This window comes from Phyllobates terribilis, unplaced genomic scaffold (genome assembly GCF_046119375.1).
Source record: "Phyllobates terribilis strain yellow unplaced genomic scaffold, ASM4611937v1 Scaffold_1__5_contigs__length_1240528914, whole genome shotgun sequence".
Taxonomy (NCBI): domain Eukaryota; kingdom Metazoa; phylum Chordata; class Amphibia; order Anura; family Dendrobatidae; genus Phyllobates; species Phyllobates terribilis.
In genome coordinates this window covers 219,148,797-219,292,975 of record NW_027362761.1, presented here as the reverse complement: position 1 = coordinate 219,292,975, position 144,179 = coordinate 219,148,797, and positions in this window count along the sequence as shown.

Below are 144,179 nucleotides of genomic sequence, written 5' to 3'. Positions count from 1 at the left end.
ACCAAAGATTTTTTTTGTCATATCAGGTAATACACGGCACTCATGCGGTTAATGCTCCTGGTGCACAAGCAGGGCTTCCGGCCCATCCATAATGCAGAAGAAAAATTACTTGGCACTCAAGTAATGCTAAATAAGTTCCGTTTTTATTGTGCATTCAATTAGTAGTTTGAATGTTTTCGGTCCTTATCAGACATTCATCAGAACTGAATACAGAAAAAAAGGAATATACAGAAAGGAAAAAATGAAACATATAATCAATGTGTGTCGTTTCAGAGACAATCACTGGTTATATAAATGCTTATGAGGAAAAAAAAATAGAACAGTCATAGTAAAATGCCTCTGTTAATGTGATAATCTATTTAACAGCATAACAAAACAAAACACATGAAGAGACGACCATTATAAGACAGACAATATAAAAAAGGGCATCAGCATATAATATTTCGAGCACAGAGTATTAAAAGGATACATGGATTAACCCCGGTTGGACTGACGGGGGGGGGGAATCCAGAAAGTGTATTTCAATGGTCATGAATAGGAGAGAACATGGTGCTGTCCCAGAGCTAAGAAGTGCCTCCAGGTGTATAGAGTGACCTAGGGTGTGTGGGGGGGAAAGATAAGGGATGAAGATTATGTAAAGTGTCATTATTATAAAAGACATCTGGGAAAATTGCAAAGAACAATGTAAGACAAGAGAGGGAAGGGGAGAGGGTTATGTTAAAGCGGCATTGTTCTTACCAGAATACAGTTGTTGCGGAACCCCCTTAAAAAAGGCGTGTCAGCTCAGGCGAACAATATCGCTCTGGTATGCGCTGAATTCGGAGCGCGCCGGCGGGGTCTAAAAGGACCTGCGGCCTGAAGTCACATGGTAGTGCCATGTCACCGCGGCGTCCACGTGACCATCCGGAATTCACTGTGCAAAGATGTATGCCCGCCTCCATTGAAATTCCGGCCATGTCATGCCGCTGGCAGAAAACCCCTGGCCACAATCATAGGGGGCAAAAAAGGGGGGGAGCACATATCTCTAATAGAAGCAGTAAGGCATAGGAGGTGTATGCCGCAGCTAAATTCTATGTATTTATATGGAGGAAATCAAGACATAACAGTGAGTGGTATCTGGAAGAAAGGAAAAAATAACCAGAAAAATAGGAATAAAAATAAAAATAAAATAAAATGTAAAATAAAAAATAGAAAAATAAAATAAAAAATAAAAGATAAAAAATAAAAATAAAAATGAAATAAAAAATAAAAATAATAAAAAATATAAAATAAAAAATACATAAAAAATAGAAAATAAAAAATAGAAAATAAAAGAAAAATGAAAATAAAAGATAAAAAATAAAAAAAAAGGGGGCGGGAGGTAAAAATATAGGGATGTTAGGTATCCATGTTTATACTATACCATAAGGTATCTGGTAGAGAGTGGAGGAGGGAGGGATGATGATGATTATTATCGATTCTGGAAAAGAGGGGAAAAGTGAAGTCAATAGCCATAAAGCACATTTAAGTTTGTACAACATCAATCAAGAACATGACTATCATGTACAGAATTCATGAAGAGGTATGAAGGAGTCCAATAGGGAGGCCTAGAGGAAGCTCGCTATATCGTAGTCCCGATTCAAGCCTTTCGGCTCCAGTGTTAGTAATGTAAAGATCCAGTATGCTTCGCGTTTTTTGAGGATCTTAATTCGATTCTGTCCTCTTCTTGATGGTTCCATTTGCTCCAGTACCTGGAATCTAAGCTGTGCCAAGTTGTGTCCCATCTTTTGAAAGTGGGAGGGGCGGGGTAATTGTGTCCTATTGCACCTAGTGTAAAAACACTAGGTGCAATAGTGGCAGTGAAATCCAACTGTTTTCAGAGTAAAAAAATAGATTTTTTCTGTTGCTAGCCACAGTCCACCAAAGATTTTTTTGTGTCACAGACGTGTTACACTCTGCTATAAGCCACCTAGTGCTTTTAGTGGCGGTGAAATTCAGCTGTTTTCAGAGTAAGTTCAGGTGTGTGCAGAGCTGTTGCAGAGGAAAAAATCTATTTTTGCTTTGCTAATAGCGTGCTCCTACTACAGTATCTGAGCAACATGAGTGGGAAAAAGAGAGGTCTTGGTAGAAGGGGGAATAGGCTTGGTGTTCAAGGTATACATGGAGTAGGTGGTAATGTTAGTGAAAGCATTAGTGAACCAACACCGTCATGTCCTATCCAAAGACAACTGACAACTTCTGTTACTGGACGGACTACTCCACTCCCTTTCTTTGACAGCTGCACAGCGATGCACCTTGTTGATAGAGGCCAGAAAGAGCAGATGTTAAAGTGGATGGCAAACACTGCTTCAAGTGGCCTCTCCTCTTCTTCCTCCACCTCAACATCACACACAGTACAGTCCACAGAGGTGGCGCCCCAATTACTCTTGCTTCCCCCCGTGTCACAACTGCCCAAGTGCCCAACTGACTGTAGCGAACCACAGATGGGCAAGTCTGTAGAACTGTTCACCTACTCTATACCATGGGCATCAAAAGTGTACTCCAAAGATTCACAGAGTCAAGAAGAAGAGGAAAGCCTCTGCACCGAAGCCCAAAATTTTTTTACGTTTGTTTCGGGGCAGGGCGGAGTAGGATCCGAGCAGGTTCCTGACCCTCGTCACCAGATGTTAACCACCGGGTAGGGAGGTGATCCTGATGAGACTCAGATACCTGAGGCTCATGCGGACTGTACTGTGCTGTCAGGGCAACAAGAGAAGAGTCACTCTGAAGGCAAGGAATGGGATAACACATTGGATGATGTCGAGGTTGAAGATCCTACTTGGTGTGAACCCAGAGTCATGCAGCCGAGTAGGTCATCTGAGGAGGTGGAAGAGGAAGATGAGGAGTTTACCTTCCACCCTATGGTGCAGACATGGAGTGATGCAAGCACGAGGAGCACTGCATCCTCAGCCACAACTGTGGCTGTGGCCAGCAGCAGTTGCAGGTCTGCAGCTCGCAGGGGTGGCAAAGGTTGCCTAGCATGGGCCTTTTTTGAGACCGTAAATGTTGAGCCAACTCACATTATCAGCACACTTTGCAAGAAAAAACTCACTAGAGGGAAAAAGTGGAATAATTTAACTACTACATGCATGAACCTTCACATGTGCACACAACATGTGTTGCGCTGGAAATTTCACTGCGCTAAAATGCAGACCAGCGGACCTCAACAGCCGTCAGCTGCCCCATCAACCGCATCCACTGCTTTTTCCTCCTCCTCTGTTACCGTGCCAAGTTTTGGCACGCAGGTCTCCCACTGCTGAACCCCTGCTTCTCTACCTGCTCAGCAGGCTGAGTAAGAGCCCGTCAGCTGTAACGGAAGCAGACATGCATGCTGTGTTTGTTTCACTGAGCCAGCCCTGGGTCCCGCATTTGTGGTCGCTTAAAAGATTGTTTCCTCCCACACATGACAAAGCTAAGAGGTGGAAATCCACCATCTCCAATCTGTTGGCCATGGAAATGGTGGTGTCAGGCTCTAATTTTCTGATTTGTGAACACTCCTGTATGGCTGCTTTTTTACTGAGGAGGTAACTGGAGAACCTGAAGGAAACCCCAGCAAACACGGGGAGAACATGCAAAGTACTTGCATATGTTGTCCTCTATCATCATAAAGGAGTTAGCTCGCTGTCTAGTAAACCGACAACCGCTGCTGTCTACCTTGTGAACATTGTGTTGAAGCTTACAAGGTGTCACGGGTTTACAGTGACAGAGAGGAGCCAGAAGACCGCAGCGTCTGATTCCTCACACTCCTGCCGTCATTAAAAAGAAGCCTTACGCCTTCATATTAATTGGTGCAGGGGTTAATCTGCTCAGTTGTGAGCTCCTGGAAGCTTAACGTGATTTAGGCTCTCGACTGATTTGTCCCGTGCATCTCCCCTACTATGATAATGCTGTACCCCAATACATCAAACTGTCGCCTACTGTGGAAACCTTGAAATGGAAGCTGAAGACCCACTTCTTGTAACAAGCGTACAACCTGCAGAAACTCTCGCTCCAGCATACCGTTGCACGACTTGCTGTTCACTGACCTACTGTATCCTCACCCATCCCTTGTAGGTTGTTTGTGCGCCCTGGCGGGCAGGGTTCTCTATCCGCATGTACCAGTCAGTGACCCCTTTTGAGATGTAACATGCCACGGAATAAATGTTGCTGTAATAGTAATAATAATTATAGTACTTGTACTCTGGGTCAATTGATAGCACTTTCCAGATGTGTACCCCTAATTTGATGTGTTTTGGCTGCTTTTGGGCCAGTTTTAAGGTGTTGTGTAAGGGTTTTTGTCCCCCCATTGAATCTTATGGCGTTCGGTAACGTTCGACGAACATTCGACGAATAAATTGGCAAATATCACAAATTCGGCGATCGTAATCCAAATCGAATATTGAAACATTTACTCATCTCTAGTTTCCAACAATTACGCACCAGATACTCCTACAATTTCTGATGGCACCAGACAAGGCTGTCCATTATCCCCTATTATTTTTGCTCTAATTATTATTATTATTTATATAGCGCCATTGATTCCATGGTGCTGTTCATAAGAAGGGGTTACATACCAAATACAGATATCACTTACAGTAAGCAAACTAACAATGATAGACTGGTACAGAGGGAAGAGGACCCTGCCCTTGCGGGCTTACATTCTATAGGAATGGGGAAGGAGACAATAGGTTGGGAGGGTTGCAGTAGCTCCGGTGTTGTTGAAGTGGCAGCAAGCAAGGTCATGGCAGGCTGTAAGCTTGTTTGAAGAGATGGGTTTTCAGGTTCTGTCTGAAGGATCAAAATGTGGAGACTAATCGGACATGTGAGGCACAGAATGCCAGAGGATGGGGGATATTCGGGAGAAATCTTGGAGGCGATCGGGTGAGGAATGAATAAGTGTGGAGGAGAGAAGGAGGTCTTGGGAGGACCGGAGATTACGTAAGGGAATATATCGGGAGATTAGTTCAGAGAAGTATGGAGGAGAAAGGTTATGGGTGGCTCTGTTGGTCAGTGTTAGTAGTTTGAACTGGATACGCTGGGAAATTGGGAGCCAGTGAAGGGATTTGCAAAGGGGGGTAGCAGAGGAATAGTGAGGCAAGAGATTAACTAGTCGCGCAGCAGAGTTAAGGATGAACTGGAGGGGTGCAAGAGTGTTAGCAGGTAGGCGACAGAGGAGGATGTTGCAGTAGTCATGGCGGGAGAATATGAGGGCATACACAAGCAGTTTAGTAGATTGAGGGTAGAGGAATGGACGGATTCTGGAAATATTATTGAGCTGGAGGCGACAGGAGGTGGCAAGAGCTTGAATGTGTGGTTTGAAGGACAGGGCAGAGTCAAGGGTTACTCCGAGGCAGCAGATTGCCGGTACAGGGGAAAGCGTGATGTCATTTATTGTGATAGAAAGATCAGGTGGGGAAGATATGAGAGATGGAGGAAAAATTATGAGTTCAGATTTGTCCACATTGAGCTTGAGGAAGCGAGAGGAGAAGAAGGAGGACATGGCTGATAGACATGCTGGGATTCTGGACAGCAGAGAGGTGACATCTGGGCCAGAGAGGTAGATCTGGGTGTCATCAGCGTACAGATGGTACTGGAAGTCATGGGATTTTATGAGCTGTACCAGGCCAAGGGTATATATTGAGAAGAGTAGGGGTCCTAGGACAGAGCCTTGAGGGACTCCAACAGAGATAGGGTGGGACGAGGAGGTAGTGTGGGAGTGGGAGATGCCAAATGTGTGGTTAGAAAGGTATGAGGAGATCCAGGATAGGGCAAGGTTTTTGACGCCAAAGGAAGAGAGGATCTGTAGTAGGAGGCAGTGGTCAACTGTGTCGAAGGCAGGAATTATGGAGCCATTTGCTGAAATAATAAGAAATAATAGCATTATTAATAGGGTGCCAAGTGAAATTATAAATTAGAAAATCAGTTTATTTGTGAACGAAGAAACTTTTGAGCTGATGGCTTCATAAAGTCTTTGCAATGATTAAGTCCTTTAACCTATGTGTATGGCATGGATGGGAGATCTGAAACATGAAACAGCATACTTGTTAGTTACAGCTATGGTGCTAGATATACAACTAACACCTTTTTGCATTGATCGGGATTGGAGATAACTGTATTGTTAAGCCTGTAAAAAAGAAACTAAATTCCACAAAAAAATGATAAAACGTGATCAAAAAGTTGTATGCACACCAAAAATATTGTCAATAAAAACTAGCCTGTCCTGTATATAATAGGTCATACAGTTACTACATCTAAAAAAAATAAAAATGTTAAGGAGCAATTTAAACATTTTAAAGTGTTTTTATTGTGCAAAAAAAGTTGTAAAATATAAAAAGTACAGTATATGTTGTATCAGTTTAACTATTTTAGCCAAAGAATATAGATAGGATGTAATTTATAACATGTGGTAAATAGCATACAAATAAAATATATTTTTCTTTATCAAAAATAGTACACAGTAACTACATTTTAATTTTTTTTAATGATTGTATACAGCATAGAAAGTCATGAAACTTTATAATCACTTTATAATTGGTGATTAGTGTTGAGCAAATTTGTTCGGCGAATGTTCGAAAGTTTCAAATTTGGCACGAATATGGCACATTTGGATTCGTGATCGCAAAGGCGAGCAAATTTTCTTAAAATCAGAAAAGTTTGACGAATTTGTGCGGGACAGTGAGTACAGGGCAACCACGGCGTTTTGAACAGTTTTGTTAGCATACTGCAAGTGTATGATGAGCGGTGACATGTGCCAGGTGAGTGTGGGGGCTGTGGAGAGCTTAAATCAGCGGTGCACTGTTTTGCCTTTTTTTTTTCCTGTGGGCGGTAACTTTAACTGAGGAAAGTGCTGCCAGCCAAGCATAGCATGTTCCCTCAGCGCCATTATATCCATGTCGCTACTGGAGACAGACGCCGCTCAGTGTTCTTCTGTTTAATGAGAGATATTAGCTAGATAGATGGGCGCTTGTGTAGAAGTCAGATAGTGTAGATAATTCCTGGCCTGTGTACCTCTGCAACCACTGGTGGAGCACATTTTTGGTGTTCTTGTGCAAGTACTGAGTTTCTGACAGAAACAGAGGGCCCATGCCATACAATAGTGCTGTGCACCGCTAGTATAGAGCTCCATGTCTCAGTATACCTTGAATCTTTTTTTGCATTTGCTAATGCGATCAAGCAAGCGCAGTGCACCTTTCCATTTAGCAGGGTTGAAATTGTGCTCTGCACAGTCTGCAGAGCTTCTTATTGCAGAGCACAAAATCAGTTTTTTTTTCTGTTGCTATTGTGATAGTGTAAGCTGCGTGCACTAAACTTTTTTTTTGTGTCAGATACTATTTTAGTGGAGTTGAACTTCAGGTGGTTTCAGAGTAAAAAAATACATTTTTTCTCTTGCTACACCCAGTCCAAAAAATATTTTTTCCTGTGCCTAAAGTCATACAGTGCTATAAGCCATCTACTACGTCAGTGGCGGTCAAATTCAGCTTGTACGCACAGTCAAACCTGTATATATTTTTGGTTGGCAGGCAGAGTCCACCAAAGGTTTTTTACTGTGGCAAAGTTGATCCAGTCTGCTCAAAGGCAGATCCTATTTTAGCTTGAACTTGTCCTGGTTTCACAGTAAAAAAAAACTTCTCTTACTAGGCTCAGTCCAAAAAATATTTTTTCCTGTGCCAAAAGTCATACAGTGCTATAAGCCAGCTACTACGTCAGTGGCGGACAAAGTCAGCTGGACGCAGAGCTTACTCCAAACAGTCACAGAGTCAAGGGGAGGAAAGCCTCTGGACTTATGCCTAAAAATTTTTTAGCTTGGATTCGGGGCAGGACGAAGTAGGGTCCAAACAGGTTCCTGACCCTCGTCACCAGACGTTAACCACAGGGGAGGAAGGTGATCCCAATGAGACTCAGATACCTGAGGCTCATGCGAACTGTACTGTGCAATAAGAGGAGAGGGATCACTCTGAGGGCGAGGAATGGGATAACACATTGGATGATGACGAGGTTGAAGATCCTACTTGGTGTGAACCCAGAGTCACGCAAGCGAGTAGCTCATCTGAGTAGGTGGAGGAGGAAGACGAGGAGGTTACATTTCTCCCTAAGGCGCAGACACGGAGTGATGCAAGCACGAGGAGCACTGCATCCTTAACCGTGGCTGTGCCCAGCAGCGGTGACAGGTCTGCAGCTCACAGGGGCAGCAAGGGTTGCCTAGCATGGGCCTTTTTTGTCACTGCAAAGGATGAGCCAACTCACGTTATCTGCAAACTTTGCGATAAAAAACTCAGTAGAGGGAAAAACTGCAATAGTTTGACTACTACATGCATGAACGTTCACATGCTTAAACAACATTCTTTACGCTGAAATGCTGACCAGCGCACCTCAACAACCATCAGCTGCCCCATCAAACGCATCCGCTGCTTCTTCCTCCTCCTCTGTTACCGTGCCAAGTATTGTCACGCAGGTCTCCCATCGCAGAAACTCCGTTTCTTTACCCGCTCCAGTCAGGCTGAGTAACAGCCCGTCAGCTGTAACAGAAGCGGACACGCCTGCTGTGTTTCTTTCACAGAGCACACCGCATGTTTCTCAATCCACTGTAACATCTCTGCCTGCACCTCACTCACGGTCTATCGGTTTGTCTGTTTCACCATACTCTGCCCTCTCTCAGCACTGCAGCCAGCCCTCAATCTGCTAAGAGGTTGAACTCCAACATCTACAATCTGTTGGCCATGGAAATGATGATCTTAGGCCCTATTTTTTTAAATGTAAACACTTTCGATTGAGTCTGTATCTCCTGGGTTGGCTGTAGTGAGACACGTATGGATCTGCGTTAAACTACTTGTAGTCTGATGACATTGATGCCACTTCGGTGGTGTTAGGCCCTCATTTAGGGCAATGTGAACACTCCTGGTTAGGTCTCCATCTCCTGGGTTGGCTGTACTGGAAGAGGTGTGGGTCTTAGTTACACTATTTGCACAGTAGTGAAATTGATGCCACTTTGCTGGCGTCTGCCACTAATTTTTTTAAATGTGGGGAAACCTGATTGGGTTTCCATCTATTCGGTTGGCTGTAGTGGAACCTTCCGGTTCTGCAGTCTAAGTTGTGTAAGGTTGCGTACCAGTCCTTGTTGCACTCCTGATACAGACTCTACCTGCTGCACTCTGATACAGACTCTGCCTGCTGCACTCCTGATACAGACTCTGCCTGCTGCACTTTTGATGCAGACTCTGCCTGCTGCACTCCTCATACAGACTCTGCCTGCTGCACTCTAATACAGTCTGTGCCTGCTGCACTCCTGATACATACTCTGCCTGCTGCACTCTGATACAGACTCTGCCTGCTGCACCATCTAGTCTGTCTTACTGGGTCCAGCTGCTGCGCATCCATTGGTCTGTCCTGGAGTGGCACCTGGCGTTCATCGGGAGCCAAGTCTAACCTCACCATCAGAGGCTCTAGTGAACAGTCTGGTACTTGCTTAGTCACGTACCTCCAAGCTCTCCAGGGTTCGTGGCCCAGTGGTTCCACAAACCACGTCCATGACAGTGCGCCCTCGCAGGCAGGGCCCTCTCTCCTGTTGTACCAGTCGGTGATCCCTTTTGACATGTAAAGCGCAACTGAATAAAAGTCGCTATCACAGTGATAATAATTATAGTACTTGTACTCTGGGTCAATTGATGACACTTTTCTTGTGTCTACACCTAATTTGATGTGTTTTGGCAGCTTTTGGTCCCGTTTCTAGGTGTTGTATATGCATTTTTTTGGTCCCCCCATTGACTCCTATGGGATTCGGAAATGTTCGACGAACATTCGTCGAATAAATTCGGGAATATCAATTTGTTCGGCGAACTTTTCCGAACTGAACATTGAAATGTTTTCTCATGCCTATTTGTGATTTGTCTTCATTGCTGTAAAATAATGCATGTAAGTGGCTTCCAAAAACTTGTACTTCCCCAGTATTTTTGTCTGCCTTTACCTGCATTGATATAAGAACATACTCATTTGAAATACAGATGCTGGCTTTGAAAGGGTGACACAGGTGTCTTTATCTAAGGCCATGTTCACACGTTCAGTATTTGATGAGTATTTTACATCAGTATTTGTAAGACAAAACCTGGAGTGGGTGGAAAATGCAAAAGAGGTGACGTGTTTCTATTATACTTTTCCTCTGATTATACCACTCCTGATTTTAGCTTACAAACACTGATAAGAAAAACTGACCAAATACTGAATGTGTGAACGTGGTCTCAGTGTTCTGTTTATTAGAACAATATCCTGCACTAGTTTTATCTGCAGAGAAAGTGCTCATTCAGACATCTGTTTTTACTCACACATGAGAAAAACGGACCTATTATTTTGATCAGACTTTGATCAGAGTTTGATCATGGTCTGGTCCGAGTGTCATCAGTTTTTATCTTACATGAAGAAAAAAAAAGTTATCCTTTCTGTACTCCGATTTTTTTAATGGACCCATAGACATGCATTGCCAATATTAAACCGACCCTTGGAACTAAATCAGATGTAATTCTGTATTTCTAAACAATCTGAGAAAAAATTAGACATGCAAACAGCCCCATAGACTATCATATGTACGAGTACTAACAGTGAAAAACACAAATAGTACTCGTATGAGAAAAACTGAAATCTGAATGAGCCCTTAGTAAGCTCAGGCAGTGCTCTTGTCACATTATTTTGTGGCTAGTCTAACCCACGGCAATGTCTCCTTACAATCCAGTAAGATAAATAATGTCTGTAATGCATTTCAATAAACAGATCAACACTGCCCCTTCCAAAAGCAGATCCAATGCTTTCATTAGAATATATTATACAGTAGATATTGAGAGTCTGTCAAGCCTGCTCAGGAGATTGTTCTCATAAGCATTTGACAAGTGGCATGTGCCTCTGGACACCTTGCCACAAATCTTACTCCAGTCAGTAAAATTTCTGGTGAAAGGAATGCCATAGTTTGTCATGCCTCCATTCTGCCCTCATCCTGCCACAGCTCAACCCATTTTGCTGGAGCTGGGTGGAACTGGTGTGAAAATGGCAGAAGTCACAAAATTTTTGCGCCACTGAATGTCGAACAAAAATGTTGCGAATTTTCAAACCATTTACATGAATGCTTTCATGAATCAGGGCTTTAGTTTTACCATTATACTTAAGATGTTTACATCTCAAGAACATTTTGTTTGTGAAATACAATGGCATGTAAATATTTGGGCACTCCTGGTCAAAATTGCTGTTATTGTGAACAGTTTAGCAAGTTGAAGATTAAATCATCTCTAAAAGCCCTAAAGTTAAAGATGACACAATTCCTTTGTATTTTTGGCAAAAAAAAGATATCGTCATCTTTTACATTTTAAAAATTACAAAAAGGAAAATGGGCCAATGCAAAGTTTGGGCATCCTGCAAGGTTAGTACCTAGTAGCACTCTCTTTTGAAAGTGTCACAGTTTGTAAAAGCTTTTTGCAAACAGCCAATAGTCTTTCAATTCATTTTTGAGGGATTTTCATCCATTCTTCCTTGGAAAACTCTTCCAGTACTGTGAGATACCTGGGTCTTCTTGCATGCACTGCTATTTTGAGGCCTAGCCACAGATTTTCAATGATGTTCAGATCAGGGGACCGTGAGGGCCATTGTAAAACCGTCAGCTTGCACCTTTTGAGGTAGTCTATTGTGGATTTTGATGTGTGTTTAGTAACATTATACATTTGTAGAAGCCATCCTCTTTTAAACTTCAGATTTTTTACAGATGGTGCTATGTTTGCATCAAGAATTTGTTGAATTTTCATTGAATCCATTCTTTCCTCTACCTGTGAAATGTTATCCTGCCATTGGATGCAACACAACCCCAAAGCATGATTGATCCACCCCCATGCTTAATGGTTGGCGAGATGTTCTTTTCCTGAAATTCTGTGAACTTTTTTCTCCACACATACCTTTGATCATTGTGGCCAAAGAGTTGTATTTTAACCTCACCGGTCCACAGGACTTATTTCCAAAATGCATCAGGCTTGTTTAGATGTTCTTTTGCATACTTCTGATGCTGAATTTTATGGTAAGGATGCAGGAGATATTTTGTTCTGATGGCTCTTCCATGAAGGCCATATTTGTTCAGGTGTCTCTGAAAAGTAGAACAATGTATCACAACTCCAGAGTCTGCTAAATCTTTCTGAAGGTCTTTTGCAGTCAAACTGAAGTCCTGATTTGCCTCTTTACCAATCCTACCATCAGCTCTCACTGAATTTTGCTTGGTATTCCAGACCTTATCTTGACCTCCACTGTTCCTGCTAACTGCCATTTCTTAATTACATTTTGAACTGATGAAAAAGCTACTTGAAAACGTTTTGCTATCTCCTTATAACCTTCTCCTGCATTGTGAGCCTCCACCATTTTCATTTTCAGGGTGCTAGGCTGCTGCTTAGAGGAACCCATGCCTGATGTTTTTTGGCACAAGGTTAGAGGAGTCTGGGTTTTTATGAAGCTGAGAAATTTCATCACCTGGCATTTCCTAACGACGATAGTGAACAAGCCATAAACCTAACAGGCTAATTAAGGTCTGAAACCTTAGTCAAAGTTATTTCAGCACACAAATCTTCAAGGGTGCCCAACCTTTTGTATCGGGCCAATTTTCCTTTCTGTAATTTTTAAAATGTAAAAGATGACAAAATATATATATTTTGCCTAAAATACAAAGGAAAGGTGTCATCTTTTACTTAAGGTCTTTTAGAGATCATTTTATCTTCAACTTGCTTAACTTTTTTCACAATAACAGTAATTTTGATCAGGGGCGCCCAATCGTACAGCTGCACTACCCACCATTCAGCCTCTTTTTTATGCCTTCTCTTATTACGCAATTTTCTCTTTGGCCTCGACTCTGTGTCTGGATTCTGTTAGAACTCTCCTGTTAGGTTTTTTCTATCTTGCTGGTCACATGACCTTGTTTGCCTATTTAATCCTGCTCCGCCCTCCTGGCCTTGCTGGACTTCATTGTAATTTCTACTCTTAAGTTAGCCTGGTGCTTAGTTACCTTTCTCAGTCAGTTTAGCTTTGTCTTCGGACCTTTATGTTCTATGTTGTGTGTTTGTCTTTTACTGCTACAATTTCTGCTAGGAGGTGCCCAACTTTATCCCAGTCCCTAGTTCTTGTAGGGATCCCTCTCTTGCATCTATAGGTCTTCGTACAGACTAGCCGAGGACTTTAGCGGGTCTGATCGCAGGATCAGGTTCCCCGTTACATCATAGGGATCTAGCTTATTTCTTTTGTAGGGACAGATCTCCTTTCTTTCCTTAGTGCTTGTAGCAGATCATAACAGTAAGTCCAGCCAAAAAATATCTCTAAGGAAAGACTTCCAGTTTCCATCATGGTGTCGGTTCAGGATTTGGCTCAACGCCTGCAGGGACTCTCTCTGGAGGTGGCCGAGCTCCAACAACACGTTAGTAGCTGTTCTGGAGCACATTTTGTGGAGCCAAAGGTACGTTTGCCTGATTTATTCTTTGGTGATCAACAGTAATTTTTTTCCTTTAAAAATGCTTGTTTATTGTATTTTCGTTTGAGACCCAGATCCTCTGGTGATGAATCACAGCGCATAGGGTTCATAATGTCACTTTTGGGCCTTTTCTCTCCAACCTAGTGATCCATGCTTTAGATCAGTGGATAGTTTTTTTTCTGCTTTGGGTTTGTTGTATGATGATCCTGATCGTGTCTCATCAGCTGAGACTGAATTAAGACATTTGAGGCAGGGATCAGGTAATGTGGAAAAATATTGTTCTCACTTCCGTCGGTGGTCTGCCCTGGTGGGGTGGAACGATTCAGCTTTGAAAAGTTTGTTTCTTGCGGGGCTAGGTGAAAGGGTTAAGGATTTGCTGATTGCTTATCCCACACCTGGAAACTTGCAGGAGGCTATGCAATTAGCTATACGGGTGGACAGGAGACTGCGTGCAAGGGTTAATGAAAGTAAATCCTCTGCCATGTCAGCTCCGAGTCTTGAGAGGGTCTGTACTGACATTGGAGAGCCGATGGAGATTAGGGCGATGGCGCCCCACTCTCAGGAAAAAGACCGCAGATCTTCTGAAGGTTTGTGCTTTTATTGCGGGAAATCTGACCATTTTATTAAGAACTGTGTGCTTCGTATGAACAAAGAAAAAAAAAAGGTCAGTTACGCCCGTATTGCCTGTTTAAATTCTAAAGGGGTATTTCTTTCTGCTACTACTGCTGCTCAGGAAGAATTAATTGAATTTCGGATATTTGTGGATTGTGGTTCTACTCTGAATGTGATTGATGGGGGATTCTGGGAAAAATTTAAATTAAAACCCAAACCTTTGTCATCCCCTATTGCTGTGGTTTTTGTCGATGGCTCCCTCTTGAAGAGTGTTACTCAAAAGGTCTGTGAATTTCCCCTCACTATTAATGGTATTCACCAAGAAAATTTAGATTTGGTGGTATTAAATAATTTGCCTTCTCCAGTAATTTTGGGGTTACCCTGGTTAAAATTGCACAATCCTGTACTGGATTGGTCTACCAATGAAATTAAGTCCTGGAGTCCTAAGTGTTATGACAAGTGTTGTAACGGACGTATTGCTGCGGTGGAAAAAGGGGAATTACCTGTACCTATTCAGGATTTTTGGAGAGTTTTTTCTGAGGAGGAGTCACAAATATTGCCTCCCCATAGAGACTATGATTGTACCATTGAATTTGTCCCTGGAGCGACTCTTCCTAAAAGTCGTTTATTTAATCTTACTATTCCTGAGAGAAAGGCTTTGGAGGAATACATACAGACAAGCTTGTCCGCCGGTCACATTAGGCCTTCCAAGTCTCCTGTGGCTGTTGGATTTTTTTTTGTTAAAAAAAAGGACGGCGGTTTACGTCCTTGTCTGGATTTTCGTGAGATTAACAAAATTACTGTACGCAATCCTTACCCACTGCCATTGATTCCTGATTTGTTTAACCAGTTAGTGGGGGCCAAGTGGTTCTCTAAAATTGATCTCCGGCGGGCATACAATTTGTTGCGCATGAAGGAGAGTGATGAATGGAAGACAGCTTTTAACACTCCTGTGGGTCATTTTGAGAACCTGGTTATGCCTTTTGGTCTTACCAATGCTCCAGCATTTTTTCAGAATCTTATTAATGACATCCTTAGACCTTTGATCGGCAAAAATGTGGTTGTGTATTTGGATGACATTTTGATTTATTCGCCCTGATCTGGAGTCTCATTGGCGGAGCGTACGTGAGGTATTACAGTTATTAATTGACAATTCGCTTTTTGCTAAGCTGGAGAAATGTGAGTTTGCTGTACAGAGAATTAGTTTTTTGGGCTACATTATCTCCAGCGAGGGCTTTGAGATGGACCCTGTGAAGGTTCAGGCGGTTCAGGAATGGCCTAGGCCTATTGGTTAGAAATCGATACAGAGGTTTTTGGGTTTCGCCAATTATTACAGAAAATTCCTTAAAATTTTTCTATTAATGTCAAACCACTGACTGATCTCACCAGGAAAGGTGCTAATGCGGTTCAGTGGACTACTGAGGCCATTGAAACTTTTGTGTTTCTAAAGGAGAGGTTCAGCTCTGCTCCCATCCTTATGCAGCCTGATGTGACTAAGCCGTTTTTGGTTGAGGTTGATGCTTCTTCGGTGGGGGTCGGTGCAGTGTTGTCTCAGAAAAACAAGGATGGAGTACATCCCTGTGCTTTTTTTTCAAAAAAATTTTCTGAGACTGAACTTAATTACGAGATTGGTAATCGGGAATTGCTGGCTATTAAACTCGCATTTGAACACTGGCGTCATTTCTTGGAAGGTGCTGAATTTCCCATTCAGGTTTTCACTGATCATAAAAATCTGATCTATATTGATGCTTCCAAGCGCTTGAATGCCCGTCAGGCTAGGTGGGCACTTTTTTTCTCGCGGTTTAATTTTTCCGTTACTTACATCCCGGGTACCAAGAATGTTAAAGCTGATGCTTTGTCTCGCAGCTTTTCTCCCATGGTCGGTGCTGAGGAAGAGGGGAGCATTTTACAAGAAGGTGTTGTGATTGCTGCATTGGACTCCGTTTTGGAAGATGAGATTCTTAAAGCACAGGAGAATGCCCCATCTAACACTCCCCATTGGAGGTTGTTTGTGCCTAAGACCTTTAGGAGAGATTTGTTTGTTGAGTGTCATGAGTCTCGGTTGGCAGGTCATCCAGGAATTTCTGAGACCAAGAGACTTGTGGGTTGCAGTTTTTGGTGGACTGGATGGCAGAAGGAAGTCATTAAGTGGGTGCGTCAATGTGCGGTGTTTGCTAGATCTAAGTCTTCACATACTCTTGCAGCGGGGTTGCTTTGCCCTCTGGAGGTTCCTAGTGCACCTTGGACACATCTGGCTATGGACTTTATTACTGACCTTCCCCCCTCTGAGGGTTTCACAGTCATCTGGGTGGTCGTGGACCGTTTTAGCAAGATGTGTCACTTGGTTCCTTTCATCAAACTGCCCTCCGCTAAGACACTCGCTAAGGCCTTTGTCAAGGAAATTGTCAGACTACATGGCATTCCTACTGACACTGTTTCGGATAGGGGACCTCAGTTCGTGGCTCGTTTTTGGCGTGCTTTTTGTGACAGGTTGGGAGTTCATTTGTCATTTTCATCCAGATATCATCCTGAGTCTAATGGCCAGACAGAAAGGAAGAATCAGGATGTTGAGGAGTTCTTGCGTTGTTTTGTGGCAGACAATCAGGAGGGGTGGTCTGAGTTTCTGCCACTTGCTTAGTTTGCTCTTAACAACCATACATCCTCTTCTGCTGGTTGTTCGCCTTTTTTTTGTTGTTCTGGGAGACATCCGTCTTTTGGGTCATTCTCCAAATTGGTATCGGCTGTGCCTGAGGAGGAGAGTTTTTCCGGTGACTTGGAGAGAGTTTGGACGGATGTGCGTGGTAATCTTCAGGAGGCTAACAAAAAATCTAAGAGGTACTTTGATAGGAAACGTCAAGAGGTTTTGTTTGCTATTGGTGACATGGTTTGGTTGTCCTCTAAGAATCTGCGGTTGAGGATTCCTTCTAAAAAATTGGGTCCCAAGTTTGTAGGGCCCTTTAAGGTGCTTCAGATAGTAAACCAATCTGCTGTTAGGTTGGAGGTTCCTACCTCCTGGAAGATTACTCCGGTGTTTCATGTTTCTCTGTTGAAAAGAGCTTATGTGTCGGATGGAGACGTCTCTGCCACTGTTCCTCCGGTGGTGGAGGACGGGGAATACGAAATTTCCCGCATCCTAAATTCTAGACGGTATAGAGGGAGTTTGCAGTATCTCGTCGCTTGGAAAGGTTTCGGACCCGAGGATAACTCATGGATGAGGGCGGATGATGTTTCTGCTTCCAGACTTGTCAGAGCGTTTCACAAGAGGTTTCCTGATAAGCCTGGGCCTAGGGGATCCGGAGGATCCTCATAGAAGAGGGGGTACTGTTAGAACTCTCCTGTTAGGTTTTTTCTATCTTGCTGGTCACATGACCTTGTTTGCCTATTTAATCCTGCTCTGCCCTCCTGGCCTTGCTGGACTTCATTGTAATTTCTACTCTTAAGTTAGCCTGGTGCTTAGTTACCTTTCTCAGTCAGTTTAGCTTGGTCTTCGGACCTTTATGTTCTATGCTGTGTGTTTGTCTTTTACTGCTACAATTTCTGCTAGGAGGTGCCCAACTTTATCCCAGTCCCTAGTTCTTGTAGGGATCCCTCCCTTGCATCTATAGGTCTTCGTACAGACTAGCCGAGGACTTTAGCAGGTCTGATCGCAGGATCAGGTTCCCCGTTACATCGTAGGGATCTAGCTTAGTTCTATTGTAGGGACAGATCTCCTTTCTTTCCTTAGTGCTTGTAGCAGATCATAACAGTTTCCAGATCCGAGAAGGCCTTTATCATCACAGTGCATGTCATTAAACCAAGGCATGAGTCATGACTTCACAAGGTTAAAACAGCATCACTCGAGGGGTTCATTAGGACTTGACTGATGCATTTTGTAACATTATGACATCAAGACATGAGCTGTAACATCAGAGATCTAGTCAGTGCCTGCAAACATGGCACAAAGTGAAGAAGACCAAAGAAAATATTAGATGGTGTAGAGGACCAGATGACAGACTACACCATCAGTGGGAGAGGTGAGCTGCTAGATAGCTATAATTTTATATTTTTAACTCTTTTCAAAATGCTCTATAATTTGGTAAAATGTTGGCCATTTTGCTAAATGTGCATAAAGTAAACTGCAAAAAGTTTAGATTCATGAGAATCTGATTTTTTGTAAAATTCAATATTTCAAAATTCAATTGAATATTCACCTCCAGAATTAGTGGTATTCACTTTATAAAACAAATATAAACCATGTTCCTACATGAACCATGTTGCTATTCATTGCTTATGTGTAATCATTAGTGTTGAGCCACCCCCGTAGTGTTCGAGTTCGGTTCGGTTCGTCGAACACCCGTGTGTTCGCCGAACTGTTCGTCGAACACCTTCGAACACAGTTAAAACCAATGGCAGGCAAACAAAAACACATAGAAACACATAGAAAACACCTTCAAAGGTGTACAAAAGCTGACAAACTGCTCAGAAGACACAACTAACACATGGAAAAGTGACAAGTACATATAGTCATGCGAAAAGAAAAGAGGTGGAGGAGTAAAAGGAGGGGGAGACACAGATATAGGCATGTCATGCCCTTCTAAAATCCAAAAAGTGAGAAGCCGACACGTTCAGTCCACTCCTGCCCGTGCCACCTCCGTGTCGCCGGGTTTGTGCCAGAGCCGCGGTGAACCCTGACGGCCAGCCCCCCTCTCCCAATACTGGTGCCTGTCCGCTGGTGGGTCGAGCGAGCCCCCCTGTGGTGGAGGCAGCTCTAAGCTTTTTAATTTAAATTGTCTCTCTAATTTGAATGAATACACTTTAAATCCATTTACAAGGATCTATTGGAGGGCAAGTCTAATGCCAGCAGCCACGTAATTCCAGCTCCAGTAGCGTCCACTAAAGCTGCTGCAGTTAAAAAGCTTTTATAAGGATCGAGCTCGGCTGTCCACTGCAAGGCATCCTACTGCCAGTCCCAGCCCCTATGCCTTGGGGTGCCTCCTGATGCTCTTCACTGAGTATCCCGTGGTCCCGAAGCATTTCCTTTGAAAAAATTAAGTGTCCAAACTACAGGTGGTGTAGCTTGCTTAACAGCCGGGATAATCCGCTGACTAGCAGACACTGCTACTAGGCACAAAGTATTTCCTGGGCTAGATGCAGTTAAAAATTTGTAATTAGATACTCTCGTTGGATGCTGAGAAAGCATTCCATAGAGTCTCCTGGCACGCCATATATGATTCTCTTAAAAAGCTTGGGGTAGGGGTCTAGGGGACCCTTTTATAGCCAAAATCACGGCCCTGTATCACAATACGTCACCTAGGCTGAAGATAAATGGAACTGTAGCACCCTGAGGGCTCGGTTGCTACAGAGGTATTGCACCTCACCCAGAGGTGTGATATCTCACTCTCAGGTAAGGATGGAGTGTGGATCAGGACCCGACACCTGCATGCATTACACCACATTGCCGTGGGGCAGGGCGACCAATATGCTTCTGAGATGGGCACGACAGTCCCTGCCCCTGGCTGGAGTGGGGGGAGGGAACACTGAGGAAGGGGAACCCTGTAGTGCAGGAGCAGGGAGGAAGCAGTTCCTGGGTGCATTGAGAAGGGAGTATAAAAGGTGGGCACCATCTTAGTTCAGTGAAGAGAAGTCTGAGCAGAAGTGGCAGGGAGCAGGGGCTCTGCATGAGCTCTGCTCCGGAGGCGGGCCTAGTAACAGAGGCCCAGGCCTGGAAGAGGGAGAAGGAAGGAAGAGGAGCGGAGAAGGCTCCAGGAACGAGGAATGAAGGGATCCCAGGGGTGCGGACGGGCGAGTCGCCACCGCACGCCCGAATCCACCTGCGTGGAGGGGTCAGGCCAAAGGGGGAGACCGGTCCCCGAAACTAGTGGAGGCAGGAAACGACCCTCAGCTAGAAACCGGAGGCTGTGACATTTTATGTGGCGCAGCCCCTCGCTACACCCGCTAGGAAGGCACCACATAGGGTCAGGGAAACTGGCGCCAAGTTTACCAAGAGGAGGCCCGAGGCAGCCGGACAGAAGGGTTGGTAAGAAAGGCCAGACAAAGGACACACAAAGGGGGTCCTGTGAATCGCTCCAAAGTTATCTGGGAGTTGTCTGAGCCCCTCACCTGGTGAGCACAGTACGACGTGGGCAGCCGTTACCTGCAGACGTGGTCTGGATAATAAGAACTGTGAGTAAAGGCCCTGGACTGCATCACTGACTCCGTGTCGTTACTGCTGCTGCCCTGCACCATCACCCCCATCCTCCGCATACACTGCCCTGAGGCTATACTCCTCCCGTGGGGAGTTATGCTACGCTCTGCTGCACCCACAACACCAGCCTCAGCGGTCTGCCCTGCAGCGGCGGTTCACTCTGACCGCAATCCACGGGTGGCGTAGTCGGACATTTAAACATCAAAACCACATAAATAGTTCCGCCACTGGTTTGACCACCCTGAGCCACGGAACCGGGTCGCCGCCACGAAGACTACAACCACCAGCATCCACCAAAAGGGTCCGGCTCCGGGTGTCCCAAGGCCCAGGGGGTGCATCAGAACATTTTCATCACCTTTCACAATCACCAATGGGACAAGGCAGGGATGTCCTCTGTCCCCTCTCTTATACATCCTAGTGACGGAGCACCTGCTCTCATCAAATCGCCATAACCCCAATATTAGGTGGATTGAGGTGGGAGGCACCGAGTACAAGTGCTCTCTATTTGCTGATGATGTCCTAGTATATATCACTCAATCACATATATCCATCCATGCTGTTATGGCTGAAATAGATCACTTTGTTACATGGTCAAATTTTAAAATCAATGCAGCGAAGTCTGAGGCCCTCGATGTCTCCCTCCCCAAATCCATATAGGATTCCATCCAGTCCAACTTTCCCTTTGCCTGGCCCTCACAGGGTATCAAATACTTAGGAATTCCTATTCATAGAGACCTCTCCCATCTATGTTATCTTAATTTTGGGCCCTTTATTGAACAACTCCATACAGACCACGGTTGGCAAGTTAGAATTGTAAGATTCACTACGTGAACCACTGGTGTTTTGTGGAAAAGCACATGTACACTGTGTTCCAAATTATTATGCAAAAAGTGTTTAGGAGTGATAAGGGAAGAATTTGTTTGTTTGTCAGTTAAACTCATTGATGGTGATGTGTGTCAGGGCTCTTTATATCACTGTAAGCAATTGCAGACACCTGTGCTAATTAGTTTGGCAGGTGTGTCCAATGAAAGGCAAGACTACTTAAGAAGGCTGTCTCACATTATTAAGCAGCCTACATTTTCTGCCAAAATGGGAAAGAAAAAGGATGTGTCGGCTGCTGAGAAGCAACAAATTGTGGAGTGTTTAGGTCAAGGCATGACTACAATCAACATTGTGCGATGATCAGGATGAAGTGTCTTGGCAATCAAGAAGTATGTAGCTGATTCACAGTACACACGTGTGCGTGCTGATAAGGGCAAATTGAGGACTCTTTCCTACAGGCAATTACGTCAGATTAAAAGAGCAGCGGCAAAAAAGCCTTGTCATAGCAGCAGACAAGTTTTTGAAGCTGCTGGTGCCTCCAACGTCCCCCGAACAACAAGATGCAGGGTCCTTCAGAGGTTTGCAGCTGTGCATACGCCATCCTGTCGACCTCCTCTATCCACTTCACACAAGCAGAAACGGCTCCAGTGGGCCAAACATTACATGAAGACTGATTTCAAAACTGGTTTGTTCACGGATGAGTGCCGTGCAGCGCTCGATGGTCCAGATGGATGGAGTGGAGGATGGCTGGTTGATGGACACCCCACGCAAACACGGGTACAGCACCAACAAGGAGGAGGTGGAGTAATGTTTTGGGCTGGAATCATGGGGAGAGAGATTGTCAGCCCCTTTAGGATCCCTGAAGGCGCTAAAGATGAACTCCATAATGTATGTGGATTTTCTCAAACAGCACTTCCTGCCATGGTTCAAGAAGAAGAACCGTGTATTTCACAGCAAGATCATTTTTTTGCATGATAATGCACCATCTCATGCTGCACATAAAACATCTGCATCTCTGGCTGATATGGGCATAAAAGGGGACAAACTTATAGTGTGACCCCCATGCTCCCCTGACCTCTACCCCATTCAGAACCTCTGGAGCATCATCAAAAGGAGTGTCTATGATGGCGGGAGGCAGTTCACATCTAAGCAACAGCTCTGGGAGGGTATTCTGTCCTCATGCAAAACAATTGAAGCAGAAACCATCCAAAACCTGACAAATTCAATGGACGAGAGAGTTCAGAAGCTCCTTTCGAACAAGGGGTCCTATGTGAAAATGTAACATCACCTAGAATAAAGTTTTGAGTTGAAAACTGATTGATTTCAGTTTCTAACAACCTGCTAATGCTTATAATTTCAAAAATGACCATTTTTTTGGTCTTTATTAAAATGAAAAGGTTGATCGAAAAGTTTGGGGAATCTAAGAGTGTGGCAACCCAGTAGTCATGATTACTTCGAATTCTGACAATATGAGGGTCATGTTGCAGGTAGTGCAGCAAGAAGGCACTTATGTGTCTTGCACATCTCGGAGCCAAAAAAATTATTTTCCGGGCTAGATGCAGCTAAAAATTATTATTAATTTTAAATCTGGTGGAGCTTAGTATAGATGGCCTAATAGGATCAGTGCTGCACACTGCTACAAAGCCCAAATTATTTTCCAGTCAAGATACAGATAAACATGATTAGTAATTTTAAATCTGTTGGAGCTAATTATAGATGGCCTAATAGAATCAGTGCTGCACACTGCTACAAAGCCCAAATTATTTTCCAGCCAAGATACAGATAAACATGATTAGTAATTTTATTAGTAAAGCTTAAAACGGTTGGTAGGGTGATTTTAACCAATCATCAAGCTTTTACTCTCCCCAGGATGACACAGGGGTAGAAAAGTCGTTTTGGATCCATGATTTGTTCATCTTTATGAACGTGAGTCTGTCTACATTATCAGTGGAGAGCCGCGTGTGCTTATCTGTCAGCACACCACCAGCAGCGCTGAACACACGTTCAGACAGAACGCTGGCTGCGGGGCATGACAAGATCTCCAAGGCGTAAGTGGCTAGCTCCGGCCATTTATCCAGATTGGAAGCCCTAAAAGAGCAAGGGTCCAGTGACACAGTCATGGCTTCAATGTTTACTTGGAGATACTCCTGTACCATCGTCTCTAGGCGTTGACTATGTGTCAGACTTCTTGTCTCCTGTGGCCTTGCAAAGGATGGGCTAAAAAAGTGGTGAAATGATTCCGCAAAATTGATGTTACCAGCAGATACTGTGGTTCTGTTACGGTTTGAGTGCTGAACACTTGACGGTCCCACGGTTGGCAAGTTGGAACTGTGAGATTTACTACGTGCACCACTGGTGTTTTGTGGAAAAGCACATGTAAGATTCTGCAACAGTCTCTGCTGATACTCCTGCATGCGTGCATCCCTTTCTATGGCAGGAATAATTTCTGCAAATTTACTTTTGTACCGGGGATCTAACAGTGTGGCAACCCAGTAGTCAGGATTATTTCTAATTCTCACAATTCGAGGGTCATGTTGCAGGTAGTGCAGCAAGAAGGCACTCATGTGTGTTGCGCATCCAGGAGCACCAAGTCCCTGTTGTGTTGGTGGCGAGGTAACAATCATGCTTCCTTCCTCTGTCCTCTCCCCCCAACCTCGCACAACAGAAATGTGATCAAGGTCTCCCTCATCTGATGAGTCTTCCATCAGTTCGTCCTCCACTTCTTCCTGGGCTCCTGCACCTTCCTCACTAGTTTGGCTGCTACCATGCGCCCTGGTAAAACCATCTCCCCCACCCTCACATGCCTGCCGCCTTGGTGCTGCCGACCGTCTGGACCTTGCAGATGTTAGCCCTTCCGCATACAACTCCTCCTCCTCTACTTCCTCCACCTCCTCTTGTGCCACCACCTGACTCCGAATTCTGTTTAACATGTGCTCCAGCATGTAAATCACCGGAATAGTCATGCTGATAATGGCATCGTCAGCACTAAACATCTTCGTCGCCATTTCAAAACTGTGCAGAAGGGTGCATAGGTCCCTGATCTGAGACCACTCCTCCAGCGTGATTTGCCCCACCTCTGGATCTGGTTGGCCCAGGGTATACGTCAGAACGTATTGCACCAGGGCTTGTCCGTGCTGCCACAGTCGCTGCAACATGTGCAGAGTTGAATTCCACCGGGTAGGCACATCGCATTTTAGCCGGTGAAGTGGCAGGCCCAACGACTTCTGTAGATATGTAAGTCGCTGAGCTGCGGGATGCGAACGGCGGAAGTGAGCACACAGCGACCGTGCCCTCTGCAGAAGGCCATCTAGTCTGGGATAGTGGGCTAAAAATTGCTGGACAACCAGGTTCAACACGTGAGCCATACAAGGCACGTGTGTGACATTGCCCCCGCGAAGGGCCGCACCCAGGTTTGCAGCATTGTCGCCCACGGCCTTCCCTGGTTTCAGGTCCAGTGGAGACAATCATTCATGAAATTGGTTCTCCAGAGCTGACCACAACTCCTCAGCTGTGTGACTCACATTTCCCAGACATTTCAAAGTAAAAACCGCCTGATGACGTTGAGCCCTACTGCCAGCATAGTAAGGAGGTGTGCAGGATCCCTTCTGTGCAGTTAGAAAGCTTGTGGCATGACCAGACAGGCTTTGGGTGCAGGTGGAAGACCGAGAGGAGGTTGAGGAGGCAGAAGCAGTGGAGGAACTTTGACATAAAGAGGATTGACGCACAACTCGTGGGGACGGCAAGACTTGGACAGCAGCCCCTTGTCCTGCTGTCACCATAGTTACCCAGTGCCCAGTCAGCGACATGTAACGCCCCTGTCCATGCCTACTCGTCCAAGTGTCTGTGGTGAAATGCACCCTGTCACACACAGAGTTTCTCAAAGAAGCGGTGATGTTGTGTGCGACATGCTGGTGGAGCGCAGGCACACCTTTCTTTGAGAAGTAGTGCCGACTGGGCATCTGGTACTGGGGCACTGCGACGGACATAAGGTCTCGAAAATCCTCTGTGTCCACCAGGCGGAAAGGCAGCATTTCTGTAGCCAAGAGCTTGCAGATGGTGAAATTCAACCTCTTAGCTTTCTCATGGCTAGGAGGAAATGGTCTTTTACTTGTCCACATCTGAGGGACCGAGGGCTGGCTATTGTGCTTAGACGGGGTTGATAAGGGTGTCCCCGGCAAACTGCCGGTCTGTGAGGAAGATGCAGGCGGACATGTTAGGTTGCCTTGATCCAAAGGTGGTGCTATCGATGTCGGACAGCGCTCAACACCAGCTGGTGTTACCACCTCCAAAGAAAATGATGACCTGCCAATCACGCTGGCTGTTGTGGGTAAAGAGGTGGCAGGTCTGCGCCCCAAAACAGGTGTGACTGCTGTCCCCCCAGTCACAGAGGATGAAGAGGCCGCGGATGCACAAGATATGGCAGACGGTGGTTGGCCCGGCCGGCTAGGCCGCATTGTAGCACACTGAGCTTCCCACTGCAACTTATGCTTCATGTCCATGTGCCGGTTCATGCATGAAGTACTCAAACTATGTATTTTTTGGCCTCTACTTAGCTTTTGCTGACAAATGTTACAGATAACACGAGTTGGGTCATCTTTATCGATCTGAAAAAATGCCCAGGCTATGCAAGGCTTAGCACCCATGCGACCTGAAGAGCCACCACGACTTGTAGTGAGAGGCAGAGTTGTGTTTGAGGATGCAGTTGTTGACGTGCTTCCAGTACTACGTCTCTGTCCAGGAAGGCGCAACCTGACCTCGTCGTCACTAGCATCTTCCTCCACCTCCTCTGCTGACCTCATCTCTTGGCTGACTGTGGGTTGACAGTAAGTGGGATCTCCAACCTCATCATCATCACCCTGTGCGTTATCACACCCGTCGTCCTCAGAGCCAACCTGTTCCTGCCCTGACAAAAAACTAAAGTTGTCGCTCCAATCAGGTATTTGAGTCTCATCATCGTCTTCCTCATTGTCTCCACCAACAGGAGTTACAGTTTGGGAATTAGGGTCTACATTATGGTCAGAACCTTCTGCGTCTGGTCCTGGATCCGACTCATAAAGATTCTGGGCATCAGTGCAGATCATTTCCTCGTCTGGATTCACAGAAGCGCTGGAGTCGACCTCTGATTCCCAGGCTATAGTATGAGTAAACAGCTCTGCAGACTCAACCATCTGTTCTACCTCATACTCAGACGGGCAGCTGGAGATTTGGGAGCTGTGAGGAAGCAAGTGCGATTGGGGTGACACCTTTGAGGACTGGAGTATTTGTGATGTTGAAGTTGATGTGGAGGAGAGCCCACTTAAAGGAGCACTTAATATCCGTTGAAGCACCTGCTGTTTTTGTGCCTCATCTGGAATTTGTAGCGATTGGCGTGGCCGTAAGAAAGGGATCTTATCACATTGTCCGCTAAAAGAAGTAGACATTTTAGTTTGGCTGGAAGATGGTCTTTCTTCTGCAGATGTTACTGTTGCTTTAACACCTACCCCACGGACACAACCTTTTTTCCCCTTCCCAACACGCTTATTCCCCTTTCCACCAGCAGCAGGCCTTTTTCCACTCATTTTGGTGGTTAACTAATTCACAACTCTGGAGTTGTTTGCACAAAAAAACAATGGATGGGAACCGAGCAGAGCTGAGTGGCCAAACTGTGGTATTAGGCCAAAACTATTGGCTGGGTTAGATGCAGAAAAAAATTATATTCGATTTGCAACCTGATGGAGGTCAGTATAGATGGACTAATAGAACAAGTCCCACACACAGCTAGAAGCCCAAATATTTTTTCAGAGGTAGATGCAGAAAAAAATTGTATTCAGTTTGCAACCTGATGGAGGTCAGTATAGATGGACTAATAGAACAAGTCCTACACACAGCTAGAAGCCCAAATATTTTTTCAGAGGTAGATGCAGAAAAAAAACATATTCAGTTTGCAACCTGATGGAGGTCAGTATAGATGGTCTAATAGAGAAAGTCCCACACACTGCTAGAAGGCCAAATATTTTTTCAGAGCTAGATGCAGACAAAAAATTATTTTTAATTTGCAACCTGATGGAGGTCAGTATAGATGGACCAATAGAGAAAGTCCCACACACTGCTAGAAGGCCAAATATTTTTTCAGAGCTAGATGCAGAAAAAAATTATATTCAGTTTGCAACCTGATGGAGGTCAGTATAGATGGACTAATAGAACAAGTCCCACACACAGCTAGAAGCCCAAATATTTTTTCAGAGGTAGATGCAGAAAAAAATTATATTCAGTTTGCAACCTGATGGAGGTCAGTATAGATGGATTAATAGAACAAGTCCCACACACAGCTAGAAGCCCAAATATTTTTTCAGAGGTAGATGCAGAAAAAAATTATATTCAGTTTGCAACCTGATGGAGGTCTGTATAGATGGATTAATAGAACAAGTCCCACACGCAGCTAGAAGCCCAATATTTTTTCAGAGGTAGATGCAGAAAAAATATATATTCAGTTTGCAACCTGATGGAGGTCAGTATAGATGGACTAATAGAGAAAGTCCCACACACTGCTAGAAGGCCAAATATTTTTTCAGAGCTAGATGCAGACAAAAAATTATTTTGAATTTGCAACCTGATGGAGGTCAGTATAGATGGACTAATAGAGAAAGTCCCACACACTGCTAGAAGGCCAAATATTTTTTCAGAGCTAGATGCAGACAAAAAATTATTTTTAATTTGCAACCTGATGGAGGTCAGTATAGATGGACTATTAGAGAAAGTCCCACACACTGCTAGAAGGCCAAATATTTTTTCAGAGCTAGATGCAGATAAAAATTATTTTTAATTTGCAACCTGATGGAGGTCAGTATAGATGGACTAATAGAGAAAGTCCCACACACTGCTAGAAGGCCAAATATTTTTTCAGAGCTAGATGCAGAAAAAAATTATATTCAGTTTGCAACTTGATGGAGGTCAGTATAGATGGACTAATAGAACAACTCCCACACACAGCTAGAAGCCCAAATATTTTTTCAGAGGTAGATGCAGATAAAAAATACATGGTTTGAGTACTTCTTGCATGAACCGGCTCATGGACATGAAGCATAAGTTGCAGTTGGAAGCTCAGTGTGCTACAATGCGGCCTAGCCGGCCGGGCCAACCACCGTCTGCCATATCTTGTGCATCCGCGGCCTCTTCATCCTCTGTGACTGGGGGGACAGCAGTCACACCTGTTTTGGGGCGCAGACCTGCCACCTCTTTACCAGCAACAGCCAGCGTGATTGGCAGGTCATCATTTTCTTTGGAGGTGGTAACACCAGCTGGTGTTGAGCGCTGTCCGACATCGATAGCACCACCTTTGGATCAAAGCAACCTAACATGTCCGCCTGCATCTTCCTCACAGACCGGCTTTCAAATTACTAATCATGTTTATCTGTATCTTGGCTGGAAAATAATTTGGGCTTTGTAGCAGTGTGCAGCACTGATCCTATTAGGCCATCTATACTAAGCTCCACCAGATTTAAAATTAATAATAATTTTTAGCTGCATCTAGCCCGGAAAATAATTTTGGGGCTCCGAGATGCGCAAGACACATAAGTGCCTTCTTGCTGCACTACCTGCAACATGACCCTCATATTGTCAGAATTCGAAGTAATCATGACTACTGGGTTGCCACACTCTTAGATCCCCCAAACTTTTCGATCAACCTTTTCATTTTAATAAAGACCAAAAAAATGGTCATTTTTGAAATTATAAGCATTAGCAGGTTATTAGAAACTGAAATCAAACAGTTTTCAACTCAAAACTTTATTCTAGGTGATGTTACATTTTCACATAGGACCCCTTGTTCGAAAGGAGCTTCTGAACTCTCTCGTCCATTGAATTTGTCAGGTTTTGGATGGTTTCTGCTTCAATTGTTTTGCATGAGGACAGAATACCCTCCCAGAGGTGTTGCTTAGATGTGAACTGCCTCCCGCCAACATAGACACTCCTTTTGATGATGCTCCAGAGGTTCTGAATGGGGTAGAGGTCAGGGGAGCATGGGGGTCACACCATAAGTTTGTCCCCTTTTATGCCCATATCAGCCAGAGATGCAGATGTTTTATGTGCAGCATGAGATGGTGCATTATCATGCAAAAAAATGATCTTGCTGTGAAATACACGGTTCTTCTTCTTGAACCATGGCAGGAAGTGCTGTTTAAGAAAATCCACATACATTATGGAGTTCATCTTTAGCGCCTTCAGGGATCCTAAAGGGGCCGACAATCTCTCTCCCCATGATTCCAGCCCAAAACATTACTCCACCTCCTCCTTGTTTGCGCTGTAGCCGTGTTTGCGTGGGGTGTCCATCAACCAGCCATCCTCCACTCCATCCATCTGGACCATCGAGCGCTGCACGGCACTCATCCGTGAACAAAACAGTTTTGAAATCAGTCTTCATGTAATGTTTAGCCCACTGGAGCCGTTTCTGCTTGTGTGAAGTGGATAGAGGAGGTCGACAGGATGGCGTATGCACAGCTGCAAACCTCTGAAGGACCCTGCATCTTGTTGTTCGGGGGACGTTGGAGGCACCAGCAGCTTCAAAAACTTGTCTGCTGCTATGACAAGGCTTTTTTGCCGCTGCTCTTTTAACCTGACGTAATTGCCTGTAGGAAAGAGTCCTCAATTTGCCCTTATCAGCACGCACACGTGTGTACTGTGAATCAGCTACATACTTCTTGATTGCCAAGACACTTCATCCTGATCATCGCACAATGTTGATTGTAGTCATGCCTTGACCTAAACACTCCACAATTTGTTGCTTCTCAGCAGCCGACACATGCTTTTTCTTTCCCATTTTGGCAGAAAATGTAGGCTGCTTAATAATGTGAGACAGCCTTCTTAAGTAGTCTTGCCTTTCATTGGACACACCTGCCAAACTAATTAGCACAGGTGTCTGCAATTGCTTACAGTGATATAAAGAGCCCTGACACACATCACCATCAATGAGTTTAACTGACAAACAAATTCTTCCCTTATCACTCCTAAACACTTTTTGCATAATAATTTGGAACACAGTGTACATGTGCTTTTCCACAAAACACCAGTGGTTCACGTAGTGAATCTTACAGTTCTAACTTGCCAACCGTGGTCTGTATGGAGTTGTTCAATAAAGGGCCCAAAATTAAGATAACATAGATGGGAGAGGTCTCTATGAATAGGAATTCCTAAGTATTTGATACCCTGTGAGGGCCAGGCAAAGGGAAAGTTGGACTGGATGGAATCCTATATGGATTTGGGGAGGGAGACATCGAGGGCCTCAGACTTCGCTGCATTGATTTTAAAATTTGACCATGTAACAAAGTGATCTATTTCAGCCATAACAGCATGGATGGATATATGTGATTGAGTGATATATACTAGGACATCATCAGCAAATAGAGAGCACTTGTACTCGGTGCCTCCCACCTCAATCCACCTAATATTGGGGTTATGGCGAATTGATGAGAGCAGGTGCTCCGTCACTAGGATGTATAAGAGAGGGGACAGAGGACATCCCTGCCTTGTCCCATTGGTGATTGTGAAAGGTGATGAAAATGTTCTGATGCACCCCCTGGGCCTTGGGACACCCGGAGCCGGACCCTTTTTGGTGGATGCTGGTGGTTGTAGTCTTCGTGGCGGCGACCCAGTTCCGTGGCTCAGGGTGGTCAAACCAGTGGCGGAACTATTTATGTGGTTTTGATGTTTAAATGTCCGACTACGCCACCCGTGGATTGCGGTCAGAGTGAACCGCCGCTGCAGGGCAGACCGCTGAGGCTGGTGTTGTTGGTGCAGCAGAGCGTAGCATAACTCCCCACGGGAGGAGTATAGCCTCAGGGCAGTGTATGCGGAGGATGGGGGTGATGGTGCAGGGCAGCAGCAGTAATGACACGGAGTCAGTGATGCAGTCCAGGGCCTTTACTCACAGTTCTTATTATCCAGACCATGTCTGCAGGTAACGGTTGCCCACGTCGTACTGTGCTCACCAGGTGAGGGGCTCAGACAACTCCCAGATAACTTTGGAGCGCTTCACAGGACCCCCTTTGTGTGTCCTTTGTCTGGCCTTTCTTACCAACCCTTCTGTCCGGCTGCCTCGGGCCTCCTCTTGGTAAACTTGGCGCCAGTTTCCCTGACCCTATGTGGTGCCTTCCTAGCGGGTGTAGCGAGGGGCTGCGCCACATAAAATGTCAGAGCCTCCGGTTTCTAGCTGAGGGTCGTTTCCTGCCTCCACTAGTTTCGGGGACCGGTCTCCCCCTTTGGCCTGACCCCTCCACGCAGGTGGATTCGGGTGTGCGGTGGCGACTCGCCCGTCCGCACCCCTGGGATCCCTTCATTCCTCGTTCCTGGAGCCTTCTCCGCTCCTCTTCCTTCCTTCTCCCTCTTCCAGGCCTGGGCCTCTGTTACTAGGCCCGCCTCCGGAGCAGAGCTCATGCAGAGCCCCTGCTCCCTGCCACTTCTGCTCAGACTTCTCTGCACTGAACTAAGATGGTGCCCACCTTTTATACTCCCTTCTCAATGCACCCAGGAACTGCTTCCTCCCTGCTCCTGCACTACAGGGTTCCCCTTCCTCAGTGTTCCCTCCCCCCACTCCAGCCAGGGACAGGGACTGTCGTGCCCATCTCAGAGGCATATTGGTCGCCCTGCCCCACGGCAATGTGGTGTAATGCATGCAGGTGTTGGGTCCTGATCCACACTCCATCCTTACCTGAGAGTGAGATATCACACCTCTGGATGAGGTGCAATACCTCTGTAGCAACCGAGCCCTCAGGGTGCTACAGTTCCATTTATCTTCAGCCTAGGTGACGTATTGCGATACAGGGCCGTGATTTTGGCTATAAAAGGGTCCCCTAGACCCCTACCCCAAGCTTTTTAAGAGAATCATATATGGCGTGCCAGGAGACTCTTTGGAATGCTTTCTCAGCATCCAACGAGAGTATCTAATTACAAATTTTTAACTGCATCTAGCCCAGGAAATACTTTGTGCCTAGTAGCAGTGTCTGCTAGTCAGCGGATTATCCCGGCTGTTAAGCAAGCTACACCACCTGTAGTTTGGACACTTAATTTTTTCAAAGGAAATGCTTCGGGACCACGGGATACTCAGTGAAGAGCATCAGGAGGCACCCCAAGGCATAGGGGCTGGGACTGGCAGTAGGATGCCTTGCGGTGGACAGCCGAGCTCGATCCTTATAAAAGCTTTTTAACTGCAGCAGCTTTAGTGGACGCTACTGGAGCTGGAATTACGTGGCTGCTGGCATGAGACTTGCCCTCCAATAGATCCTTGTAAATGGATTTAAAGTGTATTCATTCAAATTAGAGAGACAATTTAAATTAAAAAGCTTAGAGCTGCCTCCACCACAGGGGGGCTCGCTCGACCCACCAGCGGACAGGCACCAGTATTGGGAGAGGGGGGCTGGCCGTCAGGGTTCACCGCGGCTCTGGCACAAACCCGGCGACACGGAGGTGGCACGGGCAGGAGCGGACTGAACGTGTCGGCTTCTCACTTTTTGGATTTTAGAAGGGCATGACATGCCTATATTTGTGTCTCCCCCTCCTTTTACTCCTCCACCTCTTTTCTTTTCGCATGACTATATGTACTTGTCACTTTTCCATGTGTTAGTTGTGTCTTCTGAGCAGTTTGTCAGCTTTTGGACACCTTTGAAGGTGTTTTCTATGTGTTTCTATGTGTTTTTGTTTGCCTGCCATTGGTTTTAACGGTGTTCGAAGGTGTTTGACGAACCGAACCGAACTCGAACACTACGGGGGTGGCTCAACACTAGTCAGTATAGATGGACTAATAGAGAAAGTCCCACACACTGCTAGAAGGCCAAATATTTTTTCAGAGCTAGATGCAGAAAAAAATTATATTCAGTTTGCAACCTGATGGAGGTCAGCATAGATGGACTAATAGAACAAGTCCCACACACTGCTAGAAGCCCAAATATTTTTTCAGAGCTAGATGCAGAAAAAAATTATATTCAATTTGCAACCTGATGGAGGTCAGTATAGATGGACTAATAGAATGATGCTATGCCCAAAAGATTTTACTTCACTAGGTGCAGTAAAAAAATTGGTATTCTATACACAGGTGGTATATCTTGCAACACAGATAGGCTACTCCACTGACTAACACACTCTGCAATAGGCCAAAAAGGATTAGCTTTGCTAGATTCAGCCAAATGCTGTGAAAAAAACTTGCACAGCACTGGCACAGACCTGCCTGCCAAAAACTGATAGGAACTGATGTAACCTAGTCCTGAAAAGTACTGCAATTACAATTAGTCTTTACTCCCACAATCTATCAATTTAAGAGCACAGACCTGCCTGATAAAAGTCGTAGGAAATGCTGTAACCTAGTCCTTAAAAGGACTGCAATCACAACTATTCCCTACTCCCAAGCTATCTGTAGATTTGTGCGAAAATTGGCTTGTAATTAACAAGGTATAGCGCACACAGCAACAGCGGTGCCGTCTAACACGCAGCTGCAGCAGTGAGAAAATGGTGGCGACGGGGAAAATGGCTTGGCCTTATAGGGCAAGGACATGTGACATACACTGCCAATGACACATGCCCTTGCTTGTGTGAAAAAAAGCACTTCGCTCCGTGTGTGCACTGCTGATAGGCTGACAGATTGCACCTCCCCACTGTAAATGCGGGAAAGAGAAAAAAAAATGGAGATCTTCATTATTCCTGCAGAGATCCATCCCCTGCCCCTCCCCCCACCCCGCTGTACACTCAAACTGCGTATTAACATTAATTTTCATCATTACTGAGAAAAAATCCAGTTATGATTTTGGTGCACGAACAGTTATCGAACATAACCTCGAACAGCCGAATTTTTCTCAAATCGTTCGTGTTCGCCGAACGGCTCGAACACCGCCCAAAACAGCTCGAATTTGAGATTGGCGAACAGTTCGAGTCGAACAACGCTCATCTCTAGTAATCATCCCCTACTGCTAAGAAAATTCACAATACCAATAGAAAAACAATTGCAGGATTATTAAGTGGAAATGTAGTTTCAGTTTTGTCTCTTTCCAGACATATAAGGTGAATGTCTATAGCTTGAAAGAAAATCCTTTCTTCATACTGTGAACAGAGGATTCAACTGAAACAGAATAGGCAGAATTAACAAAATTACATGAATATTGACATCATGCGAAATGTGAATCACCCAGACTTTTTAACCCCTTAACGACCGCCAATATGTATGAAAACTGTGGTTATTAACACGTCTTATTCCTCAGCGCCATTTTAAAAGGTAGCTGTATATGACAGCTGACACCTTGTAACATTGATTCCGACCAGTTTTGGAACCAATCGCCGCGGATAAACCTCTTAAATTACGGTGTAAATCATGACAGCGGAATCTAAATGGGTCTTACAGGCTGAGTCAGTAAAAAACTGTACTACAGTGTATGAGACCAGTGATCGAAGTAAGAAATATTCATATCCCATAATGGGACTAAGCAAAAAAGTAAACAATAAATGAAATTAAATATGTAAAAAGTAAAAAGAAACATGCAAAAAGAACACAAAAGACATGAAAATTCATTTCACCACTAAAAATGCAGCATTTGCGATAAAACAAAAATAAACAAAAAAATGTACACATAATTGATATCAAAATAATATGTTATTTAATACAGTAAACACTATAAAAACAAATAATGAAAACAAGTCAAAAATGGCACTTTTTAATCATACTGACACACAAAAAAAATCCTAAAAAGAGATCAAAAGTAAAAAAAAATGGTTTAAATGAAAACTCCATATTGTCCCAGAAAAAAATAATCCCTAATATGGCTCATTCGGCAAAAAAGTAAAAAAAAAGTAAATTTTTGTAAATATTGCTTTTAGTGTGCAAAGCATAAAAAATATAAATCTGAGATCATTGAAATTATACTGACCCGAAGAATAAATCAGTCTTATCACTTTTAATGCATGATGAATAGTGTTGAGCTTTACACTTGACACTGCTTGACACTGCTTGACACTGCTCGGTACTCGCCCGAACATCACGCTACTCGGGATGTTCGGAGGGCACCGAGCATTTCCGGGTTACTCGGGCGGGAGCTCGGGTCTCCGCCCTGCATGTTTGTCTCTCTTTACAGAGCCAATGAACATGCAGGGATTGCCAGCCACTCACTGTAATGCCGCAGCCATGTTGTTTGTGGGCATTATAGTGATTGGCTGGCTGCACAGTGTAACCTCGAGTATTTAAAACCGGGCGCCGCCATCTTGGACACAGTCGCTCCGGATCAGACAGTGTAGGGACAGCGCTGCTGATTTAGGGAGAGATATATCCTGCAAAATAGTTAGTGTAGGGTCTGTAAAGGCTGCCAGATCAAACAAACAGTCCTTCTCAGGACTAATCTCCATCCCAGATATCAGGCAGGCAGGCAGGCTGTATAGGAGACGCAGTGGTTATACCAGCAAACACTGCATTACAGTCCTGTGTGCTCCTGTTGCTGAAATTGTTGGACTTAGCTCCAGGTCTCGGAGGCCAGGAAAAATCCTTTTTTTTTCATCTAAGTCCTCTTTTTTTCCTCCTTCACACTGTACAAATACCCATCTTATTAACCTTTTGGTGTCCCCCCCCCCCAAAAAAAAAGTGTGTCTCTGATTTTTCAGACACAAATATATCTGTTGAAAAGAGTCTGGTGTAGGTCAGAGAAATAGAAGTGTGGTTTTGCACTTCCATGGGCCATTTGTATCTAAAAAAACAGTTTGAGTGTGTCGCTCACTGTTCAGCCGCAAATATATATATTTAAAAAAAGTCTGGTATGCACCAGTAAATTCTAACTGTGGTTTTGCTGTTCCACGGTAAAAAATCTCTATTATCCTGCTTTTGGCATTTTTTGCCGTAAAAAAAAAAAATAATAGTGTCTTTCTGATTTTTCTGAAACAAATATATCTGTTGAAAATAGTCTGGTGTAGGCCAGAGAGACAGAAGTGTGCTTTTGCTGTTCCGCGGTAAAAAATCTCTATTATCCTGCTTTTGGCATTTTTTGCCATAAAAAAAAAACTAATAGTGTCTCACTGATTTTTCAGACACAAATATATCTGTTGAAAATAGTCTGGTGTAGGCCAGAGAGACAGAAGTGTGGTTTTGCTGTTCCATGGTAAAAAATTTATATTATCCTGCTTTTGGCATTTTTGGTCATAAAAAAAAAATAATAGTGTTTCCCTGATTTTTCAGACACAAATATATCTGTTGAAAATAGTCTGGTGTAGGCCAGAGAGACAGAAGTGTGGTTTTGCTGTTCAACAGTAAAAAATCTCTATTATCCTGCTTTTGGCATTTTTTGCCGTAAAAAAAAAAATAATAGTGTCTCCCTGATTTTTTAGACACAAATATATCTGTTGAAAATAGTCTGGTGTAGGCCAGAGAGACAGTAGTGTGGTTTTGCAGTTCCACAGTTCAAACCTCTGTATTATCCACTTTTGGGCCATTTGTATCTAAAAAAAACAGTGTGAGTGTGTCGCTCACTGTTCAGCCGCAAATATATATATTTAAAAAAGTCTGGTATACACCAGTAAATTATAACTGTGGTTTTACTGTTCCACGGTAAAAAATTTCTATTATCTTACTTTTGGCATTTTTTGCCGTAAAAAATAAATAATAGTGTCTCCTGATTGTTCAGACACAAATATATCTGTTGAAAATAGTCTGGTGTAGGCCCGAGAAAAACTAGTGTGGTTTTGCAGTTCCACAGTTCAAACCTCTGTATTATCCACTTTTGGGCCATTGGTATCTAAAAAAAAACAGTTTGAGTGTGTCGCAAACTGTTCAGCCGCAAATATATATATTTAAAAAAGTCTGGTATACACCAGTAAATTATAACTGTGGTTTTACTGTTCCACGGTAAAAAATTTCTATTATCTTACTTTTGGCATTTTTTGCCGTAAAAAATAAATAATAGTGTCTCCTGATTGTTCAGACACAAATATATCTGTTGAAAATAGTCTGGTGTAGGCCCGAGAAAAACTAGTGTGGTTTTGCAGTTCCACAGTTCAAACCTCTGTATTATCCACTTTTGGGCCATTGGTATCTAAAAAAAAACAGTTTGAGTGTGTCGCAAACTGTTCAGCCGCAAATATATATATTTAAAAAAGTCTGGTATACACCAGTAAATTATAACTGTGGTTTTGCTGTTCCACGGTAAAAAATCTCTATTATCCTGCTTTTGGCATTTTTTGCTGTAAAAATTAAATAATAGTGTCTCCTGATTGTTTAGAAACAAATATATCTGTTGAAAATAGTCTGGTGTAGGCCCGAGAAATACAAGTGTGGTTTTGCAGTTCCACGGGTCAAATCTCTGTATTATCCTGCTTTTGGCATTTTTTGCCGTAAAATAAAAAATAATAGTGTCTCCTGATTGTTCAGACACAAATATATCTGTTGAAAATAGTCTGGTGTAGGCTCGAGAAATGCAAGTGGGGTTTTGCAGTTCCACGGGTCAAATCTCTGCATTATCCTGCTTTCTGCAATTTTTGCCGTAAAAAATAAATAATAGTCTCTCCTGATTGTTCAGACACAAATATATCTGTTGAAAATAGTCTGGTGTAGGCCCGAGAAATGCAAGTGTGGTTTTGCAGTTCCACGGTTCAAACCTCTGTATTATCCACTTTTGGGCCATATGTATCTAAAAAAAAAAGTTTGAGTGTGTCACTCACTGTTCAGCCACAAATATATATATTTAAAAAAGTCTGGTATACACCAGTAAATTATAACTGTGGTTTTGCTGTTCCACGGTAAGAAATCTCTATTATTCAGCTTTTAGTATTTTTTCCGAAAAGAAAAACAGTAATAGTTTCTCCCTGATTGTTCAGATTGTTTAAAAGAGTCGGGTGTAGGCCAGAAAAATAGAACTGTGGTTTTCCTCTTCCACGGTTCTAATCTACTTTTTATTACCCTTTTTCCATTGATAGTGCGAGTGTAAGCTATTTTAATTTCTTTACAATGAGCAAGGCGCGTGGCAAGGGACGTGGAAGTGGACGTTCTGGTGATGGTGCGTGCAGAGGACGGGGCAGTGGCCAAGGTGAAAATGTGCCACAACCAACAGCCACATCTTCTCGCTCCCACTTCTTGACCGAATTACTAGGGAAGCACAGAACAACACCAGTATTGCGAACTGATCAGTGTGAACAGGTTATTAATTGGATAGCAGATAATACTTCCAGTTACCTGGGCACCACCACCTCCGGCCTGTCTTCCACACGGTCGACTCTTAGTAGCCGTGAGTCTCGACCGCATACTCCTCCTCACCCTGATGCTCCTTCATCCCACCATGCCGAGTGTCATCAGACAGCAACTGATCTCACACTTGGACACTCTGAAGAGCTGTTCACTGGTCCATTTCCAGATGTGTGCCCCTCGCCTGCTCCGCTTGAAGTGGTGGAAGAGGAGATCCCATGTAGCAATGCCCAAATATTTGAACAGCCACGGCCACAGGAAGTCGACGTGGCAATTTGTCACAAGAGGTGGACGATGACGAGACACAATTGCCAGGAAGTGAGGAGGAGGATCGTGGTGCGCAAGTGGAAGAGGAGGAGGTGGTGGATGATCTAGTAACTGACCCAACGTGGCAGGAGGACATGCAGAGTGAGGCCAGCAGCACACAGGGGGAGGGAGGCAGAGTACCCCAACAGGCAGGAAGAAGCAGTGTGGTGGCCGCAGACAGAAGGCAGGCAACCGTTCCCCGTAACACCAACACGAGGGACGTTGCCAGTACAACCTGTAGGTCTTCCAGAGTCTGGAATTTTTTTAAAGACTCTGCTGATAACCCCAAAAAGGCCATTTGTACCACCTGCCATGCCAGCATCAGCAGGGGTGACAAAACTACCAGCCAGACCACCACCAGCATGATCAGGCACATGGCAGCAAAGCACCCAACTTTGTGGGGCGAACCCCAGGGTCCACGACCAGTGTCAGCGGGAGTCACCACTGCTTCTTCCGCTGTTGTGCATGCAATAGAACCCCCTGTTGTGTGTGCAAGGCAATCCCCTCTCCATACTGCATGCAAAGATGCCCCCTCCTCTCAGTCTTCACTTGTTATGGCAGTTTCTCAAGAAATAGCATCAACGTTCATGTCCACGTCCCACCGCAGCGTTCAATTGTCCATATCCCAGACCTTTGAACGAAAGCGGAAATTCGCAGCTAATGCCCCACAGGCCACAGTCCTAAATTCCCACATTTCACGACTGCTTGCGTTGGAAATGCTGCCTTTTAGGCTGGTGGAGACGCAATCCTTCCGCAACCTTATAGCGGTGGCCGTCCCTCGGTACTCGGTCCCCAGCCGACACTATTTTGCCCGGTGTGCCATCCCCGCACTACACAAGCACGTGTCCCAAAACATCTGCCGTGCCCTCAACAACGCAGTTACTGGGAGATTCCACCTGACAACGGACACATGGACAAGTGCTTGTGGCCCGGGACGGTACATCTCCCTGACGGCACACTGGGTAAACAGTGGAAGCCGGGACCCAGTCGGACCTTGGGACGGAACACATCCTCCCCACACCGAGGATTGCGGGCCCTATGTCAGTCAGAGTTGCCCCCACAGTGTACAGCTCCTGCGCATCATCCTCCTCCTCCTCATGTTCAGCCTACATCTCAGATATCAACACATCATTTACAAGATGGAAGCACTGCAGTACTGCCTCAGCCAAGCGGCAACAGGCTGTGCTGAAACTCAGAAGCTTAGGTGAAAAACCTCACACTGCCTGTGAGTTGTGGACAGCTGTGAAAGAGCAGGCAGATCTGTGGCTTCGACCGCTGAACCTACATCCAGGCATTGTCGTGTGTGACAATGGCCGTAACCTGGTGGCGGCTCTGAGGCGAGGCGAGATCACACACGTACCATGCCTGGCTCATGTGCTTAACCTCGTTGTTTAGCGGTTTCTTAAATCGTACCCCGAGTTGCCAGATCTGCTCGTTAAAGTACGCCGCCTGTCAGCTCATTTTCGCAAGTCGGCTACAGCTTCCGTCACCCTTGCTGTGTTGCAGCAGCGTTTGCAGCTTCCGTCACACCGACTGGTGTGTGATGTCCCCACACATTGGAACTCTACCCTCCACAAGTTGCAAAGGATTTGTGAGCAGAAGAGAACAGTTGTGGAGTACCAGCTGCAACAAGGCCATCGATATTCAGGTCAGACTCCACACATAAGACCTCAGGAGTGGACCTGGATATCTGACATCTGTACCATCTTGACAAACTTTGAGGAGTCCACTCAGATGGTGAGTGGTGATGATGCCATCATTAGCGTCAGCATTCCACTTGTCTGTCTTTTGCAACGCTCTCTGCAGAGAATTAAAGAGGAGGCATTGTCGCCAGAGTATGATGAGATGGATCAAGAAGAAGGAGCAGTCGATTACACACAGCCCAGTCTCATCTCATCCCAACGTGCATTGGGGGACAATGAGGGAGATGAGGAGGAGGAGGAGGAAGAACAGGAGCTTGTATCATGAGCTGTAGATGGTAGTACCTGTACAACTGTCATACCGTCGGTTCAGCGTGGGTTGCCTGAGGACAGTGGGGAGGAGGAGGATGAGGAGGAGAGCATGGTAAGTCATCATCTTGGTGAGGACACGGAAGTCTTGCACATTACCAGTCTGGCACGCATGGCTGACTTTATGTTACGCTGCCTTAACCGTGACCCTCGCGTTGTCAAAATGTTGGGTGACAGTCATTACTGGTTGGTGACACTATTAGACCCCCGCTTCAAGGAGAACTTTCACTCTCTTATTCCTGAGGTGGAGAGGTCTACAAAAATGGGGCAGTACCAGAAGGCCCTTGCTGCAGAACTGTTAAACAAGTTCCCATCTGAACACGCTAGCGGCAGAGGTCACAGTTCATTGACCAACCAAGGCGTACAAGCGAGAGAGAGGCAACTCCAATCCAGTAGAGACAGGGGAACACTGTCAACGTTCTGGGACAGTTTTCTGAGACCCGCCCAGCTTACAGGTCCTGAGGCGCGAGGTACTCTCACAAGAAGTGGAAAGTTTCAAAAGATGGTGAGGGAGTACCTTGCCGACTGTACCAGCGTCCTCCGTGATTCCTCTGTGCCTTTTAATTATTGGGTATCCAAGCTGGACACTTGGAATGAACTCGCTCTGTACGCCTTGGACGTCCTGGCCTGCCCTGCCGCTAGCGTGTTATCGGAGCATGTTTTTAGTGCCGCTGGGGGAATTATAACTGATAAGCGCACTCGCCTGTCAACTGACAATGCTGACAAGCTGACCCTTATCAAAATGAACAAGGGCTGGATTGGGCCAAACTTCTCATCACCACCAAATGACAGCAGAGTAACATAGACATAAAGTCAAATCCACTGTGTTTTTTCGGAAGGTGTATCCACATGCACCACTTCACACCCACACATGGGTATACGCTTCCTCATTTCGGCTGTTTTATGTTCTTCTCCTTATCCCCAGCCTCCACCACCACTATACCACCAGGGTGACCGTGGTCCATGTTGCCATTATTTAAAGTTCCTCCGTCCTTATTTTTGTCAGCTTTGATTGGAAGGCATAAGCAAAGACTGTGGGAGACCCACTCCCCAATAATGGGAATAATATTTTTAAGATGCTGTACTGTATGGCTCTTGTAAGGGGCATTAAAACCGTCTTGTTAAGCTACTGCGACCTCCACCACCTTTCCGAGGGGCATTAAAAGCGTCTTGTTAAGCTACTGGGACCTCCACGTCTTTTCCGAGTGGCATTAAAACCGTCTTGTTAAGCTACTGTGACCTCCACATCTCTTCCAAGGGGCATTCAAACCGTCTTGTTAAGCTACTGCTACCGCCACGTCTTTTCCAAGGGGCATTAAAACCATCTTGTTAAGCTACTGTGACCTCCATGTCTCTTCAAAGGGGCATTAAAAGCGTCTTCTTAAGCCACTCTGAACTCCACAGCTCTACCAAGGGGCATTGAAATGTTGTTTTTAATTACCTCTAACCTCCACGACTCTTCCAACAGGCATTGCATTTCCTCCTAATTTTAGTCAACTTTTGCATTTCAATGCAAAGGTGAAAACTAAGGGAGACTCACTCCCCAATAATGGGTAGAAGGTTTTTAGTACGCTGTAATCCACGTCTGTTTCAAGGGGCATTGCAGTTCCTCATAATTTTTGGAAAGCCTTCCATTCACTGCTTAGGCCAACAGTGTACAGGAGATCCAGTTGCTATAAATGGAAAAAACGGTTTAGTTAAGGCCCTCTGACCTCTATGTTAGAGGGACTTTGGAATGCCTCAAAATTTTTGGTAGGCATTGCACTCACTGTATGCCCTATAACTGTGTAGCCGAACCGCTTCTTTAGTTACAGAAACATATCCTACAAGACATATGTGGTTGACTGGCCTGATATTGATGTGAATGGTCCCTGTTCCTCCTGCTCTTTCTCCTTTGCCACTACCTCATCCATCATTTATCACCTGAAGCTTTGTTTTAACGGGAGTCATAGAACTGGGTTAGTAGCAGGAAAACATCCAGCAATCCTCAGAGGATGTAGGATATGCGCCAAAACGCTGACCACCTCAGGCCTAGCCGCTACTACACACATGCGCTTTCATTCCAAGAAAACAAAGCAGATGCTAACTTCTATCATCATCATCATGCTCCTCACCTTGGCACTCTCAACTCCCCTGATGGAGAAGCCAGGGCCCACCGGAGGAGTCTGGTTCTCTGGTTGGCTCATCCAATGCTGCCCTAAAGCAGGCCGGGCTAAGAAAAGTGTGTGGGGGGAAATTGACAGGAGAAATAGGGGCGGCTGGGGACCATTTATGGACACCCGGCCACCCCCTGGCGGCTGGGGACCGAGTGTGGACACCCGGCCGCCGGGCGGCTGGGGACTGAGTATGGATACCAGGCTGTCAATGCAGCCATGACGTGGTGGCCAGATTCCACCTCCACATGCCCAAAAGGCCCAATTTCAAGTGCAAGCAAGCAAGCAGTATGGTATTGCAGCCTGGGGGTGGGTGGTGGCAGGCTGCACACATACGCTTGCATTCCAAGAAAACAAAGTAGATGCTAACTTCTATCATCATCATCATGCTCCTCACCTTGGCACTCTCAACTCCCTTGATGGAGAAGCCAGGGCCCACCTGAGGAGTCTGGTTCTCTGGTGGGCTCGTCCAATGCTGCCCTAAAGCAGGCCGGGCTAAGAAAAGTGTGTGGGGGGATGTTCCAAGGAGAAATAGGGGCGGCTGGGGACCGTTTATGAACACCCGGCTACCCCCAGGCGGCTGGGGACCATGTGTGAACACCCGGCCGCGGGGCGGCTGGTGACCGAGTATGGAGACCCGGCTGCCCCCGGGCGGATGGGGAACGAGTGTGGAAAGCTGGCCGCCGGGCGGCTGGAGACTGAGTATGGATACCAGGCCGCCAACGCAGCCATGATGTGGTGGCCAGATTCTGCCTCCACATGCCTTAAAGGCCCAGTTTCAAGTGCAAGCATGAAAGCAGTATGGTATTGCAGCCTGGGGGTGGGTGGGTGGTTGGCTGCATATTTGCGCTTGCATTGCAAGGAATGGGGGAAGTACAATTGAACACTGCCCTGGGACAAGAACTTGCACGGGGATAGTTGCAAGTCTGCATCTTCTGATGCGGCAAGGATGACTTCTGATGGGCACACCTTTAGGCAGTGACCTGGGTGTCAGAGATGCTTCAAGGGGTCTTCCCCATGCTGTTCCCATGTCTTTTCAGCACTGTATGCATGTGTCACACAGCACATGGCCAGATAAGGTTGTAAAATGTTAAAATGACATTTCCCGGTGAATGCATTTGTCACTGTTAAAAGCAATACAAAAGTGCAAAAACGCATAAAAAATCCTACTTGTGAACATAGCCCAAGGTGTGGAGGAGTATTTTTTTGGGGGGTTATTTATTTTACCTTATACACAAGTCTTTACCCTGGAAAGGAACTTCCTTAACATATTTCACAGATAAGCACTTTCAGTTTCGTTTTTGAACGTTTTATTGTGAGCCCTTAACAGTGGCTTAATACCTCTGACCACGTTATTGACAGCAGTGACCTGGGGGTCAGAAATGCTTCCTGGGGCGATCCCCATGCTGTCCCCATGTCATTTGAGCACTGTCATTATCGTTTTGGGCACTTGTTAGGCTTTTATAAGACTGCCGGGGGTGCCGCGGCAATGCTCGGGTCTCCCATAGACTAACATTGGGCTCGTTGCTCGGGTCGAGCACCCGAGTATTACGGCGAGCTCGGCCCGAGCTTCGAGCACCCGAGCATTTTAGTGCTCGCTCAACACTAATGATGAACCATGGAAAAATAAAAATACAAACAATAACTGAATTAGTTTTGGTTTATTCTGCATCTGAAAAATCTGAATAAAAGTCAATCAAAAAATGATACGTACTTAACACTGGTGCAAAAAAAATCTTATACCCGCCCCCCTCAAAAAATAAGCCCTCATACAGCTCTGTTTGCCAAAAAATAAAAAAGTTATAGCTCTCAGAGCATGGTTATTTTCTTTTTTTTTAAAAAAGGATATTTACTGTTTGAAAGTATCATAACATAAGAAAAAAGTTATAAATCTGGTATCTCTGTAATCGCACTGACCAGAAAAATAAAGCAGTCTTATCACTAATTCCAGATAATGAATGCCGTGAATATAAAAATAAAAACTATTCTCATAACTGAAAAATTTGGAGCTAATAAAAAATTTACTTTTTTTTCTCTAAATGTTACAAATCCATGACTCAATTTTATAAATTTCTGTGAGTCACCTGTGGGTTCAAAATACTCCTTATACCCCTAGATGAGTTCCTTAAAGGGAACCTGCCACATGAAAAAATGCTATAAACCTGCAGATATGGGGTTAATCTGCAGGTTAATAGCGTTCTAAACCTGCCTGGCACTGACATTTAGACCCTCCGCTGACAGGAGGAAATTAACTTTAGTCCTCCTAGTAATGTTTGAGTTTCAGTCACAGGGAGCAGCAAGGGTTTAGTCATCGCTCTGTCTATAAAGAATGGCGGCTGTAACTGCGTCTCCGGCACTGAATTAGAGCCCTAAAGATGAGCTGCTGTCAGTCAGTGCCAAGGCGCAGTTCCAACTGTCGCTCTCTATATGCAGAGAAGTGACTAAACGCTGGCGCCGAGCCGGTACAAATGGAATCTGCATTCAAAAACCCAATAAGTGCTGCTACCCATCCAGTCCCTGCCATGTGCTCAAACAATAGTATAAAAGTAAAGTTTTAGCGGAAAACCCCTTGGTTTTTTCATTTTCACGGCCCATTCTTATAAAATTCTGTGTTGTATTTTGTGGATTAAAAACGCTTACCACGCTCATTGGTGAATTCCTTTTGGGGTTTAGTTTTCCAAACGGGGTCATTTATGGGCGTTTCTGTTTTTTGTCACCTCAGAGGCTCTGAAAATGCAACATGGTGTCCGAATTTGCGTTCCAAAAATTAAACAGCACTCTTTGCTTTCCAAGTCTTCCCATTGCTCAAACATTAGTTTTTGACAAGGTATGGGGTATCACTGTGCTCAGGGGAAATTGAATTTTTTCCTATTACCCCTCATGGAAATTATAAATTTGGTGCTAAAACAGTATTTTATTGGCAAAAAAAATATTTTTTTTGTTTTCACATCTAAATGTTATAAAGTTTTTTGAATCACCTGTACATTAAAAATGCTAAATACACCCCTATATCAATTGCTTGAGTTTCCAAAATTGGGTCACTTTTGGCTGTTTCTCTTTTTTGGCATATCAGAGGCCCTGCAAATGCCACATGGCATTCACAATCTATTCCAGCCAAATTTATGATCCAAATACCAAATAGCTCTCTTTCCATTCATGCCCAAGCTAGAGTTTTTGACCACATATGGGGTTTCATCACATGCAGGAGAAATTGCATAATAAATTAAGGGATCCATTTTCAGTTTACTGAAAAAAACGTAATTCTTTATTATCACATCAAAATTGTATAACGTTTTGTGAAGCACCTGTGTGTTCAAAATGTTCAACACACCCCTAGATGAATTTATCAAGGGGTTTAGTTTCCAAAATGGGGTCACTTTGGGGGGTTTCTGCTGTTTTGGTACCTCTATAAATGAGACATTTTGTCTGCAATTTATTAAAGACAAACTTATGCTCCAAAAAATTCTGAATTCTGCCGAACGCGCAAACAGCAGTTTTTCACCATATATGGGATAATACCACTAGTGTTGAGCCACCCCCGTAGTGTTCGAGTTCGGTTCGGTTCGTCGAACACCCGTGTGTTCGCCGAACTGTTCGCCGAACTGTTCGTCGAACACCTTCGAACACCGTTAAAACCAATGGCAGGCAAACAAAAACACATAGAAACACATAGAAAACACCTTCAAAGGTGTCCAAAAGCTGACAAACTGCTCAGAAGACATAACTAACACATGGAAAAGTGACAAGTACATATAGTCATGCGAAAATAAAAGAGGTGGAGGAGTAAAAGGAGGGGAAGACACAGATATAGGCATGTCATGCCCTTCTAAAATCCAAAAAGTGAGAAGCCGACACGGCCAGTCCGCTCCTGCCCGTGCCACCTCCGTGTCGCCGGGTTTGTGCCAGAGCCGCGGTGAACCCTGACGGCCAGCCCCCCTCTCCCAATACTGGTGCCTGTCCGCTGGTGGGTCGAGCGAGCCCCCCTGTGGTGGAGGCAGCTCTAAGCTTTTTAATTTAAATTGTCTCTCTAATTTGAATGAATACACTTTAAATCCATTTACAAGGATCTATTGGAGGACAAGTCTCATGCCAGCAGCCGCGGTAATTCCAGCTCCAGTAGCGTCCACTAAAGCTGCTGCAGTTAAAAAGCTTTTATAAGGATCGAGCTCGGCTGTCCACCGCAAGGCATCCTACTGCCAGTCCCAGCCCCTATGCCTTGGGGTGCCTCCTGATGCTCTTCACTAAGTATCCCATGGTCCCGAAGCATTTGCTTTGAAAAAATTAAGTGTCTAAACTACAGGTGGTGCAGCTTGCTTAACAGCCGGGATAATCCGCTGACTAGCAGACACTGCTACTAGGCACAAAGTATTTCCTGGGCTAGATGCAGTTAAAAATTTGTAATTAGATACTCTCGTTGGATGCTGAGAAAGCATTCCATAGAGTCTCCTGGCACGCCATATATGATTCTCTTAAAAAGCTTGGGGTAGGGGTCTAGGGGACCCTTTTATAGCCAAAATCACGGCCCTGTATCGCAATACGTCACCTAGGCTGAAGATAAATGGAACTGTAGCACCCTGAGGGCTCGGTTGCTACAGAGGTATTGCACCTCACCCAGAGGTGTGATATCTCACTCTCAGGTAAGAATGGAGTGTGGATCAGGACCCGACACCTGCATGCATTACACCACATTGCCGTGGGGCAGGGCGACCAATATGCCCCTGAGATGGGCACGACAGTCCCTGTCCCTGGCTGGAGTGGGGGGAGGGAACACTGAAGAAGGGGAACCCTGTAGTGCAGGAGCAGGGAGGAAGCAGTTCCTGGGTGCATTGAGAAGGGAGTATAAAAGGTGGGCACCATCTTAGTTCAGTGCAGAGAAGTCTGAGCAGAAGTGGCAGGGAGCAGGGGCTCTGCATGAGCTCTGCTCCGGAGGTGGGCCTAGTAACAGAGGCGCAGGCCTGGAAGAGGGAGAAGGAAGGAAGAGGAGCGGAGAAGGCTCCAGGAACGAGGAATGAAGGGATCCCAGAGGTGCGGACGGGCGAGTCGCCACCGCACGCCCGAATCCACCTGCGTGGAGGGGTCAGGCCAAAGGGGGAGACCGGTCCCCGAACTAGTGGAGGCAGGAAACGACCCTCAGCTAGAAACCGGAGGCTCTGACATTTTATGTGGCGCAGACCCTCGCTACACCCGCTAGGAAGGCACCACATAGGGTCAGGGAAACTGGCGCCAAGTTTACCAAGAGGAGGCCCGAGGCAGCCGGACAGAAGTGTTGGTAAGAAAGGCCAGACAAAGGACACACAAAGGGGGTCCTGTGAAGTGCTCCAAAGTTATCTGGGAGTTGTCTGAGCCCCTCACCTGGTGAGCACAGTACGACGTGGGCAGCCGTTACCTGCAGACGTGGTCTGGATAATAAGAACTGTGAGTAAAGGCCCTGAACTGCATCACTGACTCCGTGTCGTTACTGCTGCTGCCCTGCACCATCACCCCCATCCTCCGCATACACTGCCCTGAGGCTATACTCCTCCCATGGGGAGTTATGCTACGCTCTGCTGCACCCACAACACCAGCCTCAGCGGTCTGCCCTGTAGCGGCGGTTCACTCTGACCGCAATCCACGGGTGGCGTAGTCGGACATTTAAACATCAAAACCACATAAATAGTTCCGCCACTGGTTTGACCGCCCTGAGCCACGGAACCGGGTCGCCACCACGAAGACTACAACCACCAGCATCCACCAAAAAGGGTCCGGCTCCGGGTGTCCCAAGGCCCAGGGGGTGGGTCAGAACATTTTCATCACCTTTCACAATCACCAATGGGACAAGGCAGTGATGTCCTCTGTCCCCTCTCTTATACATCCTAGTGACGGAGCACCTGCTCTCATCAATTCGCCATAACCCCAATATTAGGTGGATTGAGGTGGGAGGCACCGAGTACAAGTGCTCTCTATTTGCTGATGATGTCCTAGTATATATCACTCAATCACATATATCCATCCATGCTGTTATGGCTGAAATAGATCACTTTGTTACATGGTAAAATTTTAAAATCAATGCAGCGAAGTCTGAGGCCCTCGATGTCTCCCTCCCCAAATCCATATAGGATTCCATCCAGTCCAACTTTCCCTTTGCCTGGCCCTCACAGGGTATCAAATACTTAGGAATTCCTATTCATAGAGACCTCTCCCATCTATGTTATCTTAATTTTGGGCCCTTTATTGAACAACTCCATACAGACCACGGTTGGCAAGTTAGAACTGTAAGATTCACTACGTGAACCACTGGTGTTTTGTGGAAAAGCACATGTACACTGCGTTCCAAATTATTATGCAAAAAGTGTTTAGGAGTGATAAGGGAAGAATTTGTTTGTTTGTCAGTTAAACTCATTGATGGTGATGTGTGTCAGGGCTCTTTATATCACTGTAAGCAATTGCAGACACCTGTGCTAATTAGTTTGGCAGGTGTGTCCAATGAAAGGCAAGACTACTTAAGAAGGCTCTCTCACATTATTAAGCAGGCTACATTTTCTGCCAAAATGGGAAAGAAAAAGGATGTGTCGGCTGCTGAGAAGCAACAAATTGTGGAGTGTTTAGGTCAAGGCATGACTACAATCAACATTGTGCGATGATCAGGATGAAGTGTCTTGGCAATCAAGAAGTATGTAGCTGATTCACAGTACACACGTGTGCGTGCTGATAAGGGCAAATTGAGGACTCTTTCCTACAGGCAATTACGTCAGGTTGAAAGAGCAGCGGCAAAAAAGCCTTGTCATAGCAGCAGACAAGTTTTTGAAGCTGCTTGTGCCTCCAACGTCCCCCGAACAACAAGATGCAGGGTCCTTCAGAGGTTTGCAGCTGTGCATGCGCCATCCTGTCGACCTCTCTATCCACTTCACACAAGCAGAAACGGCTCCAGTGGGCCAAACATTACATGAAGACTGATTTCAAAACTGTTTTGTTCACGGATGAGTGCCGTGCAGCGCTCGATGGTCCAGATGGATGGAGTGGAGGATGGCTGGTTGATGGACACCCCACGCAAACACGGCTACAGCGCCAACAAGGAGGAGGTGGAGTAATGTTTTGGGCTGGAATCATGGGGAGAGAGATTGTCGGCCCCTTTAGGATCCCTGAAGGCGCTAAAGATGAACTCCATAATGTATGTGGATTTTCTCAAACAGCACTTCCTGCCATGGTTCAAGAAGAAGAACCGTGTATTTCACAGCAAGATCATTTTTCTGCATGATAATGCACCATCTCATGCTGCACATAAAACATCTGCATCTCTGGCTGATATGGGCATAAAAGGGGACAAACTTATGGTGTGACCCCCATGCTCCCCTGACCTCTACCCCATTCAGAACCTTTGGAGCATCATTAAAAGGAGTGTCTATGATGGCGGGAGGCAGTTCACATCTAAGCAACAGCTCTGGGAGGGTATTCTGTCCTCATGCAAAACAATTGAAGCAGAAACCATCCAAAACCTGACAAATTCAATGGACGAGAGAGTTCAGAAGCTCCTTTCGAACAAGGGGTCCTATGTGAAAATGTAACATCACCTAGAATAAAGTTTTGAGTTGAAAACTGTTTGATTTCAGTTTCTAACAACCTGCTAATGCTTATAATTTCAAAAATGACCATTTTTTTGGTCTTTATTAAAATGAAAAGGTTGATCGAAAAGTTTGGGGGATCTAAGAGTGTGGCAACCCAGTAGTCATGATTACTTCGAATTCTGACAATATGAGGGTCATGCTGCAGGTAGTGCAGCAAGAAGGCACTTATGTGCCTTGCGCATCTCGGAGCCCCAAAATTATTTTCCGGGCTAGATGCAGCTAAAAATAATTTTTCATTTTAAATCTGGTGAAGCTTTAGTATAGATGGCCTAATAGGATCAGTGCTGCACACTGCTACAAAGCCCAAATTATTTTCCAGTCAAGATACAGATAAACATGATTAGTAATTTGAAAGCTTAAAACGGTTGGTAGGGTGATTTTAACCAATCATCAAGCTTTTACTCTCCCCAGGATGACACAGGGGTAGAAAAGTCGTTTCGGATCCATGATTTGTTCATCTTTATGAACGTGAGTCTGTCTACATTATCAGTGGAGAGCCGCGTGCGCTTATCTGTCAGCACACCACCAGCAGCGCTGAACACACGTTCAGACAGAACGCTGGCTGCGGGGCATGACAAGATCTCCAAGGCGTAAGTGGCTAGCTCCGGCCATTTATCCAGATTGGAAGCCCAAAAAGAGCAAGGGTCCAGTGACACAGTCGTGGCTTCAATGTTTACTTGGAGATACTCCTGTACGATCGTCTCTAGGCGTTGACTATGTGTCAGACTTCTTGTCTCCTGTGGCCTTGCAAAGGATGGGCTAAAAAAGTGGTGAAATGATTCCGCAAAATTGATGTTACCAGCAGATACTGTGGTTCTGTTACGGTTTGAGTGCTGAACACTTGACGGTCCCACGGTTGGCAAGTTGGAACTGTGAGATTCACTACGTGCACCACTGGTATTTTGTGGAAAAGCACATGTAAGATTCTGCAACAGTCTCTGCTGATACTCCTGCATGCGTGCATCCCTTTCTATGGCAGGAATAATTTCTGCAAATTTACTTTTGTACCGGGGATCTAACAGTGTGGCAACCCAGTAGTCAGGATTATTTCTAATTCTCACAATTCGAGGGTCATGTTGCAGGTAGTGCAGCAAGAAGGCACTCATGTGTGTTGCGCATCCAGGAGCACCAAGTCCCTGTTGTGTTGGTGGCGAGGTAACAATCATGCTTCCTTCCTCTGTCCTCTCCCCCCAACCTCGCACAACAGAAATGTGATCAAGGTCTCCCTCATCTGATGAGTCTTCCATCAGTTCGTCCTCCATTTCTTCCTGGGCTCCTGCACCTTCCTCACTAGTTTGGCTGCTACCATGCGCCCTGGTAAAACCATCTCCCCCACCCTCACATGCCTGCCGCCTTGGTGCTGCCGACCGTCTGGACCTTGCAGATGTTAGCCCTTCCGCATACAACTCCTCCTCCTCTACTTCCTCCACCTCCTCTTGTGCCACCACCTGACTCCGAATTCTGTTTAACATGTGCTCCAGCATGTAAATCACCGGAATAGTCATGCTGATAATGGCATCGTCAGCACTAAACATCTTCGTCGCCATTTCAAAACTGTGCAGAAGGGTGCATAGGTCCCTGATCTGAGACCACTCCTCCAGCGTGATTTGCCCCACCTCTGAATCTCGTTGGCCCAGGCTATACGTCAGAACGTATTGCACCAGGGCTTGTCGGTGCTGCCACAGTCGCTGCAACATGTGCAGAGTTGAATTCCACCGGGTAGGCACATCGCATTTTAGCCGGTGAAGTGGCAGGCCCAACGACTTCTGTAGAGATGTAAGTCGCTGAGCTGCGGGATGCGAACGGCGGAAGTGAGCACACAGCGACCGTGCCCTCTGCAGAAGGCCATCTAGTCTGGGATAGTGGGCTAAAAATTGCTGGACAACCAGGTTCAACACGTGAGCCATACAAGGCACGTGTGTGACATTGCCCCGGCGAAGGGCCGCACCCAGGTTTGCAGCATTGTCGCACACGGCCTTCCCTGGTTTCAGGTCCAGTGGAGACAACCATTCATGAAATTGGTTCTCCAGAGCTGACCACAACTCCTCAGCTGTGTGACTCACATTTCCCAGACATTTCAATGTAAAAACCGCCTGATGACGTTGAGCCCTACTGCCAGCATAGTAAGGAGGTGTGCAGGATCCCTTCTACGCAGTTAGAAAGCTTGTGGCATGACCAGACAGGCTTTGGGTGCAGGTGGAAGACCGAGAGGAGGTTGAGGAGGCAGAAGCAGTGGAGGAACTTTGACATAAAGAGGATTGACGCACAACTCGTGGGGACGGCAAGACTTGGACAGCAGCCCCTTGTCCTGCTGTCACCATAGTTACCCAGTGCCCAGTCAGCGACATGTAACGCCCCTGTCCATGCCTACTCGTCCAAGTGTCTGTGGTGAAATGCACCCTGTCACACACAGAGTTTCTCAAAGAAGCGGTGATGTTATGTGCGACATGCTGGTGGAGCGCAGGCACACCTTTCTTTGAGAAGTAGTGCCGACTGGGCATCTGGTACTTGGGCACTGCGACGGACATAAGGTCTCGAAAATCCTCTGTGTCCAACAGGCGGAAAGGCAGCATTTCTGTAGCCAAGAGCTTGCAGATGGTGAAATTCAACCTCTTAGCTTTCTCATGGCTAGGAGGAAATGGTCTTTTACTTATCCACATCTGAGGGACCGAGGGCTGGCTATTGTGCTTAGATGGGGTTGATAAGGGTGTCCCCGGCAAACTGCCGGTCTGTGAGGAAGATGCAGGCGGACATGTTAGGTTGCCTTGATCCAAAGGTGGTGCTATCGATGTCGGACAGCGCTCAACACCAGCTGGTGTTACCACCTCCAAAGAAAATGATGACCTGCCAATCACGCTGGCTGTTGCGGGTAAAGAGGTGGCAGGTCTGCGCCCCAAAACAGGTGTGACTGCTGTCCCCCCAGTCACAGAGGATGAAGAGGCCGCGGATGCACAAGATATGACAGACGGTGGTTGGCCCGGCCGGCTAGGCCGCATTGTAGCACACTGAGCTTCCCACTGCAACTTATGCTTCATGTCCATGTGCCGGTTCATGCATGAAGTACTCAAACTATGTATTTTTTGGCCTCTACTTAGCTTTTGCTGACAAATGTTACAGATAACACGAGTTGGGTCATCTTTATCGATCTGAAAAAATGCCCAGGCTATGCAAGGCTTAGCACCCATGCGACCTGAAGAGCCACCACGACTTGTGGTGAGAGGCAGAGTTGTGTTTGAGGATGCAGTTGTTGACGTGCTTCCAGTACTACGTCTCTGTCCAGGAAGGCGCAACCTGACCTCGTCGTCACTAGCATCTTCCTCCACCTCCTCTGCTGACCTCATCTCTTGGCTGACTGTGGGTTGACAGTAAGTGGGATCTCCGACCTCATCATCATCACCCTGTGCGTTATCACACCCGTCGTCCTCAGAGCCAACCTGTTCCTGCCCTGACAAAAAACTAAAGTTGTCGCTCCAATCAGGTATTTGAGTCTTATCATCGTCTTCCTCATTGTCTCCACCAACAGGAGTTACAGTTTGGGAATCAGGGTCTACATTATGGTCAGAACCTTCTGCGTCTGGTCCTGGATCCGACTCATAAAGATTCTGGGCATCAGTGCAGATCATTTCCTCGTCTGGATTCACAGAAGCGCTGGAGTCGACCTCTGATTCCCAGGCTATAGTATGAGTAAACAGCTCTGCAGACTCAACCATCTGTTCTACCTCATACTCAGACGGGCAGCTGGAGATTTGGGAGCTGTGAGGAAGCAAGTGCGATTTGGGTGACACCTTTGAGGACTGGAGTATTTGTGATGTTGAAGTTGATGTGGAGGAGAGCCCACTTAAAGGAGCACTTGATATCCATTGAAGCACCTGCTGTTTTTGTGCCTCATCTGGAATTTGTAGCGATTGGCGTGGCCATAAGAAAGGGATCTTATCACATTGTCCGCTAAAAGAAGTAGACATTTTAGTTTTGCTGGAAGATGGTCTTTCTTCTGCAGATGTTACTGTTGCTTTAACACCTACCCCACGGACACAACCTTTTTTCCCCTTCCCAACACACCTATTCCCCTTTCCACCAGCAGCAGGCCTTTTTCCACTCATTTTGGTGGTTAACTAATTCACAACTCTGGAGTTGTTTGCACAAAAAAACAATGGATGGTAACCGAGCAGAGCTGAGTGGCCAAACTGTGGTATTAGGCCAAAACTATTGGCTGGGTTAGATGCAGAAAAAAATTATTTTGAATTTGCAACCTGATGGAGGTCAGTATAGATGGATTAATAGAACAAAACCCACACACAGCTAGAAGCCCAATATTTTTTCAGAGGTAGATGCAGGAAAAAAATATATTCAGTTTGCAACCTGATGGAGGTCAGTATAGATGGACTAATACAACAAGTCCCACACACAGCTAGAAGCCCAAATATTTTTTCAGAGGTACTGTAGATGCAGATAAAAATTAGTTTTAATTTGCAACCTGATGGAGGTCAGTATAGATGGACTAATAGAGAGAGTCCGACACACTACTAGAAGGCCAAATATTTTTTCAGAGGTAGATGCAGAAAAAAATATATTCAGTTTGCAACCTGATGGAGGTCAGTATAGATGGACTAATAGAGAAAGTCCGACACACTACTAGAAGGCCAAATATTTTTTCAGAGCTAGATGCAGAAAAAAATTATATTCAGTTTGCAACCTGATGGAGGTCAGTATAGATGGATTAATAGAACAAGACCCACACACAGCTAGAAGCCCAATATTTTTTCAGAGGTAGATGCAGAAAAAAATATATTCAGTTTGCAACCTGATGGAGGTCAGTATAGATGGACTAATACAACAAGTCCCACACACAGCTAGAAGCCCAATATTTTTTCAGAGGTAGATGCAGAAAAAAATATATTCAGTTTGCAACCTGATGGAGGTCAGTATAGATGGACTAATACAACAAGTCCCACACACAGCTAGAAGCCCAAATATTTTTTCAGAGGTACTGTAGATGCAGATAAAAATTTGTTTTAATTTGCAACCTGATGGAGGTCAGTATAGATGGACTAATAGAGAAAGTCCGACACACTACTAGAAGGCCAAATATTTTTTCAGAGCTAGATGCAGAAAAAAATTATATTCAGTTTGCAACCTGATGGAGGTCAGTATAGATGGGTTAATAGAACAAGACCCACACACAGCTAGAAGCCCAATATTTTTTCAGAGGTAGATGCAGAAAAAAATATATTCAGTTTGCAACCTGATGGAGGTCAGTATAGATGGACTAATACAACAAGTCCCACACACAGCTAGAAGCCCAATATTTTTTCAGAGGTAGATGCAGAAAAAAACATATTCAGTTTGCAACCTGATGGAGGTCAGTATAGATGGACTAATACAACAAGTCCCACACACAGCTAGAAGCCCAAATATTTTTTCAGAGGTACTGTAGATGCAGATAAAAATTTGTTTTAATTTGCAACCTGATGGAGGTCAGTATAGATGGACTAATAGAGAAAGTCCGACACACTACTAGAAGGCCATATATTTTTTCAGAGCTAGATGCAGAAAAAAATTATATTCAGTTTGCAACCTGATGGAGGTCAGTATAGATGGACTAATAGAGAAAGTCCGACACACTACTAGAAGGCCAAATATTTTTTCAGAGCTAGATGCAGAAAAAAATTATATTCAGTTTGCAACCTGATGGAGGTCAGTATAGATGGATTAATAGAACAAGACCCACACACAGCTAGAAGCCCAATATTTTTTCAGAGGTAGATGCAGGAAAAAAATATATTCAGTTTGCAACCTGATGGAGGTCAGTATAGATGGACTAATACAACAAGTCCCACACACAGGTAGAAGCCCAAATATTTTTTCAGAGGTACTGTAGATGCAGATAAAAATTAGTTTTAATTTGCAACCTGATGGAGGTCAGTATAGATGGACTAATAGAATGATGCTATGCCCAAAAGATTTTACTTCACTAGGTGCAGTAAAAAAATTGGTATTCTATACACAGGTGGTATATCTTGCAACACAGATAGGCTACTCCACTGACTAACACACTCTGCAATAGGCCAAAAAGGATTAGCTTTGCTAGATTCAGCCAAATGCTGTGAAAAAAACTTGCACAGCACTGGCACAGACCTGCCTGGCAAAAACTGATAGGAACTGATGTAACCTAGTCCTGAAAAGGACTCCAATTACAATTAGTCTTTACTCCCACAACCTATCTATTTAAGAGCACAGACCTCCCTGATAAAAGTCGTAGGAAATGCTGTAACCTAGTCCTTAAAAGGACTGCAATCACAACTATTCCCTACTCCCAAGCTATCTGTATATTTGTGCGAAAATTGGCTTGAAATTAACAAGGTATAGTGCGCACAGCAACAGCGGTGCCGTCTAACACGCAGCTGCAGCAGTGAGAAAATGGTGGCGACGGGGAAAATGGCTTTGTCTTATAGGGCAAGGACATGTGACATACACTGCCAATGACACATGCCCTTGCTTGTGTGAAAAAAAGCACTTCGCTCCGTGTGTGCGCTGCTGATAGGCTGACAGATTGCACCTCCCCACTGCAAATGCGGGAAAGAGAAAAAAAAATGGAGATCTTCATTGTTCCTGCAGAGATCCATCCCCTGCCCCTCCCCCCACCCCGCTGTACACTCAAACTGCGTATTAACATTAATTTTCATCATTACTGAGAAAAAATCCAGTTATGATTTTGGTGCACGAACAGTTATCGAACATAACCTCGAACAGCCGAATTTTTCTCAAATTGTTCGTGTTCGCCGAACGGCTCGAACACCGCCCAAAACAGCTCGAATTTGAGATTGGCGAACAGTTCGAGTAGAACAACGCTCATCTCTAAATACCACATTCAGGAGAAATTGCAAAATACATTTTATGGTTCATTTTCTGCTATTACTCCTTGTGAAGATGAAAAATTTGCAGCTAGAGCAACATTTTAGTGGAAAAAATGTAATTTTCATTTTTTCAATCCCCTTTGCCTTAATTCCTGCGTGGTTAAAATTTCCCAACAACAGTTTAAAATAGTTTGAGGAGTCCAGTTTTTAAAATGGTATCACTTCTGGGGTTTTCCGATATATCGGCCTCTCAAAGTCGCTTCAAAACTAAAGAGGTCCATACAAAGTTGGATTTGTAAATTTCCTTGATGTACAATACAAAGTTTTATTGTGGTACTGTGTTAGCCACAAAAATCGATGTAAATACTTTTATGCCAAAAGTTTACGATTTTCAAATTTTGAGTGATATATATATATATTTTTTTTCTGGTTATCCAATAAAGGTATCACTCCGAAAATACTTTTGTCATTTATGGCATAAAAGTATTTACATATATTTCCTTGAAAAAAGGAAACATTGTTGCTAAATTTTAACCCTAGTAACATCGTAACCAAAGAAAAGGATGTTTGAAAAATGATTCTGACATAAAATAAATATGTAGTAAATGTTATTTATTAACTATTTTGTGTTATGACTATCTGGTTTTAGGATATTATCACTCAAAATTTGAAAATCGTAAACTTTTCCAAATTTTCATCAAATTTCAGATATTTTCACAAAAAAAGGAAAAACTTAATGATCTAAATTTACTGCTAACCTAAAGTACAATGTATCATGAAAAAACAATCTCAGAATCACCAAGGTATATAGAAGCGGTTCCAGAGCTATTATCATATAAAGGGACTATGGTCAGATTTGAAAAATTGGGCTGTGTCATTAAGCTTAAAATTGTCTCTGTCACTTCGGGGCTAACATACATCTAACTTGAAAGTTTAAAAAAATAATAATGTCATTGGTTGATATTAAACAGTTTCTTTTTTCAGTAAAAAAAGAGTATACATTTTCTTGTATCAAAATGTAAAAGGAGTCTGTTATTTTCCAATCAGTGTTTAAACCAAACACAGCCCTTTATAGGGGACTGTTACCTGAGAAAAATCATACATTAAATGCAAAACTCTGTTGGCTCATTTTTAATAAATCGTTCTGTATTCTAAATAAGTGTTCAGTGCACTTTGAGAGTAGACAAGCAGTTTGGTTCAATTTCTGATGAATATTTCTAGAGTATCTACATTCCCCTTTTAATCGATTGACAGCAGTGGCTTCACAGGAGCCACTCTTAAAGGGAATCTGTCACCACATTTGACCTATCTGAACTATTATTACAGACATACAGGTTATAGACTGCGGAGGAGAGTGATCCCTGCATGTCTCACATCAGATGCCTTATTGTGGATAAATCATCTTTTATCACTTTATTTAAATGACCTCTTAAAGGCTCTGGGGCAGATTTGGTCTGAAAGATACCTTCGCCTCCAGAGCTTATTATACATGAAGGGGGAGTTATCAGTGTGATGTGTAATGGCCGCTCTCTGCTCTCCTGATCTCACTGCAGAGCTGTGTGTGATTATAACTGACACATCTGCAGGTTCCTCTCAGCTTCACCTTCCCTCTCAGAGGCAGCCAGGGTTGTAATATTGTTGCAATACAGCAGAGCTCAGAGAGAAGCCGAAAATGCGTTTGCAGGAGGATAAAATTAATTTCTCCTATTCTGTTACTTGTCTCATTGGTAACTCTCCTTTCATGTGAAATAAGCTCTGGAGGCGGAGGTATCTAACAGGGAGTGTCCTCCCCAGAGCCTGAAAGAGGTAGTTTACATAAAGTGATAAAAGATTTCTCCACAACAAGACATCTGATGTGAGACATACAGGCATCACTCTCCTCACCAGTTTACAACCTTTATGCCCAGAACAGCCTTTATCTTAGAGGTTTTCTACAGCTTGTTCTGTGCTGGTATACTTACACATGCACAAGATTTTAGTATAGAGAGCAATGGTTCCTGTGAAGCCAGAAAGGGATGGATATAGTCTGATGACATCTGGGGCAACACCCCGAAACACAATGTCTGCAAATTGAGATTCTGGTTTGACTTTTATTCTAAGTCATGTGGTAAGTCATGTGGTTAGAGAATCAATATTTACTTTTAGGATTGCTACCTCCAATAGGTGGCAGTAGAGTTCTAGTCCTCTTCCTCTCTGAAGAGGCTATTTGCATACTATGTTTCTTCACAGATCTACAAATTAGAGGTTATACTAGGAAACAGTGTCTCATGGTAAAACTTTATGTTAGGGTGCAAAGCTATTCTTTGGCTAATCTAGGAATAATTTTGATCATAATCATTATGTTAAAATTAAACTTTTTCACAATGAATATGTAAATTTGAAATAATTAGAAAAAAACCTGTGTTAAAATATTGGAAATCTTATTGTTTAGATTTAACACTATTGCATATGGTCAATACAGAAATATTCGGTTGGACAGTGTATTTCCAAGGACTGTATTTCTATGTGTCTCTTGATACCATATTATTTTTGTTCAGCTGTAGTATAAATACAGTAGCAAAATACCAAGCTCCACTTTCAGAAATGTCATTAGACATTGATGCTTGAAACCTCAGGGAATGACTGAATGTAACAGCAAATTCAATCTGTATCACACAATGGAGTGCATTTTCTGTGCCTCATGTTTCTGAATAACACGGTTAATTGATTGTCAAGGACAGTTATTTCAAAAGATAGACATTCTAATAAGCGTCCTTCCCAAAAAGGAAAAAAATAGCACACATATAATTGTATTTTCACTTAAATTCTATAAACCACTAGAAATGGATTAGATGTTTCTAAAATTTTTACAGTTTCTAGTTAGTGATTTTTTTTTACTTTGCTAAATAGATGTCTTGCTCTACTTTGGTATACATCAAAAGCTTTATGAGTCAATTCAATTGCTTTCATTTGAAGATATATGCCCTAGCACCACCTTAGAAATACTGTAAATCAGGTAGTTACAAAGAAGATGTAAATTAAACAAAACTAATGAGTTTTAACAAGTAAATCTCCAATTAAGTACTTCATTTGTACATTGCTGAGTTGCATCAGAGTAAGTGATTTAAGACTCAGCTGTAAATCATTGTAGTTCGTTTAGACAAGGTATTAATGCCCTCACTGTGTCTATAATACACTGCAGAGGGGTCATTTCTACAAATTTCCAATTGCTAAACATATATACCACCCTAAACTTGACTGCACCACTTTTTACACGTTCAGAAAAAGCTTTCAGACTTTCACTGGAGCTTTGGGATGTGCGGTTTTGCATGTATTAAAGACCTTTCCTCAGAGAAAGGGTTTTTTGCAATATTATTTTTGACTTGTAAAGAACAGCATGGATTTCATGCATTTCACAAACATTTTTCTGTATTTTTTATTCACATTAGTTTTTTTTCATCCATCTTGACATGTTAAAAACCCTGAAAAAATACCATAGACAGAGCATGCTTCATTTTGAAAAAAAAAAACATGCAAAAGGGTAAAAACCAGAAATGTGAAAAAAAACAAAGAAAATGCAATTTCTATAAGGCATTATATCTATTTCCCTTGACTTGTAATCTATTTCACTATTTCCCCTGACTTGCAGTGGCAAGAACACTCATGAAAATGCTGCAACAATTCTGAAAAATTTCTCACAAGTAGCATTTCAATATTATATACAGAAAAATTTATCCTAAATAGTGATGAGCGAGCATGTTCGCTACTGCTCTGTGCTCGCCCGAGCATCTCACTGCTCGACATGCTCGGCACTCGCCGAGTATTTCCAGGGTTGCTCGGTGGGGGCTCGGGTCTCCTCCCTGCATGTTTGGCGCTCTTTAGACAGCCAATGAACATGCAGGGATTCTTAGAATCTATGTTGTTTTACTATCGGCCATCTTGTTGTGGTTTGCTGGCTTCTAGTCTTTTCCTCTGGTGCTTGGTGTCTTGGTCACATGATCTCTTCACTCTTTATTACTCAGCACCTGTCTCCCATTCCCTGCTGGACATCAGTGTTTTCGCTTGTGCGCTGGCTATGTTGCCTTGTTAGTTCTTTGTGCTTAGGACAATTGCTATCCTGGGACTTCTTGTTCCACCTGTTTTGTTTCCTTTTATCTTCGTTTCTGCAACTTACTTTCTTTTAGGGGGTCTCCTGTTTTTGCTCCCAGTCCTTAAATCTTTTAGGGGCACCCTTTCCCCTTCCTTCAGGTCTTCGTTTGAGTTCAGTGCAGGAGTTTTGGTGAGGCTATTCACAAGGAATAGGGCACCCACCCCAGCATAGGGTTAAGCTGAGTCTCAGTGCTGGGACTGCTTTTCCCTCCTATTCCTTAGTTCAAGGTTCCAGAACATAACAGTATGTCCAGCCCTCTTTAAAAAAAAAAAAAGTTTTTTTTTCTTTTTTTTTCTCCTCTCTGGGTTTTCTTCAGTATGAGTACCATCCAGGAGCTTGCTCAATGCTTGAAAGGGTTGACTCTGGAGGTTGCCGGTCTTCAGCAGTACGTGAGTAAATACCCTGCAGAATGTTATTGAGAACCTAAGGTAAGATTACCTGAGTATTTCTCCGGGAAATGACAGGTTTTTTTTTCATTTAAAAATTCTTGTTTGTTGTATTTTCGGCTCAGACCTAGATCTTCTGAGAGTGAACTACAGCGTGTAGGGATTATTATGTCTCTATTGTGTAAAGAACCTCAAATCTGGGTGTTTTCCTTGTCTCCTGATGATCATTGTTTGAGGTCTGTGGAGGCATTTTTTGATGCCATGTGTTTGCTGTATGATGATCCTGATCGGGTTACATCAGCTGAGGCAGAGCTGAGTCATCTCAAACAGGGTTCTCTTGATGCTGAGAGTTATTGCACCCTGTTCAGACGATGGTCTGCAGAGGTCAGGTGGAATGACCCTGCACTCAAGTTTAAGTTTCTGGCAGGCTTGAGTGAAAGGGTTAAAGATTTGCTCATTGCATTCCCTGCACCTGATACTTTGCAAGTTGCCATGCAGTTAGCTATCCATGTGGATAGAAGGTTGAGAGCCAGACAGAATGAGGAGAAGTTTCCTGTATTGCTGGATTCTGTTTCTCACGATATTCCTGCTGACACTGGGGAACCTATGCAGGTGGGGGCAATGTCATCCCGTTCCAAGGAGAGGGACAGGAGGTTCTCTGAGGGACTTTGCTTGTATTGCGGTAAGGCTGATCATTTTTTAAAGCAATGCAAGGTTTGCTTAAGGAAATAAAAAAAAAATGGTCAGTAGAAATAACACTACCATTCGCATTGCGTTTTTACGTTCTGTTGGGGTGTTTTTTCCTGGTAATACCTCCTGTCAGGGTCTTTTTCGATTGAGTTTCAGGTTATGGTGGATTGTGTTTCTGCACTTAATTTGATTGATCAACAATTTCTTGAAAAGTATAAGTTTGGTTCTGAAACTTTGTCGTCTCCTTTTCCTGTGGTGGCGATTGATAATTCTCCCCTGGAGCATGGGAGCATTCTTCGAAAGGTCACTGGGTTTCCGCTTACTATGAATATGGAACATCAGGAGCGGATTGACTTACTTGTACTTGTTAAGTTGCCTTCCCCGGTCGTCCTGGGGTTGCCCTGGTTAAAAGTGCATAATCCTTTGCTGGACTAGTCGTCTGGTTCCATAAGATCCTAGGGTCATGGGTGCTATGGAAAGTGTTGTAATGTTCACATTGCGGCTGTTGTGAAGGGGAAGTTACCTGAACCCATTCAGGATTTTTGGAGGGTTTTTTCGGAGGTGGAGTCGAAAGCTTTACCACCTCATAGAGATTACGATTGTGCTATTGAGTTCGTCCCTGATACTAAGCTCTCTAAGAGTCGGTTGTTTAATCTGACAATTCCCGAGAGGGAGGCTTTGAAAGAATACCTTCAGACCAGTTTAGCTGCAGGTCACATAAGACCCTTTAAGTCTCCTGTGGCGGTTGGGTTCTTTTTGTCAAAAAGAAGGATGGGGGTCTTAGGCCATGTCTGAATTTTCGGGAGATTAATAAGATCACTGTGCGCAATTCTTACCTGTTACCACTTAATCCAGACTTGGTTAACCAACTGACCGGAGCTAAATGGTTTTCTAAGATTGACCTTCGTGGGGCATATAATTTGCTGCGGGTGAAGGACGGAGAGGAATGGAAGACAGCTTTTAACACCCCGGAAGGTCATTTTGAGTGTTTGGTGATGCCTTTTGGGCTTACTAACGCTGCTGCATTTTTTCAAAATTTCATCAACGACATTCTGAGACCCTTGATCTGTAGGAGTGTTATTGTTTATCTGGATGACATTTTGATTTATTCATTGGATCTTGAGTCTCATTGGCAGAGAGTCCGTGAAGTTCTTCAGATACTGAGAGATAACACACTCTTTGCTTAATTGGAGAAGTGTCAGTTTGCTGTCCAGAAAATTAGTTTTTCGGGTTACTTTGTGTCTTGTGATGGTTTTGAGATGGACCTGGTGAAAGTTCAGGCTGTGCTGGAGTGGCCGAGGCCTTAGGGTTTGAAGTCCGTACAGAGGTTTTTGGGGTTTGCCAATTATTACAGGAAACTCAAAGAATTTCTCTGTCATCGCTAAACCCAACACTGATCTCACCAAGAAGGGTGCTAATACAGTCCAATGGTCCACTGAGGCTATTAAAGCTTTTGAGTATCTCAAGGAGAGGTTCAGCTCTGCTCCTGTTCTTATCCAGATGGATGAGACCAAGCCATTTCTGGTTGAGGTGGATGCATCATCTATAGGCATAGGGGCTATTCTGTCCCAGGAGGGAGAGGATAGGGTGCATCCCTGTGCTTTCTTTTAGAAAAAAATTTCTGAGACTGAGCTCAACTATGATGCTGGGAATCATGAGTTGTTGGCTATTAAACTCACGTTCGAGCATTAGCGACATTTTTTAGAGGGGGCTCGACATCCTATACAGGTTTTCACTGATCATAAGAATTAGATTTATCGGGAAGCAGCTAAACGTTTGAATGCCCGTCAGGCTAGGTGGCCACTGTTTTTTTCCCGGTTCAATTCTTCCGTAACCTTTGTCCCGGGGACAAAGAATGTTAAGGCTGACGCTTTGTCTTGTAGTTTCTCTCCAGCGGTGAATGCTGAGAGGGAGGAGTGTATTTTGCAGAGAGGGGTGGTGGTGGCCGCATTGGATTCTGAGTTGGAGAATAGCATCCTAGGAGCTCAGAGTGTGGCACCAACTAACACTCCATGTGGTAAATTGTTTGTGCCTAGAGCCTTGAGGAAAGCGTTGTTTGTAGAATGTCATGAGTCTCGGTTGGCGGGTCACCCAGGGATTTCGGAAACTAGGAAGTCTATCGGTCAGAGTTTCTGGTGGCCAGGGTGGAAAAGGGAAGTCATCAAGGGGGTGCGTCAGTTGTCTGTGTGCACTAGGTCGAAGGCCTCTCACGCTCCGGCTGCGGGGTTGCTGTGCCCCTTGGAAGTTCCTAGTTCACCATGGATGCACCTTGCCATGGATTTTATCACCGATCTGACTCTATCGGAGGGTTTTTTTTGTCATCTGGGTTGTGGTGGACCGGTTTAGTAAAATGTGTCATCTGGTTCCATTCAACAAGTTACCTTGCACCAAGACTCTTTCTAAGGCTTTTGTGAAGGAGATTGTCAGGCTCTGTGGTGTTCCCACGGACATTGTTTCCTAAAGAGGACCACAGTTTGTGGCTCGCTTTTGGCGTGCTTTTTGTGACAGATTGAAAATTAATTTGTCATTCTCGTCGGGGTATCATCCAGAGTCCAGTGGGCAGACTGAAAGGAAGAACCAGGATGTCGAGCAGTTTTTGAGATGTTTTGTGGCAGACAATCAGGAAATGAGGTCAGAATTTCTACCACTTGCGGAGTTTGCCCTTAATAATCATACTTCTTCCTCGGCTGGGTGTTCTCCTTTTTTTCGTTGTACTGGCAGGCATCCATCTTTTGGTCCATTTTCCAAAGTTGGGGCTGCTATACAAGAGGAGGACAATTTTTCTGGTGATTTGGAGAGGGTTTGGACCAGTGTACGCCTGAATCTTAAAGAGGCTAACAGGAGATCAAAAAGGTATTTTGACAAAAGAAGAAAGGAGTCCTTGTTTGCTTTTGGTGACATGGTTTGGTTGTCCTCTAGAAATCTTCGTTTGAAAATTCCTTCTAAAAAATTGGGGAATAAATTTGTGGGTCCTTTCAAAGTGCTTCAGATTGTTAACTCGGCAGCGGTGAGGTTGGGCATTCCCTCTTAAAGGAGGATTAATTCTGTGTTTCATGTGTCATTACTTAAGAAGGCGGACACACCTGATAAGCAGGTGAAACCTAATGATACTCCTGTTGATGAGGAAGGTGAATTTGAGATTTCTCGCATTTTGGATTCCAGGTGGCATAGAGGGAGATTACAGTATCTTGTGTCCTGGAGAGGTTTCGGCCCCGAGGATAATTCCTGGGTGAAGGCCGAGGACTTCTCAGCCTCAAGGCTAATTAAGGCTTTTCACAGGAGATTTCCTGGTAAAGCTCGTTTTAGAGGATCCGGAGGATCCTCGTAAAAGGGGAGGTAGTGTTAGAATCGATGTTGTATTACTATCGGCCATCTTGTTGTGGTTTGCTGGCTTCTAGTCTTTTCCTCTGGTGCTGGGTGTCTTGGTCACATGATCTCTTCACTCTTTATTATTCAGCACCTGTCTCCCATTCCCCGCTGAACATCAGTGGGACACCCTTTAGGGACACCCTTTCCCCTTTTCAGGTCTTCGTTTGAGTTCAGTGCAGGAGTTTCTGTGGGGCTATTCACAAGGAATAGGGCACCCACTCCAGCATAGGGTTAAGCTGAGTCTCAGTGCAGGGACAGCTTTTCCCTCCTATTCCTTATTTCTAAGTTGCAGAACATAACAGGGATTGGCTGCCACTGTAATGCTGTAGCCATGTGGGTTGTGGCATTACAGTGATTGGCTGGCCGCACAGCTTCATCAGGTCTATATCAGACCTGGCGCCGCCATGCTCGTCACAGTCACTCCGGAATCAGACAGTGTAGGGAAAGCAGCTGCTGAGCTAGGGAGAGATTCGCTTGTTTCTAGTTAGTGTATGTGTTCAGACTATATTAGACACATATCCATCTCAACAAATAGTCCTTCTGAGGACTAATCCATCTGCAGAGATATCAGGCAGGCAGTGTATATAGGCAGGCAGGCAGTGAATATAGGCAGGCAGGGTATATAGCAGACTGCAGTGCAAATAGCAAAAGAGGCTCCTTTCCAGTTCTGCCTTCTGCTGCTATTAGATATTTCTAGACGAAGGCCCAGGAACAATTTTTTTTTTATCTTAATCCTCATAATTTGCATAAAAAGCAAACCAGACAACACCTTTTTTTCTGCGCCACTTGCTTGTTGGCACTGCAGAATAAAGCCAGATCCTTTCCGTATTACAGCGCTAAAAATCCAGCAATTTAAAACTGTGTTTTCTCCGTCACACGGATCACATATACGTTTTAAGAAAATACTGTAATTTCTGGCCTCCATTAGATTTTTTTTCAGTGTGTCAGCAAAGTTTTTCACACCGATTTGCTGTTCAAAACAGTTACCTACAGGCCAGGTATGTGAAACTGTGTTTTCTACGTCTCATCGATTACATATAAGTTTTCTGAAAATACTGACTTTTCTGGCCTCCATTAAAAATTTGTTTTAGTGTGTCAGTGAAGCAATTGACACCAGATTGCTGTTCAAAATAGTTACCTACAGGCCAGGTATTTAAAACTGTGTTTTCTCAATCACTCGGATCATATATACATTTTCAGAAAATACTGCCATTTCGGATCTTCATTAAAAATTTGTTGCAGTGTGTCAGTGAAGCAATTCACACCAGATTGCTGTTCAAAATAGTTACCTACAGGCCAGGCATTTAAAACTGTGTTTTCTGCGTCTCATCGATTACATATACGTTTTCTGAAAATACTGCCTTTTCTGGTCTCCATTAAAAATTTGTTTTACTGTGTCAGTTAAGCAATTGACACGAGATTGCTGTTCAAAATAGTTACCTACAGGCAAGGCATTTAAAACTGTGTTTTGTCCATCACTCGAATAACTTATACGTTTTCAGAAAATACTGCCATTTCTGGTCTCCATTAAAAATTTGTTTTACTGTGTCAGTTAAGCAATTGACACGAGATTGCTGTTCAAAATAGTTACCTACAGGCAAGGCATTTAAAACTGTGTTTTCTTCATCACTCGAATAACTTATACGTTTTCAGAAAATACTGCCATTTCGGATCGTCATTAAAAATTTGTTGCAGTGTGTCAGTGAAGCAATTGACACCAGATTTCTGTTCAAAATAGTTACCTACAGGCCAGGTATTTAAAACTGTGTTTTCTGCGTCACACGAATCACATATACATTTTCAGAGAATACTGCCATTTCTGGACTCCATTAGATTTTTTTTCAGTGTGTCAGCAAAGTTTTTGACATTAGTTTCCTGTTCAAAACAGTTGCCTACAGGCCAGGTATGTGAAACTGTGTTTTCTACGTCTCATCGATTATGTAGCATACCTGGCAGCGTTCTTGCATGGTGTTCCATCTCTCATCATGCAAGATCGCAAACTTCATCTCCCGCCCAGCTTCCTGGTCTGGCTTCTTTCCTTGTGCTCTGCTCTGCTCCACTTTGGCTGCATAGGGCGACGCCCGCTGAACTTCCTGTTTCTTGTACCTGCTGCGGACACGCCCCTGTTGCACCTTCAGCCTATTGCTGTCCATCTTTGGGTATTTATACCACCTTCTTCCTCAAGATGGCGCCTGAGCATTGTTTCTTGTCAGTTGGCTTTTTGTCTCTGACATGCCAGGTCCTATCCTGTTTTCCTGCCTGTTTTCCAGTTCTGTGTCTGAATTGTGGTCTGTTCTTGTGAACACGCTTCTTGCCTGTTCTTTCGCCTTCTAGGGGCCGTATTCCTAGATCTGCCTGTCTGTGCCTTGCGGTATCTGTTCCCGTCTGAACAGAGTCCTGTTTGTGTCCCTGCCTTGCGGTATCTGTTCCTGTCTGAACAGAGTCCTGTTTGTGTTCCTGCCTTGCGGTATCTGTTCCCATCTGAACAGAGTCCTGTTTGTGTTCCTGCCTTGCTGTCTCTGTTCCCGTTCCTCTGTTCCCTGTTGTCTATGCCTCGTTTCTACTTTAACCTTGTCTCCCTTTTCCCTCTATGTCTGTTTTCTGCGTCTTTCTGCAGAGTCTGAACCCGCTCCTAAATTCCTTCTCGTCGTCTCTGTACCTCTGTTGTGAATTTAGTGTACGCTCGCTACTTCTATGTAAGTACTGTGCGTGCTTCTGGTTCTGCCTTTCCTTCTCCGTCTGTTCTTTGTGAACAGAGTCCTATCCCCTTGCCTTGTTTACCGCTCTGCGGTGTCCGCTCTGCTCCTGCTTAGCTTGCCGCTCTTGCGGTTTCTGCTCTGCTCCTGCCTTGTTTACCGCTCTGCGGTGTCCGCTCTGCTCCTGCTTAGCTTGCCGCTCTTGCGGTTTCTGCTCTGCTCCTGCCTTGTTTACCGCTCTGCGGTGTCCGCTCTGCTCCTGCTTAGCTTGCCGCTCTTGCGGTTTCTGCTCTGCTCCTGCCTTGTTTACCGCTCTGCGGTGTCCGCTCTGCTCCTGCTTAGTTTGCCGCTCTTGCGGTTTCTGCTCTGCTCCTGCCTTGTTTACCGCTCTGCGGTGTCCGCTCTGCTCCTGCTTAGCTTGCCACTCTTGCGGTTTCTGCTCTGCTCCTGCCTTGTTTACCGCTCTGCGGTGTCCGCTCTGCTCCTGCTTAGCTTGCCGCTCTTGCGGTTCCTGCTCTGTTCTTGCCCACCGCTTCGGGCGTTCCCTCTCTGCTGTGGTTGTCTACCGCATCTGCGGTTCTGTGACCCAGTCTGTACTGGGTCTTAACCTCTCTGTGCTCCAGCCCGTCCTTTCGGCCAGTACCTCCCTGCCTGCATACTCGCCTGTATCCACCCATCTGCATACCTGCCGTGTTTGCTTACATCCACCAGTCTGTGCCAGCCTAACCTGCCTGTTCCAGTAATCCCAGTGTGGGTCAACCCCCGTGTCCGGAGTTTGACCTGGAGTAGCACCTGGTCCCTCTGCCCGGTTTCTCCCTGGTGCACTGGCGTCGTATGCCGTCGTGCCACCTTGGTCGGATCGGCCAGATACTTAGTCACGCCCCTCCAGGCACTCTCCGGTCCATGGTCCAGTGGAACCACAACACCCGCACACGCCAGTCAGTCCGGGCGTGTGCATAACAGCATGCTCAGGCCATGGTTCCCGTTGAGCCCCACGGCCTTCGCTCTCTGAGACGTTTTCCAGCTAATACGTGCATTAAAAATAAATAAATAATTTTTTTTTTTTTTCTCTAGCTGAGTTCCTGGCTAATTTCGCACCCGTCCAGATGGAGCTTTCTGCACCCGTTCCTGCGGATCCGCCCCAGTACTATGGGGATCCAAAACAAAGTCGTGCATTTGTGGAGCAATGCATGCTGCACTTCAAGTTCTACCCTCTTTCTTTTCCTTCTGATTGGTCTAAAGTGGCATTTATAATTGACTACCTAGCGGGGGATGCCTTGAAGTGGGTCACCCCCCTATGGGAAGCTTGGGATCCTATCGTCCTTGACCTGCAGGCCTTCCTAGTGGCCTTCCTATTGGTCTTCGATGACCCCAACCCTGGAGTCCCTGCTGAAGCTGCACCTGCTCCCGCGGATCCACCACGGTACTACGGGGATCCAAAACAATGCCGTGCGTTTGTGTGGCAATGCTTGCTGCAGTTCCGGTTCTATGCTAATGCTTATTCTTCTGATCGGGTTAAGGTGGGATTTATAATGTCCAACCTAGCGGGTGATGCCTTGGAATGGATCAACCCCCTATGGGAAGCACAGGATCCTATCGTTCTTGACCTACAGGCCTTCCTGGTGGCCTTCCTTTTGGCTTTCGATGATCCTAACCCTGAAGCCCCTGCTGAAGCTTCACTTCCCTGTATCCCGGAGCAGCCCCGACGGGTAATGTGCATAGGTAGCGCACAAGTTCTCCTGCCCGAAAAGACTGTTGCTTGCCCTGAATCCACTCAGGATGACTACACTCTCCGGAATACTGCTCCCAACCTCAAGAGGCAGTCCAGACGTGCTAGACGCAGAGGCAAGCCGTCACGCCAGGGTCTGTCCTCCCTGAGACCTCCTGACCCCAACCTTGAAGTCCCTACTGAAGCTTCATCTTCCTGTATCCCGGAGAAGCCCCAGCGGGTGATGTGCATGGGTGGTGCACCAGTTCTCCAGCCAGAAGAGACTGCTACCCATCCAGAGTCCACACAGGAGAGCTTCCTGCACCTGGCATCAGATTCTACATCCACTTTAACCAGTGTGCATGTCCAAGGATGCTCCGAAGCTGTGTTTACCTCCGAGTCTGTACACCTCTACTACCTGGCGGAGGACCCCTTGTTGCCTCCTGAATCCTCCGGGATACCACTCGATGACAATTGGAGAGAGACTTCCCTACACCCGGTACCCGATACTTCGTCCGCTCAGTCCTGTGGGCCTGACAATGGGTGCCTCAAAGTGGTAGTTACTCCCGAGTCTCTACACCCCTCTGACCAGGCGGAGGACCTCCAGTTGTCTCCAGAACCCTTCGGGGTGCTACCTGGTAGCGAAAGGACAGAGACTCTCCTATTCTCTGTACCTGATACCTCGCCCGCTTCTTCCAGTGAGTCCGACCTAGTGTACTCCGAAGCAGAGGTTACCCCCGAGTCTCTACACCCCTCCGACCAGGTGGAGGACCTCCAGTCGTCTCCTGAACCCTTCGGGGTGCTACCTGATAGCGAATGGACAGAGACTCTCCTTTACTCGGTACCTGATACCTCGCCCGCTTCTTCCAGTGAGTCTGATCTTGTGTACTCCGAAGCAGAGGTTACCCTCGAGTCTCGGTATCCCTCCAACCTGGCGGAGGACCCCCAGTTGTTTCCTGAATCCTCCGGGGTACCACCACATAACAAAGAGGCAGTGTCTTCTCTACACCTTGTACCTGATACTTTGCCCATTTCATCCTGTGAGCTTGACAAGATGTACCCCGAAGCAGAGGCTACCCCCGAGTCTCTGCACCCCTCCATCTTGACTATATCTTGACTTCAGCAAAGCATTTGACAAAGTATCTCACACCATCCTTATTGAAAAAATGACCAAGTATGCAATGGACCAGGCAACTGTTAGATGGATTCATAACTGGCTTAGTGATCGGACTCAAAGGGTGGTTGTAAATGGCTTCACATCCAGCTGGATGAATGTCTCAAGTGGGGTACCACAGGGCTCCGTCCTGGGACCTGTATTGTTCAACATCTTTATCAATGATTTAGATGAAGGAATTGAGGGTAAACTGATTAAATTTGCTGATGACACAAAGCTAGGAGGGATAGCTAATACTAGAGAAGAGAGAGAGAGGATTCAAAAAGACCTAAATAAACTGGAGCAGTGGGCAGCAACCAACAGAATGGTTTTTAACAGGGAAAAATGCAAAGTACTACATCTGGGCAATAAAAATGAAAAAAGCATATACAGAATGGGAGGAATAGAGCTAAGCAACAGTACATGTGAAAAAGACTTAGGTATACTAATAGATCATAGACTGAACATGAGTCAACAGTGTGATGCAGCAGCAAAAAAGGCAAATACAATTCTGTGATGTATTAACAGAAGCATACAGTCTAGATCACGTGAAGTAATTATCGGTCTTTACTCCTCTTTGGTCAGACCTCATCTGGAATACTGTTTACAGTTTTGGGCACCACATTTTAAAAAAGACATAGACAAACTGGAGCAAGTTCAGAGAAGAGCGACCAGAATGGTGACTGGTCTGCAAACCCTGTTCTATGAGGAACGGTTGCAGGATTTGGGAATGTTTAGCTTGCAAAAAAGAAGACTGAGAGGAGACTTAATAGCTGTCTACAAATATGTCAAGGGCTGTCACATTGTAGAAGGATCATCTTTATTCTCATTTGCACAAGGAAAGACTAGAAGCAATGGGATGAAACTAAATGGGAGGAGACACAGATTAGATATTAGAAAAAACTTTTTGACAGTTAGGGTGATTAATGAGTGGAACAGGCTGCCACGAGAGGTGGTGAGTTCCCCTTCAATGGACGTCTTCAAACTGAGGCTGGACAGACATCTGTCTGAGATGATTTAGTGAATCCTGCTTTGAGCAGGGGGTTGGACCAGATGACCCAGGAGGTCCCCTCCAACTCTACCATTCTATGATTCTATGATTTCAACCCGGCAGAGGACCTCCAGTTGTCTCCTGAACTTTTTGGGGTGCTGCCTAAAAATAAATGTAGAGAGACTTTTTTGTGTGCTGTTTCTGGTACTCCACCCGTTTCATCTGTTGCTGAAGATGGCTGGATGGGAAGTCGCATCCTAGCCATCCAGATTATGAGACCAGTTTTGTCTCCTACTGTGGACAATAGAAGTAATCTCCTTGAAGAGAGGGATTGGCCCCCAAATTCCCTGCGGAAGATCCTTGCAGGCCTGAAGAAGAGGGGGCGTAAGGGGGGGGTACTGTAGCATACCTGGCGGCGTTCTTGCATGGTGTTCCATCTCTCATCATGCAAGATCGCAAACTTCATCTCCCGCCCAGCTTCCTGGTCTGGCTTCTTTCCTTGTGCTCTGCTCTGCTCCACTTTGGCTGCATAGGGCGACGCCCGCTGAACTTCCTGTTTCTTGTACCTGCTGCGGACACGCCCCTGTTGCACCTTCAGCCTATTGCTGTCCATCTTTGGGTATTTATACCACCTTCTTCCTCAAGATGGCGCCTGAGCATTGTTTCTTGTCAGTTGGCTTTTTGTCTCTGACATGCCAGGTCCTATCCTGTTTTCCTGCCTGTTTTCCAGTTCTGTGTCTGAACTGTGGTCTGTTCTTGTGAACACGCTTCTTGCCTGTTCTTTCGCCTTCTAGGGGCCGTATTCCTAGATCTGCCTGTCTGTGCCTTGCGGTATCTGTTCCCGTCTGAACAGAGTCCTGTTTGTGTCCCTGCCTTGCGGTATCTGTTCCTGTCTGAACAGAGTCCTGTTTGTGTTCCTGCCTTGCGGTATCTGTTCCCGTCTGAACAGAGTCCTGTTTGTGTTCCTGCCTTGCTGTCTCTGTTCCCGTTCCTCTGTTCCCTGTTGTCTATGCCTCGTTTCTACTTTAACCTTGTCTCCCTTTTCCCTCTATGTCTGTTTTCTGCGTCTTTCTGCAGAGTCTGAACCCGCTCCTAAATTCCTTCTCGTCGTCTCTGTACCTCTGTTGTGAATTTAGTGTACGCTCGCTACTTCTATGTAAGTACTGTGCGTGCTTCTGGTTCTGCCTTTCATTCTCCGTCTGTTCTTTGTGAACAGAGTCCTATCCCCTTGCCTTGTTTACCGCTCTGCGGTGTCCGCTCTGCTCCTGCTTAGCTTGCCGCTCTTGCGGTTTCTGCTTTGCTCCTGCCTTGTTTACCGCTCTGCGGTGTCCGCTCTGCTCCTGCTTAGCTTGCCGCTCTTGCGGTTTCTGCTCTGCTCCTGCCTTGTTTACCGCTCTGCGGTGTCCGCTCTGCTCCTGCTTAGCTTGCCGCTCTTGCGGTTTCTGCTCTGCTCCTGCCTTGTTTACCGCTCTGCGGTGTCCGCTCTGCTCCTGCTTAGTTTGCCGCTCTTGCGGTTTCTGCTCTGCTCCTGCCTTGTTTACCGTTCTGCGGTGTCCGCTCTGCTCCTGCTTAGCTTGCCACTCTTGCGGTTTCTGCTCTGCTCCTGCCTTGTTTACCGCTCTGCGGTGTCCGCTCTGCTCCTGCTTAGCTTGCCGCTCTTGCGGTTCCTGCTCTGTTCTTGCCCACCGCTTCGGGCGTTCCCTCTCTGCTGTGGTTGTCTACCGCATCTGCGGTTCTGTGACCCAGTCTGTACTGGGTCTTAACCTCTCTGTGCTCCAGCCCGTCCTTTCGGCCAGTACCTCCCTGCCTGCATACTCGCCTGTATCCACCCATCTGCATACCTGCCGTGTTTGCTTACATCCACCAGTCTGTGCCAGCCTAACCTGCCTGTTCCAGTAATCACAGTGTGGGTCAACCCCCGTGTCCGGAGTTTGACCTGGAGTAGCACCTGGTCCCTCTGCCCGGTTTCTCCCTGGTGCACTGGCGTCGTATGCCGTCGTGCCACCTTGGTCGGATCGGCCAGATACTTAGTCACGCCCCTCCAGGCACTCTCCGGTCCATGGTCCAGTGGAACCACAACACCCGCACACGCCAGTCAGTCCGGGCGTGCGCATAACAGATTACATATACGTTTTCTGAAAATACTGCCTTTTCTGGCCTCCATTAAAAATTTGTTGCAGTGTGTCAGTGAAGCAATTGACACCAGATTGTTGTTCAAAATAGTTACCTACAGGCCAGGTATGTAAAACTGTGTTTTCTGCGTCTCATCGATCACATATACAATTTCTGAAAATACTGCCATTTCTGGCCTCCATTAAATATTTGTTTTACTGTGTCAGTGAAGCAATTGACACCAGATTGCTGTTCAAAATAGTTACCTACAGGCAAGGCATTTAAATCTGTGTTTTCGCCATCACTTGGATCACATATACATTTTCAAAAAATACTGCCATTTCGGATCTTCATTAAAAATTTGTTGCAGTGTGTCAGTGAAGCAATTGACACCAGATAGCTGTTCAAAATAGTTACCTACAGGCCAGATATTTAAAACTGTGTTTTCTGCGTCACACGGATCACATATACGTTCTCAGAAAATACTGCCATTTCTGGACCCCATTAAAAATTATTTTCAGTGTGTCAGTGAAGCAATTGACACGAGATTGCTATTAAAATAGTTACCTACAGGCCAGGCATTTAAAACTGAATTTTCTCCGTCACACGAATCACATATACATTTTCAGAAAATACTGCCATTTCTGGCCTCCATTAGATTTTTTTTCAGTGTGTCAGCAAAGTTTTGACACAAGTTTCCTGTTCAAAACAGTTACCTACAGGCCAGGTATGTGAAACTGTGTTTTCTACGTCTCATCGATTACATATACGTTTTCTGAAAATACTGCCTTTTCTGGCCTCCAATAAAAATTTGTTGCAGTGTGTCAGTGAAGCAATTGACACCAGATTGTTGTTCAAAACAGTTACCTACAGGCCAGGTATTTAAAACTGTTTTTTCTGCGTCTCATCGATCACATATACAATTTCGGAAAATACTGCCACTTCTGGCCTCCATTAAAAATTTGTTTTACTGTGTCAGTGAAGCAATTGACACCAGATTGCTGTTAAAAATAGTTACCTACAGGCCAGATATTTAAACTGTGTTTTCTGCGTCACACGGATCACATATACGTTTTCAGAAAATTCTGTCATTTCTGGACTCCATTAAACATTAGTTTCAGTGTGGCAGTGAAGCAATTGACACTAGATTGCTGTTCAAAATAGTTACCTACAGGCCAGGTATTTAAAATTGTATTTTCTCCGTCACACGGATCACATATACGTTTTCAGAAAATACTGCAATTTTGGATCTTCATTAAAAAATTGTTGTAGTGTGTCAGTGAAGCAATTAAGCAATTGACACCAGATTGCTGTTCAGAATAGTTACCTACAGGCCAGGTATTTAAAAATGTGTTTTCTCCGTCACATGGATCACATATACGTGTTTTAGAAAATAATAACATTTCGGATTTTCAGTAAAAATTTGTTGCAGTGTGCCAGTGAAGCAATTGACCCCAGATTGCTGTTCAAAATAGTTACCTACAGGCCAGGTATTTAAAATTGTATTTTATCCATCACACAGATCACTTATATGTTTTCAGAAAATACGGCCATTTCGGATCTTCATTAAAAAATTGTTTCAGTGTGTCAGTGAAGCAATTGACACCAGATTGCTGTTCAAAATAGTTATCTACAGGCCAGGTATTTAAAACTGTGTTTTCTCAATCACTCGGATCACATATACATTTTCAGAAAATACTGCCATTTCGGATCTTCATTAAAAAATTGTTTCAGTGTGTCAGTGAAGCAATTGACACCAGATTGCTGTTCAAAATAGTTAACTACAGGCCAGGTATTTAAAACTGTGTTTTCTGCATCTCATCGATTACATATATGTTTTCTGAAAATACTGCCTTTTCTGGCCTTAATTAAAAATTTGCTTTACTGTGTCAGTGAAGCAATTGACACGAGATTGCTGTTCAAAATAGTTACCTACAGGCCAGGTATTTAAAACTGTGTTTTCTGCGTCACAAGGATCACATATACATTTTCAGAAAATACTGCCATTTCTGGACTCCATTAGATTTTTTTTCAGTGTGTCAGCAAAGTTTTTCACACTAGTTTCCTGTTCAAAACAGTTGCCTACAGGCCAGGTATGTGAAACTGTGTTTTCTACGTCTCATCGATTACATATACGTTTTCTGAAAATACTGCCTTTTCTGGCCTCCATTAAAAATTTGTTGCAGTGTGTCAGTGAAGCAATTGACACCAGATTGTTGTTCAAAATAGTTACCTACAAGCCAGGTATTTAAAACTGTGTTTTCTGCGTCTCATCGATCACATATACAATTTCTGAAAATACTGCCATTTCTGGCCTCCATTAAAAATTTGTTTTACTGTGTCAGTGAAGCAATTGACACCAGATTGCTGTTCAAAATAGTTACCTACAGGCAAGGCATTTAAATCTGTGTTTTCGCCATCACTTGGATCACATATACATTTTCAGAAAATACTGCCATTTCGGATCTTCATTAAAAATTTGTTGCAGTGTGTCAGTGAAGCAATTGACACCAGATAGCTGTTCAAAATAGTTACCTACAGGCCAGATATTTAAACCTTGTTTTCTGCGTCACACGGATCACATATACGTTCTCAGAAAATACTGCCATTTCTGGACCGCATTAAAAATTATTTTCAGTGTGTCAGAAAAGCAATTGACACGAGATTGCTATTAAAAGAGTTACCTACAGGCCAGGGATTTAAAACTGAATTTTCTCCGTCACACAGATCACATATACATTTTCAGAAAATACTGCCATTTCTGGCCTCCATTAGATTTTTTTTCAGTGTGTCAGCAAAGTTTTGACACAAGTTTCCTGTTCAAAACAGTTACCTACAGGCCAGGTATGTGAAACTGTGTTTTCTACGTCTCATCGATTACATATACGTTTTCTGAAAATACTGCCTTTTCTGGCCTCCAATAAAAATTTGTTGCAGTGTGTCAGTGAAGCAATTGACACCAGATTGTTATTCAAAACAGTTACCTACAGGCCAGGTATTTAAAACTGTGTTTTCTGCGTCTCATCGATCACATATACAATTTCTGAAAATACTGCCACTTCTGGCCTCCATTAAAAATTTGTTTTACTGTCTCAGTGAAGCAATTGACACCAGATTGTTGTTAAAAATAGTTACCTACAGGCCAGATATTTAAAACTGTGTTTTCTGCGTCACACGGATCACATATACGTTTCCAGAAAATTCTGTCATTTCTGGACTCCATTAAAAATTAATTTCAGTGTGGCAGTGAAGCAATTGACACTAGATTGCTGTTCAAAATAGTTACCTACAGGCCAGGCATTTAAAATTGTATTTTCTCCGTCACACGGATCACATATACGTTTTCAGAAAATACTGCAATTTTGGATCTTCATTAAAAAATTGTTGCAGTGTGTCAGTGAAGCAATTGATACCAGATTGCTGTTCAAAATAGTTACCTGGAGGCCGGGTATTTAAAACTGTTTTCTCTCCCTCAGACGGATCACATATACGTTTTCAGAGAATACTGCCATTTCAGGCCTTTATTAAAATTTTGTTGCAGTGTGTCAGTGAAGAAATTGACACCAGATTGCGGTTCAAAAAAGTTACCTACTGGCCAGGTATTTAAAAATGTGTTTTCTCGGTCACATGGATCACATATACGTTTTTTAGAAAATAATAACATTTCGGATTTTCACTAAAAATTTGTTGCAGTGTGCCAGTGAAGCAATTGACCCCAGATTGCTGTTCAAAATAGTTACCTACAGGCCAAGTATTTAAAATTGTATTTTATCCATCACACAGATCACTTATATGTTTTCAGAAAATACCGCCATTTCGGATCTTCATTAAAAATTAGTTTCAGTGTGTCAGTGAAGCTATTGACACCAGATTGCTGTTCAAAATAATTACCTACAGGCCAGGTATTTAAAACTTTGTTTTCTCCATCACACGGATCACATATACGTTTTCAGAAAATACTGCCATTTCAGATCTTAATTAAAAATTTGCTTCAGTGTGTCAGTGAAGCAACTGATATCAGATTGCTGATCAAAATAGATACCTACATGCAAGGCATCTAAAACTGTGTTTTCTCCGTCACACGGTTCACATATACATTTTCAGAAAATACTGCATTTCTTACCTCCATTAAAAATTTGTTGCAGTGTGTCAGTGAAGCAATTGACACCAGATTGCTGTTCAAAATACTTACCTACAGGCAAGGCATTTAAAACTGTGTTTTCTCCGTCACGCAGATCACATATACTTTTTCAGAAAATACTGCCATTTCGGATCTTCATTAAAAATTTGTTGCAGTCTGTCAGTGAAGCAATTGACACCAGATTGCTGCTCAAAATAGTTACCTACGTGGCAGGTATTGAAAACTGTGTTTTCCCCATCACACAGATCACATATAAGTTTTCAGAAAATACTGCTATTTCTGGCCTCCATTAAAAATTTGTTGCAGTGTGGCAGTGAAGCAATTGACACCAGATTGTTATTCAAAATAGTTACCTACAGGCCAGGCATTTAAAACTGTGTTTTCTCCGTCAGACGGATCACATATACGTTTTCATAAAACACTGCCATTTCGGATCTTCACTAAAACTCTGTTGCAGTGTGTCAGTGAAGCAATTGACACCAGATGGCTGTTCAAACTAGTTACCTACAGGCCTGTAATTTAAAACTGTGTTTTCTCTGTCACACGGTTCACACAAACATTTTCAGAAAATACTGCCATTTCTGGACTAGATTCAAAATTAGTTTTAGTGTGTCAGTGAAGCAATTGACACCAGATTGCTGTTCAAAATAGTTACCTACAGGCCAGGTATTTAAAACTGTGTTTTCTGCGTCACACGGATCGCATATACGTTTTCAGAAAATACTGCCATTTCTGGACTCCATTATAAATTTGTTTCAGTTTATAAGTGAAGCAATTGACACCAGATTGTTGTTCAAAATAGTTACCTACAGGCCAGGTTTTTAAAACTGTGGTGTTATACGGATCACATATACGTTTACTGAAAATACTGACTTTTCTGGCCTCCATTAAAAATTTGTTTTACTGTGTCAGTGAAGCAATTGACACGAGATTGCTGTTCAAAATAGTTACCTACAGGCCAGGCATTTAAAACTGTGTTTTCTCCATCACTCGGATAACATATACGTTTTCAGAAAATACTGCCATTTCGGATCGTCATTAAAAATTTGTTGCAGTGTGTCAGTGAAGCAATTGACACCAGATTGCTGTTCAAAATAGTTACCTACAGGCCAGGTATTTAAAACTGTGTTTTCTGCGTCACACGGATCACATATACGTTTTCAGAAAATACTGCCATTTCTGGCCTCCATTAAAAATTAGTTTCAGTGTGTCAGTGAAGCAATTGACACCAGATTGCTGTTCAAAATAGTTAGCTACAGGCCAGGCATTTAAAACTGTATTTTCTCCATCACACGGATCACATATACATTTTCAGAAAATACTGCCATTTCTGGCTTCCATTAGATTATTTTTCAGTGTGTCAGCAAAGTTTTTGACACCGGTTTCCTGTTCAAAACAGTGACATACAGGCCAGGTATGTGAAACTGTGTATTCTACGTCTCATCGATTACATATACGTTTTCTGAAAATTCTGCCTTTTCTGGCCTCCATTAAAAATTAGTTTCAGTGTGTCAGTGAAGCAATTGACACCAGATTGCTGTTCAAAATAGTTACCTACAGGCCAGGTATTTAAAACTGTGTTTTCTCCATCACTCGGATCACATATACAGTACAGACCAAAGGTTTGGACGCACCTTCTCATTTAAAGATTTTTCTGTATTTTCATGACTATGTAAATTGTACATTCACACTGTAGGCATCACAACTATGAATTAACATGTGGAATTATATACTTAGCAAAAAAGTGTGAAACAACTGAAAATATGACTTATATTCTAGGTTCTTCAAAGTAGCCACCTTTTGCTTTGATGACTGCTTTGCACACTCTGGGCATTCTCTTGATGAGCTTCAAGAGGTAGTCACCGGAAATGGTTTTCACTTCACAGGTGTGCCCTGTCAGGTTTAATAAGTGAGATTTCTTGCCTTATAAATGTTGTTGGGACCATCAGTTGTGTTGTGCAGAAGTCAGGTGGATACACAGCTGATAGTCCTACTGAATAGACTGTTAGAATTTGTATTATGGCAAGAAAAAAGCAGCTAAGTAAAGAAAAACGAGTGGCCATCATTACTTTTAGAAAGGAAGGTCAGTCAGTGTGAAAGATTGGGAAAACTTTGAAAGTGTCCCCAAGTGCAATTGCAAAAACCATCAAGCGGTACAAAGCCACTGGCTCACATGAGGACCGCCCTATTAAAGGAAGACCAAGAGTCATCTCTGCTTATGAAGATAAGTTTATCAGAGTCACCAGCTTCAGAAATCGCAGGTTAACAGCAGCTCAGATTAGAGACTAGAGATGAGCGTTGTTCTACTCGAACTGTTCGCCAATTTCAAATTCGAGCTGTTTTGGGCGGTGTTCGAGCCGTTCGGCGAACACGAACAATTTGAGAAAAATTCGGCTGTTCGAGGTTATGTTCGATAACTGTTCGTGCACCAAAATCATAACTGGATTTTTTCTCAGTAATGATGAAAATTAATGTTAGTACGCAGTTTGAGTGTACAGCGGGGTGGGAGGAGGGGCAGGGGATGGATCTCTGCAGGAACAATGAAGATCTCCATTTTTTTTTCTCTTTCCCGCATTTACAGAGGGGAGGTGCAATCTGTCAGCCTATCAGCAGCGCACACACGGAGCTAAGTGCTTTTTTTCACACAAGCAAGGGCATGTGTCATTGGCAGTGTATGTCACATGTCCTTGCCCTATAAGACCAAGCCATTTTCCCCGTCGCCACCATTTTCTCACTGCTGCAGCTGCGTGTTAGACGGCACCGCTGTTGCTGTGTGCGCTATACCTTGTTAATTTCAAGCCAATTTTCGCACAAATCTACAGATAGCTTGGGAGTAGGGAATAGTTGTGATTGCAGTCCTTTTAAGGACTAGGTTACAGCATTTCCTACGACTTTTATCAGGCAGGTCTGTGCTCTTAAATAGATAGATTGTGGGAGTAAAGACTAATTGTAATTGGAGTCCTTTTCAGGACTAGGTTACATCAGTTCCAATCAGTTTTTGCCAGGCAGGTCTGTGCCAGTGCTGTGCAAGTTTTTTTTCACAGCATTTGGCTGAATCTAGCAAAGCTAATCCTTTTTGGCCTATTGCAGAGTGTGTTAGTCAGTGGAGTAGCCTATCTGTGTTGCAAGATATACCACCTGTGTATAGAATACCAATTTTTTTACTGCACCTAGTGAAGTAAAATCTTTTGGGCATAGCATCATTCTATTAGTCCATCTATACTGACCTCCATCAGGTTGCAAATTGAATATAATTTTTTTCTGCATCTAGCTCTGAAAAAATATTGGGCTTCTAGCTGTGTGTGGGACTTGTTGTATTAGTCCATCTATACTGACCTCCATCAGGTTGCAAACTGAATATATTTTTTTCTGCATCTACCTCTGAAAAAATATTGGGCTTCTAGCTGTGTGTGGGACTTGTTGTATTAGTCCATCTATACTGACCTCCATCAGGTTGCAAACTGAATATATATTTTTTTGCATCTACCTCTGAAAAAATATTGGGCTTCTAGCTGTGTGTGGGACTTATTCTATTAATCCATCTATACAGACCTCCATCAGGTTGCAAACTGAATATATTTTTTTCTGCATCTACCTCTGAAAAAAAATTTGGCCTTCTAGCAGTGTGTGGGACTTTCTCTATTAGTCCATCTATACTGACCTCCATCAGGTTGCAAATTAAAAATAATTTTTATCTGCATCTAGCTCTGAAAAAATATTTGGCCTTCTAGCAGTGTGTGGGACTTTCTCTATTAGTCCATCTATACTGACCTCCATCAGGTTGCAAATTGAATATAATTTTTTTCTGCATCTAACCCAGCCAATAGTTTTGGCCTAATACCACAGTTTGGCCACTCAGCTCTGCTCGGTTCCCACCCATTGTTTTTTTGTGCAAACAACTCCAGAGTTGTTAATTAGTTAACCACCAAAATGAGTGGAAAAAGGCCTGCTGCTGGTGGAAAGGGGAATAGGCGTGTTGGGAAGGGGAAAAAAGGTTGTGTCCGTGGGGTAGGTGTTAAAGCAACAGTAACATCTGCAGAAGAAAGACCATCTTCCAGCCAAACTAAAATGTCTACTTCTTTTAGCGGACAATGTGATAAGATCCCTTTCTTACGGCCACGCCAATCGCTACAAATTCAAGATGAGGCACAAAAACAGCAGGTGCTTCAACGGATATCAAGTGCTCCTTTAAGTGGGCTCTCCTCCACATCAACTTCAACATCACAAATACTCCAGTCCTCAAAGGTGTCACCCCAATCGCACTTGCTTCCTCACAGCTCCCAAATCTCCAGCTGTCCATCTGAGTATGAGGTAGAACAGATGGTTGAGTCTGCAGAGCTGTTTACTCATACTATAACCTGGGAATCAGAGGTCGACTCCAGCGCTTCTGTGAATCCAGACGAGGAAATGATCTGCACTGATGCCCAGAATCTTTATGAGTCGGATCCAGGACCAGACGCAGAAGGTTCTGACCATAATGTAGACCCTCATTCCCAAACTGTAACTCCTGTTGGTGGAGACAATGAGGAAGACGATGATAAGACTCAAATACCTGATTGGAGCGACAACTTTAGTTTTTTGTCAGGGCAGGAACAGGTTGGCTCTGAGGACGACGGGTGTGATAACGCACAGGGTGATGATGATGAGGTTGGAGATCCCACTTACTGTCAACCCACAGTCAGCCAAGAGATGAGGTCAGCAGAGGAGGTGGAGGAAGATGCTAGTGACGACGAGGTCAGGTTGCGCCTTCCTGGACAGAGACGTAGTACTGGAAGCACGTCAACAACTGCATCCTCAAACACAACTCTGCCTCTCACCACAAGTCGTGGTGGCTCTTCAGGTCGCATGGGTGCTAAGCCTTGCATAGACTGGGCATTTTTTCAGATCGATAAAGATGACCCAACTCGTGTTATCTGTAACATTTGTCAGCAAAAGCTAAGTAGAGGCCAAAAAATACATAGTTTGAGTACTTCATGCATGAACCGGCACATGGACATGAAGCATAAGTTGCAGTGGGAAGCTCAGTGTGCTACAATGCGGCCTAGCCGGCCGGGCCAACCACCGTCTGCCATATCTTGTGCATCCGCGGCCTTTTCATCCTCTGTGACTGGGGGGACAGCAGTCACACCTGTTTTGGGGCGCAGACCTGCCACCTCTTTACCCGCAACAGCCAGCGTGATTGGCAGGTCATCATTTTCTTTGGAGGTGGTAACACCAGCTGGTGTTGAGTGCTGTCCGACATCGATAGCACCACCTTTGGATCAAGGCAACCTAACATGTCCGCCTGCATCTTCCTCACAGACCGGCAGTTTGCCGGGGACACCCTTATCAATCCCGTCTAAGCACAATAGCCAGCCCTCGGTCCCTCAGATGTGGAAAAGTAAAAGACCATTTCCTCCTAGCCATGAGAAAGCTAAGAGGTTGAATTTCACCATCTGCAAGTTCTTGGCTACAGAAATGCTGCCTTTCCGCCTGGTGGACACAGAGGATTTTCGAGACCTTATGTCCGTCGCAGTGCCCCAGTACCAGATGCCCAGTCGGCACTACTTCTCAAAGAAAGGTGTGCCTGCGCTCCACCAGCATGTCGCACACAACATCACCGCTTCTTTGAGAAACTCTGTGTGTGACAGGGTGCATTTCACCACAGACACTTGGACGAGTAGGCAGGGACAGGGGCGTTACATGTCGCTGACTGGGCACTGGGTAACTATGGTGACAGCAGGACAAGGGGCTGCTGTCCAAGTCTTGCCGTCCCCACGAGTTGTGCGTCAATCCTCTTTATGTCAAAGTTCCTCCACTGCTTCTGCCTCCTCAACCTCCTCTCGGTCTTCCACCTGCACCCAAAGCCTGTCTGGTCATGCCACAAGCTTTCTAACTGCGCAGAAGGGATCTTGCACACCTCCTTACTATGCTGGCAGTAGGGCTCAAAGTCATCAGGCGGTTTTTCCATTGAAATGTCTGGGAAATGTGAGTCACACAGCTGAGGAGTTGTGGTCAGCTCTGGAGAACCAATTTCATGAATGGTTGTCTCCACTGGACCTGAAACCAGGGAAGGCCGTGTGCGACAATGCTGCAAACCTGGGTGCGGCCCTTCGCCGGGGCAATGTCACACACGTGCCTTGTATGGCTCACGTGTTGAACCTGGTTGTCCAGCAATTTTTAGCCCACTATCCCAGACTAGATGGCCTTCTGCAGAGGGCACGGTCGCTGTGTGCTCACTTTCGCCGTTCGCATCCCACAGCTCAGTGACTTACATCTCTACAGAAGTCGTTGGGCCTGCCACTTCACCGGCTAAAATGCGATGTGCCTACCCGGTGGAATTCAACTCTGCACATGTTGCAGCGACTGTGGCAGCACCGACAAGCCCTGGTGCAATACGTTCTGACGTATAGCCTGGGCCAACGAGATCCAGAGGTGGGGCAAATCACGCTGGAGGAGTGGTCTCAGATCAGGGACCTATGCACCCTTCTGCACAGTTTTGAAATGGCGACGAAGATGTTTAGTGCTGACGATGCCATTATCAGCATGACTATTCCGGTGATTTACATGCTGGAGCACATGTTAAACAGAATTCGGAGTCAGGTGGTGGCACAAGAGGAGGTGGAGGAAGTAGAGGAGGAGGAGTTGTATGCGGAAGGGCTAACATCTGCAAGGTCCAGACGGTCGGCAGCACCAAGGTGGCAGGCATGTGAGGGTGGGGGAGATGGTTTTACCAGGGCGCATGGTAGCAGCCAAACTAGTGAGGAAGGTGCAGGAGCCCAGGAAGAAGTGGAGGACGAACTGATGGAAGACTCATCAGATGAGGGAGACCTTGATCCCATTTCTGTTGTGTGAGGTTGGGGGGAGAGGACAGAGGAAGGAAGCATGATTGTTACCTCGCCACCAACACAACAGGAACTTGGTGCTCCTGGATGCGCAACACACATGAGTGCCTTCTTGCTGCACTACCTGCAACATGACCCTCGAATTGTGAGAATTAGAAATAATCCTGACTACTGGGTTGCCACACTGTTAGATCCCCGGTACAAAAGTAAATTTGCAGAAATTATTCCTGCCATAGAAAGGGATGCACGCATGCAGGAGTATCAGCAGAGACTGTTGCAGAATCTTACATGTGCTTTTCCACAAAATACCAGTGGTGCACGTAGTGAATCTCACAGTTCCAACTTGCCAACCGTGGGACCGTCAAGTGTTCAGCACTCAAACCGTAACAGAACCACAGTATCTGCTGGTAACATCAATTTTGCGGAATCATTTCACCACTTTTTTAGCCCATCCTTTGCAAGGCCACAGGAGACAAGAAGTCTGACACATAGTCCATGCCTAGAGACGATGGTACAGGAGTATCTCCAAGTAAACATTGAAGCCATGACTGTGTCACTGGACCCTTGCTCTTTTTGGGCTTCCAATCTGGATAAATGGCCGAAGCTAGCCACTTACGCCTTGGAGATCTTGTCATGCCCCGCAGCCAGCGTTCTGTCTGAACGTGTGTTCAGCGCTGCTGGTGGTGTGCTGACAGATAAGCGCACGCGGCTCTCCACTGATAATGTAGACAGACTCACGTTCATAAAGATAAACAAATCATGGATCCGAAACGACTTTTCTACCCCTGTGTCATCCTGGGGAGAGTAAAAGCTTGATGATTGGTTAAAATCACCCTACCAACCGTTTTAAGCTTTCAAATTACTAATCATGTTTATCTGTATCTTGGCTGGAAAATAATTTGGGCTTTGTAGCAGTGTGCAGCACTGATTCTATTAGGCCATCTATAATAAGCTCCACCAGATTTAAAATTCCTAATCATGTTTATCTGTATCTTGACTAGAGATGAGCGGTGTTCGACTAGAACTGTTCGCCAATCTCAAATTCGAGCTGTTTTGGGTGGTGTTCAAGTTGTTCGACGAACCCGAACGATTTGCAAAAAATTCGGCTGTTCGAGGTTATGTTCGATAACTGTTCGTGCACCAAAAGCGTGTCCTGCATGTCTGGCGCTATTTAGAGCACCAATCATGCAGGGATTGTCTGCCACTCACTGTAATGCCACAGCCATGGTGGTTGTGGCATTACAGTGATTGCCCAAAAGATGAACAAATCATGGATCCGAAACGACTTTTCTACCCCTGTGTCATCCTGGGGAGAGTAAAAGCTTGATGATTGGTTAAAATCACCCTACCAACCGTTTTAAGCTTTCAAATTACTAATCATGTTTATCTGTATCTTGGCTGGAAAATAATTTGGGCTTTGTAGCAGTGTGCAGCACTGATTCTATTAGGCCATCTATAATAAGCTCCACCAGATTTAAAATTCCTAATCATGTTTATCTGTATCTTGACTAGAGATGAGCGGTGTTCGACTAGAACTGTTCGCCAATCTCAAATTCGAGCTGTTTTGGGTGGTGTTCAAGTTGTTCGACGAACCCGAACGATTTGCAAAAAATTCGGCTGTTCGAGGTTATGTTCGATAACTGTTCGTGCACCAAAAGCGTGTCCTGCATGTCTGGCGCTATTTAGAGCACCAATCATGCAGGGATTGTCTGCCACTCACTGTAATGCCACAGCCATGGTGGTTGTGGCATTACAGTGATTGCCCAAATCGATGGGAACAGTGCTCACAGTGAAACATGAAAAGCCGGCAATTCAGCAGCGGCATACACCGGTACCCGACAATTTAGAACCGAAAGAATAGAGCTTCACACATAGATTAGATAGATAGAAACATGTCAGTCACACATATAAGAAGCACAGTGACAGTGTTGCTTACTGTACTTGTCATTTAGTGTAAAGGATTTATCAAAAAAAATAATAGTGTTTTCATGCACTGTCTCTTTAAAAAAGCCGGCTGGCAATTCAGCATCTGTACCCGACAATTTATAATAGAAGGAATAGAGAATCACACATAGATTAGATAGATAGAAACATGTCAGCCACATACATACGAAGTACAGTGACAGTGTTGCTTACTGTACTTGTCATTTAGTGTAAAGGATTTATTAAAAAATATAATAGTGTTTTCATGCACCGTCTCTTTAAAAAAGCCGGCCGGCAATTCAGCAGCGGTACCCGACAATTTATAACAGACAGAATAGAGCTTCACACATAGATTAGATAGATAGAAACATGTCAGTCACATATATATGAAGTACTGTGACAGTGTTGCTTACTGTACTTGTCATTTACTGCAAAGGATTTATTAAAAAAAATAATAGTGTTTTCATGCACCGTCTCTTTAAAAAAGCCAGCCGGCAATTCAGCATCTGTACCCGACAATTTATAACAGAAAGAATAGAGAATCACACATAGATTAGGTAGATAGAAACATGTCAGTCACATATATATGAAGTACTGTGACAGTGTTGCTTACTGTACTTGTCATTTACTGCAAATGATTTATTAAAAAAAATAATAGTGTTTTCATGCACCGTCTCTTTAAAAAAGCCGGCCGGCAATTCAGCATCTGTACCCGACAATTTATAACAGACAGAATAGAGCTTCACACATAGATTAGATAGATAGAAACATGTCAGTCACATATATAATAAGTACAGTGACAGTGTTGGTTACTGTACTTGTCATTTAGTATTAAAATAAAGGATTTATTATTAAAAAAAATTGGCGTGGGGTTCCCCGTAATTTTAGTCTCTAGCGAAGGTTAAGCAGACAGCTGGTGCAGATGTTTGAAGACTGGGAAGGGGGTAATACCCACGGAGCTTCCCAGGCTACTAATATCAGCCCCCAGCTGAATACATAGCCTTTACTAGCTATTAAAATGGAGGACCCCCCCCAAAAAATGACGTGGGGTCCCCCCTAATTTAATAGCTAGCAAAGGCTAGGCAGACAGCTGGGGGCTGATATTAATAGCCCAGGAAGGGAGCCATGAATATTGGCCCCCTCCCAGGCTAGAAACACCAGCCGTCAGCCACCCCAGAAATGGCGCATCCATAGGATGCGCCAATTCTGGCACTTAGCCTCGCTCTTCCACGCTGCCCTGGTGCGGTGGCAGGGGGTAATAGGGTTGGGGTTGATGTCAGCTTATAATGCCAGCTGACATCAAGCCCAGGTTAGTAATGGAGAGGCGTCTATAAGACACCCCCATTACTAACCCCATAGTCAAAGTTAAAAGAAAACACAAACACCCAGAATAAAGTCCTTTAATTGAAATAAAGACACATTCCTTTATTGTTCTAAATTAAACCATACTTACCACCACGCCCATTCCAGCTGAAGCCAACGATCTCCTGCAATAAAAGAAAAATAATAAAGCAACCTCATCCTTACCTTTCCATGGTTCCCACGACAGCTTCAGCTCTGCTACATCGAGATAACAGGCTGGACCGCAGCAGAACGCTGCCATCCAGCCTGTCATCCCGCAGACACTGAGAAGCGCAGGCAAGCTTGCGCTCTGCAGTGTATGGCTGTGACGGCATAAAGATGAGACGAGTTCATGTCCAATGAACTCGGCGCACCTCATGCACGTCACTGACAGCGTGGGAGAATTCTCCTGCACTCAGCACTTCAGCATGAGAATTCTCCCACGCTGTCAGTGACGTGCATGAGGTCAGCTGAGTTCATTGGACATGAATGAGCTCACCTCATGCACGTCACTGACAACGTGGGAGAATTCTCACGCTGTAGCGCTGAGTGCAGGAGAATTTTCCCACGCTGTCAGTGACGTGCATGAGGTGAGCTGAGATCATTGGACATGAATGAGCTCACCTCATGCACGTCACTGACAGCGTGGGAAAATTCTCCTGCACTCAGCGCTTCAGCGTGAGAATTTTCCCACGCTGTCAGTGACGTGCATGAGGTGAGCTCATTCATGTCCAATGAACTCAGCTGACCTCATGTACGTCACTGACAGCGTGGGAGAATTTTCACGCTGAAGTGCTGAGTGCAGGAGAATTCTCCCACGATGTCAGTGACGTGCATGAGGTGCGCCGAGTTCATTGGACATGAGCTTGTCTCATCTTTATGCCGTCACAGCGAGACACTGAGGAGCGCAAGCATGCCTGCGCTTCTGAGTGTCCGCGGGATGACAGGCTGAATGGCAGCTTTCTGCTGCGGTCCAGCCTGTCATCTCGATGTAGCAGAGCTGAAGCTGTCGTGGGAACCATGGAAAGGTAAGGATGAGGTTGCTTAATTATTTTACTTTTATTGCAGAAGACATTGGCTTCAGCTGGAATGGGCGTGACGGTAATTATGGTTTAATTTAGAACAATAAAAAATTGTGTGTTTATTTCAATTAAAGGACTTTATTCTGGGTGTTGTGTTTTTTTAAATACTTTACTAGAAATTCATGGTGGTCATGTCTAATATTGGCGTGACCCCATGAATTTCGGGCTTAGGGCCAGCTGATAATGCCAAGCTGGCCTTAACCCCTGTATTACCCAGTGAGCCACCGCACCAGGGCCCTGGATGAGTTGGGTACAGCGCCAGAAGATGGCGCTTCTATGAACGCGCCATTTTCTGGGGCGGCTGCGGACTGCAATTTGCAGCGGGTGGGGCCCAGAAAGCTTGGGCCTCCCTGCGCTGCGGATTCCAGCTCCCAGCTGCCTAGTTGTACCTGGCTGGGCACAAAAATAGGGCGAAGCCCCACGCATTTTTTTTTTAAATTATTTCATGAAATTCATGGAATAATTAAGAAAAAAAGGGCTTCCCTATATTGTTGTGTCCAACCAGGTACAAATAGGCAGCTGGTGGTTGGGGGCAGCCCGTCCCTGCCTGCTGTACCTGGCTGGACACAAATATAGTGCGAAGCCCCACGTCAATTTTTTTTTAATAATTTCATGAAATAATTTTTTTAAAAAAGGGCTTCCCTATATTGTTGTGTCTGGCCAGGTACAAATAGGCAGCTGGTGGTTGGGGGCAGCCCGTTCCTGCCTGCTGTACCTGGCTGGACACAAATATAGTGCGAAGCCCCACGTCAATTTTTTTTTAATTATTTCATGAAATAATTTTTTTAAAAAAGGGCTTCCCTATATTGTTGTGTCTGGCCAGGTACAAATAGGCAGCTGGTGGTTGGGGGCAGCCCGTTCCTGCCTGCTGTACCTGACTGGACACAAATATAGGGCGAAGCCCCACGTCAATTTTTTTTTAATTATTTCAGGAAATTCATGAAATAATGAAAAAAAAATTGATGTGGGGCTTCGCCCTATATTTGTGTCCAGTCAGGTACAGCAGGCAGGAACGGGCTGCTCCCAACCACCAGCTGCCTATTTGTACCTAGCCAGACACAACAATATAGGGAAGCCCTTTTTTTCTTAATTATTCCATGAATTTCATGAATTTAAAAAAAAAATACGTGGAGCTTCGCCCTATTTTTGTGTCCAGCCAGGTACAACTAGGCAGCTGGGGGCTGGAATCTGCAGCGCAGGGAGGCCCAAGCTTTCTGGGCCCCACCCGCTGCAAATTGCAGTCCGCAGCCGCCCCGGAAAATGGCGCGTTCATAGAAGTGCCATCTTCTGGCGCTGTACCCAACTCATCCAGGGCCCTGGTGCGGTGGCTCACTGGGTAATAAAGGGGTTAAGGCCAGCTTGGCATTATCAGCTGGCCCTAAGCCCGAAATTCATGGGGTCACGCCAATATTAGACATGACCACCATGAATTTCTAGTAAAGTATTTAAAAAAAACACAAACACCCAGAAAAAAGTCCTTTAATTGAAATAAACACACAATTCTTTATTGTTCTAAATTAAACCATACTTACCGCCACGCCCATTCCAGCTGAAGCCAATGATCTCCTGCAATAAAAGTAAAATAATAAAGCAAAATCATCCTTACCTTTCCATGGCTCCCACGACAGCTTCAGCTCTGCTACATCGAGATGACAGGCTGGACCGCAGCAGAACGCTGCCATCCAGCCTGTCATCCCGCAGACACTGAGAAGCGCAGGCTTGCTTGCGCTCCTCAGTGTCTGGCTGTGACGGCATCTAGATGAGCTGAGGTCATGTCCAATGAACTCGGCTCACCTCATGCACGTCACTGACAGCGTGGGAAAATTCTCACGCTGAAGCGCTGAGTGCAGGAGAATTTTCCCACGCTGTCAGTGACGTACATGAGGTGAGCCGAGTTCATTGTCGGCTCATCTGGATGCCGTCACAGTCAGACACTGAGGAGCGCAAGCATGCCTGCGCTTCTCAGTGTCCGCGGGATGACAGGCTGGATGGCAGCGTTCTGCTGCGGTCCAGCCTGTCATCTCGATGTAGCAGAGCTGAAGCTGTCCTGGGAACCATGGAAAGGTAAGGATGAGGTTGCTTTATTATTTTCCTTTTATTGCAGGAGATCGTTGGCTTCAGCTGGAATGGGCGTGACGGTAAGTATGGTTTAATTTAGAACATTAAAGAATTGTGTCTTTATTTCAATTAAAGGACTTTATTCTGGGTGTTTGTGTTTTTTTTTTAACTTTGACTATGGGGTTAGTAATGGGGGTGTCTTATAGACGCCTCTCCATTACTAACCTGGGCTTGATGTCAGCTGGCATTATAAGCTGACATCAACCCCAACCCTATTACCCCCTGCCACCGCACCAGGGCAGCGTGGAAGAGCGAGGCTAAGTGCCAGAATTGGCGCATCCTAAGGATGCGCCATTTCTGGGGCGGCTGACGGCTGGTGTTTCTAGCCTGGGAGGGGGCCAATATTCATGTCTCCCTTCCTGGGCTATTAATATCAGCCCCCAGCTGTCTGCCTAGCCTTTGCTAGCTATTAAATTAGGGGGGACCCCACGTCATTTTTTTGGGGGGGGTCCTCCATTTTAATAGCTAGTAAAGGCTAGGTATTCAGCTGGGGGCTGATATTAGTAGCCTGGGAAGCTCCGTGGGTATTACCCCCTTCCCAGGCTTCAAACATCTGCCCCAGCTGTCTGCTGAACCTCCACTAGAGACTAAAATTACGGGGAACCCCACGCCAATTTTTTTTAATAATAAATCCTTTATTTTAATACTAAATGACAAGTACAGTAACCAACACTGTCACTGTACTTATTATATATGTGACTGACATGTTTCTATCTATCTAATCTATGTGTGAAGCTCTATTCTGTCTGTTATAAATTGTCGGGTACAGATGCTGAATTGCGGGCCGGCTTTTTTAAAGAGACGGTGCATGAAAACACTATTATTTTTTTTAATAAATCCTTTGCAGTAAATGACAAGTACAGTAAGCAACACTGTCACAGTACTTCATATATATGTGACTGACATGTTTCTATCTATCTAATCTATGTGTGAAGCTCTATTCTGTCTGTTATAAATTGTCGGGTACCGCTGCTGAATTGCCGGCCGGCTTTTTTAAAGAGACGGTGCACGAAAACACTATTATATTTTTTAATAAATCCTTTACACTAAATGACAAGTACAGTAAGCAACACTGTCACTGTGCTTCTTATATGTGTGACTGACATGTTTCTATCTATCTAATCTATGTGTGATGCTCTATTCCTTCATGTCTAAATTGTGGGGTACCGGTGTATGCCGCTGCTGAATTGCCGGCCGGCTTTTTTAAAGAAAGCATCTTCTGAGCAGTTTGTCAGCTTTTGGACACCTTTGAAGGTGTTTTCTATGTGTTTCTATGTGTTTTTGTTTGCCTGCCATTGGTTTTAACGGTGTTCGACGGTGTTCTAAGGTGTTCGACGAACAGTTCGACGAACAGTTCCTCGAACATCCCGGTGTTCGACGAACCGAAACGAACCCGAACACTACGGGGTGGCTCAACACTAATCTTGACTGGAAAATAATTTGGGCTTTGTAGCAGTGTGCAGCACTGATCCTATTAGGCCATCTATACTAAAGCTTCACCAGATTTAAAATTAATAATAATTTTTAGCTGCATCTAGCCCGGAAAATAATTTTGGGGCTCCGAGATGCGCAAGACACATAAGTGCCTTCTTGCTGCACTACCTGCAGCATGACCCTCATATTGTCAGAATTCGAAGTAATCATGAATACTGGGTTGCCACACTCTTAGATCCCCCAAACTTTTCGATCAACCTTTTCATTTTAATAAAGACCAAAAAAATGGTCATTTTTGAAATTATAAGCATTAGCAGGTTGTTAGAAACTGAAATCAAACAGTTTTCAACTCAAAACTTTATTCTAGGTGATGTTACATTTTCACATAGGACCCCTTGTTCGAAAGGAGCTTCTGAACTCTCTCGTCCATTGAATTTGTCAGGTTTTGGATGGTTTCTGCTTCAATTGTTTTGCATGAGGACAGAATACCCTCCCAGAGCTGTTGCTTAGATGTGAACTGCCTCCCGCCATCATAGACACTCCTTTTAATGATGCTCCAAAGGTTCTGAATGGGGTAGAGGTCAGGGGAGCATGGGGGTCACACCATAAGTTTGTCCCCTTTCATGCCCATATCAGCCAGAGATGCAGATGTTTTATGTGCAGCATGAGATGGTGCATTATCATGCAGAAAAATGATCTTGCTGTGAAATACACGGTTCTTCTTCTTGAACCATGGCAGGAAGTGCTGTTTGAGAAAATCCACATACATTATGGAGTTCATCTTTAGCGCCTTCAGGGATCCTAAAGGGGCCGACAATCTCTCTCCCCATGATTCCAGCCCAAAACCTTACTCCACCTCCTCCTTGTTGGTGCTGTAGCCGTGTTTGCGTGGGGTGTCCATCAACCAGCCATCCTCCACTCCATCCATCTGGACCATCGAGCGCTGCATGGCACTCATCCGTGAACAAAACAGTTTTGAAATCAGTCTTCATGTAATGTTTGGCCCACTGGAGCCGTTTTTGCTTGTGTGAAGTGGATAGAGGAGGTCGACAGGATGGCGTATGCACAGCTGCAAACCTCTGAAGGACCCTGCATCTTGTTGTTCGGGGGACGTTGGAGGCACAAGCAGCTTCAAAAACTTGTCTGCTGCTATGACAAGGCTTTTTTGCCGCTGCTCTTTCAACCTGACGTAATTGCCTGTAGGAAAGAGTCCTCAATTTGCCCTTATCAGCACGCACACATGTGTACTGTGAATCAGCTACATACTTCTTGATTGCCAAGACACTTCATCCTGATCATCGCACAATGTTGATTGTAGTCATGCCTTGACCTAAACACTCCACAATTTGTTGCTTCTCAGCAGCCGACACATCCTTTTTCTTTCCCATTTTGGCAGAAAATGTAGGCTGCTTAATAATGTGAGACAGCCTTCTTAAGTAGTCTTGCCTTTCATTGGACACACCTGCCAAACTAATTAGCACAGGTGTCTGCAATTGCTTACAGTGATATAAAGAGCCCTGACACACATCACCATCAATGAGTTTAACTGACAAATAGAGATGAGCGGTGTTCGACTAGAACTGTTCGCCAATCTCAAATTCGAGCTGTTTTGGGCGGTGTTCGAGTTGTTCGACGAACCCGAACGATTTGCAAAAAATTCGGCTGTTCGAGGTTATGTTCGATAACTGTTCGTGCACCAAAAGCGTGTCCTGCATGTCTGGCGCTATTTAGAGCACCAATCATGCAGGGATTGTCTGCCACTCACTGTAATGCCACAGCCATGGTGGTTGTGGCATTACAGTGATTGCCCAAATCGATGGGAACAGTGCCAACAGTGAAACATGAAAAGCCGGCAATTCAGCAGCGGCATACACCGGTACCCGACAATTTATAACAGAAAGAATAGAGCTTCACACATAGATTAGATAGATAGAAACATGTCAGCCACATATATACGAAGTACAGTGAAAGTGCTGCTTACTGTACTTGTCATTTAGCGTAAAGGATTTATCAAAAAAAATAATAGTGTTTTCATGCACCGTCTCTTTAAAAAAGCCGGCCGGCAATTCAGCAGCGGTACCCGACAATTTAGAATAGAAGGAATAGAGAATCACACATAGATTAGATAGATAGAAACATGTCAGTCACATATATAAGAAGTGCAGTGACAGTGTTGATTACTGTACTTGTCATTTAGTGTAAAGGATTTATTTAAAAAAATAATAGTGTTTTCATGCACTGTCTCTTTAAAAAAGCCGGCCGGCAATTCAGCAGCGGTACCCGACAATTTATAACAGACAGAATAGAGCATCATACATAGATTAGATAGATAGAAACATGTCAGCCACATATATACGAAGTACAGTGACAGTGTTGCTTACTGTACTTGTCATTTAGCGTAAAGGATTTATCAAAAAAAATAATAGTGTTTTCATGCACCGTCTCTTTAAAAAAGCCGGCCGGCAATTCAGCAGCGGTACCCGACAATTTATAACAGACAGAATAGAGCTTCACACATAGATTAGATAGATAGAAACATGTCAGTCACATATATATGAAGTACAGTGACAGTGTTGGTTACTGTACTTGTCATTTAGTATTAAAATACAGGATTTATTATTAAAAAAATTGGCATGGGGTTCCCCTTAATTTTAGGCTCTAGCGGAGGTTAAGCAGACGGCTGGGGCAGATGTTTGAAGCCTGGGAAGGGGGTAATACCCACGGAGCTTCCCAGGCTACTAATATCAGCCCCCAGCTGAATACATAGCCTTTACTAGCTATTAAAATGGGGGACCCCCCAAAAAAAATGACGTGGGGTCCCCCCTAATTTAATAGCTAGCAAAGGCTAGGCAGACAGCTGGGGGCTGATATTAATAGCCCAGGAAGGGAGCCATGAATATTGGCCCCCTCCCAGGCTAGAAACACCAGCCGTCAGCCGCCCCAGAAATGGCGCATTCATAGGATGCGCCAATTCTGGCACTTAGCCTCGCTCTTCCACGCTGCCCTGGTGCGGTGGCAGGGGGTAATAGGGTTGGGGTTGATGTCAGCTTATAATGCCAGCTGACATCAAGCCCAGGTTAGTAATGGAGAGGCGTCTATAAGACACCCCCATTACTAACCCCATAGTCAAAGTTAAAAAAAGCACAAACACCCAGAATAAAGTCCTTTAATTGAAATAAAGACACAATCCTTTATTGTTCTAAATTAAACCATACTTACCGTCACGCCCATTCCAGCTGAAGCCAACGATCTCCTGCAATAAAAGAAAAATAATAAAGCAACCTCATCCTTACCTTTCCATGGTTCCCACGACAGCTTCAGCTCTGCTACATCGAGATGACAGGCTGGACCGCAGCAGAATGCTGCCATCCAGCCTCTCATCCCGCAGACACTGAGAAGCGCAGGCTTGCTTGCGCTGCTCAGCGTCTCTCTGTGACGACATCCAGATGAGCCGAGTTCATGTCCAATGAACTCGGCTCACCTCATGCACGTCACTGACAGCGTGGGAAAATTCTCAAGCTGAAGCGGTGAGTGCAGGAGAATTCTCCCACGCTGTCAGTGACGTGCATAAGGTGAGCTCATGTCCAATGAACTCAGCTCACCTCCTGCACGTCACTGACAGCGTGGGAGAATTCTCCTGCACTCAGCGCTTCAGCGTGAGAATTCTCCCGCTGAAGCGCTGAGTGCAGGAGAATTTTCCCACGCTGTCAGTGACGTGCATAAGGTGAGCTCATGTCCAATGAACTCAGCTCACCTCCTGCACGTCACTGACAGCGTGGGAGAATTCTCCTGCACTCAGCGCTTCAGTGTGAGAATTCTCCCACGCTGAAGCGCTGAGTGCAGGAGAATTTTCCCACGCTGTCAGTGACGTGCATGAGGTGAGCCGAGTTCATTGGACATTAACTCGGCTCATCTGGATGCCCTCACAGAGAGACACTGTGGAGCGCAAGCAAGCCTGCGCTTCTCAGTGTCTGCGGGATGACAGGCTGGATGGCAGCGTTCTGCAGCGGTCCAGCCTGTCATCTCGATGTAGCAGAGCTGAAGCTGTCATGGGAACCATTGAAAGGTAAGGATGATGTTGCTTTATTATTTTTCTTTTATTTCAGGAGATCGTTGGCTTCAGCTGGAATGGGCGTGATGGTAAGTATGGTTTAATTTAGAACAATAAAGAATTGTGTGTTTATTTCAATTAAAGGACTTTTTTCTAGGTGTTGTGTTTTTTTTAAATACTTTACTAGAAATTCATGGTGGTCATGTCTAATAATGGCGTGACCCCATGAATTTCGGGCTTAGGGCCAGCTGATAATGCCAAGCTGGCCCTAACCCCTTTATTACCCAGTGAGCCACCGCATCAGGGCCCTGGATGAGTTGGGTACAGCGCCAGAAGATGGCGCTTCTATGAACGCGCCATTTTCCGGGGTGGCTGCGGACTGCAATTTGCAGCGGGGGTGGCCCAGAAAGCTTGGGCCTCCCTGCGCTGCGGATTCCAGCCCCCAGCTGCCTAGTTGTACCTGGCTGGACACAAAAACAGGGCGAAGCCCCACGTCAATTTTCTTTAAATTATTTCATGAAATAATTAAGAAAAAAAGGGCTTCCCTATATTGTTGTGTCCGGCCAGGTACAAATAGGCAGCTGGTGGTTGGGGGCAGCCCGTTCCTGCCTGCTGTACCTGGCTGGACACAAATATAGTGCGAAGCCCCACGTCAATTTTTTTTAAATTATTTCATGAATTTCCTGAAATGATTTAAAAAAAATTGACGTGGGGCTTCGCACTATATTTGTGTCCAGCCAGGTACAGCAGGCAGGAACGGGCTGCCCCCATCCACCAGCTGCCTATTTGTACCTGGCCGGACACAACAATATAGGGAAGCCCTTTTTTTCTTAATTATTTCATGAATTTCATGAAATAATTAAAAAAAATTGAAGTGGGGCTTCGCACTATATTTGTGTCCAGCCAGGTACAGCAGGCAGGAACGGGCTGCCCCCATCCACCAGCTGCCTATTTGTACCTGGCCGGACACAACAATATAGGGAAGCCCTTTTTTTCTTAATTATTTCATGAATTTCATGAAATAATTAAAAAAAATTGAAGTGGGGCTTCGCACTATATTTGTGTCCAGCCAGGTACAGCAGGCAGGAACGGGCTGCCCCCATCCACCAGCTGCCTATTTGTACCTGGCCGGACACAACAATATAGGGAAGCCCTTTTTTTCTTAATTATTTCATGAATTTCATGAAATAATTAAAAAAAATTGAAGTGGGGCTTCGCACTATATTTGTGTCCAGCCAGGTACAGCAGGCAGGAACGGGCTGCCCCCAACCACCAGCTGCCTATTTGTACCTGGCCGGACACAACAATATAGGGAAGGCCTTTTTTTCTTAATTATTTCATGAATTTCATGAAATAATTAAAAAAAAAGTACGTGGGGCTTCGCCCTATTTTTGTGTCCAGCCAGGTACAACTAGGCAGCTGGGGGCTGGAATCTGCAGCGCAGGGAGGCCCAAGCTTTCTGGGCCCCCCCCCCGCTACAAATTGCAGTCCGCAGCCACCCCGGAAAATGGCGCGTTCATAGAAGCGCCATCTTCTGGCGCTGTACCCAACTCATCCAGGGCCCTGGTGCGGTGGCTCACTGGGTAATAAAGGGGTTAGGGCCAGCTTGGTATTATCAGCTGGCCCCAAGCCCAAAATTCATGGGGTCACGCCAGTATTAGACATGACCGCCATGAATTTCTAGTAAAGTATTTAAAAAAAACACAACACCCAGAATAAAGTCCTTTAATTGAAATAAAGACACAATTCTTTATTGTTCTAAATTAAACCATACTTACCATCACACCCATTCCAGCTGAAGCCAACGATCTCCTGCAATAAAAGAAAAATAATAAACCAACCTCATCCTTACCTTTCCATGGTTCCCACGACAGCTTCAGCTCTGCTACATCGAGATGACTGGCTGGACCGCAGCAGAACGCTGCCATCCAGTCTGTCATCCCGCAGACACTGAGAAGCGCAGGCATGCTTGCGCTCCTCACTGTCTCGCTGTGACGGCATCCAGATGAGCCGAGGTCATGTCCAATGAACTCGGCTCACCTCATGCACGTCACTGACAGCGTGGGAAAATTCTCACGCTGAAGTGCTGAGTGCAGGAGAATTCTCCCACGCTGTCAGTGATGTGCATGAGGTGAGCTCATGTCCAATGAACTCAGCTCACCTCCTGCACGTCACTGACAGCGTGGGAAAATTCTCCTGCAATCAGCGCTTCAGCGTGAGAATTTTCCCACGCTGTCAGTGACGTGCATGAGGTGAGCCGAGTTCATTGGACATGAACTCGGCTCATCTGGATGTCGTCACAGAGAGACGCTGAGCAGCGCAAGCAAGCCTGCACTTCTCAGTTTCTGCGGGATGACAGGCTGGATGGCGGCGTTCTGCTGCGGTCCAGCCTGTCATCTCGATGTAGCAGAGCTGAAGCTGTCGTGGGAACCATGGAAAGGTAAGGATGAGGTTGCTTTATTATTTTTCTTTTATTGCAGGAGATCGTTGGCTTCAGCTGGAATGGGCGTGATGGTAAGTATGGTTTAATTTAGAACAATAAAGGATTGTGTCTTTATTTCAATTAAAGGACTTTATTCTGGGTGTTTGTGTTTTTTTTAACTTTGACTATGGGGTTAGTAATGGGGGTGTCTTATAGACGCCTCTCCATTACTAACCTGGGCTTGATGTCAGCTGGCATTATAAGCTGACATCAACCCCAACCCTATTACCCCCTGCCACCGCACCAGGGCAGCGTGGAAGAGCGAGGCTAAGTGCCAGAATTGGCGCATCCTATGAATGCGCCATTTCTGGGGCGGCTGACGGCTGGTGTTTCTAGCCTGGGAGGGGGCCAATATTCATGGCTCCCTTCCTGGGCTATTAATATCTGCCCCCAGCTGTCTGCCTAGCCTTTGCTAGCTATTAAATTAGGGGGGACCCCACGTCATTTTTTTTGGGGGGTCCCCCATTTTAATAGCTAGTAAAGGCTATGTATTCAGCTGGGGGCTGATATTAGTAGCCTGGGAAGCTCCGTGGGTATTACCCCCTTCCCAGGCTTCAAACATCTGCCCCAGCCGTCTGCTTAACCTCCGCTAGAGCCTAAAATTAAGGGGAACCCCACGCCAATTTTTTTAATAATAAATCCTTTATTTTAATACTAAATGACAAGTACAGTAACCAACACTATCACTGTACTTCATATATATGTGACTGACATGTTTCTATCTATCTAATCTATGTGTGAAGCTCTATTCTTTCTGTTCTAAATTGTCGGGTACAGATGCTGAATTGCCGGCCGGCTTTTTTAAAGAGACGGTGCATGAAAACACTAATATTTTTTTTAATAAATCCTTTACACTAAATGACAAGTGCAGTAACCAACACTGTCACTGTGCTTCTTATATGTGTGACTGACATGTTTCTATCTATCTAATCTATGTGTGATGCTCTATTCCTTCTTGTCTAAATTGTCGGGTACCGGTGTATGCCGCTGCTGAATTTGCCGGCCGGCTTTTTTAAAGAGAGTGTCTTCTGAGCAGTTTGTCAGCTTTTGGACACCTTTGCAGGTGTTTTCTATGTGTTTCTATGTGTTTTTGTTTGCCTGCCATTGGTTTTAACGGTGTTCGACGGTGTTCTAAGGTGTTCGACGAACAGTTCGACGAACAGTTCCTCGAACATCCCGGTGTTCGACGAACCGAACCGAACCCGAACACTACGGGGGTGGCTCAACACTACTGACAAACAAACAAATTCTTCCCTTATCACTCCTAAACACTTTTTGCATAATAATTTGGAACACAGTGTACATGTGCTTTTCCACAAAACACCAGTGGTTCACGTAGTGAATCTTACAGTTCTAACTTGCCAACCGTGGTCTGTATGGAGCTGTTCAATAAAGGGCCCAAAATTAAGATAACATAGATGGGAGAGGTCTCTATGAATAGGAATTCCTAAGTATTTGATACCCTGTGAGGGCCAGGCAAAGGGAAAGTTGGACTGGATGGAATCCTATATGGATTTGGGGAGGGAGACATCGAGGGCCTCAGACTTCGCTGCATTGATTTTAAAATTCTACCATGTAACAAAGTGATCTATTTCAGCCATAACAGCATGGATGGATATATGTGATTGAGTGATATATACTAGGACATCATCAGCAAATAGAGAGCACTTGTACTCGGTGCCTCCCACCTCAATCCACCTAATATTGGGGTTATGGCGAATTGATGAGAGCAGGTGCTCCGTCACTAGGATGTATAAGAGAGGGGACAGAGAACATCCCTGCCTTGTCCCATTGGTGATTGTGAAAGGTGATGAAAATGTTCTGACCCACCCCCTGGGCCTTGGGACACCCGGAGCCGGACCCTTTTTGGTGGATGCTGGTGGTTGTAGTCTCCGTGGCGGCAACCCGGTTCCGTGGCTCAGGGCGGTCAAACCAGTGGCGGAACTATTGATGTGGTTTTGATGTTTAAATGTCCGACTACGCCACCGTGGATTGCGGTCAGAGTGAACCACCGCTCCAGGGCAGACCCCTGAGGCTGGTGTTGTGGGTGCAGCAGAGCGTAGCATAACTCCCCACGGGAGGAGTATAGCCTCAGGGCAGTGTATGCGGAGGATGGGGGTGATGGTGCAGGGCAGCAGCAGTAATGACACGGAGTCAGTGATGCAGTCCAGGGCCTTTACTCACAGTTCTTATTATCCAGACCACGTCTGCAGGTAACGGCTGCCCACGTCGTACTGTGCTCACCAGGTGAGGGGCTCAGACAACTCCCAGATAACTTTGGAGTGCTTCACAGGACCCCCTTTGTGTGTCCTTTGTCTGGCCTTTCTTACCAACCCTTCTGTCCGGCTGCCTCGGGCCTCCTCTTGGTAAACTTGGCGCCAGTTTCCCTGACCCTATGTGGTGCCTTCCTAGCGGGTGTAGCGAGGGGCTGCGCCACATAAAATGTCACAGCCTCCTGTTTCTAGCTGAGGGTCGTTTCCTGCCTCCAATAGTTTCGGGGACCGGTCACCCCTTTGGCCTGACCCCTCCACGCAGGTGGATTCGGGCATGCGGTGGCGACTCGCCCGTCCGCACCCCTGAGATCCCTTCGTTCCTCGTTCCTGGAGCCTTCTCCGCTCCTCTTCCTTCCTTCTCCCTCTTCCAGGCCTGGGCCTCTGTTACTAGGCCCGCCTCCGGAGCAGAGCTCATGCAGAGCCCCTGCTCCCTGCCACTTCTGCTCAGACTTCTCTGCACTGAACTAAGATGGTGCCCACCTTTTATACTCCCTTCTCAATGCACCCAGGAACTGCTTCCTCCCTGCTCCTGCACTACAGGGTTCCCCTTCCTCAGTGTTCCCTCCCCCCACTCTAGCCAGGGACAGGGACTGTCGTGCCCATCTCAGGGGCATATTGGTCGCCCTGCCCCACGGCAATGTGGTGTAATGCATGCAGGTGTCGGGTCCTGATCCACACTACATCCTTACCTGAGAGTGAGATATCACACCTCTAGGTGAGGTGCAATACCTCTGTAGCAACCGAGCCCTCAGGGTGCTACAGTTCCATTTATCTTCAGCCTAGGTGACGTATTGCGATACAGGGCCGTGATTTTGGCTATAAAAGGGTCCCCTAGACCCCTACCCCAAGCTTTTTAAGAGAATCATATATGGCGTGCCAGGAGACTCTATGGAATGCTTTCTCAGCATCCAAAGAGGGTATCTAATTACAAATTTTTAACTGCATCTAGCCCAGGAAATACTTTGTGCCTAGTAGCAGGGTCTGCTAGTCAGCGGGTTATCCCGGCTGTTAAGCAAGCTACACCACCTGTAGTTTGGACACTTCATTTTTTCAAAGGAAATGCTTCGGGACCACGGGATACTCAGTGAAGAGCATCAGGAGGCACCCCAAGGCATAGGGGCTCGGACTGGCAGTAGGATGCCTTGCGGTGGACAGCCGAGCTCGATCCTTATAAAAGCTTTTTAACTGCAGCAGCTTTAGTGGACGCTACTGGAGCTGGAATTACGCGGCTGCTGGCATGAGACTTGCCCTCCAATAGATCCTTGTAAATGGATTTAAAGTGTATTTATTCAAATTAGAGAGACAATTTAAATTAAAAAGCTTAGAGCTGCCTCCACCACAGGGGGGCTCGCTCGACCCACCAGCGAACAGGCACCAGTATTGGGAGAGGGGGGCTGGCCGTCAGGGTTCACCGCGGCTCTGGCACAAACCCGGCGACACGGAGGTGGCACGGGCAGGAGCGGACTGAGCGTGTCGGCTTCTCACTTTTTGGATTTTAGAAGGGCATGACATGCCTATATCTGTGTCTCCCCCTCCTTTTACTCCTCCACCTCTTTTCTTTTCGCATGACTATATGTACTTGTCACTTTTCCATGTGTTAGTTGTGTCTTCTGAGCAGTTTGTCAGCTTTTGGACACCTTTGAAGGTGTTTTCTATGTGTTTCTATGTGTTTTTGTTTGCCTGCCATTGGTTTTAACGGTGTTCGAAGGTGTTCGACGAACAGTTCGACGAACAGTTCGGCGAACACACGGGTGTTCGACGAACCGAACCGAACTCGAACATTACGGGGGTGGCTCAACACTATTAGAGACCAGGTCAATTCCACACAGAGTTCTAGAAGCAGACACATCTCTACAACAACAGTTAAGAGGAGACTTTGTGCAGCAGGCCTTCATGGTAAAATAACTGCTAGGAAACCACAGCTAAGGACAGGCAACAAGCAGAAGAGACTTGTTTGGGCTAAAGAACACAAGGAATGGACATTAGACCAGTGGAAAACTGTGCTTTGGTCTGATTAGTCCAAATTTGAGATCTTTGGTTCCAACCACCGTGTCTTTGTGCAACGCAGGAAAGGTGAACGAATGGACTCTACATGCCTGGTTCCCACCATGAAGCATGGAGGAGGTGTGATGGTGTGGGGGTGCTTTACTGGTGACACTGTTGGGGATTTATTCAAAATTGAAGGCATACTGAACCAGCATGGCTACCACATCATCTTGCATCGGCATGCTATTCCATCCGGTTTGCATTTAGTGGGACCATCATTTATTTTTCAAGAGGACAATGACCCCAAACACACCTCCAGGTTGTGTAAGGGCTATTTGACCAAGATGGAGAGTGATGGGGTGCTAGGCCAGATGACCTGACCTCCACAGTCATCAGACCTGAACCCAATCGAGATGGTTTGGGGTGAGCTGGACCTCAGAGTGAAGGAAAAAGGGCCAACAAGTGCAAAGCTTCTCTGGGAACTCCTTCAAGATTGTTGGAAGACCATTTCCGGTGACTACCTCTTGAAGCTCATCAAGAGAATGCCAAGAGTGTGCAAAGCAGTCATCAAAGCAAAAGGTGGCTACTTTGAAGAACCTAGAATATAAGACATATTTTCAGTTGTTTCACACTTTTTTGTTAAGTATATAATTCCACATGTATCAATTCATAGTTTTGATGCCTTCAGTGTGAATGTACAATTTTCATAGTCATGAAAATACAGAAAAATCTTTAAATGAGAAGGTGTGTCCAAACTTTTGGTCTGTACTATACGTTTTCAGAAAATACTGCCATTTCGGATCTTCATTAAAAATTTGTTGCAGTGTGTCAGTGAAGCAATTAACACCAGATTGCTGTTCAAAATAGTTACCTACAGGTCAGGTATTTAAAACTGTGTTTTCTGCGTCTCATCAATCACATATACGTTTTCTGAAAATACTGCCATTTCTGGCCTCCATTAAAAATTTGTTTTCCTGTGTCAGTGAAGCAATTGACACCAGATTGCTGTTCAAAGTAGTTACCTACAGGCAAGGCATTTAAAACTGCGTTTTCTCCATCACTTGGATCACACATACGTTTTCAGAAAATACTGTCATTTCGGATCTTCATTAAAAATTAGTTTCAGTGTGACAGTGAAGCAATTGACACCAGATTGCTGTTCAAAATAGTTACCTACAGGCCAGGCTTCAAAAATTGTATTTTCTCCGTCACACGGATCACATATACGTTTTCAGAAAATACTGCAATTTTGGATCTTAATTAAAAAATTTTTGCAGTGTGTCAGTGAAGCAATTGACACCAGAATGCTGTTCAAAATTGTTACCTACAGGCTAGTTATTTAAAAATGTGTTTTCTCCGTCACACGGATCACATATACCTTTTCAGAAAATACTCCCATTTCGAATCTTCATTAAAATTTGTTGCAGTATGTTAGTGAAGCAATTGATACCAGATTGCTGTTCAAAATAGTTACCTAGAGGCTGGTTATTTAAAACTGTGTTTTCTCCGTCACACGGATCACATATACGTTTTCAGAAAATGCTGTCATTTCTGGCCTCCATTAAAAATTTATTGCAGTGTGTCAGTGAAGCAATTGACACCAGATTGCTGTTCAAAATAGTTACCTACAGGCCAGGTATCCAAAACTGTGTTTTCTCCGTCACACAGATCACATATACGTTTTCTGAAAAAACTGCCATTTCTGGTCCCCATTAAATTTTTTTTCAGCGTGTCAGCAAAGTTTTTTACAACGGTTTTCTGATCAAAACAGTTACCTACAGTCCAGGTATGTGAAAATGTGTTTTCTACGTCTCAACGATTACATATACGTTTTCTGAAAATACTGCCTTTTCTGGCCTCCATTAAAAATTTGTTTTAGTTTGTCAGTGAAGCAATTGACATGAGATTGCTCTTCAAAATAGTTACCTACAGGCAAGGCATTTAAAACTGTGTTTTCTCCATCACTCGGATAACATGTACATTTTCAGAAAATACTGCCATTTCGGATCGTCATTAAAAATTTGTTGCAGTGTGTCAGTGAAGCAATTGACACCAGATTGCTGATCAAAATAGTTACCTACAGGCCAGGTATTTAAAACTGTGTTTTCTGCGTCACACGGATCATATATACGTTTTCAGAAAATACTGCCATTTTTGTACTCCATTAAAAATTAGTTTCAGAGTGTCAGCGAAGCAATTGACACTAGATTGCTGTTCAAAATAGTTACCTACAGGCCAGGTATTTAAAACTGTATTTTCTCCATCACACGGATCACATATACATTTTCAGAAAATATTGCCATTTCTGGCCTCCATTAGATTTATTTTCAGTGTGTCAGCAAGTTTTTTGACACTGGTTTTCTGTTCAAAACAGTTACCTACAGGCCAGGTATTTAAAACTGTGTTTTCTGTGTCTCATCGATCACATATAAGTTTTCTGAAAATACTGCCATTTCGGATCTTCATTAAAAATTTGTTGCAGTGCGTCAGTGAAGCAATTGACCCCAGATTGCTATTCAAAAAAGTTACCTACAGGCCAGGTATGTAAAACTGTGTTTTCTGTGTCTCATCGATCACATATATGTTTTCTGAAAATACTGCCATTTCTGGCCTCCATTAAAGATTTGTTTTACTGTGTCAGTGAAGCAATTGACACCAGATTGCTGTTCAAAATAGTTACCTACAGGCAAGGCATTTAAAACTGTGTTTTATCCATCACTTGGATCACATATACGTTTTCAGAAAATACTGCCATTTCGGATCTTCATTAAAAATTAGTTTCAGTGTGCCAGTGAAGCAATTGACACCAGATTGCTGTTCAAAATAGTTACCTGCAGGCCAGGCATTTAAAATTGTATTTTCTCCGTCACAAGGATCACATATACGTTTTCAGAAAATACTCCCATTTCGAATCTTCATTAAAATGTGTTGCAGTATGTTAGCGAAGCAATTGATACCAGATTGCAGTTCAAAATAGTTACCTAGAGGCCGGAAATTTAAAACTGTGTTTTCTCCGTCACACGGATCACATATACGTTTTCAGAAAATACTGCCATTTCTGGCCTCCATTAAAAATTTATTGCAGTGTTTCAGTGAAGCAATTGGCACCAGATTGCTGTTCAAAATAGTTACCTACAGGCCAGGTATTCAAAACTGTGTTTTCTCTGTCACAAAGATCACATATACGTTTTCAGAAAATACTGCCATTCCTGGTCCCCATTAAATTTTTTTTCAGTGCGTCAGCAAAGTTTTTGACAATGGTTTGCTGTTCAAATCAGTTACCTACAGGCCAGGTATTTAAAACTGTGTTTTCTCCATCACACTGATTACATATACGTTTTCAGAAAATACTGCCATTTCTGTCCTCCATTAAAAATTTGTTTCAGTGTGTCAGTGAAGCAATTGACACTAGATTGCTGTTCAAAATAGTTACCAACAGGCAAGGCATTTAAAACTGTGCTTTCTCCTTCATGAAGATCACATATACGTTTTCAGAAAATACTGCCATTTCTAGCCTTCATTAAAAATTTGTTGCAGTGTGTCAGTGAAGAAATTGACAACAGAATGCGGTTCAAAATAGTTACCTACAGGCCAGGTTTTTAATACTGTGTTTTCTCTGTCAAACGGATCACATATATGTTTTCAGAAAATACTGCAATTTCTGGCCTCCATTACATTTTTTTTTCAATGTGTCAGTAAAGTTTTTGACACAGTTTTGCTGTTCAAAACAGTTACCTACAGGCCAGGTATTTAAAACTGTGTTTTCTCCGTCACACGGATCACATATACGTTTTTTAGAAAATAATGCCATTTCGGATTTTCATTAAAAATTTGTTGTAGTGTCCTACAGGCCAGGTATTTAAAACCGTGTTTTCTCCGTCATACGGATCACATTTACATTTTCAGAAAATACTGCCATTTCAGATCTTCATTAAGAATTTGTTGCAGTGTGTCAGTGAAGCAATTGATACCAGATTGCTGTTCAAAATATTTACCTACAGGCAAGGCATTTAAAACTGTGTTTTCTCCGTTACGCAGATCACATATACTTTTTCAGAAAATATTGCCATTTCGGATCTTCATTAAAAATTTGTTGCAGTGTGTCAGTGAAGCTATTGATACCAGATTGCTGTTCAAAATAGTTGCCTAGAGGCCGGTTATTTAAAACTGTGTTTTCTCCTTCATGCAGATCACATATACGTTTTCCGAAAATACTGCCATTACTGGACTCCATTAAAAATTTGTTTCAATATGTCAGTGAAGCAATTGACACCAGATTGCTGTTCAAAATAGTTACCTACAGGCCAGGTTTTTAAAACTGTGTTTTCTGCGTCACACAGATCACATATACGTTTTCAGAAAATACTGCCATTTCTGGCCTTCATTAAAAATTTTATCAAAGTTTGTCAGTGAAGAAATTGACAACAGATTGCGGTTCAAAATAGTTACCTGCAGGCCAGGTATTTAAAACTGTGTTTTCTCTGTCACACGGATCACATATATGTTTTCAGAAAATACTGCCATTTCTGGCCTCCATTACATTTTTTTTTCAATGTGTCAGCAAAGTTTTTGACACAGGTTTGCTGTTCAAAGCAGTTACCTACAGGCCAGGTATTTAAAACTGTGTTTTCTCCGTTACACGGATCACATATACGTTTTTTTAGAAAATAATGCCATTTCGGATCTTCATTAAAAATTTGTTGCAGTGTGTCAGTGAAGCTATTGACACCAGATTGCTGTTCAAAATATTTACCTACAGGCAAGGCATTTAAAACTGTGTTTTCTCCATTACGCAGATCACATATACTTTTTCAGAAAATACTGCCATTTCGGATCTTCAATAAAAATTTGTTGCAGTGTGTCAGTGAAGCTATTGACACCAGGTTGCTGTTCAAAAGAGTTACCTACAGGCCAGGTATTTAAAACTGTGTTTGCTGGGTCTCATCGATCACATATACATTTTTTGAAAATACTTCCATTTCTGGCCTCCATTAAAAATTTGTTTTACTATGTCAGTGAAGCAATTGACACCAGATTGCTGTTCAAAATAGTTACCTACAGGCAAGGCATTTAAAACTGTGTTTTCTCCATCACTTGGATCACACATATGTGTTCAGAAAATACTGCCATTTCGGATCTTCATTAAAAATTAGTTTCAGTGTGTCAGTGACGCAATTGACACCAGATTGCTGTTCAAAATAGTTACCTACAGGCCACGCATTTAAAATTGTATTTTCTCCGTCACACGGATCACATATATGTTTTCAGAAAATACTCCCATTTCGAATCTTCATTAAAATTTGTTGCAGTATGTTAGTGAAGCAATTGATACCAGATTGCTGTTCAAAATAGTTGCCTAGAGGCCGGTTATTTAAAACTGTGTTTTCTCCTTCATGCAGATCACATATACGTTTTCCGAAAATTCTGCCATTACTGGACTCCATTAAAAAAAATGTTCTATATGTCAGTGAAGCAATTGACACCAGATTGCTGTTCAAAATAGTTACCTACAGGCCAGGTTTTTAAAACTGTGTTTTCTGCGTCACACAGATCACATATACGTTTTCAGAAAATACTGCCATTTCTGGCTTTCATTAAAAATTTTATCAAAGTTTGTCAGTGAAGAAATTGACAACAGATTGCGGTTCAAAATAGTTACCTACAGGCCAGGAATTTAAAACTGTGTTTTCTCTGTCACACTGATCACATATATGTTTTCTGAAAATACTGCCATTTCTGCCCTCCATTACAATTTTTTTTCAATGTGTCAGCAAAGTTTTTGACACAGATTTGCTGTTCAAAACAGTTACCTACAGGCCAGGCATTTAAAACTGTGTTTTCTCCGTCACACGGATCACATATACGTTTTTTAGAAAATAATGCCATTTCGGATTTTCATAAAAAATTTGTTGTAGTGTGTCAGTGAAGCAATTGACAACAGATTGCTGTTCAAAATAGTTACCTACAGGCCAGGTATTTAATACCGTGTTTTCTCCGTCACACGGATCACATTTACGTTTTCAGAAACTACTGCCATTTCAGATCTTCATTAAAAATTTGTTGCAGTGTGTTAGGAGGACGGTTGCAAACACTTTATTGAATAGGAACGCAACCGACCCCGGGGTCCGCGATGCAGCCTGGTGGACTGCTGCCGAACTCTTCCCGGGTGAGAAGGGAAGACAACCAACTAAAGATAACCCTTCCGTGTTAACTTCACACCGGACAGGGTATAGCGGTACGCTCTATCTCCGTTAACTGCACGGAGGGAGAGCGACCGGTGACGCACCTAACAATGGGGATTGGCGCTAAAGCGGTTCACACTATCTCCAAGAACCGCAGGGAGACGTGTGACCGGACTAGGAGCAGTAGCCCTGTCTACGGTACAGGCGCTACGCTATAGGAGACGACGCTAGTGTGCGGGAGTGATTTCCGCCAGGTACTCGTGCACTCAGCGGGCGTGCTACTGGACTGAGCCGACCCGCTCAATATGGCTCTTAGAGGAGCTCAGGAGAGAAGCATGCACAACCAAGCAACTAGCTCAAATGATCTGAGCGCGCCACCATGTTTGTGGGCGGACCTTTTAAAAACTAAGCCCTGCCCCACTGTCGCACCATTGGTGACGTCGCCTGTGACCAATCAGGCGGTGCCAGGTCACCGGGTCAGCTGGTTCCTGAACCACCAATCACGTTGCGCCATGTCGCGGGCATGCTCAGTGCAATGCATTTTAGACTTAGGCTGCGGTGGCCTAGTCTCTCTCCGCAACCTGGCTGAACCAGAATGGGAGACCACAAAATCCACTGATGATTCAGAACCCATTTCTGATCCAGCAAGCACCCGGCGCCTAACATTATCCCTCCTTCTAACCTCCCCCTCCACTTGATGCTCATATTCCTCAATGAGCAGGGGGGCATGAATGTGGTTCACAGGCTCCCAGGAGCGATCCTCAGATCCATAACCTCTCCAGTGTACAAGGTGAATTTTTTCCCCCTGAACTATCTTAGACCCCACGATCGCCTGTACCTCAAAATCATCACCCCTTGTGTCTGGAGCAGATTGGGGTTCCGAAAATTTGGTCAGATGAACCGGCTTGAGAAGCGACACATGAAAGGTGTCGTGAATCCTCATGTGTCGAGGTAATTGTAACCGGTACACTACGGGGTTTATTTGGGCCAGGATTCTGAAAGGACCAATAAAACGGGGAGCAAAATTAGCGGATTCCCCGCGTACCCTAATGTTGCGAGCCGCGAGCCACACTCTGTCGCCCGGGGAGAATACGGGGGCTGGACGACGATGAGCGTCAGCCGACTCTCTCATCCGATTCTTGGAAGCCAAAATAGCCTCCTGGGTATGATCCCAAACCTCCCGCGCCTCCTGAGCCCAATCTCTGACCCCAGGTTCCACAGAGGAAACCGGCATAGGAACCTGGACTCGCGGATGTTGGCCATTATTTAGGAGAAACGGAGTCTGACCCGTGGAATCCGCCACTGCGTTGTTTAAGGCAAACTCTGCCCAGGGAAGCAATATCGACCAGTCATTCTGGTTGGCGGAAACGAAATGGCGCAAGTATGTCACCAGCGTCTGGTTAGTGCGTTCCACCAGACCATTGGTCTCTGGGTAATAAGCAGTGGAAAGATTTAGTTCAATGTCAAGCAAATTACACAATTCTCTCCAAAACCGGGAGGAAAACCGTGGTCCCCGATCACAGACAATCCTATCAGGCATCCTGTGGAGACGGAAAACGTGAAGAATGAACAATGATGCCAGAACCCGGGAGGAAGGAACCCTAGGCAGAGGGACCAGGTGAACCATCTTAGAGAAATGGTCAGACACCACCCATATAGTCGTGTTTCCCCGGGACTTAGGCAACTCCACAATAAAATCCATCCCAACCAGCTCCCAAGGTCTATCCACCATGGGTGACGCATGAAGAAGACCAGCCGGCCTCTGACGTGATGGTTTATTTCTCGCACAGGAGACACATGCTTGGACATACTCCTTAACGTCCTGGGCTAACTGAGGCCACCAATATGAGCGTTGGAGAAGCTCTGTGGTACGCTTGACCCCAAAATGACCTCCGATCTTAGAGGCATGTGCCCAGGACAGTACCTCATTTTGTAAATTTGGTGGAACAAACGTCCTCCCAGGAGGAACCTGGTTCAGGGACACTGGAGCCAGCGTCCACATACATTCTGGCGGAACAATGAGCCTTGGCTCGTCCTCATCCTCAGCCATATCCATGGACCGGGACAAAGCGTCTTCCCGAGGGTTCTTCTCTTCTTTTAAGAAATGAATGGAGAAATTGAACCGAGAAAAGAAAAGAGACCACCTGGCCTGCCTCGGGTTAAGACGCTGCGCCGTCTGTAGGTATAACAGATTTTTGTGATCGGAATATACCATGAACGGATGCTTAGCTCTCTCCAAGAGGTACCTCCAGTCAGAAAAAGCCATTTTAATGGCCAGCAATTCTTTGTCACCAATAGTATAATTCCTCTCTGCTGGAGAGAAGGTCTTGGAGAAGAAAAAACATGGTCTTGTCCGACCCTGTTCATTCTTTTCGGAGAGAACCGCTCCTGCTCCGACAGAAGAGGCATCAACCTCCAGGAAGAATGGCTTGTCCACATCCGGGCGATGGAGAATGGGAGCTCTAGCAAAGTAGGATTTAATCTCCCGGAACGCCTCGGATGTCTCCTGAGACCAGTCCTTGGGATTGGCACCCTTTCGGGTTAAAGCGGCTAAGGGAGCCACCAGGGTGGAAAAATGTAGTATGAACTGCCGGTAGTAGTTAATAAAGCCCATGAAGCGATGTACCGCTTTAAGAGAATGGGGCTCCAGCCAGTTCTGTACCTCCACCAACTTTTGTGGATCCATAGCCAATCCCTTACTGGAAATGATGTAGCCCAGGAACGGTAACGACTCTCGTTCAAATTGACACTTCTCCAGCTTACAGTATAAGGAATTTGCTCGCAAATGCTCGAAAACCATGCGAACAGCCTCTCGGTGTGTGGAGAGGTCCAGGGAAAAACTAAGAATATCATAAAGATAGACTACCACGGAAGATAGCAGCAAATCCCGAAAGATATCGTTGACAAAATCTTGAAAAACCGCGGGGGCATTGCATAATCCGAAAGGCATGACGAGATACTCGTAATGGCCATCACGAGTGTTAAAGGCTGTTTTCCACTCGTCGCCCTCACGGATTCGCACCAGATTATATGCCCCTCGCAGGTCCAGTTTAGTGAAAATATGAGCCCCTCGCAACCTGTCAAACAGCTCAGAAATAAGGGGCAGAGGATATTTATTCTTGATGGTGATGGCATTTAATCCTCTGTAATCAATGCAGGGACGCAAATCACCCCCTTTTTTCTGAACAATGAAAAACCCCGCTGCCGCAGGAGAGACCGATTTTCTGATAAACCCCCGAGCCAGATTCTCTTTGATATAATCAGACATGGCCTGGGTCTCGGGTACAGACAGAGGGTAGACCCTACCGCGAGAAGGCTCAGTACCGGGGACCAGGTCAATAGGGCAGTCATACGGTCGGTGGGAAGGTAAAGTCTCAGCAGCCTTTTTAGAAAAGACATCCGCAAAGCTCCGGTATTGCACAGGCAGAGCGGACAAGTCGGAAGGAGGCTCAGAGACGGCTCCTCGGGCAGCTGTAGCCATACACTGGGCACACAGTCTTTACCCCAGGATGAAATTCTCCCTGTACACCAGTCAATGTGTGGAGAGTAATGGCGTAGCCAAGGAAGGCCCAATAACACCTCATCTAACCCCCCGGGGATAATAAGGAAGGAGATAACCTCCCGGTGACCCTGAGGAAACGACATGGTGAGAGGAACAGACTGGTGGGTAATTTGTGTATCCAGCAGGGACCCATTGACTACCCTGATGTTCATTGGCCTAGGCAGTAATTCCATAGGAATGGCATGTCTCTGGGCAAATGCTGCAGACAAAAAGTTGCCATCAGCTCCAGAATCCACCCACGCCTTGGCTGTGACCACGATTGTTCCGAAGGACAACGTCACCTCATAAAGTAATTTGGAGGACGAGACCCCTGAATCTAACACAACCCCTCCAACGGCGGTTAGACACTCTCGTTTCCCGACTGCTTGGAGACCTTATTAACCGGGTGCTCCAGGGGATGTGTGAGTCGGGAACGAGGGGACTTAGACTTAGTCCGGGATATGTCCATAGCCTCAGGCTCCGGATTGGAAACCGCGGGTTTGGAGATAGGCCTAGAGAAAGCGGGTGCCAACCGAAACCGAGGTCTGGAAAGCTCCAGCTCTAACTTGCGTTCTGCATGACGCAGATCAATTCGGTTAGTAAGTGTAATTAACTCTTCCAGAGAGGTTGGAATCTCTCTGGTAGCTAGAGCATCTTTAATGTGCCCAGCCAGCCCCCTCCAAAACACCGGGATTAGCGACCGCTCCGGCCAATCCAGTTCAGCCGCGAAGGTTCTCAACTGAATGGCATATTGGCTGGCGGTGACCGAACCCTGGGTCAACGCAAGCAGCTTAAGAGCCGTATCATGCATGACCTGAGGCCCCAGAAAGACGCTTTTTAAGGTCCTAAGAAAAAGACCTGCATTAGCCACAACCGGGTCATTCCACTCCCACAGTGGAGTAGCCCACTCCAGAGCCCTGTGGGAGAGCAACGAGATAACATAACCCACTTTGGCTCTCTCGGAAGGAAATCGTGCCTCCATCATCTCCAAGTGAATGGAGCATAAATTTATAAAACCCCTGCAAAATTTACTGTCCCCAGAAATTTTCCCCGGGAGAGCAAAGCGGGGTAATGGAGCACTTGCAGTGGTGGCAGCCGAGTTTATCATGTTGGCTGCTAGAGAAGCCGCCTGGGTAGCTACTGCAGTGGTATCAGCAACCGGGACCGTTTGTTCCAGAGACCTGAGTCTGGTCTTCAGTTGCTGTATATAACGCTGCAGCTGCTGGTTGTCGGCCATGTTCGGCAAGACCCTGGCGCTCAGATACTGTTAGGAGGATGGTTGCAAACACTTTATTAAATAGGAACGCAACCGACCCCGGGGTCCGCGATGCTGCCTGGTGGACTGCTGCCGAACTCTTCCCGGGTGAGAAGGGAAGACAACCAACTAAAGATAACCCTTCCGTGTTAACTTCACACCGGACAGGGTATAGCGGTACGCTCTATCTCCGTTAACTGCACGGAGGGAGAGCGACCGGTGACGCACCTAACAAAATCTTAGCTCTTCGAGTTAAAGCACACGGAAGGGTAAGACGGTTCGCACAATCTCCAAGAACCGCAGGGAGACGTGCGACCGTGGGAACAGCAGTAGCCCTGTCTTTGATACAGGCGCTACGCTATGGGGATTGGCGCTAAAGCGGTTCACACTATCTCCAAGAACCGCAGGGAGACGTGTGACCGGACTAGGAGCAGTAGCCCTGTCTACGGTACAGACGCTACGCTATAGGAGACAACGCTAGTGTGCGGGAGTGATTTCCGCCAGGTACTCGTGCACTCAGCCGGCGTGCTACCGGACTGAGCCGACTGGCTCAATATGGCTCTTAGAGGAGCTCAGGAGAGAAGCATGCACAACCAAGCAACTAGCTCAAATGATCTGAGCGCGCCACCATGTTTGTGGGCGGACCTTTTAAAAACTAAGCCCTGCCCCACTGTCGCACCATTGGTGACGTCGCCTGTGACCAATCAGGCGGTGCCAGGTCACCGGGTCAGCTGGTTCCTGAACCACCAATCACGGTGAGCCATGTCATGGGCATGCTCAGTGCAATGCATTTTAGACTTCGGCGGCGGTGGCCTAGTCTCTCTCCGACACCTGTGCTTCATGTTGCTAGGCCCAAATACACAAGATACCACTTGTACCTCTCGTGCATTGGCTAGGCATTGGGACTGATGGTGATGCTGAGCAGCATCAGCCCTGGCTGAACCAGAATGGGAGACCACAGAATCCACTGATGATTCAGAACCTATTTCTGATCCAGCAAGCACTCAGAGCCTAACAAAATGTGTCAGTGAAGCAATTGATACCAGATTGCTGTTCAAAATAGGTACCTACAGGCAAGGCATCTAAAACTGTGTTTTCTCCGTCAAACATATCACATATACTTTTTCAGAGAATACTGCCATTTCTGACTTCCATTAAAAATTTGTTCCAGTGTGTCAGTGAAGCAATTGATACAAGATTGCTGTTCAAAATAGTTACCTACAGGCAAGGCATTTAAAACTGTGTTTTCTGCATCTCATCGATCACATATACTTTTTTTGAAAATACTGCCATTTCTAGCCTCCATTAAAATTTGTTTTACTGTGTCAGTGAAGCAATTGACTCCTGATTGCTGTTCAAAATAGTTACCTACAGGCAAGGCATTTAAAACTGTGTTTTCTCCATCACTTGGATCACATATACGTTTTCAGAAAATACTCCCATTTCGAATCTTCTTAAAAATTTGTTTCAGTGTGTCAGTGAAGCAATTGATACCAGATTGCTGTTCAAAATAGTTGCCTAGAGGCCGGGTATTTAAAACTGTGTTTTCTCCTTCATGCAGATCACATGTACGTTTTCTGAAAATACTGCCATTACTGGACTCCATTAAAAATTTGTTTCAATGTATCAGTGAAGCAATTGACACCAGATTGCTGTTCAAAATAGTTACATACAGGCCAGGTTTTTAAATCTGTGTTTTCTGCGTCACACAGATCACATATACGTTTTCAGAAAATACTGCCATTTCTGGCTTTCATTAAAAATTTGTTGCAGTTTGTCAGTGAAGAAATTGACAACAGATTGCTGTTCAAAATAGTTACCTACAGGCCAGGTATTTAAAACTGTGATTTCTCTGTCACACGGATCACATATATGTTTTCAGAAAATACTGGGACTTCTGGCCTTTATTAAAAATTTGTTGCAGTGTGTCAGTGAAGAAATTGACACCAGATTGCGGTTCAAAATAGTTGCCTACAGGCCAGGTATTTTAAACTGTGTTTTCTCCGTCACACGGATCACATATACGTTTTTTAGAAAATAATGCCATTTCGGATTTTCATTAAAAATTTGTTGTAGTGTGTCAGTGAAGCAATTGACAACAGATTGCTGTTCAAAATAATTACCTACAGGCCAGGTATTTAAAACTGTGTTTTCTCCGTCACACGGATCACATTTACGTTTTCAGAAAATACCGCCATTTCAGATCTTCATTAAAAATTTGTTGCAGTGTGTCAGTGAAGCAACTGATAGCAGATTGCTGTTCAAAATAGATACCTACAGGCAAGGCATCTAAAACTGTGTTTTCTCCGTCAAACGGATCGCATATACGTTTTCAGAAAATACTGCCATTTCTGACCTCCATTAAAAATTTCTTACAGTGTGTCAGTGAAGCAATTGACACCAGATTGCTGTTCAAAATAGTTACCTACAGGCAAGGCATTTAAAACTGTGTTTTCTCCGTTACGCAGATCACATATACTTTTTCAGAAAATAATGCCATTTTGGATCTTCATTAAAAATTTGTTGCAGTGTGTCAGTGAAGCAATTGACACCAGATTGCTGTTCAAAATAGTTACCTACAGGCCAGGTTTTTAAAACTGTGTTTTCTGCATCTCATCGATCACATATACGTTTTTTGAAAATACTGCCATTTCTAGCCTCCATTAAAAATTTGTTTTACTGTGTCAGTGAAGCAATTGACACCAGATTGCTGTTCAAAATAGTTACCTACAGGCAAGGCATTTAAAACTGTGCTTTCTCCATCACACGGATCACATATACTCTTTCAGAAAATACTGCCATTTCGGATCTTCATTAAAAATTTGTTGCAGCGTGTCAGTGAAGCAATTGACACCAGATTGCTGTTCAATATACATACCTACAGGCAAGGCATTAAAAACTGTGTTTACTCCATCACACGGATCACATATACATTTTCAGAAAATACTGCCATTTCTGGCCTCCATTAAAAATTTGTTACAGTGTGCCAGTGATGCAATTGACACGAGATTGCTATTCAAAATAGTTACCTACAGGCCAGGTATTCAAAACTGTGTTTTCTCCATCACACGGATAACATATACGTTTTCAGAAAATACTCCCATTTCGAATCTTCATTAAAATTTGTTGCAGTATGTTAGTGAAGCAATTGATACCAGATTGCTGTTCAAAATAGTTGCCTAGAGGCCGGGTATTTAAAACTGTGTTTTCTCCATCACACGGATCATATATACGTTTTCAGAAAATACTGCCATTTCTAACCTCCATTAAAAATTTGTGTCAGTGAAGCAATTGACACCAGATTGCTATTCAAAATAGTTACCTACAGGCAAGGCATTTAAAACTGTGCTTTCTCCATCACACGGATCACATATATTCTTTCAGAAAATACTGCCATTTCTGGCCTCCATTAAAAATTTGTTGCAGTGTGCCAGTGATGCAATTGACACGAGATTGCTATTCAAAATAGTTACCTTCAGGCCAGGTATTCAAAACTGTGTATTCTCCATCACACGGATAACATATACGTTTTCAGAAAATACTCCCATTTCGAATCTTCATTCAATTTATTGCAGTGTGTCAGTGAAGCAATTAACAACAGATTGCTGTTCAAAATAGTTACCTACAGGCCACGTATTCAAAACTGTGTTTTCTCCGTCACACAGATCACATATACGTTTTCAGAAAATACTGCCATTTCTGGTCCCCATTACAATTTTTTTCAGTGTGTCAGCAAAGTTTTTGACAAAGGTTTGATGTTCAAAACAGTTACCTACAGGCTAGGTATTTAAAACTGTGTTTTCTCCAACACACTGATTACATATACGTTTTCAGAAAATACTGCCATTTCTGGACTCCATTAAAAATTTGTTTCAGTGTGTCAGTGAAGCAATTGACACCAGATTGCTGTTCAAAATAGTTACCTACAGGCCAGGAATTTAAAACTGTGTTTTCTGCATCACACAGATCACATATAAGTTTTCAGAAAATACTGCCATTTCTGGCCTTTATTAAAAATTTGTTGCAGTGTGTCAGTGAAGAAATTGACACCAGATTGCGGTTCAAAATAGTTACCTACAGGCCAGGTATTTAAAACTGTGTTTTCTCCATCACACGGTTCACATACAGTGGTGGCCAAAAGTATTGGCACCCCTGCAATTCTGTCAGATAATACTCAGTTTCTTCCTGAAAATTATTGCAATCACAAATTCTTTGGTCTTATTATCTTCATTTAATTTGCTTGCAAGGAAAAAACACAAAAGAGAATGAAGCAAAAATCAAATCATTGATCATTTCACACAAAACTCCAAAAATGGGCCAGACAAAAGTATTGGCACCCTCAGCCTAATACTTGGTTGCACAACCTTTAGCCAAAATAACTGCGAATAACCGTTTCCGGTAACCATCAATGAGTTTCTTACAATTCTCTGCTGGAATTGTAGACAATTCTTCTTTGGCAAACTGCTCCAGGTCCCTGATATTTCAAGGGTGCCTTCTCCAATCTGCCATTTTGAGATCTCTCCACAGGTGTTCTATGGGATTCAGGTCTGGACTCATTGCTGGCCACATTAGAAGTCTCCAGTGCTTTCTCTCAAACCAATTTAAAGTGCTTTTGGAAGTGTGTTTTGGGTCATTCTCCTGCTGGAAGACCCATGACCTCTGAGAGAGACCCAGCTTTCACACACTGGGCCCTACATTATGCTGCAAAGTTTGTTGGTAGTCTTCAGACTTCATAATGCCATGCACACGGTCAAGCAGTCCAGTGCCAGAGGCAGCAAAGCAACCCCAAAACATCAGGGAACCTCCGCCATGTTTGACTGTAGGGACCGTGTTCTTTTCTTTGAATGCCACTTTTATTTTTCCTGTACACTCTATGTTGGTGCTTTTTCCCCAAAAGCTCTACTTTTGTCTCATCTGACCAGACAACATTCTTCCAAAACGTTTTAGGCTTTCTCAGGTAAGTTTTGGCAAACTCCAGCCTGGCTTTTTTATGTCTCGGGGTAAGAAGTGGGGTCTTCCTGGGTATCCTACCATACAGTCCCTTTTCATTCAGATGCCGACGGATAGTACGGGTTGACACTGTTGTACCCTCGGACTGCAGGGCAGCTTGAACTTGTTTGGATGTTAGTTGAGGTTCTTTATCCACCATCTGCGTTGAAATCTCTCGTCAATTTTTCTTTTCCGTCCACATCTAGGGAGGTTAGCCACAGTGCCATGGGCTTTAGACTTCTTGATGACACTGCGCACGGAAGACACAGGAACATTCAGGCCTTTGGAGATGGACTTTTAGTCTTGAGATTGCTCATGCTTCCTCACAATTTGGTTTCTCAAGTCCTTTGGTCTTCTTTCTTTTCTCCATGCTTAATGTGGTACACACAAGGACACAGGACAGAGGTTGAGTCAACTTTAATCCATGTTAAGTGGCTGCAAGTGTGATTTAGTTATTGCCAACACCTGTTAGGTGCCACAGGTAAGTTACAGGTGCTGTTAATTACACAAATTAGAGAAGCATCACATGATTTTTCAAACAGTGCCAATACTTTTGTCCACCCCCTTTTTTAGGTTTGGTGTGGAAATGTATCCAATTTGGCTTTAGGACAATTCTTTTTGTGTTTTTTTCATTGAAGACAAATTAAATGAAGATAATAATACCAAAGAATTTGTGATTGCAATCATTTTCAGGAATAAACTGTGTATTATCTGACAGAATTGCAGGGGTGCCAATACTTTTGGCCACCACTGTATAGGTTTTTTAGAAAATAATGCCATTTCGGATTTTCATTAAAAATTTGTTGTAGTGTGTCAGAGAAGCAATTGACAACAGATTGCTGTTCAAAATAGTTACCTACAGGCCAGGTATTCAAAACTGTGTTTTATCCGTCAAACAGATCAGTTATATGTTTTCAGAAAATACTGCCATTTCGGATCTTCATTAAAAATTTGTTTCAGTGTGTCAGTGAAGCAATTGATACCAGATTTCTGTTCAAAATATTTACCTACAGGCCAGGTATTTAAAACTGTGTTTTCTCCGTCACACGGAACACATATACGTTTTCAGAAAATACTGCCATTTCTGGCCTCCATTAAATTTTTTTTTCAGTGTGTCAGCAAAGTTTTTGACACCGGTTTGCTGTTTAAAACAGTTACCTACAGGCCAGGTATGTAAAACTGGGTTTTCTCCATCACACGGATTACATATACACTTTCAGAAAATACTGCCATTTCTGGCCTCCATTAAAAATTACTTTCAGTGTGTCAGTAAACAATTGACACCTGATTACAGTTCAAATTAGTTACTTACAGGCAAGGCATTTAAAGCTGTGTTTTCTCCTTCACTCAGATCACATATAAGTTTTTAGAAAATACTGCCATTTCGGATTTTCATTAAAAATTTGTTGCAGTGAGTCAGTGAAGCAATTGGCACCAGATTGCTATTCAAAATAGTTACCTACAGGCCAGGAATTTAAAACTGTGTTTTCTGCATCACACGGATCACATATACATTTTCAGAAAATACTGCCATTTCTGGACTCCATTCAAAATTTGTTTCAGTGTGTCAGTGAAGCAATTGACACCAGTTTGCTGTTCAAAAGAGTTACCTACAGGCCAGGTATTTAAAACTGTGTTTTCTGCGTCTCATCGATCACATATACATTTTTTGAAAATACTGCCATTTCTGGCCTCCATTAAAAATATGTTTTACTGTGTCAGTGAAGCAATTGACACCAGATTGCTGTTCAAAATAGTTACCTACAGGCCAGGCATTTAAAATTGTATTTTCTCCGTCATACGGATCACATATACGTTTTCAGAAAATACTCCCATTTTGAATCTTCATTAAAATTTGTTGAAGTATGTTAGTGAAGCAATTGATACCAGATTGCTGTTCAAAATAGTTTCCTAGAGGCCAAGCATTTAAAACTGTGTTTTCTCCGTCAAACGGAACACATATACGTTTTCAGAAAATACTGCCATTTCTAAAATCCATTAAAAATGTATTGCAGTGTGTCAGTGAAGCAATTGACAACAGATTTCTGTTCAAAATAGTTACCTACAGGCCACATATTAAAAACTGTGTTTTCTCCGTCACACAGATCACATATACGTTTTCAGAAAATACTGCCATTTCTGGTCCCCATTACATTTTTTTTCATTGTGTCAGCAAAGTTTTTGACAAAGGTTTGATGTTCAAAACAGTTACCTACAGGCCAGGTATTTAAAACTGTGTTTTTCCATCACACTGATTACATATACGTTTTCAGAAAATACTGCCATTTCTGGACTCCATTAAAAATTTGTTTCAGTGTGTCAGTGAAGAAATTGACACCAGATTGCGGTTCAAAATAGTTACCTACAGGCCAAGTATTTAAAACTGTGTTTTCTCCATCACACGGATCACATATACGTTTTTTAGAAAATGCCATTTAGGATTTTCATTAAAAATTTGTTGTAGTCTGTCAGTGAAGCAATTTACAACAGATTGCTGTTCAAAATAGTTACCTACAGGCCAGGTATTTAAAACTGTGTTTTATCCGTCACACAGATCACTTATATGTTTTCAGAAAATACTGCCATTTCGGATCTTCATTAAAAATTTGTTTCAGTGTGTCAGTGAAGCAATTGACACCAGATTGCTGTTCAAAAGAGTTACCTACAGGCAAGGAATTGAAAACTGTGTTTTCTCTGTCACACGGATCACATATACGTTTTCAGAAAATACTGCCATTTCTGGCCTCCATTACATTTTTTCTCAGTGTGTCAGCAAAGTTTTTGACACAGGCTTGCTGTTCAAAACAGTTACCTACAGGCCAGGAATTTAAAACTATTTTCTCCATCACACGAATGACATATAAGTTTTCAGAATATACTGCCATTTCGGAACTTCATTAAAAATTTGTTGCAGTGTGTCAGTGTGGCAATTGACACCAGATTGCTGTTCAAAATAGTTACCTACAGGCCAGGTTTTTAAAACAGTGTTTTCTCCATCACACGGATAACATAAACGCTTTCAGAAAAAACTACCATTTCGGATCTTCATTAAAAATGTGTTGCAGTGTGTCAGGGAAGCAATTGATACTGGATTGCTGTTCAGAAAAGTTACTTACAGGCCAGGTATTTAAAACTGTGTTTTCTGCGTCACACGAATCACATATAGATTTTCAGAAAATACTGCCATTTCTGGACTCCATTAAAAAAAATTTCAGTTTGTAAGTCAAGCAATTGACACCAGATTGTTGTTCAAAATAGTTATCTACAGGCCAGGTTTTTAAAACTGTGATTTCTCCGTCATACGGATCACATACACGTTTTCAGAAAATACTGCCATTTCTGGCCTCCATTAAAAATTTGTTGCAGTGTGACAGTGAAGCAATTGACACGAGATTGCTATTCAAAATAGTTACCTTCAGGCCAGGTATTCAAAATTATGTTTTCCCCGTCACACGGATCACATATACGCTTTCAGAAAATACTGCCATTTCGGATCTTCATTAAAAAATTTTTGCAGTGTGTCAGTGAAGCAATTGACACCAGATTGTTGTTCAAAATAGTTACCTACAGGCCAGGTATTTAAAATTGTGTTTTCTTTGTCACACGGATAACATATACGCTTTCTGAAAATACTGCCATTTCGAATCTTCATTAAAAATTTGTTGCAGTGTGCCAGTGAAGCAATTGACACCAGAATGCTATTCAATAAAGTTACCTACAGGCCAGGTATTAAAAACTGTGTTTTCTCCGTCACACGGATCACATATAAGTTTTCAGAAAATTTTGCCATTTCGGATCTTTATTAAAAATTTGTTGCAGTGTGTCAGTGAAGCAATTGACACCAGATTGCTGTTCTATATACTTACCTACAGGCAAGGCATTAAAAACTGTGTTTTCTACGTCACACGGATCACATATAAGTTTTCAGAAAATACTGCCATTTTTTCCCTCCATTAAAAATTTGTTGCAGTGTGCCAGTGATGCATTTGACACAAGACTGCTATTCAAAATAATTACCTTCAGGCCAGGTATTCAAAAATGTATTTTCTCCGTCACACGGATCACATATACATTTTCAGAAAATACTGCCATTTCTGGCCTCCATTAAATTTTTTTTTCAGTGTGTCAGCAAAGTTTTTGACATCGGTTTGCTGTTCAAAATAGTTACCTACAGGCAAGGCATTTAAAACTGTGTTTTCTTCATCACACGGATCACATTCACATTTTCAGAAAATACTGCCATTTTGGATCTTCACTAAAAATTTGTTGCAGTGCATCAGTGAAGCAATGGACACCAGATTGCTGTTCAAAATAGGTACCTACAGGCCAGGTATTGAAAACTGTGTTTTCTCCATCACACGGATCACATATACGCTTTCAGAAAATACTGCCATTTCGGATCTTGATTAAAAATTTGTTGCAGTGTGTCAGTGAAGCAATTGACACCTGATTGCTGTTGAAAAGAGTTACCTACAGGCAAGGCATTAAAAACTTTGTTTTATCCGTCTCAAGGATCACATATACAGTACAGACCAAAAGTTTGGACACACCTTCTCATTTAAAGATTTTTCTGTATTTTCATAACTATGAAAATTGTACATTCACACTGAAGGCATCAAAACTATGAATTAACACATGTGGAATTATATACTTAACAAAAAAGTGTGAAACAACTGAAAATATGTCTTATATTCTAGGTTCTTCAAAGTAGCCACCTTTTGCTTTGATGACTGCTTTGCACACTCTTGGCATTCTCTTGATGAGCTTCAAGAGGAAGTCACCGGAAATGGTTTTCACTTCAAAGGTGTGCCCTGTCAGGTTTAATAAGTGGGATTTCTTACCTTATAAATGGGGTTGGGGCCATCAGCTGTGTTGTGCAGAAGTCAGGTGGATACACAGCTGATAGTCCTACTGAATAGACTGTTAGAATTTGTATTATGGCAAGAAAAAAGCAGCTAAGAAAAAAAAACGAGTGGCCATCATTACTAGACCAGTAGAAATCTGTGCTTTGGTCTGATGAGTCCAAATTTGAGATCTTTGGTTCCAACCACCGTGTCTTTGTGCGATTCAGAAAAGGTGAACGGATGGACTCTACATGCCTGGTTCCCACCGTGAAGCATGGAGGAGGAGGTGTGATGGTTTGGCGGTGCTTTGCTGGTGACACTGTTGGGGATTTATTCAAAATTGAAGGCATACTGAACCAGCATGGCTACCACAGCATCTTGCAGCGGCATGCTATTCCATCTGGTTCGCGTTTAGTTGGACCATCATTTAGTTTTCAACAGGACAATGACCCAAAACACACCTCCAGGCTGTGTAAGGGCTATTTGACCAAGAAGGAGAGTGATGGGGTGCTACCCCAGATGATCTGGCCTCCACAGTCACCAGACCTGTACCCAATCGAGATGGTTTGGGGTGAGCTGGATCGCAGAGTGAAGGCAAAAGGGCCAACAAGTGCTAAGCATCTCTGGGAACTCCGTCAACATTGCTGGAAGACCATTTCCGGTGACTACCTCTTGAAGCTCATCAAGAATGCCAAGAGTGTGCAAAGCAGTCATCAAAGCAAAATGTGGCTACTTTGAAGAACCTAGAATTTAAGACATATTTTCAGCTGTTTCACACTTTTTTGTTAAGTATTTAATTCCACATGTGTTAATTCATAGTTTTGATGCCTTCAGTGTGAATGTACAATTTTCAAAGTCATGAAAAAACAGAAAAATCTTTAAATGAGAAGGTGTGTCCAAACTTTTAGTATGTACTGTACGTTTTCAGAAAATACTGCCATTTCTGGACTCCATTAAAAATTGGTTTCAGTTTGTAAGTGAAGCAATTGACACCAGATTGTTGTTCAAAATAGTTACCTACAGGCCAGGTTTTTAAAACTGTGCTTTCTCCGTCATACGGATCACATACACGTTTTCAGAAAATACTGCTATGTCGGATCTTGATTAAAAATTTGTTGTAGTGTGTCAGTGAAGCAATTGGCACTAGATTGCAGTTCAAAATAGGTACCTACAGGCAAGGCATTTAAAACTGTGTTTTCTCCTTCACGCGGATCACATATACGTTTTCAGAAAATACTGCCATTTCGGATCTTCATTAAGAAATTGTTGCAGTGTGTCAGTGTAGCAATTGACACCAGATTGCTGTTCAAAATATTTACCTACAGGCCAGGTATTTAAAACTGCGTTTTCTGTATCATATGGATCACATATAAGTTTTCAGAAAATGTTGCCATTTCGGAACTTCATTAACAATTTGTTTGCAGTGTGTCAGTGAAGCAATTGACACCAGGTTGCTTTTCAAAGTAGTTACCTACAGGCCAGGTATTTAAAACTGTAATTTCTCCGTCACAGGGATCACATATATGTTTTCAGAAAATACTGCCATTTCGGATCCAAATTAAAAATTTGTTGCAGTGTGTCAGTGAAGCAATTGACACCTGATTGCTGTTCAAAATAGTTACCTAAAGGCCAGGTATTTAAAACTGTGTTTCCTCCGTCACAGAGTTCACATATAAGTTTTCAGAAAATACTTCCATTTCGGATCTTCATTAAAAATTTGTTGCAGAGTGTCAGTGAAGCAATTGACACAAGATTGCTGTTCAAAATAGTTACCTTCAGGGGGTATTCAAAACTGTGTTTTCTCCGTCACCTGGATCACATATATGTTTTCAAAAAATACTGCTTTTTCTGGCCTCCATTAAATTTTTTTTTCAGTGTGTCAGCAAAGTTTTTGACATCGGTTTCCTGTTCAAAATAGTTACCTACAGGCAAGGCATTTAAAACACTGTTTTCTCCATCACACGGATCACATACACATTTTCAGAAAATACTGCCATTTCGGATCTTCACTAAAAATTTGATGCAGTGTATCAGTGAAGCAATTGACACCAGATTGCTGTTCAAAATAGTTACCTACAGGCCAGGTTTTTAAAACAGTGTTTTCTCCATCCCACTGATCACAAATAAGTTTTCAGAAAATACTGCCACTTCGTGTCTTAATTAAAAATTTGTTGCAGTGTTTCAGTGAACCAATTGACCCTAGATTGCTGTTCAAAATAGTTACCTACAGGCCAGGTATTAAAAACTGTGTATTCTCCATCACACGGATCACATATAAGTTTTCAGAAAATGTTGCCATTTCGGATCTTCATTAAAAATTTGTTGCAGTGTGTCAGTGAAGCAATTGACACCAGATTGTTGTTCAAAATAGTTACCTACAGGCGAGGTTTTTAAACTGTGCTTTCTCCGTCATACGGATCACATACACGTTTTCAGAAAATGCTGCTATGTCGGATCTTCATTAAAAATTTGTTGTAGTGTGTCAGTGAAGCAATTGACACCAGATTGCTGTTCAAAATAGGTACCTACAGGCAATGCATTTAAAACTGTGTTTTCTCCTTCACGCGGATCACATATACGTTTTCGGAAAATAATGCCATTTCGGATCTTCATTAAAAATTTCTTGCAGTGTGTCAGTGTAGCAATTGACACCAGATTGCTGTTCAAAATATTTACCTACAGGCCAGGTATTTAAAACTGCGTTTTCTGTGTCTTATGGATCACATATAAGTTTTCAGAAAATGTTGCCATTTCGGAACTTCATTAACAATTTGTTTGCAGTGTGTCAGTGAAGCAATTGACACCATTTTGCTTTTCAAAATAGTTACCTACAGGCCAGGTATTTAAAACTGTAATTTCTCCATCACACGGATCACATATACGTTTTCAGAAGATGCTGCCATTTCAGATCTTCATTAAAAAAAATTTTCAGTGTGTCAGCAAAGTTTTTGACACGGGTTTGCTGTTTAAAACAGTTACCTACAGGCCAGGTATTTAAAACTGTGTTTTCTCCGACATACGGATCATATATACGTTTTCAGAAAATACTGCCATTTCTGGCCTCCATTAAAAATTTGTTTTAGTTTGTCGGTGAGGCAGTTGACACTAGATTGCTGTTTAAAATAGTTACCTACAGGCCAGGTATTTAAAACTGTGGTTTCTGTGTCAGACGGATCACATATACGTTTTCAGAAAATACTAACGTTTGTGGCCTCCATTAAAAATGTTCTTTCACTGTGTCAGTGAAGCGATTGACACCAGATTGCTGTTCAAAATAGTTACCTACAGGCCAGTAATTTAAAACTGTGTTTTCTGCATCACACGGATCACATATACGCTCTCAGAAAATACTACCATTTGGGATCTTCATAAAAAATTTGTTTCACTGTGTCAGTGAAGGAAATGACACCTGATTGCTCTTCAAAATAGTTACCTACAGGCCAGTCATTTAAAATTTTGTTTTCTCCGTCACACGGATCACATATACGCTTTCAGAAAATACAGCCATTGCGGATCTTCATTAAAAATTTGTTGCAGTGTGACAGTGAAGCAATTGACACCAGATTGCTGTTCAAAATAGTTACCTACAGGCCAGATATTTAAAACTGTGTTTTCTCCGACATACGGATCACATATACGTTTTCAGAAAATACTGCCATTTCTGAACTCCATTAAAAGTTGGTTTCAGTTTGTAAGTGAAGCAAATGACACCAGATTGTTGTTCAAAATAGTTATCTTCAGGCCAGGTTTTTAAAACTGTGCTTTCTCCGTCATACGGATCACATTCACGTTTTCAGAAAATACTGCTTTGTCGGATCTTGATTAAAAATTTGTTGCAGTGTGTCAGTGAAGCAATTGACACCAGATTGCTGTTCAAAATAGTTACCTACAGGCAAGGCATTTAAAACTGTGTTTTCTCCTTCACGCGGATCACATATACGTTTTCAGAAAATATTGCCATTTTGTATCTTTATTAAAAATTTGTTGCAGTGTGTCAGTGAAGCAATTGACACCAGATTGATGATCAAAATAGTTACCTACAGGCCAGGTATTTAGAACTGTGTTTTCTCTGCCACACGGATAACATATAAACTTTCATAAAATACTGCCATTTCGGATCTTCATTAAAAATTTGTTGCAGTGTGTCAGTGAAGCAATTGACACCAGATTGCTTTTCAAAATAGTTACCTACAGGCCAGGTATTTAAAACTGTGTTTTCTCCGTCACACGGATAACATATAAGTTTTCAGAAAATGTTGCATTTCGGATCTTCATTAAAAATATGTTGCAGTGTGTTAGTGAAACAATTGACACAAGATAGCTGTTCAAAATAGTTATCTACAGGCCAGGTACTTAAAACTGTGTTTTCTCCATCACAAGGATCACATATACGTTTTCAGAAAATACTGCCATTTTGGATCTTCATTAAAAATTTGTTGCAGTGTGTCAGTGAAGCAATTGACACCAGATTGCTGTTCAAAATAGTTACCTAGAGGCCTGGTTTTTAAAACTGTGTTTTCTCCGTCACACGGATCACATATAAGTTTTCAGAAAATATTGCCATTTCAGATCTTCATCAAAAATATTTTTGCAGTGTGACAGTGAAACAATTGACACCAGATTGCTGTTCAAAATAGTTACCTACAGGCCAGGTATTTAAAACTGTGTATTCTCCGACACACGGATCACATATATGCTTTCAGAAAATACTACCATTTCAGATCTTGATTAAAAATTTGTTGCAGTGTGTCAGTGAAACAATTGACACCAGATTGCTGTTCAAAATAGTTACCTACAGGCCAGGTATTTAAAACTGTGTTTTCTCCGACATACGGATCATATATATGTTTTCAGAAAATACTGCCATTTCTGGCCTCCATTAAAAATTTGTTTCAATTTGTCGGTGAAGCAGTTGACACTAGATTGCTGTTTAAAATAGTGACCTACAGGCCAGGTATTTAAAACTGTGTTTTCTACGTCACACGGATCACATATACGTTTTCAGAAAATACTGCTATTTCTGGACTCCATTAAAAGTTGGTTTCAGTTTGTAAGTAAAGCAATTGACACCAGATTGTTCTTCAAAATAGTTATCTACAGGCCAGGTTTTTAAAACTGTGCTTTCTCCATCATACAGATCACATTCACGTTTTCAGAAAATACTGCTATGTCGGATCTTGATTAAAAATTTGTTGCAGTGTGTCAGTGAAGCAATTGACACCAGATTGCTGTTCAAAATAGTTACCTACAGGCAAGGCATTTACAAATGTGTTTTCTCCTTCACGCGGATCACATATACGTTTTCAGAAAATACTCCCATTTTGTATCTTTATTAAAAATTTGTTGCAGTGTGTCAGTGAAGCAATTGACACAAGATTGCTGTTCAAAATAGTTACCTACAGGCCAGGTATTTAAAACTGTGTTTTCTCCATCACACGGATCACATATATGCTTTCAGAAAATACTGCCATTTCGGATGCACATTAAAAGTTTGTTGCAGTGTGTCAGTTAAGCAATTGACACCTGATTGCTGTTCAAAATAGTTACCTACAGGCCAGGTATTTAAAACTGTGTTTCCTCCTTCACTGAGATCACATATACTTTTTCAGAAAATGCTTCCATTTCGGATCTTCATTAAAAATTTGTTGCAGTGTGTCAGTGAAGCAATTGACACCAGATTGCTGTTCAAAGTAGTTATCTAGAGGCCTGGTTTTTAAAACTGTGTTTTCTCCGTCTCACGGATCACATATAAGTTTTCAGAAAATATTGCCATTTCAGATCTTCATCAAAAAAATTTTTGCAGTGTGACAGTGAAACAATTGACACCAGATTGCTGTTCAAAATAGTTACCTACAGGCCAGGTATTTAAAATTGTGTTTTCTCCGACACACGGATCACATATACGCTTTCAGAAAATACTACCATTTCAGATCTTCATTAAAAATTTGTTGCAGTGTGTCAGTGAAGCAATTGACACCAGATTGCAGTTCAAAATAGTTACCGACAGGCCAGGTATTTAAATCTATGTTTTCTCTGTCACACGGATTACATATAAGTTTTCAGAAAATACTGCCATTTCTGGCTGAACCTTACTGCGATATTTGAGAGGCAGAATGAACAAATCAACAGACTAAAGCATAGTTTTTCCCTTGTTTTTCATATTTTTTATTACCATGTACACAGAAGGCATTAACTCGTGGGACAGTTTCTTAGATTGGGTCGTTCCGGACTCGTCGATACCAAATATGTGTACTTTTTTTGTTTATTTATTTTTTTTACACAGATAAAAGAATTTATTTATTGGATTAATTTTTTTTTTTTTGTTCTTTATTTTGTGATTTTTTTTATATTTTTATTAACTTTTTTTTTACATTTTTATTAACTTTTTTTTTACTTTTTCCATCACCTTTCCCTGCACTGATCGCTGATATAATACTCTGCAATGCTTCTGCACTGCAGAGCATCAGTTTCACGCAAGGTGTGGGAAAGACTAATTGCAACACAAAGGGAAGAGGGAAAGGGAGCCCAGACTCTAGGGAAAGGCGGAGTGTAGACCTCCTAGGCTGATCTAGTGTCACCCTGTCTCCACTAACATCCCTATATTGGTTCTTCACCAATCGCCACTTGCGTACCTCACCATGTGTTTCCCTGGCATTAGGCTCAGGCTAGGGAAGGGAGGGGATCAGCACTAGTTGATCCCCACTGAACACTAAAGACAACAAGGGGGGACAAACAAGGGAAAATTGCTTAGCTTTAGTCAACTCCAGACAAATGCGCACACGTCGTCTAGCACCAGAGAGGAAGAAGTACTGATCTTGCTCAAGCCTTCACAAGGAGTAATGAATATCGCCGACACCTCCCTTTGTCACACACCATGTATTTATACACCCAGGCCAGGATGTTAATTAGCCAGAGGAAGATAGCCGCTGGGTCCTAGAGATACAGCTTCTAAGAAGTTTTCTGTAATGCCAAACAAAGAAATCTCCTGCAACCAACTGCAGGGTGACTGTCTGTCCCTTCTGACACACCCGTGACAATCAGATCACCATCTGACAGGCAGGGGGGAGGCATCTCAGTGCCTTCTCTCTGAGCAGGCGCTGACAGGCCACCTTCCTGCAGGAGCCTGAAGGACCCCACGGCCATATTGGGACCGGGGGTCATCATGGAGTCCACGAGCACAACGTGATCGCATAGTGCTGATTTGAGCAGACAGGGAGCTCACTTAACATCAATTAAAAAGATTTACATGAAAGATTAGAACCGATTAAAAGGTTGCTATGACAAAATATCACAGATAATTGCATAATATATAACATAATTTACCTAATGCAACCTTCTCCTAGAACCATATATTTATGGCCATTCGTAGAGAAAACATATAACACGAGATGCCAGGGCAAAAATAACTACGAACATTTGGCCATTAAAATATTATATACTTTATTGGAAACACTACATAGAAAAATAATTATCGTCATATGGGGCTAAGATAGCAGAACATATGGCAACAAATTCACATATACACAGTTAAAACATATTTAAGAACAAGCAAAGGTGTTAACACAGGGTACAAATATGACACCCATTATATATACTAATCCTCCATTGCCTTATGGACCATAGAATGACCCTACAGAATATGCATACATATATATAGAAAAAGAAACATATCAAAGGCAAAGAGTAAAAAACATGATTCACCTTATTGGGTGTAGAAGATGCCCTCTGTGTAGCTCCCCGACGCGCGTTTCGGCGCTCCTGCCTTCTTCAAGGGGGTGACCAATTAAAAAGATGCAGATTTTTGGAATCATAAGGTGAATTAAAAAAAAAGAACAATTAAAAAAACAGATTACTCAAGAGCAGCAGGAATAAAACAAGATCAAAAACTTGCCACTTTTGACCTGGTGACAGGTCCTCTTTAATGTGGATAAATGGTGATTTGAAATTCTAGAGGTTTTAAATGTTTTCATTTTTAATTTTTTTTTTGCTTGTTCCCCTTAAGGAAACTTGAACCTGCTACTATCTAATCGCTTGTGCTATACACTGCAATACTAGACTATTGCAGTATATTGCTAAAATGCTAATTGTCCTGTGAAGTCTAGCCTGTGGGCTTTCAGAGGACCCCAGCTGCCATGGCCAATGGCAACACAAGATCGGATCATTAGGGGCCAATGAGAGCCAGGTATGGAGTAATCCCCACCTCCCATTGTTATTGTCACAGGCATATCCCTGTTTGTCAGAGCTAATATCTGGCTGATAAAGTGCAGGCTCAGCTCCTGAACCCGCTCCTTACACACACACCCGACATGTGCCATACACGAAAGAGATAAATCTACTTCAGTCCATTTTAAATTGTTACATTTAAAATATATAGCAAGATTCCTAACCTAAGAATTTACTTTCTTTTGTGTGTGCATAAATGAAGTCTAAAATATTGAAGTAACTTGATTTATGGGAGATATGTAGTATTTTATAATATTAGGATGCCATTATTAATTTTATATTTCTATATTATTGAGTTCAATATATCAAGGTAATGTCCCAAAGAATGTTAATTTTTATCACTATAGGCACTGTAATATTGCTATTGCTTCTGAATTAAGATACCGTAACAAACTTCCACCAAAGTGCCATAAAATATTTTCACTTGAGAAATTTAAACACTGCAGCAATTTTTAGCTTGTCATAATGTAGCCATTTACTGACTGAGACAATATTGAATGATAAAATAGTTATATTTGCAAGAATATATTGTTTAAAACCAATTGTACAACACACTAATCTTCGCTTGAAAGGATGATTTTATGGCTTCATAACATCCAAACATTGTAAATGTAATATTTAAACCACTAATGCATAGTGTGAAGTATTGTTAGTACTTTAGATTTGGCAGTTAGCACATTTTACCTCCGTAACGGTATCTAGGGAAAGCTTAAAAGCGTTATACAGTTCTGTAAAGGTGGTAAAATTAATGTATTGTTTGCCATACGGATGAACTACAGTAAATCATATATTCAACTTTTAATATTCATACACTTTTATTCCAGTTTATGGGCCTGTTCATTTACTGCTTGCTATACAACCTGGATATTTATAATGAAGCATCACCTTGGCTTATCATCATAATCATAACAACACTACATATATCTCAGCTAAAGTGCAGACCAATATGTGTTTGGAAAGAAAATTGTTACATCTATTAATTCTTCCTTGTTATCAGCATATCGCATCTCAGTTATTCTTATTTCACAGTAATTATAAGTGAACTATAAAAAATCATTTACATATTTAAACATTCAATTTAATTTTCTTAATTCATTTTCAGCTTTTTTTCCTTTTCATAAATCTATTTTCTGCATTTAATTGTCTTAGTAAACTATAGATGTAATACAGTAAAATGTAAGACATTAAAAAAAATTAAAATTTAAGTGCAAATTCCACCAAACTGTAGACTGATTCTTCATGGCAATGTATTTTTATGAGGAAAATAAGTGTCTTTGTAATTACCTTGCGCTGGTGTTACTGCCTGTGAGTGGCGCTATTGGTGGCCAGTCACAGGCATCACGTGACTTCCCCCTGATGTCACGTGTCAAGTGAGGCGTAATATCAGTGATGTGGTCCCCGAGGCGGCTGCTGAGTTGTGGGCGGGGTTACCCTGTGCATCACACCCTGCATTCACCATGCGCTTTCCCGATTAATGGGGAGAGGGAAAGCGCGCGGTGGATACTGGGTGTGACGCACAGGGTAACCCCGCCCACAGCCCAGCATCCACCGTTGAACACAGCACTGAGTCATGTCTGGCTGTAGCCGGAACTTGATGTGGCATCAGCGAATGTCAGAACCGGCGGCAGCCGGGAGTCACGTGATGCCTGTGAGTGGCCAGTGATAGCACCGCTCACAGGCAGTAACACCAGCACAAGGTATTTACAAAGAAACTTATTTTCATCATAAAAATACATTGGCCTATTTTCAATAGTAGTGGACAACCCCTTTAACCTTAATATTCAATGATTTTTTTTCAAACCCTTATTCTATATGGCAATCATAAATTCTATATTTTTGACAACTCCGCTGTATGAGGACTTGTTTTTAAAATGACAATTTTATTGACTGTTTTGAGGAATATACATATTAGCATTTAATTGATATTTTTTGGGAGGGGGAAGTGTGACACTAGTCACTACCCACAGAAAAGCCGGAAGCCAGGGTAGACAAGAGGTCCAAGGTCAAAAGCCAAGAGAGTACATCCTAGACAGAGGGGTGAGACAAAGGTGTAGTAAAGAAACAGTCTGAGGTCAATATTCCAGTAAGGTAGCAGGTCACGGCAAAAGGGCTAGGCAAACATATGCTAGGTCGAGCAGCAAAGATCAGAATACCAGACAAGGAGCACAGAGCAAGCACAAACCTCATGAACAAAGCTACAATTGGCAGAAATCAAAGGCATAGAGCTGGTTAAATAGCCAGGTAATTACTCTGGACAAGAAACACATGGATGAGGCCCTGGCACACCTGGTCCTGATTGAAGGGCTAAACTGTCACTTTAAACACTGAGAGTTCAGCACGCCCCAGCATTCGATTGGGCAGCTGAACTGTCCATCACCATACTGACAGCTCATCCAGCTCCAGAACAGAACTGTCATTCAGAACTGTTATTCACTGTGTTCAGACACTCAGATAGGAAGAATTGTGACAGGAAGTAGATAAAATTATTGGCAGAACTTTTTTAAAGTGATTTCACCATACTTTTTTATATTTTATAAATTTTAACTGTTAGAAAGAGGCAACCTCTATTTTTATTATTGGAGGTGAATTCCCTCCTAGCTCAGTACACTGACAGATGTTTTTGTCGCATTGTCAGAAACAAAGTACAGCTATCAGTCATAGACAGAGATCAGAGGTATGTACTATATGCTACACACAATAAAGGGAAAAAATCAAGTAGCTGCATATACAGTATACAATATTACATTTTTAAAGGTGATGAAAAGCATGTTTGGGGTTTCCCCACTTGAAATTGCAATGAATCCATGTTCTCACTTGGTTTTTAAGCCCCAACTGGAATTTTATTTGACTTTCCTGTTATTTTTATCCTTATACAGTTGGTAATGCATAGGAAAATATTTTTTTTTCACCCTGATTTATTGACCAACCATCTTCATCCTTAAACATAAGTGTATGAAAAAGAAAAAAAATAATTTTTAAACTTACAAGGCAATTGTATCATGCCACACTATAAGTAACACAATTCCAGCAATACCTTTACATGGCCAGTCAGTTTCTTCATTTCTGTGAATCAGCGTTTGAATTGATATGCAAATGAGGCTGGAGAGCTATGCTAGACCTGAAGCCTCTGCCACTTCAGCTCTATTCCACGCCCAATGCCCTCTCCTCTTTGATTAGTAGCTCCCTTGTCTAAAGTCACACAGCATAGAGGCTGTCAGTCAAGTCAAACAAGCAGAAGGAGGTCATAATGTAGCATTGCATCCATGAGCAAAAAAATATAGTAGATGACTAAATATGTAGCATATGAGTATGAATATGAATCGCAAAAGATTGTGTTTTAAGCTTCACATATTGCCTATGTCCATTCAGGTAAAAATTAAGTTAAATAATAAATATTAAATTACTTTAATCACAAGTGCAACACCATCATGGCATCCTTTCAGGGTTATTCATGTTAGTAAAATGTTTGTACATTAATTACAGGGGATGCTTTTATTCCACAAAAGATGAGTTCACCAAGAATGGAAAGGACACAATAAATGGCCAGATAGATGTTAAACTCCTTCATAGCCACATTTACTTTCATCATTATTACAATAGCTTCATAGTGTATTCATATTAGTAGTGATAAGTAATGCATAGTAATGCACAGATGCATAAACCCCTTCAGTCCCGAGCCTGTTTTCACCTTCCTGACCAGGCCAAATTTTACAATTCTGATCAGTGTCACTTTATGTGGGAATAACTCTGGAACGCTTCAAAGAATCCCAGTCATTCTGAGAATGTTCTTTCACGACACATTGTACTTCATGTTAGTGGTAAATTTAGGCCAATATTTTTTTGCGTTTATATGTGAAAATATCGGAATTTTGGTGAAGATTTTAAAAGTTTTGCAATTTTCAAATTTTCATTTTCATTTTTATGCCCTTAATTCAAATACATATATCACACAAAATAGTTAATAAATAGCATTTACCACGTCTACTTTACACAAGCATTATTTTTTAAACATAATTTTTTTGTTAGGAAGTTAGAAGGGTTAAAAGTTGATCAGCAATTTCTAAATTTTCCAACAAAGTTTACAAAATCAATTTGTTGTAGGGACCACAACACATTTAAAGTGACTATATACAGTAACAGAAAATACCCAAAAGTGACATTATATTAAAAACAGCACCCCTCAATGTGCTCAAAATCATATTCAATAAGTTTATTAACCTTTCAGGTGCTTCACAAGAATTAAAGCAATGTGGAAGGAAAAAATTAACATTTTACTTTTTTCCTCAAAAATGTTGATTTAGCCCCAATTTTTTCATTTTTACAAGAATAACAGGAAAAAATGGACCATACAATATGCTGTGAAATTTCTCCGCCGATACCCCATATGTGGTAAAAATCAACTGTTTGGGTACACGGCAGGGCTCAGATAAGAAGGAGCACCATTTGACTTTTGACGTGGAAAATTGGCTGGAATACATAGCAGACACCATGTCGCATTTGCTGAGCCCCTGATGTGCCTAAATAATGGAAAGCCCCCCCCACAAGTGACCTCATTTTGGAAACTATACCCCTCAAGGAACTTATCTAGCAGTGTAGTGAGCACCTTGAACCCACAGGTGCTTCACAAAATTTTAAAATGTTGTGCTGTGAAAATGAAAAGATGCATCTTTCTCTCAAAAATGTTGGTTTTGCCACAAATTATTCATTTTCACAAGGGCAACAAGAGCAAATGGACCATACAATTTTTTGTGCAATTTCTCGCAAGTACACTGATATTCCAAATGTAGTGGAAAATTACTGTTTGGGTGGATGGAAAAGGAGGAGCGACATTTGACTTTTGGAGTACAAAATTGTTTGGATTAGATAGCGCATGCCATGTCGCATTTCGGGAGCCCCTGTTGAGCCTAAACAGTGGAAATCCCCCAAAACTGACCCCATTTTTCAAAGTACATCCCTCAAGAAACTTATCTAGAAGTGTGGTGAGCATCTTGAATCAACAGGTGTTTCACAGAATTTTATAACATTGTGCTGTTAAAAAAAAAATACATTCTTCCCATAAATACACACGTGGTCAAAATTGATGGTACCCCTCGTTTAATGAAAGAAAAACCCACAATGCTCACAGAAATTACTTGAATCTGGCAAAACTAATAAATTAAAAATCTTTGAAAATGAACAAATGAAAGTCAGACATTGCTTTTCAACCCTTCTTCCACAGAATTTAAAAAAAAATTAAACTCATGAGATAGGCCTGGACAGAAATGATGGTACCCCTGAAAATAATGTGACAAAAGGGATATGTTAAATCAAGTTGTGTCCACTAATTAGCATCACAGGTGTCTACAATCTTGTAATCAGTCAGTGGGCCTGTATATAGGGCTACAGATACTCACTCTGCTGTTTGGTGACATGGTATGTACCACACTCAACATGGACCAGAGGAAGCAAAGGAAAGAGTTGTCTAAGGAGATTAGAAAGAAAATTATAGACAAGCATCTTAAGGGTAAAGATTATAAGACCATCTCCATGCAGCTTAATGTTCCTGTGACTACAGTTGCACATATTATTCAGAAATTTAAGATCCATGGGACGGTAGCCAACCTCCCTGGATGTGGCCGCAGGAGGAAAATTGATGACAAATCAAAGTGACGGATAATACGAATGGTAACAATAGAGCCCAGGTTAACTTCTAAAGAGATTAAAGGTGAACTTCAAGCTCAAGGCACATCAGTGTCAGATTGCACCAAGGAAAACACCATTGTTGAAAAAAAATCATAAAAAAGCCAGACTGGAATTTTCCAAACTACATGTTGACAAGCCACAAAGCTTCTGGGAGAGTGTCCTATGGACAGATGAGACAAAAATGGAAGTTTTTGGCAAGGCACATCAGCTCTATGTTCACAGATGGAAAAATGAAGCATATCAAAAAAAGAACACTGTCACTACTGTGACACGTGGAGGAGGTTCTGTTATGTTCTGGGGCTGCTTTGCTGCATCTGGCACAGGGTGTCTTGAATCTGTGCATGGTACAATGAAATCACAAGACTATCAAGAGATTCTAGAGAGAAATGTGCTACCCCGTGTCAGAAAGCTTGGTCTCAGTCATAGGTCATGGGTCTTGCAACAGGATACTGACCCAAAACACACAGCTAAAAACACCCAAGAATGGCTAAGAGGAAAACATTGGACTATTCTGAAGTGGCTTTCTATGAACCCTGACCTAAATCCTATTGAGCATCTTTGGAAAGAGCTGAAACATGCCGTCTGGAAAAGGCAACCTTCAAACACGAGACAACTGGTTTGTTCAAAAGGAGTGGGTCAAAATACCTGTCGAGAGGTGCAGAAGTCTCATTGACAGTTACAGGAATCGTTTGATTGCAGTGATTGCCTCAAAAGGTTGTTCAACAAAATATTAAGTTAAGAGTACCATCATTTCTGTCCAGACCTATTTCATGAGTTTATTTGTTTTAAAATTCTGTGGAAGAAGGGATGAAAAGCAATGTCTGACTTTCATTTGCTCATTTTCATAGATTTTTAATTTATTATTACTTTTGTCAGATTCAAGTTATTTCTATGACCATTGTGGGATTTTCTTTCATTAAACGAGGGGTACCAACAATTTTGACCATGTGTGTATGTTGGTTTTGTCTCAAATTTTTCATTTTCACAAGGGAAACAGGAGAAAATGGACCATGCAATTTATTGTGCAATTTCTCCTCATTATACCGATGCCCTATATGTGGTTAAAAACTACTCTTTGGGAAGGCTTAGAAGGGAAGGAACACCAACTGAATTCTAGAGTTCAATTTTAGATGGAATTGATTGCGGATGCCATGTCACATTTGAAGAACCCTTCACATGCCAAAACAACAATAAGTGTGCAGTGAGCATTTTTAACCTTTAGGCGATTCACAAAATTGTACAGCATTAGGCTGAGTAAATGGAAATTTACCATTTTTTTAAACTAAAATGTTGCTTTGGCCCCAAGTTTTTAATTTTCAAAAGCATAATAGAATAAAATGAATGGTACAATTTGTTACCTGACTATTATACTACCCCGTATGTGATCAAAAACTACTTGTGAGGCAGAGTGCAAAGCTCAGAAGGGAAGAAATGCCATATTTTGCTGAACTGGTTTGAGGATGCCATGTCAAATTAGCAGAGCCGCTGAGGTGCCAAAACAACAGAATCCCCCATAAGTGACCTCATTTTACAAACTACATCTCTCAATGAATACATCTAGGGGTGCAGTGAGGATCTTGTCACCACATGTGCCTCACAGAATTTAATACCATTGGGCAATAATGAAAGAATAAATACATTTTTACCACTAAAATGATCTTTTAGCCTCAAGTTTTTAATTTTTAGAAGGGATAATTGGAAAAAATGAACCACACAGTTTGTAGTGCAATTTCCCCTGAGTGCACCAATAACCTACATGTAATCGGGAAATACTTTTCAGGCACAGTGGAAAGCTCAGAAGGGAAGGAGCGCTATATTATTGTGCAGATTTTGTTATGGTTTGCAGGTGCCATGACTCACTGGAAGAGCCCCTGTGGTACCAGAACAGCAGAACCCCCCCATAAGTGACCACATTTTACAAACTACACCTCTCAAGGAATTTAACTAAGGGTGCAGTGATCATATTGACACCACAAGTGTGTCACAGAAGTTTATACCTTTGGGCAGTGAAGAAAAAATAATTACATTTTTACCACAAAAAGGTGAAATGGGTAAAAATGGCACTAAAATGTGTCATACAATTTCTGCTGAATGTGGCAATACCCCATTTGTGGCTATATAGTACGGCTAAGCCACATGGCGAGAATCAGACGAGAAGGAGCGCTTGACTCCATATAAAGAGCCCTTAAGTGCCAGGACAGCAAAATCACCTCTCTAGTGACCCCATTTTGGAGATTACACCCCTCTATGAATTTATCCACATGTGTAGTGAATACTTTGACTCCATGGATGTTTTCCAGAAACAAGCAGCAGTGGATGTGAAAATTGCAAATCTGCCAGTGTAGTGCCCAGTACATTGTAGTGCCGGGTACAGTGTAGTGCCCATACATTATGCCCAGCTCGTGCTTCAGGAGACATGCACCCGTAAATTAAGTGAGCTCTCATTGCTATAGAAATTCCAAAAATTTTGATTCTAAATTTGGTTTAGGCACACTGTGGGGCTCAGAAGGGAGATAGGCATTTGATTTTGGGAGCTCAGAATTTGCTGGATTTCCTTAATGAGGCAGCAGAGTAACTCTGAACTCTGTCTGGGCTCTGTTCAGTGGTGTCCTTTCAGGGGTGCAGAAAACTGTGGCCGACCACACATTTATGCACGCTTAAAAAGATGGACACCTCTGGATCATAGGCCAGACAGAGTCCATCATGCCTTCACCTGCCTCATTATAGGGAATCTTCCACCAAGTGTTCGGTCTGAAACACTTATTTCACAGATTTACATGTAAATCATAATGTAAGACCACAGGATAAATGTGAGCCGAGCCTTACTGTGATCTTTGGGAGGTAGAAAGAATAAATCAACAGCAGGTCAAGAATTGGTTTTATTTCTTTTTTATGTCGTTTCTCTTGCTGTATAAGTGATTAGACGACTTTATACTTAGGATCAGTGTGATTACAGCGATACCAGATTTATAAAACTATTTTAAATTTGGCTGCTGTCACACACTAAAAAACGCTTTTTTTGCAAAATGAAGTTTTTGCATGACCATATTTTTAACTTTATAATTTTTCTATATTTCTGCCGAAAAAGTAATGTAAGAGCTTGTTTTTTGAGGGACAAGATGTCATTTTTATTGGTACCATTTTCGGTACTTTCGGTGCTTTCTATTCTGATTTTTGGTAGGCAGAATGAACAAAAAACTGCAATTCAGAATTTTTTTTTGTTTTTTTTCTTTTGCTGCTCACCGTATGGTAAAAGTGATCAGACAGCTTTATTCTTCTGATCAGTACAATTGCAGGGATACTGTATTTGTCTTATTTTTTTATGTTTTGGTGCTTTTTCACAATAAAACTATCTAATGGAAAAAATAATTGTTTTTGCATTGCTAAATTCTGAGAGTTATAATTTTTTTATTTCTTTGCTGGCAGAGCTGAATGGCAGTTTATTTTTAGAGAAACAAGATTACATTTTCAGCTATACCGTTTTTATTTCCACTCGACTTTTTGGTGACGTTGTATTCCACTTTTTTTGCTGTATGATGAAAAAGCATAGTTTTTTTGGCACGTTTTTTATTCATATTTTTTACTGAAAGGGGTAAATAATGTGAAAGTTTGATAGGTTGGCTCACTCCGAATGCAGCAATACCAAATGTGTGTGTATACACATATATATATATATATATATATATATATATATATATATATATATATATATACACAGTACAGACCAAAAGTTTGGACACACCTTCTCATTTAAAGATTTTTCTGTATTTTCATGACTATCAAAACTGGACATTCACACTGAAGGCATAAAAACTATGAATTGATACATGTGGAATTATATAATTAACAAAAAAGTGTGAAACAACTGAAAATATGTCTTATATTCCAGGTTCTTCAAAGTAGCCACCTTTTGCTTTGATGACTGCTTTGCACACTCTTGGCATTCTCTTGATGAGCTTCAAGAGGTAGTCACCGGAAATGGTTTTCTCTTCGCCGGTGTGCCCTGTCAGGTTTAATAAGTGGGATTTCTTGCCTTATAAATGGGGTTGGGACCATCAGTTGTGTTGTGCAGAAGTCTGGTGGATACACAGCTGATAGTCCTACTGAATAGACTGTTAGAATTTGTATTATGGCAAGAAAAAAGCAGCTAAGTAAAAAAAAACGAGTGGCCATCATTACTTTATGAAATGAAGGTCAGTCAGTCCAAAAAATTGGGCAAACTTTGAAAGTGTCCCCAAGTGCAGTTGCAAAAACCATCAAGCGCTACAAAGAAACTGGCTCACATGAGGACCGCCTCAGGAAAGGAAGACCAAGAGTCACCTCTGCTTCTGAGGATAAGTTTATCCGAGTCACCAGTCTCAGAAATCGCAGGCTAACAGCAGCTCAGATTAGAGACCAGGTCAATGCCTCACAGAGTTCTAGCAGCAGACACATCTCTTCAACAACTGTTAAGAGGAGACTTTGTGCAGCAGGCTTTCATGGTAAAATAGGTGCTAGGAAACCACTGCTAAGGATAGGCAACAAGCAGAAGAGACTAGTTTGGGCTAAAGAACACAAGGAATGGACATTAGACCAGTGGAAATCTGTGCTTTGGTCTGATGAGTCCAAATTTGAGATCTTTGGTTCCAACCACCGTGTCTTTGTGCGACGCAGAAAAGGTGAACAGATGGACTCTACATGCCTGGTTCCCACCGTGAAGCATGGAGGAGGAGGTGTTATGGCATGGGGGTGCTTTTCTGGTGACACTGTTGGGGATTTATTCAAAATTGAAGGCATACTGAACCAGCATGGCTACCACAGCATCTTGCAGCGGCATGCTATTCCATCCGGTTTGCGTTTAGTTGGACCATCATTTATTTTTCAACAGGACAATGACCCCAAACCCACCTCCAGGCTCTGTAAGGGCTATTTGACCAAGAAGGAGAGTGATGGGGTGCTACACCAGATGAACTGGCCTCCACAGTCACCAGACCTGAACCCAATCGAGATGGTTTGGGGTGAGCTGGACCGCAGAGTGAAGGCAAAAGAGCCAACAAGTGCTAATCATCTCTGGGAACTCCTTCAAGATTGTTGGAAGACCATTTCCTGTGACTACCTCTTGAAGCTCATCAAGAGAATGCCAAGAGTGTGCAAAGCAGTCATCAAAGCAAAAGGTGGCTACATTGAAGAACCTAGAATATAAGACATATTTTCAGTTGTTTCACACTTTTTTGTTAATTATATAATTACACATGACTTAATTCATAGTTTTGATGCCTTCAGTGTGAATGTACAATTTTCATATTCATGAAAATACAGAAAAATCTTTAAATGAGAAGGTGTGTCCAAACTTTTGGTCTGTACTGTACATACAGTTATATGAAAAAGTTTGGGCACCCCTATTAATCTTAAG